The 125,284-nt window shown below is 48.1% G+C and overlaps 2 protein-coding genes across 9 annotated transcripts; one reads left to right on the top strand and one right to left on the bottom strand.

Annotated features, from left to right (window-relative positions):
• Positions 1–22,510: 22,510 nt before the first annotated feature.
• On the top strand, positions 22,511–96,775 carry ADAMTS14 (ADAM metallopeptidase with thrombospondin type 1 motif 14). 8 transcript variants are annotated; one of them, XM_016121067.2, is made up of 22 exons: positions 22,511–22,878; positions 24,548–24,990; positions 47,815–47,968; positions 54,003–54,193; positions 67,634–67,717; positions 68,443–68,590; positions 69,902–70,007; positions 71,771–71,914; positions 72,522–72,654; positions 73,756–73,869; positions 75,964–76,112; positions 78,074–78,249; positions 79,558–79,691; positions 80,073–80,196; positions 81,185–81,265; positions 85,074–85,237; positions 86,729–86,897; positions 87,389–87,521; positions 89,151–89,358; positions 92,079–92,208; positions 92,343–92,453; positions 94,788–96,775. In XM_016121067.2, exons 1-22 carry the CDS (start codon positions 22,560–22,562, stop codon positions 95,282–95,284), a joined length of 3,912 nt encoding a protein of 1,303 aa, XP_015976553.2. In that variant the 5' UTR covers positions 22,511–22,559; the 3' UTR covers positions 95,285–96,775. The 8 variants fall into 8 exon arrangements, with proteins under 8 accessions (XP_015976553.2, XP_015976551.2, XP_015976552.2 ...); XM_016121065.2 differs by having other exon boundaries at positions 68,443–68,599; XM_016121066.2 differs by having other exon boundaries at positions 24,545–24,990.
• Positions 96,776–104,544: 7,769 nt separating this feature from the next.
• TBATA (thymus, brain and testes associated) lies at positions 104,545–117,900 on the bottom strand. The gene is made up of 11 exons (XM_016121007.2): positions 117,819–117,900; positions 116,432–116,488; positions 114,851–115,086; positions 112,737–112,892; positions 111,787–111,870; positions 110,697–110,701; positions 110,365–110,541; positions 108,388–108,469; positions 107,482–107,626; positions 105,803–105,852; positions 104,545–104,738 (listed from the first exon to the last, which is right to left on the bottom strand). Exons 2-11 carry the CDS (start codon positions 116,476–116,478, stop codon positions 104,653–104,655), a joined length of 1,068 nt encoding a protein of 355 aa, XP_015976493.1. The 5' UTR covers positions 116,479–116,488; positions 117,819–117,900; the 3' UTR covers positions 104,545–104,652.
• Positions 117,901–125,284: the final 7,384 nt, after the last annotated feature.

Genomic DNA, 125,284 nt, shown 5'->3' with positions numbered 1-125,284 from the left:
ACTTTCTGCCTCTACGGATTTTCCTATATTGGACATTTCATAGAATCATATAAGATGTGACCTTTTGTGTCTGGCTTATGTCACATAACATAATATTTGCAAGGCTCACTCACATTGTAGCAAGTATCAGTACTTCATTCCTTTTCATGACTAAATAATATTCCATTATATGGATGCCCCACATTTTATTTATCTATTTATCAGTCGATGTACATTTCAGTTGTTTTCACTTTCTGGTTATTAAGAATAATGCTGCTATGAACATTCGTGTACAAGTTTTGTGTGGATATATGTTATCATTTCTCTTAGGTATATACACACACAAGAGTGGAATCGCTGGATCACATGGTAACATTTTTAAGAACCACTTTCTTATGTGGCTGCACCATTTTACGTTTCTACCAGCAGTGTATGAGGGCTCCAGTTTTCCCATATCCTTGATATTATCTGCCTTTTTGATTATAGCCATTCTTGTGTGTGTGAAGTAGTATCTCATTATGGTTTTGCTTTGGATTTCTCTAATGTCTAATGATATTGAGCATCTTTTCATTTATTTATTGGTGGTTATAGATCTTCTTTGAAAAAATGTTTATTCAATTTCTTTGCCCATTTTTTTTGAAATGTGTTGTCTTTTTATTGTTGATTTATAATATCTAATATATAAATTCTAGACTTCTATCAGATATATGATTGCAAATATTATCTCTTATTCTGTGAGTTGTCTTTCACTCTCTTGAGCACAATTTTTTTTTAATATTGGCAAAATCTGATTTATCCATTTTTTTCTTTTGTCGTTTTCACTTTTAATATCATATCTAAGAAGTCTTTACCTAACCTAAGGTCATGAAATTTTCCTCCTATAATTTCCTCTAAAAGTTTTATAGCTTTATTTCTTACATTTAGGTCAATTATCCATTTGAAGTTTATTTTTGCATGTGGAAAGATGTCCAAATTAATTGTATGTGAATGTGGTTACAAAATATTTACTCTTGACAGAAAAGTTCCATGAATACCCTACATAGAATGTATGAGGATACTGATTGCATCTACTTATACACTCTATGCCCACTACATAAACGACAGGAACTGTAGTCAAAGAGGTCCTTTAACAAAAAATGAATGATTATATTATAATTATTGTACATATTTTAGAGATGCAAAATGCAGTCGCAGGTGTTGTTGCATTCATACTGTGATCATTCTTTGTTCCCTATTCTTTGCAGATTTGTGACACTTTGGGGTACTTCTTCACTGCTCAAATGTTTTATCCAGAGTTATGCTTGAGTTTTCACCTTCAGTCTCATGAAATGAGTTGAGGGATTTTTCCTCTTATTTTATTTTGTGGCAGTTTGTGGAAGGTTGGCACTCATTTTTTGTAGTTGGGTAGATTTTTAACTGCTTAGTCCATGTCTTCAATAGTTATAGCTCTATTCAAGTTTTCTGGCTTTATGCTGGTATCAGGTTTTGGCAAGTTACATTTTTCTAGTAAATCTTTCAGTCTGTCTGAAATTTCACACGTGGGCATGATGTTATTTACAACAGTCTCTCTTAAAAAAATCTTTCTGAATCAGTAGTGATATCCCCTTTTTAATTACAGATTTTTGAATTATGGTTTTCTCTTTTTCTAGATCAGTCTTGTTAAAGAGTTTTGTATGTTTTATTAAATTCCTCAACGAACACACTTTTGGCTTTATTGAGCCTCTCTATTGTATCACTATTTTCCATTTTATTAATTTCATTTTTATCTTTTCATGTCCTTCTCTTTTCCTATATTCTTTGGGCTTCTTTTATGGTTCTTTTTCTAACTTCTTGAGTTGAATCCTTTGGTTATTAATTTTCAATCAGTCTTCCTTCTTTTTTAAAAAATTGTACCTTTTGACTCCCTTCACCCATTTCACCCATTTCACCCATCCCCTCGATACTACTTCTGGCAACCACCAATCTGTTCTCTTTATCTATGAGCTTGATTTTTTCTGTTTGTTTGTTTTAAGATTCCACATGTAACTGAAACCACATAATATTTGTCTTTCTCTGTCTGACTTATTTCACTTAGCATAATGCCCTCAAGATTCATACACTTTGTCATGGCAAGATTTCCTTTTTTATGGCTGAATAATATTCCTTCATGTGTATGTGTATGTGTATGTGTGTGTTGCATTTTCTTTATGTATTCATTCATTGGTGGACACTTAGGTTATGTCCATATCTTGAGTGTTATAAATAATGCTGCAGTAAACATGTCTGCATATATGTTTTTGAGTTGGTGTTTTTATTTTTTAAATAAATATCATGAAGTGGAATAGCTAGATCAGTCTTCCTTCCTTTTCAACGTACATATTTAAGGCTGTACATTTCTCTAAGAATATCTTAAACTGCATCTCTAAAGCTTTGGTACAAAGTATTTTCATTATTGCTTAGTTTCTTAATATTAAATAAATTTTCTTACCATTTTTCTTTGACCTGTGAGTTATTTTTTTTAAGTATGCTTTTTACATTTTCAGGACAATGGAATTTTAAATACTATCTGTTGGTTATTGATTTCTAACATAGTTGCACTGTAGTCAGAACATGTTGTCTATATGACAATCATGCTTTGATGTATGCTGAAATTTTCTCTATGGTCTACTAAATGTTTATTTTGCAAACGTTCCTGTGTACTTGAGAAGAATATCTAATTTGCTAAACTTTAGGCGTGGGGTTTTATGGTGAAATATATGGTCTCTTGATATACTAATTACTGAGAAAATCATGTTAAAATCTCCCACTGTGAGGAAAGATTGTTCAAAATCTATAGATTTCTTCCTATAGCTAGAATTCTGTCAACTTTTGCATATGTTTTGAGGCTGTTTTATTAAACAAGTTTAATCTTGCATTGCCTTCCTGGTGAATCGAACTCTTTATGTATCTGGTACCCCTTTTAATCTAAAATAATACAAGTTTGTTTCATATTAATAGAGCTATCCCAACTTTCCCTTTATTAATATTTTAATTGCGGTAAAACATACATAACAAAGTTTACTATCTTATATGTTTTATACAAAATGTACCAACTTTCTTTTGATTTTTACTCATCTTGGAGATCTTTATCTTACTTCCCAATTCCCCGTGTGCTTATGTTTTAGGTGGACCTCTGTTAAACATAATTAGTTAAATGTTATTTTGTCATCCAATATAACTATCTATATAGCTATATATATTTAGTCCATTCGCATTTATTGTGATTACTAATCTATTAGAGTTTGTTTCTATCATGTGTTATGTTTTTTCATTTTCCTGCTTTTTCTGTGCTTCCTCTCTCTCCATCCTTTCCTACTTTCCTTTAGATTGACTGAAATTTTTTTTTATTTTTTCTTTTCTACTATTTTTTTCTTTAATTAAGCTTATTGGGTGACATCGGTTAATACATTATATAAGCTTCAGGTGTACGATTCTATAATACATCATCTGCATAGTGCTTTGTGAGCTCGCCACCAAAAGTCTAGTCTCTTTCGTCACCACATATTTGACCCCTTTACCTTCTTCCCCTTCCCTCCCCCTCCCTTCCCCTCTGGTAACCACCATACTGTTTTCTGTGTAGACTGACTGAACTTTTAAAAAAATACATTTTTTTCTAACGATTTAGATTTAAAAAATCTTTCTGATTCTTTAGAGATTACCCATGAAAATGCTAACGTGTTCTTAGCAAGGTTTAAGGTTGTGTATTGTTGTTCTCCTTTCCAGGGATACTTAGAATGCTGTTAACTAACGTCTCTGGTAGCACACGCTTTCAGTTTCTGTTTGCCTGAAGCATCTTTACTTTGCCCTTGTTCTTGAATCATAATTTTAGCTGGTTGACGTGCTTTGATGTTATTCCTGGCTGACACCTCTTAAAATAACTTTGAAGTTAGTTCACCATTTCTAGCTTCCACTGTTGCTGTTGTCATTCTTTTATAGAGAATTGATCTTTTGGAGGGAGAGACTGTTTTTAAGATCTTTCCATTTTTGATTTTCTGAAATCGCACTATAAACTATGTATCTAGATATGAATTTCTTTAATTTATCCTCTTTGAGATTTGTTCTTTCTAGGTGTGAGGATTCACATCTTACATCATTCTAGAAAACATCTCAGTCATTATTCCTTTACATAGTCTGTCTCTCTTATTCTCTCTATTTTTGCCTTTTAGAATGCCAGGTAGAAATAGAAAAAGACTTTTCACTCTCTACTCCATGTCTCCTATACTTTTAATCTTATTTTCTATTATTATTATTTTTTTATCTCTTTGTTCTGTGTTCTCATTATTTTTTCCAGTTTCTTGTTCCAATTCATCAATCCTTGCTTTGGCTGTGTCTAATCTGCTGTTTAATATACCCACTGAGTTTTTAAATTAGGTAATATATTTACTAAGATACAAAACCCAAAAGAGTATAAAAAGATATATAGTGAATAATCTTGCTTCTGCCCCTTTCCCCATCTTCCCCATTCCATCTTATCTACACAGTTGCTATTTTTTTCCTTTTTCTTTTTTAGTTTCTTTAGTGTCCTCTCAAGAGGTTTTTTTCCTCACACAAATATAAGCAAATACTAGTATAAATGTTTTCTTATTTTCTACCTTTCTCACACAAAAAGAAGTATATAATATCTCATGCTTTGTACTTTGATTTTGTTATTAAATAGTATATTTTGGAGATCTTTTCAGTCAGCATGTAGAGCGTTTCCTCATTCTTTTATTTTTTAAATAGTCGCATAGTATTTCATTGTACAGATGAAACGTAATTATTTGACCTGCCTTTTATTGATAGACATTTGAGTTATTTATATTCTTTTGTTCTCACAAACAATGTTGCAATTGAATAAACTTGCACATAACTCATTAGCTGGATCAGAACATTGTGCACATTATAAATTATGTAAATAAAGGTATATACACATACATATACACATCCATTACATACATGTGTATATACATACATTATACTTATATAGCATGTATGTATATATACATACATATGTGTGTATGTGTATGTACGTATGTGTGTGTATATATATATGCCATCTAGGGTTGGCACCAGCTTTTGCTCTTACCAGCAATGCATGAGTGGGTGGGCCTGTTTTCCCCCGGTCTTACCTACAGAGTGTGTAGCTTTCCAAAATTTCGTTCATTTAATTTTTACATTTTTGTGTGCGTGTTTTAACTTAAAATTTTTTATTTTTAACGATTTATTTATTTATTTATTCTCTGTCATTCTGTTCCAAATTTCATAATTATGTTGTTTATTTCTTAAAAAATTTTAAAAACATCCAAACATACTCATTTAAAATTTTACATCTAGTCTTGTCACTATCTGAAGCCTTTGGTGTATCTCATTTTTTATCTTGTTATATCAGCTGGACCTCCCCTCTTGTTGGCTTGTATACTTGAATGTTTTGCTTTCAAGCTCATGCTTGGCTGCTCTTTATCTAGGGGAATCTAGCAAAGCCTGGGTTGAGAATATTCCTCCAAATCGGTTTGCATTTGTTTTTTGTGAGGCACCTCCCAATTTTACCCACCCATCTATTTATGTTTATTTTTTGGCTTCACACATTCTGACCCATACAAGTAGTGTAAATTCGAACCTCAAATGTAGGGAAGGTAGGTCTGTGGTTATGATGTTTTAGGAGACACCCTGTCCTTCCCATTGAATTTGAGACTGAGAAAAACAAATGTCTTTCTTGACTCCCTTTCACGGTAAATAGATCGTTTTTCTAGTCTTCCCTTTCATTGACATTATTAGCCCTTCGAGAATTTATTTAGGCTTTGGGTGGGATGATCTCAGTTTCAATTACCCTTCTCTCAACTCCAAGACATCACCACCTTTTACTCCTGTGGTCATAATAACTCGGGCTCTGGTTTCTCCAAGGCACATGCCCTCAGGGCACCCATGGCTAGCCAGCCTGCCTTTCTCTATAGTTCTTACTTCCTTGGTTTTTGGCTCCTTGGGATTTCTCTTACTTATTTCAAATTTATCCATGCTTCCTGATACATGTTGTTATATTTAATCCAGGATATTTAGGTGTTTTGCAGCAAGGGAGATTTTAAAGATAATTATTCTATAATATTTGATCTCAAAAAATATTATTCACTCAATATTTATTCAATAAATATTTCATTTAATAACTATTGAATGAAATAAATATTTATTGATTGCCTACTATGTGCCAGAGTAGTCTTTCTATTTTATTCCAAAAGTTTCAAAAGACTCTAATAAGTATAGCAACCAACAATCAATTCACACAGTTTTTGATGAAGGGGAAATTTTTTCCAGTTTTAACAAAGAGATCTCAGCCCACAGTGGATGATCGCTATGAATAGATTTATGGTGGTTACAAATGAATCTGGCATCATTTTTACATGAGATCAACTCCATTTAAGTAGCATTGAGAAGACGTTTGTAACACCTCTGATCCGATGTGCCCTCCCCCACATTAATCTCTATTGATTAATAAAACAGAAACCTAGACTGATAATGTGCATATCATGAAAATGAGTAGTAACAATGGAATCCCTGGCTTTGTTTTTATCCTTTAAAATAATGAGAGTTGCTATAAGGATAGCTTATTGTGGGAATCACCCAGAATGCTGATACTCATAGGAACTAGAAAGATATCAGGCTCCTCACTCTCTCTTGGTCTTTTGCATTTTTCTTTCAGACTTCATAGTCTCTCATCTCTTTTTTCTCTGCTCCATTCTTCACTTTTACTGGGCTACCTTCATGGCTCACTCATTAGCTTCAATGGTTCCATCATAGCTGTTGAAAATGACAGCTGAGCCTTCCCAATTGGTTCCCATGGCTCACTCTCTTGATTGTGTATAGCAAAGACCTTAATGTTTACAAAGACCTTCACATACATTATTTAATCTATGCCTAGCAATTTTGTGACAAAGCAATATGTTGTTATCTCTATTTTTTTTTAAATGAAAAAAACTGAGACCCGACGAGAAGTACTTCCCCAACATTACATAGCCAACAAATGGCAGAGCAGGAACCAAACCCAGGTTTTCTGGCTCAAGACCAGCGCTTTCTCAGGAGCCCAGTTCACACACAGATTCCCAGCAAATTCATACCCAAGTGAAATTCTGACTGTAAAAATTGGATTTCTAACTCATCAATGAGTTCCCAATTTTTTAATATTTCTATTAAGGAACAGTAAGTCTAAGATTTCTCTGTGGTGGGCTTAGATAATGAAGTTTAAAAAATTGATGTGAGTTTTGTGACTGTTCTGAGGGCCATGCTTGGTCACGTCTGGAAGTTTTGTGATGAGTTACTAGTGGCCAAGGGCTTGTGAAAACATAAACGTCTCACTGAAATCAAACCTGAATGGAAAAAAAAAAAAAGTTTTGAGTAAGAGTCTGACTAATGAGTCTTTGGAAGAAATTGAGCAGTGTCCGAGACTTTTCCATCTGCCTTTCAAATAGAAAAGTTTCTTCCTAAAATCCCACAGCCCCATGCATTGACCAGCACAATGTGCTGTGTACATTCATTTATTGTGAAGCTCATTGATGAAGTCTTTAATGAACACCTACCATGTGCCAGGTGCTGCTAGGTGCTAATGAATAAAGAGTTACAAAAGCGCACAGGACCCCTTAAAACAGGGATCCCCAATTCTCAGGCTTTGGACTGGTACCAATCTGTGGCCTGTTAGGAACCAGGCTGCACAGCTAGAGGTGAGTGGCAGGCAAGCTAGCAAAGCTTCATCTGTATTTGCAGCTGCACCACCACCTCAGCTCCACCTCAGATTAGGCATTAGATTCTTATAGGAGGACCGGGCCCTGGTGCCAAAAAAGTTGGGGACTGCTGCCTTAAAGAGACTACAATCCAGAGAAGTTTTAGCACCTGACTGATTTTATAGTCTTAGGAGCCATACCGCCTGGTCAAAATCCCACCTTTATCACAATCAGCCTTGGACGAGTACCTAATCTCTTTAAACCTCAGTGTTCTCATCTGGAAAATAAGGCCACTAATTGTATCTACTAGACTACTCAGAGTATTGCTGTGGAGGTTAAATGATATAATGTATGTAAAGGGTGTGGCACAGAATAAAAGATCTAAATAAAAGTTAGGTCATTGGCATAAAATCCTAAAGGAGATTTGGTGTGTATGGCTTAGAAATAAGGAGTATAGTGGTCCAGAGTGGTGGTTTTGGGTTTTGTTACCCCACTGAAGTCACCAGAATAGGACGCTCCTGAAGGACTGACAGATGGCAGTTCATGCAGAGGTTTTCAGGGAGATGAATAGCAGGAGCAAAGGCGTGGAGGCAAGACAGAGGGACCCGCACAAGGAAATAGCTTTATGGGGAAGACCAGTGTGCAGGGTGCAAATGAATAGTATTAATAATTATAATTACTATAAATATTCCATATTTAAAATTCACTTTCTGCCTGGCACCTTGGGAGGTGCTTTATAATTATGATGTAAATTAATCCTCTCAATAGCACATGAAATCTCACCATGAAATGTTGAAACTCTCTGGCCAAATGTCCCTTCTAGGACAAAGTCCCATACTGAGGAGAAATGGCTGGGAGTAGAATCAAAACTGAACAGGATTGAGGAGCCAAGAGAAGATGCAGCTAAATCTTGGGAAAGGTAAAGGAAGCAGTTCTCAAACTCCTCTGAAGCCATGCTTTAAAGATATTTTTTAGTACAACAGAAGAGGGAGCCCTAGAGTCATGAATCTTGGCCAAGAAATCTGAGACTCTTCTCCCCACTGAGTGCACGGAAATGTCCGTTAACAATAGGATGGATGAATAAACGGTAGCATATTCATGCAACGAAATTCTGCATAGCAACAACAAATGACGCAAGAAACATTATGGATGAATCTCACATGTAAAATGTCGAGCGAAGGAAACCAGACACAAGAGAATATAAACTGTGTAATTCCATGTATATGAAGTTCAAAACTGGCAAAACTAATCTATGGTAACAGAGATCAGCATAGTGGTCATTTTGTGAAGAGGGATTAGGGATGAGGTAATGTTGGCAGCCAGAGCCCTGGGTGAGCCAATGAGCAGCAGGGGCAGGCGCTAGAGGGTGCCCTGGTGCAGGGCTTTGTGGTAGAGGGTGTAGGTGTCATCAGGCAGCAAGAAGTGCCGTGTGTCTGTCTACTGGGAAGGGGCCCAAGTGCAGAAGGTCGGCCACATCCACACACTCACCTGCCAGCTACCAGATGGGCACGAACCTGCAGATGCTCTGGCACTTAGAGCATGGATATGTGGCTGGGGATCATGGTGGTCAGGGGCAGCAGCAGGAGGAGGAGGCCCAGGAGGAGATGCTGGTGGCCACGGAGTTGCAGAGATGGGGCACCACTCATGTGGAGCTGAGCTGGAGAAGGGAGTGTGAGAGATAGGTCTCTACAATCTCTCTCCTCCTTCCCTCCTTTCAGTCTCTCCAGGTACCACTATGGGCTCGGCCACATTCAGCCCCCTTTCTTGCACCTTCACCTTCTACAGAGGGCAGGTCTCCCTGGCAACAGTAGAGCTGGTATGTGATACAGAGCAGTTGCTGAGAGTGGCTCAGCTGAGGGTACACCGGGGCCCACTGAAAGGAAATAGGCCCCATTTGGAAGCCAGTGGGTCTTGGTCATGGTGCACGCCCAACCATCCCAGTTTGCCCAGAACAGGCACTTTTAATACTAAAACCAGAAAAGTCCTGGGCAAACCAGGACAAGTTAGTCACCTAGTCATGCACCTAGCCAACACTTAATCTGATCCATGAGAAGTAGGACAAAGGCCCTCTAGATGCTGGCTTTGGCCCCACCGTGGCCTCTATATTTCTGGGACCTTGGATGCTCTGCTGAATAAGTTCCAGTTCTGGCTCTGTGACCATGGGCCAAAGCCTCCACTTCCTTTTCCACATCCATAAGTGGGAGAATTAATATCTACCTGCTCAGCAAATCACACAGGGTCACTCACTGTGAAGGGACCTAGCAGGGACCTTTGACAAGTGGCTGCTAGCATTATGGTCATCTTCACTCTATTCTCACTCCCATGGGGGGAGCTTAGGAAGCTGAGCCCAGCCTGTGGTCACCGTGTCTTTATTCTGTTGCAGCTCTGTGTACATGCTGTGCTTCCATTTAAGCACATTTGTGGCCATGTAAGCGTAGTCAGCATCACCTCTTTTACCGGCATAGCTTTGTGTGCTTTGCAAAGGGCTTTCATAGTTACCCACAGTCTCATTTGTTTATTTCTCAATTTCTCATTTACAGAGCATGGAATCTACCAAAGCCCCCAAACCTGGATTTCTGAGTATTTTGTAATTCTCATTTTAGAGCAATAATACTCGATGCAGTCAGAATAACAGCTGACATTTGTTGAGTCCTTACTATGTGCCAGGCTCTCTGCTAAGTACTTTGCATACAGTCATCCTTGCCACAGTCTGATAAAGCAGCTCAGTGGTTTTCCTATTTTACAGTCGGGGAGACTGAGGCTTGGGGGGGGGCGGTTAAGAAATGTTCCCTAAGTCACAGAGCTGGTAAGCAGCAAGCCAGCATTACTTACTTTCCTTAAGCCCTTCCAGATCCTCCAGATCTGACAGGGACAAACCAGGGGCAATGTGTGACTCTCCCTGACAGCGAAGGTTGGGGGTGGGTACCACACTGCTGAGATTGGAGAGGTGATGGAAATAAGGAGGTGGAGTTGGTTGATAGGACACGCTCAGTTGATGTGGGTACCCTGGGCAGGATATTGTAGAACCTGGGTCGGAATGTCAGAGCTTCATTGTCTTGCAGTGTGAATGTGGCCAGTTCACTTCCACTTTCTGCCTTCTGTTTTCCCACCAGAAAATTGTTGGGATACTAGTGGTCACCATTCCTGGTACTGCTACCTGCGACAGCTTGCCATTTCCCATGGGTTAGCAGATTAATCTTACAAGATCCCTCACAGTGGGTGCCTTTATTCTTTTAATTTTACAGAGAAGGGAAATGAGGCACTTGAGAGGTCACCTACATGGTTAGTGGTAGCACTGAGCTTTAACCTGGGTCAGGCTGACTCCAGAGCTCAACCTTCCGATTCCAGCTTTACCCTCTGGGCTAAATCTGTGGGGCCTTCAGGTTCCTACCGCTGGATGAGATTCGGGTTATACTGGGGCCCTCTCTCTTGCTAGGGTCAAGGAAGTAATTTGGATCAAACAGGAAGGGAAGTCCCAATAGGTGGTAACAAGTGGCTTCACTTAAGTCAGAGGCTGGCCCCAGGGGACCTACCTTATCAGTTTGATGTGGCCCCAAAGTGCCTACCTCTTTCCTAGCCTCCTTCCTTCTCCTGGACCCCATGTACCTGGTTCCTCCTACCAACCCTCACTAATTGTCTTGGATTTTGCTTCCAGATTCTAAGGTAGGGCTCGTCCAAGAGAAAAAAAAAAAAAGATGTGGCTTCACTGCTCACCCTTGTACAGGTGGCCTCTCCCTGCTCAGCTCATAGGCTTGCATTTTTCCCACAGCGTCTGTTGGGAGACCACTCCGATGGATCTCTGTATGTATAGCTTTTTTTCTAGACTATTTTTCTCAAAAGGATTTTTCCTTGGAAGATAAAAATTTGTCTCTCTCCAAAGCAGAGGGAAGATTTATTTGCTGTCTGTCCAGGGCAATGATTGGGCAGGTTTGCTAACAGCCCCCTTATAAAACTGAAATTTCCTAAACTTAGGGTTCCTCAGGGAACTAAGCTGCCTGACTGTCACTTTGGCTGTTCATGAACTCCTGCAGCCAGGAGGGGGAACGGCCAAGGAGTCCCCAGACTCATAAACCCACATGGCCCTGGACACTAATCTGTGTCTTATGTTTGGCTTTCTGGCATTTGTACTTTGACAACGGTGCACCTTCCAAAAGCCACTCCCCAGGGACTGACGCAGGGCTCTGCCTCCCTGCCCCCCCCCTGGTGCTCACACCTCAGAAAGGCAGTTAGGTCACTGGGTGTGGCTACCTCCAGAGAGAGCTCATCTCCTCTCAGCTGCAGAGGTATTCGGATCTATTTTGAACATTCAGTCAAGGTCAGTCACTTCCGAGTGGGAGGACACTTCCTTGGCCAGCTGGAGTGGACTCAGAGAAGCATATAGCTCAGGAACCCTGGTTTTGCAGCTTGTAACATGCAATCTGGAGTCCTTTTTTTAGCTCATTCCAGATTTGGGTCTTTCTTTACACTGTACTTCAATTCTCCGTGCCTTTTGCTCTCTCTGTGACCTTGTCTTCCCACGGCTCTCAGTACCCCTCTACCTAAGGCTCAGCTCCACTGGTCCTAAGTAGCCATCTGGTGGCTGAGTCAGGGCCCTGGGAGAGATTTCTGACGCAGTTCCCACCCCACAAAACCTCCCAACTTCCCAGCGCTGCCTTAGCTAATTGATCTGAAGGCCTTGCCAACAAGTATATCTTGGAGGCCTATGGAACTTAAATGTGGGGCAGCTCTAGCATCCGGCAGCCTGGGCTGCTTGAAGTTATAAAAAAAAACAGAAGTGCCTGTGGCGGATGGGTGACTAATGGTGCCCACTGGGGTGTCGTCATCAGCTTTGGGTGAGATAATATGTATCCGGCCACACTCAGTTCCCAAGGCCTGAGTATCTCTTCAGGCTGAAATAATTTCTCACCTTCTAGTTGGGGCTGCGGGGGCCATCTCTACCGGGAACACAGGGCGCAGGATTTAACAGCTTCTCACAGTCTACTGAAAGCTGGCTATGGGTCCGGCCCAGTTCTGGGGATCCATGTGCTATGAGGAACCATTATGAAGCTAACATTGGTGAGAAATGACATGCTTGCAGACCCTAGAGGGGTGTGGAGAGCATGGATTTGAGGTTCTGAAAAGCTAACTCCAAGTCCCAACTCTGCCACTTACTAATTGTGACCTTGGCCTGATTACTTAACTTTCTGGATCTCAGTTTAAGTCTCTTCTGTAAATGGGGACAATACCTACCCCATAGGGGTTACATGAATAAATTAATTTTAAAAATCAATTTTAACCTGACGTTGGGTCCTAAGGAAAGAAGTTATCCCTCAGAATGTCCGGACTCCCCAGTTGAAGGCTGAGCTGACTGAGCCTAGCCCTTAGCAGCAGTCTGCCGCGCTCACACTTCTCTCCACAAACACATCATTGTTACTATTATGATGTTGATAGGAGAGGTTCTCTCCCTGGGGACCTTTTGACTTAAGCCTGGGTCCATAAACCATGGTAGCAAGGGTCTTCTTGGGGATGCTATTGGAGCCAGCAGGGTTTTCTTTGCAAGCCCCTGCCAACCAGAACCTGGCCTTCAGCTCTCGTACTGGTGCCAGCGTAGGTATTTTCTATCCTAATCAAATCACTAATCTATATTTTTTTATGAAGATAGGTTCAAAGTCTTAGAGGAATCGTTGAGTCCCTTAAAGAGAGCTGTTCACCCAGGGTGGAGGGCTGTGGGTAGGAGACCTCAATGCTGTTCAATGCAACACACTTTTATTGAGCACCTACTGGGTGCCAAGCCTTGGTGAAACAAAGCCTGAGCAAAGACTGGCCCCTGCCCTTAAGAAATTTATAAGAAATGCTTCAACAAGAAGTATGTGTCTTTCTCCCAACCATAATAGCAATCTCCTAACACAGGCTTAAGAAAACACAAATGACTAATTAATGCTTTCATTCACTGATTCATTGAACATTTATAAAGCATCTACTATGTTCCAGGCTGTATGCTAGACAGTAAATAAAGGCAAAATGAGACCTTTAGTTCAGTTATTAAGCCAATGAATAATTTTAGCATAGGGAGTCCACAGACTTTCTTCTAAGATACAGATGTGGAGCAGAAGAGGGAGGGATTGAATGATTTGCCGGTGGGAGACTTGGGGTGGTTTTGTGTCCGGGAGTGTCTAGGGAAGGAGGTAACCACTGAAAAAGGATTTAAAGGAAGAGTCATCGCCTTACCAGGTGGAGACATGGGGGAAAGACATCCCGGGCTGGGGAAACAGCCTGTACAAAGGCCTGGGGGCTGAGTCATGGATAGTTGGGGCTCGGAGGGACCACAGAGGTGATCTCACACACCCACTTATGGTTCAGAGGGCGGAAAGGATGCCTAGAGTTACCCAGTTAGCAGCAGAGTTTTGATGGGAACTCCAGACTCCAAACCTCCCATCTAAGATATTTCTTTTGCTGAGCAAATGCTAGACGTCATACAAAACATCATCTTCACCACTTGAATCATAAGCAGGTATACATTCAGATCGTCTGAATCTAGTTCGAAGTTTGTAAATGGAGAGCAGACTGGAGGGGCTGACACTCACTGGCGTCCATGCAGTGTTTTCCACAGGGCCATGTACATACTTGGTGTTCGGCAGATGTTTGCAGCCTTCTCCATGGCTGGGTGGTGGGAAAAGGCCTCCCCTTTTTGGAGGACTCACAGATGACAACTTCCAATGACTGTTTGAAGCTGGGACTTGTGAAAGCTCTGCAAAAATGGAAGGCAGGAATTTCACAGGCACAGCGTGGGTACCTGTCTTGTCCCCAGTTTGAAAGTGGGCAGGTCATCCTGGAAATAAGTAAACATAGACTCACCTCTAACAGCTCTGCACGTTGAGTGGCTGAGGAGAGTGAGGTCTTCTCAGTGCTTCTGATGAGGGCCTCTGCCCTTGTCAGGGACTGGCTAAGGAACAGGTTGAAGATAATTCTGGACACTGAGACTTGAGAGTGTTGCAGAAAAGATCCAGACCGGTGAGAAACCAAGCAGTACTGGGAGAGTTGGAGAACTCAGGTTTATTACCCCTTTGGTCCTAGAGGAGCTAGCGCTCTGAAGATCTGGGCCCTAAGCCGGGTTGCAGCATTCCTTCTCTAGACCCTTTTTGGCACCGGCTGATTGGTTAATTTGTCCTCAGATCGCTACAAAGAGGCAGGAGTTGCTATGGTTGCAGGTAGTTACATTGAGTTACAAAGGGCAGGATTTGCTGCGGGTTATCAGTAATTCTAAAGTGTTACAAAGCGTGGAAGTTGTTAGGGGGTACAAACAGTTACATTTGTAGCTTAGACAGATCAAACAAAAGGAAGATGATGAGTCTTCAGTCAATTCCAGTGCTGCCCGCCCACACAGCAAACATATTTACAGAAGCAGAACAGAGAGCTGACTAGCCTTTTGAATGAAAATTCCTCTTCAATGGCAAATTGCTGCCAGAGGGCTTCTGGAAGCCTCTACTTAGTTCTTCAAAAAGAGTACAAGGAACTGCAGAATTCTGTAGGACAAATGTCCTGGTTTCTCAATTAATAATAATAAGAAGAAGGAGGAGGAGGAGGAGGAGGAGGAGGAGGAGGAGGAGGAGGAGGAGAATAGAAAGAGGGGAAAGATGGGGAAGTTGTTTAGATTGGGAGTCGGCAAACCTTCTCTGTAAAGATCAAGTAATAAATATTATAGTCTTTGTGGGCCATACTAGTTTCTGTAGAAACTACCCCACTCTGCCTGTGTTGCATAAAATGAACCAAAGAATATGTAAACACCTAGAAGTAGCTGGGTGTGTGGACAAAAACAGGCCTGGGCTGGACTTGGCCCTAGGTGTAGTTTGCCCACCCGTGGTTTAGATGAAAACAGTCTTCTGAGATACATCAGTCAAATGCAATGTGTGAACTTAGTTTGGACCCCAATTTGAACAAACTAAGTCTTAAAAACAAAACTAATCAAAACAAAAATTTTTGTGACAGTTGAGGAAATTTGAACAATGCTTGAATATAAGATGATTTTAGGAATTATGGTTAATTTTGTTAGCTGTGACAAAGAATTGCTGTTTTTGTTGTTGCTGTTTTGTTTTTGTTTTAAAGAAGAGGACCTTTATCTATTAGCTACTGATACTAAATGAGAAATGATGTCTGAGATTTGCTTTAAGACAACCCAGGGTGTCTCCGGAGAGGAAGGGGTAAAAAGAGAACAAGACTAGTCGTGTGCTGAGAATGATTGAAGCTGGATTACGGGTCAATGGATGGGGTCTTCACATTAGTCTGCCTTCTTTTGTGTATGTTTGCAAATTTGCGTAATAAAAATTTTCAAAAAGAGGGAACAAGAAGGAATTCCCTCTTCCATTGCCTCTGATCACCATTGCATCTGGTGGACACATGTTGCCTGGCACTAATGCAGCCATTTTGTGACTAAGAAAGGACAAGCCTGAGGATGAGACTAACCACCAAACATGGCAGAGCGGAAAGAGGCAGGAACTGGAGGACTCTATTTGACTGCCAAATTAATTAAGCCAGAACAGGCCTACTTCGGTATTCCATATTATATGAGATAATAAATTAAGCTATATTCGAATTTTTTTTTTTTTTTTTTGGTTACATGTAACCCAACTGATCTAGAGAAAGGAACAGAATGGAAACTTGGCCCCTTTTTGCTGCAAGATGCTACCCATGGCATCTAAGAGGACACCAGGATTAGAAGAAAGTCTTGTGAAAAATGGGTCCTTCCCAAATTTCTGAGTCCTTCTATCACACCAAAGGGACTCCAGGAGATGGGAGAGGTCTCTGCTTTCTGTCTACCTCTATTGAACCCCAAATGGTCAATGTCAGGGGCTGCATTGGACTTTGGTTAGAAGTACGCTTATGTTGCAATTACAGACCTACAGTTTCGGAAGAGGAAATGACAGAAATAGCTCCTGAAGGACAGCTGGACTTTCTGGCATCCCTCCTTACGAGGACAAGGGGACCTCTTCTCCCTGAACCCTTCAACATGCAGTAACCACAACCGCACGGTGTCTATACACAGGGCACAAACAGCATTGTTTCTAACTGATCTCATGGTTCAGCTGGTCTCAGGAGTATCAGCTGTTCTGTGATACATAACAAAACACTGTAGTTAACTTAACCCATCCCTTTCTCCTAGTCATTAAACACTTGCCAAAAAATGTGCACAGAGAATGCTGGGGGCGGGGCAGGGAAGGAGGAGGGTGATGTGGAGAAGGGCCACAAGCCATGGTCTCTGGTTCCTCTGGACGCTCCTGGAGCTCTGCTCAGACTTAAAGTTAGATGCAGCTCGAGCCCAGGCTTAGGAGCTTGGGAGGGGAGGGGAGGGGAGGGCAGCAGCCTTTAATTGGGAGCAGGTCATAGGTCCTCAGTGAGTTTGTTCTCAGTCCTAATTTGGCCCTGATTTTCAAGTCTTTGCTCTGAACAACGATTCTTAAATTTAAGGATGCATCAGAATCCCCCAGATGGTTTAATACACAGAGTGCTGGGCCCTACCGCCTGAGTTTCTGGTTGAGTAGATCTGCGGCCTGAGAATTTGCAAATTTGACAAACACCCAAGAGATACTGATTCTGCTGGTCTGGTGGACCCTGATTTGAGAACTACTGGCCTAGAATTTTTTTAGCAGGATTGTGGTTTTTAGGTATCAGAAGGAAGAGATGCAAATTTCTTCTTCTCTTTGGGTTGAAGTGGGAAACCAATGACGAAAGGCCAAAGGGTCTGTGGTCCTGGGTGGCAGGGGCCAAGAGTGGTGATGCCCTAAGATCTGTCTAATGAGAAACCAGGCCTTGGGGTATTATCCTGCCCCTGAACCATCTCACTGTGTGGCCTCCGAGAACTCACCTCTGCTCCCTGGGCCTTGGTTTACCCCTTTGTAAAATGGGCACTTTTCTGTATGTGTTACAATGTTCACGACCAAAATATTTTTAAAAATAAAAAAGGAAGACAAAATTAACTTGGTGACCTCTAAGGGGCTGAGGGTAGGAAAATCTCGTGCAGGCACCATGGTGTCCTCAGAAGCTTGTGAGTTGAAATCTGACTTGGGTGTCAATATGACACCGATATTAATCAGCAGTGAGTATTGGGGCAAATCGCCTAATCTTGCAAAGCCTGAAAGCGGAGGTGAGACCAACTTGCAATGTTGTTTCGAGAACCGCAGTAAACATGTTAGGTGCCTGGCCAATAAGTGGCAGCTGTGAGGACTGATTTTGGTATTTTTAATACCTTGTCAAGGCTTGGGGAGACATGAAGGCAACTCTTCTCCCCATCCCTGCCTGGCTGTGGAGTCTGCTGACCTTCCCGTTGTTGGTGGAATCAGAACTTACAAGTGTGCGTCTCAAGTTTTCCCCTGGAATGATTCTGGGAAATGCTTAACTCTTCAAATTTTCCATGAACTGTTTCTTCTCCAACTCCCATTCCTTTGATTATTAATTTAACTAATATTGACAGAGGGGCCACTAGGTGCCAAACACAGCATAGGTATGGAGGATACAATGGGGGGAAAGTCTGGATAAGTTTCCTGCTCCCTGTGAAACTCATGGTCTGGGGGCCGGGGGAAGCAGATATTCATTTGTGAATCGCACAGAATCAGGTGAAACTCAACAGTGAGAAGTGCTGTGAAGGATATGGAGATGGTACCACAACAGGGAGACTTGACCTAGTTGGGGCAGAACAGGCTTCAGGAAGTGATGATCAAAGCGATATCCAAAAGGTCAGCAGGGGTTGACTGGGTGAAGAGGGACCATAGAGCCTTCAGGACAGAGGGAACAGCCTGTTCAAAGGCCCTGAGGCAAGGTGAACCTGGGGTATTACAAGGAGCTAGCTGGAGGAATGCAAAGGCAGGAGGCTCATAAACTGAGTTAGGGAGTCTGTATCCTAAGAGCAACAGAAACTTTGTAGGTTTTATGGTGGAGGTGGGTACAAAATCTGAGATATATTTCAGATACCTTCTCTGGATGCAGTTGGAGAGGTTTCAGCGACAGGGAGTGCATTCAGGATGGAAAGAAGTAGCTATATTTGGGGAGTCCTTTGGAGTAGATACCATAGGGCTTGGAGATGATTGACATGGCTGGTGAGAGAGTTGACGAGTGTGGCTCTGGCTGTCTGGCTTCCTAACTGGGTGGATGGTGGTGGCTTTTACTGAGCTAGGGGCAAAATTACCTTTCTTATCTCCTTCGTATGTCAGAACCCAGCTGGTCACTGGTGGCACCAAAGGTTATGAGAAAGGGATCTTCTGTGTGTGTTTCAGGGTCACATGTATAGTGTTTAGCATAGCAGCTGCTACTCAACAAATGACAGCCACCTGCTAGGCCCCCTGAGCAGTGACCACACTGCCTCCCACTGTGTCACCCACACGCCCCTCCCTTAGGGTTTCCTGGCCTCTTGCTGCAGAGACCTGTCTCAGGCTGACGCTCTTACCTCCTTATGAAATGGGGAGATTTTATTGTCTCAACCTCAAACCACCTCTTCATCTTGGAAGCCATGAGGAGCAAGGGAGAGGAAGAGCCGGTGTTTTGGGGAGAGGCTGCGTTCTGCAGGTGAGAGGGCAGGTGCCCGGATTTTGAAGCCAGGGGCCCTGTCCCTACTCTAAACTAGCTGTGCAACCACGGGCAAGTCCCTATCTCTCTCTAGGCCTCAGTTTACCTAACTTGTTAAATGAGTATCGGATTAGCGACAATCTCAGAATACCTCTAGTTCCCACTCTGGGTTTTTGTCTATGCTCAAAGGAGAACGGGCCAGAGGCCAGGACTGCCTCCCTCTTTAGGGGGCGCTCATTTCAAGGTGAACTGTTCCCACCTTCATGCCCATGCTCAAGCCAGTGCTTGCAGCAAGAGCACTTCTCCTCTCCACCTCTCCTGTGGAAGGCTCAGCTCGGATCCATGTCTTCTGCAGAACTTTCCCCTGAGCCCTCTCCTTCTGAATCTCCATAGCTCTACTGGTGACCCTGCTCCTTCATTCAGAGCACACCTGTCTTTCTCTGTCTTACCTGGTTTTCAGGCTTTTTCAGTGTACTTGTTATGTCTTCCAACTGGTTGCTGACTCTGTACATTGCAACTTGCATCTCTCCCTCTCTTGCCGGGGCTGTAGACTGAAAGAGTACTGGATAAGTGTTGGAGGACCGTCAACAAGAGAAATACCCAAGCCATTCTCTTTTGTGAAAAATCCCAAGGCGAGAGACTGGGACCCAGAATTTGCCTTCCTAGGAGGGTATTGATGCCCATAGATTTCTTTGCTTTGGTCCCGTTCCTCTCCAGAAACAGGCTGGCCACTCAGCCATTTCCCCTACCTTCTCAGACTCTGAGCTATGCCCCCATGTCCCCTCTTTCTAACAAAGGCTTCCTCAGTAGAAAAGAGCACGGACGTACAATACTTGCCAACAAAAGCAACCATTGTAGCCTCAGGGAAGGGGGCGAGGGTAGAGAACCAGGGTGATGTTTTGCTCTCTGCTTGCCAAGACTGGCTTCAGGGAAGGCCCCAGCCCACTGCTCCTGAGTCAGGCTGCTGGGGTCCCAGCTGCGATGTGTCCCTTTTGACTTACCAGGAGGAGCCGAGTGGACTCTGGAGAGGGGGCTCAGGCCCCTGAGTTTTTCGGCAAACTTCTCTGCAATGGCCTTGCAATTTTCTCTGGGAGAAAATTAGCAATCATATGCCATGACTTTCCCCTTCTGTCCCCACAAAGCCTCCATTCTGCAGCTGGAAAAACTGAGTCCCCAAGGAAGGAGGCCATTTTATCCTGGGCTCATTTAGTGGGTTCATGGAGGGCCAGAATGGAGACCTTTCCAGCCTGGTCATCTCACTGCCTCTTCTCCATGTTCCCTCAGACACGCACATACCCCTCACATTCTCGCTCTGTCAGCCTTCACATGCAAAACCACAGTCTGACTCCTGACTTCAGAGATCTTAAATGAACAGAAAGAAGAGAAAGATGATCTCTATCTTTCCTGGATTTTAGATAGATTAATTTGATGGCATCATTTCCAAACACAGTTGGCTCTCCATATCTACGGGTTTCATGTTCAAGGAGTCAACCAACCATGGATCAAAAATATTTGGAAAAAAAATCCCAGAAAGTTCCAAAAAACGAAACCCGAATTTGCCATGTGCCCAGCACTATGCTGAATCTATGCGAATGAGGTGATGTGTAGGTGTACCCTACTGTAGCCTGTATGGAAATATAGATTAGATGCAAATATTTCACCATTTTATATAAAGGACTTCAGCATCCACAATTTGGGTGTCTGTGAGTCCAGGAGCCGTCCCTTGAGGATACAGAGGGAAGATTTTAACAAGATGCTATGATTTTGCTTAGAATAGAATACACGCCATTTCCACGGGACTAGAGTTTATATCTGTGGCTCCTGTGATCCTCACGATTTCCCCTTTGACAGATGAGTTACTGCAGCCCAAAGAGGAAAATGATTTTCCCTTGGTCACATGGCCTGTACTTGGCAAAGTCCAACCTAGAGCAGTCATCTGACTCCTAGTCTCTCTCTCAGTTCTAGACTATGGGTTCTGATCCCAGCTCCGTTGCAGATGAGCTGTGTCACTGGGACACTTCCCTTCAGCTCTCTGAACCTGATTCATAAGTACACTGGACCTCCCAAACCTTGATGTCATCTCATTCATTCCACAAGCACTGCCTCTCAGAAGACCTTGTGCCAGGTGCTGGGGCCATGAAGATGAAGACTCCAGCTCTCTGCCCCCAGGCAGGAACGCATTCAGAGCCCAGCAAGGAGGTAGACTGGGACACCTCTACTGAAGGGAAGAGGGCAGGAGCCCAAGTCTTCTCTCAGGGGACCCAGGGATTCCCAAGAGAAGTCTGGTCAGAGAATTTCCATCCACATACTGGCCTCCATTGAAGAAAGCCCTACAATACAATGTCTGGACTCAAAAGCAGAAAGATTGTGGGTCTTTATACACTTTTCACAAAGACTCTTTATTCCACGGTTCTTTAAAAAAAAATCTTTCTCTAATTCCCACCTCTGGGTTGCTTGAAATACAGTTAATTTGCAAATCATTAGGAACACATTTATAGAGTAAAGCAGGGGAGCAGAGCAGGAGTTGGGCTGTTTGCCTGACTACTGAACTGGTCTTGGCAACATTGCAAAACCGGCAACCACTCTCATTTCTCAGACCTTTAGTTTTTCTCACTCTGGGCTATATAGTAGGTGTCCTTGGTGCCAGGGGTAGAAATAGAGGACAGTTATCATTTATTGAACAGCTACTGTGTGCTGTAATTAACACCCATTTCACAAATGAAGGAATGGAGGATCAGAGCTAGGGTTTAAATCAGGGCTGTCCAACTGGGACACATGCCATTCACTGCACTTGGGACCCAGGGAGCAGTAGTCTGCAAAATGGGTGGATCCAAAGGGCCTGAAGGTTAGTGGGAGCATCAGATTATTAGGAGAGAAAAAAGACATTCTCTGCGGACGAGGGCGGGAGGGGGTTGCGTTGCTCACCGTCTCCCCACCCAAAAGCAGTCAGACATCCCTCTGCCCAGTGGCTCTGGAGAGCCGTCCTGTGGTTAAATAGGGGAGCGAAGGAGCCAAGGAAAGCGGCTACCGGCTGTCACTCCGGGGGAGCCCTGGCGGCTGGGGCGACCCTCGCCCAGCGCGCCCGCAGCCCCAGCCCTGGCTCCGCGTGGCACTTCCGATCCCGCCCGGCTGCACGTCTCTGCACTCCCCAGCCCCGCGCCCCGCCCCCGAGCGCACTGAGCCCCCAGCTCGGACCCACGCCCGGCCCCGCCCCGCCCCGCCCCGCCCCGCCCCGCCAGTGTGCCCACCCTCGGCCCGCCCCGCCGCCCCCTCGCCCGGCTCCTGCGCGTCCTAGAGCGTCACGGCGCGAGCGCACGGACCCGTCGACAGTTGGCACCGGGGGCAATGGCACGTCGGCTGCTCGGCTTTCCCGCCCGCAGCCTCGGGCGCCCGGAGCCAACAATCCAGGCGGCGGCCCGGCTCGGGGGACCTGGAGCGCGAGGGAGGGAGGCGATGAATCGGGAGGTGGCGGCGGAGGCCAACAGGCCGGCGTTCGGGCAGCCGCGGGACCGCCCCAGCCTCTCCCGCATCCTGGAGCGCGGAGCTCGGGTTCCTGCCCGGCCCGCGTCCCTGCGCGGCCACATGGCTCCGCTCCGCGCGCTGCTGTCCTGCTTGCTCCCCCTGCACTGTGCGCTCTGCGACGCCGCGGGCAGCCCGACCCCAGGTGCGTGCGGGCCCGAGGCGCAGGAGCGCGTGGGGCGCGGCGTGCCAGCGGGTCGGAGTGGTCGGAAGGCGCCGGTGGACCCTGGCAGCGTTCGAGCGGGCGGGAGGCGGTGCGCGCACTGGGGCTGAGCTCTCTTTTCTTTCCCTTGTGCTACCGACGCTGTCGCGCGATTTTTCTCCCTTTCTGGCACAAGATGTAGAGAGAAACCCTAAGCGAGGATTTGGGAATACAGAGCCTCCTCTTAGGTGCTGTTCATCCGTCTGTATGTTTGTTTCTCTCTCTTCCACCCCGGTATGTTTTTCTCTTTCAGCGTCTTTTCTGTCTCCAACTTGTATGCATGTGTGCACGTGTGTGCGTAGGTATGTGCATGTGTCTGGCTGTCACGCACACAGAAGCAAGCTGACAGGTGGTTGCCCCAAACCCCAGCGAACATGGAACATTCACACTCCACAGAAACACGCTTACATCTCTCTTCCCAGCATTGTCACTCACGCTCTATGCATTCACTTTGCCACACACAGACCAGACATTCTCCACCCTCACTCTGCAGCATGGGGTGCTTGCCTGGGGGCTCTGAGCATGGGGAGGTGATCCGGTCATTTCCAGGCAGGGTGGCTGCTTGTCTGTGAGCTCCGTTCGTGTAGGGACACAGATCCCTCTAGCTAAAGTCTCGGGGGTTCCTCTGCTATAATGGGTAAACCAGAGGAGAGTTAGTGCTCTTAACTGCCTTGGGCATGGGGGATTTTCAGGACACATCATTTTTTCAGGTTTTATCAGTGCTGTGAAAGAGGCTGGGGAGACAAGAGATAGAGCCTTGTGGAAATGTGAATTCCTCTCAAACTCACATCTGTGAATCACCAGGCCTGGAAGCCAGGGAGCTGTCACTCCTGCCTGGCCTGGCTTGAGCTCAGCAGAGCTGTGTGAGGACGGGGCCGCTGGCATGCAGCCTGCAGCATGGGGCCGTGACCTCACACTTAATTCAGTCCAAGTGGGCAGGTCACCCCATGCATCTTTTTTTATTTTTGAAGATCTGTATTTACCCAGCTTGGGGCCGAGCCATTTAGAAATCTCGGCAGCCGCCGTGCTGCTTAAAAAAGTTTACTTTCTAAACTTGGAAAAATACAGAACCTGTATTCCCTCCCTTCCTTTTCCAGCTCCTCCTTTCTCCTTGACACGTGCCCAAGATCCCCTGAGTTTCTAGGTGTGTCTGTTGTTCCAGCTGTGTTCTGGGAACATGGTGAGGAGGGCCTTACCCCAGGCTGGGCTGGTGGTATCAGCACATTGGGGACGTTTGGGTAGATCCTGCATTCCTTCTCTTTGTCCTGGGAGCTTTCGGAGAATTTCAGTCCTTTCCTCAGCAGTGCCCAAAGTTGGAAGGCTTGTTGCTAGAGTGACAGAATTCTATTTGGCATCGTTTTCTTTTCTTCTGCTAAGTTTAAAAAGGACCTCCAGGGAACAATTATGTTTACCAAGTACTTGAACACCGTTCATCCGAGTGCAGAGATACAGGGGCTCAGGAAGCAATGGATAGGGAATGGGTGAACTTGGGCTAAGGGGTCCCTCCAAAGTGACACTCAGGGTTGTAGACCCCTCTCTGCCCCCGTGGGATTTCGGCGAACCCTCACCTCTACACAGCCTGTACTGACATAACTTTGTTTTCCTCCAGCAGAAATACGCTTCTCCAGAAAGCTCAGTGACTATGATGTGACAGTGCCCTGCAGCACAGACTTTCAGGGACACTTTCTGTCTCATGTGGTATCTGGCCCAGCAGCAGCCTCTGCAGGGGGTTTGGCAGTGGACAGGCCACCTGCATCACCATCACACTCTGGTCATCTCCGGGTGGCTCGCAGTCCCCTGCACCTGGAAGGAGTGACCCCGCAGCCAGGCAGGGTGGGGCGCTATACCCTCTACTTCAATGTTACTGTTTTTGGGGAGGAGCTGCACCTGCGCCTGCAGCCCAACCAGCGGCTGGTGGTACCTGGAGCATCAGTGGAGTGGCAGGAGGACTTTCGGGAACTCTTCCGACAGCCCTTGCAGCGGGAGTGTGTCTACACTGGGGGTGTCACAGGCATGCCAGGGGCAGCTGTCGCCATCAGCAACTGTGATGGACTGGTAAGAAAACAGCCTTCCCTCAAGCTTCATTTTGCCCCTCACCCCAGTCCCTGGCTACCTAAGTCAGGCTGACCTGGTTCCTCCTTGGGGACCTGTGTTTGGAACTCCTGTGGGCACATCGTGGGGTCTGGGTCAAGTCAGGGGCTGTGCTGCTTTCCAGAGAGAACCCTGCATGCTCTGCTGGCCATCAGGTTCATGCTCTGTCAGGTGTGAAGTGATCAAGTTAGTATGGTGCCTTATCTTGTTCATCCCCTCACCATCTGTGGACACACTGGGACCACATCTGACCTGGCAGGGATCTCTGAGCCCTGACACGTGCAGAGGTGAGAAAGGCGGGCTCTGCTGGGATTGAATCCTGGCCGTGCCACTCACTAGCCACGAGGCTTTGGACGAGTTGCTTACCCTCCCTGTGGTTCTTTGCCTTAGGTATGAAGCGAGGACTTATTTATCCTACACACATTTACTGTGCGTATTCTGTATGCCCAGTACTGTTCGGGCTCTGGGGGCTATGGCAAAGCCTGAGGCAGACACCATCCTGGCCCTCCTTCATGGAGCTGACGGGCTGTGATGATCGTATGACCTACTTCTCTGGGCAGCATGGTTGGTGGTTGGCACCTGCCTGGCACATAGTCAAGGCCCTGTTGGTGTCAGCCACTATTATTTTTTATACTGTTACCTTCCCCACTGCCTCTGGCCCTGAATCTGGCCTGCTCCTTCCGATGCTCTGCTCTGTGAGTTCCCTTTCTTAGGACCTGCTCCCTCCTTCATATGTGTGTGTGTGTGTGTGTGCGCGCGCGCACGCTTTATATGTAAAAAGACTAAATTTTTTGCCTTCCAAAGAACTAGATTTGCCCTATTGGAGGTGATAAGGCCCTCACTAAGAGGCATGGTTTAGGCAGTGATTGGTTCTCAGAGTTGAGCATGCACTGAAATCGCCTGGAATGCAAGGGTTTTGTGGAGCAGACTTTGAGAAACCCAGGTTGTAAGGACAGCTGGAGAAGGCTAAGACCTTGTCCTGATGCCAGAGTGAGCCTTGGCTGCCAGCCTGCCCTGGCTCAGCATTTCCGTGCTGCAGGAGCCCTCAGTTGGCCTGCTGGCTAGCACTATGCTGTGGCTACAAGTTTTGGTTGAAAATCCAAGGTGATGTCTGGAATCACCCAGGGATTCAGTGTCCGTGCAGCTGGAGAGACTGAAGGCGCCGGTGCCATCCGGCTTGGCTGCACGACATGGTGAACTCCTTCTAAAGTCATCAGCCACGTAGGCTGTCGGCTGTGCAGTGACAGGGCTGGGCCTCCTGCTGCTTTGACTGCCTCCGTAAATGTACACTGGGAACCTAAACAAAGACGTCAGAACAGTCACTACTGTTAATAATTAATTGTCCATACCCTTTGCACCCTGAAAACCTCCTTGTCATTGAACTAGCTCAGCAGCCTGTCGATAAGTGGTCACTGACCGTTAGATGAGGCAGGGGTTAGGGCAACGAAGGACCCTGACCCAGTACCCATGAAGCAAGGTCACATGGCCGCAGGGTGCGGTGTTCACAGTGACAAGCTGCATTTTGGTTGAGGGTGCCGGGAGGCTGCTCAGTGGGCCTGGGGCTTGGTATTACACAGCCGATGTTGCTGACTTTTGGTGGCCTCTGAGTAAATGTTCTCCTCAGCAGTGTGACCTGGGCAAATCACTCTCCATCTCTAGGCTTTACTCTTCTCATTTGTCCTAAGAGGGGCTGTATTTGATGCTACCTGATAGATGGAAATCAACTTTGTGTGACATTTGCTGAAGGAGATCACGTCTCAGAGGCTGTCTCATGCACGGGCTTCTGGAGGCCTGTCTGTAGTGGAATTGAGGTTCTCCTGGGTTCCCCTGCTGTTGGTGAGGGGTAGAAGTGGGCTGCACAGACTGAGGGTTGGGCTGGGTCCCTATTTATACCAGGCCACTGCTTGTGCCTTCGACTGTCTCCAGAGGCCAATTCTTAAGTCCAACTCTGAGGGGCCTCCCTGTCTAGGTTCCTGTCTAGGCCACAGCCCAGCACAGAGGCCTCCCTAGGGCAAAGATTTCCTCACTTCCGGCCCATTCTAGAAAACTGCCCTGTGTCTCATGAGGGTGAGTGGCTGTTTACAGTGACCCAGCCGAGCCACGTTTGGACTTGGCAGCTACAGTGCAGAATGTCCAGTGATAACATTTAACTCTGCATCTTCATGTCATCTCTGGATTTTAACCTTGTCTTCTTCAGTATCTCAAATGCCAAAGTCATTCATTCCAAAAAAATGTGTGTGTGTGTGTGTGTGTGTGTGTGTGTGTACAGAGCACTGGCCATGACCAAGGTCCACAGGGAAATGTAAGAAAATGAAAATGACACGAATAATAACAGTAACAGGAACAAGCACTTCCCATGGCACAGGCACAGCATGCGCACTGTCACAGGACACGTACTGTCACAGCACACATACCGTCACGTGCATTCATTAACTTCACCCATTGCGTAGATGAGGAAACTGAGCCATGGGGAGATCTGAAGATAATGCAAGCAGCGTCCAATAGCACAGGACTTTGTGGCTTGCAAAGCCCTTCAGTCTGTGTGCTGTGTAGGCAGATATCGTCAGTACCCTGCTTTGTAGTCAGGTTCCTGCCCTCAAGGAACTTGGGTGTCAAGCAGGGGGGACCTTGCAAATAGTTTTAACATACTTTGTTGGTTTTCCAGAACACGGTGGGCATGGTTACTCAGTAAATGGGAGTGATTACTATCTGTGGTGTCAGAAGATGATATTTGAACTAGGCCTTGAAGGATGAGTAGAAATTCGCTGGAGCCAAATGGTGGGGCACACATCCTGGGCAGAGGGAGAGTTTGAGCAATCAAACTAGGGAGCACCACGCTGGATGAGGCCAGGGAGGGAGCCTAAGAAGATGCGCTGGGCGGGTGGGCCTTGGTCTGACTTTGAAGAAAGGGCAGGATAGGAGAGGGACCCTGGAACAGGGATGTGGCAACCTACCACCTGGAAAGAATCTGGGCTGGGAATTAGAAGATATGCTGTGTGACCCTGGGTAAGCTGCCTTCATTCTAAGGGCCTCACTTGCCTCCTAGGTGTATCACAGAGGCTGAAATGGATGGTCTCAGCACCCCTTTCAGCTCTGGCTTTGATGCTTTATGACACAGGACAGGGCTTGCTGGAGAAGTGTGAAGCCGGGCCCCTGTAAACCCATCGTCGACTCCTCCCTCCCTGGTTGGTCCTGGGTCCTGCTCCATGCTAAGCCTGGGCCGGGCTGCAGGTGCAGAGAGGAAAGACACCAGTCCTGAGCTTGACCCTCGTGGCCGAGCAAACCTGCCATTTTTAAAATGGTCTGAACAAAACCTTGTCTGTATGGACCCAGCTCTGCAGCCATTTGGCATATCTTAGCTGCTGTGGTGAGAAGCGCCATCTCTAAACCTGTGGCTCAGTCCTCATTTTCAAAGTGCAGTGGGGGCCATCACCGCCTTCCAATTCTCCTGCCGTCCATATATTCACTCACTTTTGGGCACCTGAGACAGACACTGGCAGGGTTCTTTGTATTGTGGTTAATTCATTCCTAGAACTAAGCAATGGGCCCTTTACCTCACTTGCCACTTGTTCTTCTGGAGGGCCTGGTGTGTCACAGCTTGAGGAGGGGGTCAGGAGGGACCCAGGAATGAGGAAGCCAGGACCCCTGCCCTGGATGAATTTGTAGGCTAGTAGGCACCTACATGTAAAAGCTGACAAATTAAAACCCTGTATGAGGCAGCAGCAGAAGGACCCATTTATTTTAGTTAGGGCATCCAGACAGGCTCCCTGGAGGAGGCGGCATTGGCTCGACTATTCAAACGTTATAAACAGGGAAGGAAATGCTGGGTGCCTGGCCTACAGAGAGAACGACTGAATTAGGCAGGCTTGAGGATGTTTGGGAGATGGAAATAAGGGATGTAGGGAGGCCTAGTCCTACCTGCAGTGTTTCTTCTGGAGTGAAGGGTGGTTGTTAGGCCCTAGGGTTCCAGACTGAGAATGTGCCCAGGTAGCAGCAGCAACTCGATGCAGCTTTCTTCAGAGTCTTCCTCTGGAGCCCAGCTGGTCATTGCAGCAGTCCTTCCAAACTTTGAGGGCCTATCAGCAGGGTGGACCTGGGTAGGAACCCTGGCTGGGAGCCAGGTGCAGAACAAACCCTCTGTTAGCGATTGTGCCTCTGAATTGCTGAGAGGAACATGGAGACCTGGGGTGGGAGCCAGTTCATTGTGGGTCCTAGAAGGGTAAGAGGAGCAAGAATGAGGTGAGTAGAGTTGGTCTCCTTTTTCTTGGTGGGGATGTGTGCTCACTGTGCCCATCTAGAACCTGGATGGCCAGCCTCCTAAAAGGCTGCTTCCCTGCCTGCCTGAGTCCTAGGCCTTGCCCCTCTGTGCTGGGGTGATAGGCGCTTGGCTGCGCTGCCTCTGTGAGTCACAGGCCTGGCGCAGAAGCAGCTGCATGTGTCAGGTTTGTCACCATCTGGTTCCATTTTCCACCTTCTGCACATGGTGCATTTTTAATAGGATGCACTGGTCCCTCCCCACACCGCCTGCCAGGGGCCAGGGGAGGCTAGTCTCAGTCCTGTTTCTTACCTCTGCTTCATGTTGTACAAATCACAGAAGCTCTCTGAGCCTCATTCCTTTTGTCTTAAAAATGGGATTACAAAGGGAAGAGTTGGGGATTGATGGGTAAAAGGTCTGGGGTATCTTTATGGGGTTATGAAATGTGTTAAAATTGATTTTGGTGGTAGTTACACAACTCTATGCATATAATTAAAAGCCCTTGAATTCCACGCTCTAAATGAATGAATTGTATGGCATGTGAATTATATCTCAAAAACCTGTTACAAAAAGTGCCTGACCCATAGAAAGGCCCATGACAGGCATTGTTAGTAGTAATTATGAAGAGACAGTCCAGGATGGTAGAAGTTGTGGGGTCTCTTTGCTCTGGGACACATTAGCTGTGTGACTTTGAATAAGTTTCTAAATCTCTATGTGCTTTGATTCTTCGTCTGTGAGGAGGGGAGAAGAGCAACCATCTACAGGATTGTTCAGAGGATTAAATAAGATAATGTTAAAAAGTTAGAGGTCCGGTTTATGGTGGGGCCTTAAAAATGGGGATTATTTCAGTGATTATTAATGGTCTTATTTACATTTTTACAGTGATTACTACAGTAATTAGTTATTGTTAATAGTGAAAATGTTATGTATATTGTTAGAGTCCCTTGTATTGCAACAGTGCATAGATTATCAGCATTCTTGATATGAGTCTGAGGCCACCTCTGGTTCCCAAGTTGGCCAAGTCCTGTTTCTTCTCTACTGTGTCAGCTTCCTCTGCAGAATGGGCCAAATAGTGCTTGCTCAGTGCACAGGAGTGTGAATTTTATGATTGGTCTGTAATACCCCAGATGCCTTCCAGGATGAGGGGATACTGAGAGGTGCTAAGTGGAAATTTCCGTTAACAATCTGTGGGCCCCTGCCCAGGAGCAGGTCCTGGGGGTGCAGAGATGAAACTCAGCTCTCTCTCCCTGTACTCCAGAAGCCCACAGTCTAAAGAGAAGGCCAACATGCACAGCCGACAGTGCAAAATAAGACAGACCACACATTAAACTTCAGCAGGGAAGTTTAATGCACTCAGTGGGTGGCCTGGAGATGAGTACTGAGGAGAGGTGCTTCCTGAGAAGGAAGGCTTCTCAGGGGAGGGGACATGTGGGTTGGGTTTTAAGCATCAGTAGGAGTTTTAAAGCCAAGAGGTAGGAATTATAGGCATTCTGCAGGGAAGGAAATCCTACATCTTCGCAGGATTCAGGAAATGGCAAGTCATACCAGCTGTCCATGGGAGAGGGAGGATGGTGAAAATATAGTTTGGAAAATCTCTGCCTCACTATGGAGCTCAGACTTGCGCCTGAGGCCATAGAGCATCATGGGAAGTTTGTAAGCGGTAGTCACATTAGTATTGGGGAGGTATCTTTCTTGCTGCATACTGGTGCAGTGCTGATGTAGCAGATTTGCCTGTGGCTCATTGGCGTTCTTGTGTCAACACTTACTTCACTCTAGGGGTTGCTCTTTACTGGCTGGGGAGTGAGCAGGCTGTCCTGGCACTTTCTTGGGAAGCCCCAACTCTCCTCTGCCCCACTGTCCACCCCTGCTCTGGGGATGTGGAGTATGGGGCCTGGAGTTTAAGCGGTACCCTTACACAACCACCAGGCTGGCCCATCCCCATACATCCTGGACTGCGGGCTGCTGCAGTCTGTGCCAAGAACTCCGGGAGGGATGTGTAGGCCTCACCTCCTTGTTCTACCTGCCTCTCCAGCCTCGATGATGGCTTCTGCTCTGTAGACCCCTGCCCCCAGCACAACCAGGATGGCGTGTTCCTGCCTCACTCTGCAGCCCCTCTGCCTTTGCTCATACTGTTCACACCTCCCCCTCTCTCCTCTTGACGCATCCCCCATCTTGGCCATCCAATTCCTAGAAATCAGAGACTGTGCCTTAAAATTTTGCATTCCTCTGAATGCTGAGCACAGGGCTGGGCTCATGACACACAGGCAGTCATGATTTTAGATACTTCCAGGAGCAAGGAGTTAGAGAAGAGGGTCAGATACTAGCAGGGGGAGGTGAGAATGTACAAATTAGAGAGGATATGTTCTGTATAAAGGGAGTGCCAATTTGGGTTCGAAAGATCTTTAGAGTTTTTTAAATATTTGAAATGATTTTTAAGCAAAGCGTTTTATTTTCAAAGACAGTATGTGGCCCAACACAGGAGGGTTGTTAGCTGGAGGCGTGGCTTGCTGGCGAGGCAGTCTGTGCAGGGAATGAGAGCGTGACTCCTGGAACCAGACTGCCTGGGCTGAAATCCCAGCTTTGTCTTTTACATGCTATGTGGCTTTGGACAATTTCCAAACCTCTCTGTGCCTCAGTTTCCTCATTTGTAAAGTGGGGATTGAAATAGTAGTCGCTCCATAGAACTGTCATGTCTAGAGGGCTTAACTCAGTTCTCAGTCGATGTACAGCAGCTTCAGCTGTTGCCCTTAAATGGTGTGTGGATTTGTTGGTTGAATCTGCTGGATCTGAGGGGACGGGTGGAAGGAAAGGAGAAGAGTCAAGAGCATTTCACTTGTCTGTTTGACACCCCCAGAGGTGTCAGGCTAAAACTTAGCTGGCAGGCTAAGTTTTTCTCAGGGTGCAACCTGCTTCTCACCCTAATTCGCGTTCTCACCCAGAGCATTCCCACCAGGTTCCTAAAGGGCAGGGTCTGAGCTCAGTCACCTGTGTGTCCCTAAGACCCCAGCACAGGGCCTGCCATAGGGCAGGCTCTCAATGGATGCTGGGTGAGCTGACTGGGTGCAGGAATGAGCAGGCGGCCTAAAGTTTTCTGAGGTGGTATAAAACTCACGTTTGCATCTTCTCACCCTACTTAGACGCGAAGGGACGCAGGTCTCTCATTCTCTCTGTGGCTGACTGTTCATCTGCCCCTGGGTCAGCAATGAGGAATGTGGACCATGCCCTGCCATTTGTCCTCCTGCATCCCCTGCAAGCATAGCAGGTCAGCTGTGGCATACTGTCCCCCAGGTGTGCGTTCCCAGCCTGTGCTCCATGCAGCCACGCCCCGAGGGCCTGAGTGGGCATGCAAAGTGGAGCCTGTTCTCCCTGCCCTTGGCACTCCCTTTACCAGTGAGTTTCCATCTTCAGGGCTCATACCCTGTCCAAGGGTACAACCTAGTTTATCATGTTACTATTCAGATAACCTAGTTACCTGAGAAACTCTGGGTCTACTTTTTAGAATTTACGTTTATATAATAAAAATAAGAAATTGCCTCTTTGGACAGAAGGAGAACATCTCACGACCCAGCCCACCAGGGTGACCGTGGCCATTCAGATGGAAAACGGCCTGCAGCTTTTCTTTTTCTTCACAGAGTGCACCCTCTGCGGCCACTTCCGATTGTGGGGATGTGAGGGCCTGGCGGCTGCGGGCAGGGACAGTGGTTGCTCAGCATGGGGTCCCTTGAGCCCAGTCAAATCCTGGGAGGCAGGCAGCACAGGTTTTCCTGAGACATAGGTGGTGTGGGGAGACCGAGTGACTGTATTAGTTACCTACTGCTGTGTAACAAACCAGCCTTAACTGAGGAACTTAAAATAACAATGTCGTCTTTTTCACGTTTCTGTAGGTTGGCTGGTTGGTTCCTCTGCTGGTTGCTCCTGGGCCATCATGGGGCTGCATGTAGCCAGAGGGCGGGCTGGGCTGGCTGGGCTGACGGTGGTGTTGGCTGCTCTGCTGGCTGAGCAGCCGCAACTCTCTCTGTGGCCTCTCACCCTCCAGTAGGCAAAGCTGGCTTCTTTCATGCTGTCTCGGGGAAGCATTCCAAGACGGCAAAGATAAGAACTCCAAGACCTCTTAAAGCCTCCTCTAGGAAGTTAAGTAATGTTACTTCTGTACATTGTGTTAGTGAGAGGGATTCACAAGGCCAGACTGGTTTTTCTGAGAACAGGGTGGTGGACTGCACCTGTTGAAGGGAGCGGTGGCAAAGTCTAACTGGAAAGAGGCACCTGGACAGGGACAGGAGGTGTTGTTGCAGCCGTCTTTGCTGTCATTCTTTCATTCTGCCTCTGGGCAAGTGACTCGACCTCTCTGAGCCGCAGTTTCTGAATCCGTAAAGTGGGTATCCCTATCTTGTAGTTTTATTCATTAGAAACCAGGCACTTAAAGTGCTGCCATAGTGCCTAGAATAATAAGTGGTAGCTTTTATTATTATTGTTGATCTCTTGAGATAAGTACAGAAACTGAGGCAGGGCCCACAGTAGGTCCATTTCCAGAACGCCGGTGGCCTAGTCTAGTGTTGTTCTTGCTTCCCGGAAGGTCCCAGCCTGTCTGGGCCTCTGAGTGGACTTCCAGGGTCTGGGTCCTAGTGGGTTTCCAGTCCTCGAGGTGGTCTGACTCTGCAGTTTCACCTCCCTAGTCTCCCCACAGCTGTGTCTCACTGTCTGCTTTGAATTAGTAACTTATTTATGATACGGAATAAAGCTGGATATCACCTCACTGCCCATCCTCTTGAGCAGAGCCGGCCTCCCAGGTGCCTCTTTCCAGTGAGGGCTGGGGGCACATTTTATTTTTCTTCCTTGGCATCTTCAGGCTAGCTGGCGGCCTGGTGTGGTGGGGACTGCACTTGCCTTCCATCTGCCCCCCGGCCTCCGTGTGGTAGAGGCCGAGGGCGGGCCTTTGGTGAGGACCCAGGGAACTTTTGCCTTCCCAAGATCCTGCGATGGGAAGTTCCCAAACTGTTTGCCAGGCCCAGCGTTCTGTTTTTAGCACGTGGGTCTTGCCCTGCCTTAAAAGCCTTAGAAACAACAACAACAATAATAGTAACACCTGCAGGCGGCCTCATCTCTGGCAGCTCCAAGGAACTCCTTGTCAGCACAAATGATCCTCGCGTTCTGATAACCTCTGATCATCCCAGCTCAGTGTCATTTCCACACCTCCCCCTGCCTTTGGCTTCAGTGTGTATAGCTATGGCTGGAGAGGCTGTGGAGGCCCCTTGGTCCCCTCTTCAGTTTCCAGACCAGGAAGCTGAGGCTCAGGGAAGGGAAGAGGCTCACCCAGGGTCATGCAGTGGGTGATTGTTGGGTGGCGGTGGGGGTGGTCTGGGGGCCTGACTCCCAATCCAGTGCTCCCCTCACTATCTCACGCAGCCTCTCCTGAGTCAGTGGAAAAGGACCGAGTAAAAGTGAACGAATAGTAACTCAAGGTCATAAACTGTGTGGTGGCCAGTGATGCAGTGGTCTGGCCACAGCTTCAGAGAGTGAATACTAAAGTGATCGGTCCAGTGGTTGTCCTGTGGGGGGTGCCCTGGGAGTCCTTGGGCCTGGATCCCAGGTGGAGGTGTTTATGGGAGTAACTGTGAGGGTCATTGTTTTCCTGAAACTGGGAAACCAACTAAGAAAAAACAAATGTCAATAGCCTAGTTAGCGGGACTTCAAGCTCAAATGGAACCTCTAGTGTTTCTTAGTCCCAAGTCAGCATTGCCGCTGTTTAATCCATTTTCAAAATATTACAGGGCACTGGGCTGCTGTTATGTCCACATTACTTGTCATGGAACATTGAAAACCCTGCAGTCTCATTTTCTTCTGCTTTCTGTAACACAGCTGAACAGGCCCCTTTTAGAGAAACCTTTAAGGTGCGAACGTTTGTCAGGACATGGTTGTCTGAATGCAAACCCCTGTTTCCAATGGGCTGCTTGAAGCTTTTGTCAGCCTTTGCTTTTTAAGCCAACCAAAGATCTTTACCTTTGATCTGTACAGAAAACACCCGTACTCCCAAGCCACTCCTGGCCCACGGCAGAGGTTCATTTCCGCCCCTTGAGACTGGCAGGAGCCACACTCCAAATTAGCTCCTCCAGCCCAAAGGGGCCTTGTGTTCTGTAGCCCAGCAGGCTGCTGGCCTGGGTGCGTTGAGTACTTGATATTTTGGCACCTCATAATTCATAGCCTCTGGATGGGGAGGCTCTAGGTAAAACATGCTGCCCCCTAAGCCACGGCCGTATTTTGTGGGAAAACAGATCTCTCATTAAGGGCCATATGCCCAAGGGAGTTTGTTTTGGGAGCTTGGCCCCTAGAATACTTATTTAATGTGGTTTTGATCTGAAGTTGGTCACATGGTGTGGATCAATACTTGTCCTACTAGTAGAACAAGCTAGAAGAGGGACAGACAAACATACCTGGATGGGGATAGATCACCTGCCAGGAGCCACTAGGGGCGTGGAAGGGGGACTGATGATGGGGTGGCATTTGAGCAGGACAGGAAGGGCATTCCTGGCAGAACTCACAGCAGAGGCCAGGGTCTGGGGGCCACATGAACACCCATGGTTCCAGGTACAGAGCAGTCCCATGTGGCTATGGTGGGGGGATTTTTATTGCTAATAATTATAAAAGGAAAACAAACAGAGCTTGACACGAGTAAGTGCTGGGGTGGTCTGAAGCCACCCTCTCTTTCTCTGGGGTGATGGTCCTGGCCTCCTTAAGTGATCTCCCAGCTTCCTTCCTGGCCCTCTGCCATCTCTTCACCAGCGGCAGCCAAACAGTCTTGTTAAATCCAGGTCCCCCCACAATATTCCTCGGGGAGCAGGCCCTGGTCGTCACCTCTCCTCCTGGTCCTCCTGTGACCTCTTTGCCCCTTCCTCAGATGCTGCCAGCACCTGCCCCTCACCTCCCTCAGGCCTTTGCTCAGATGTCGCCTTCTTAATGACATCTTCCCTGCCTCCCTTATTTAAAATTTCAACTCTCAGTTCTTTCTTCTGCTTAATTTTTCTCCATGACTATTTCCATGTGGTATGCCATATTTTTGCTTATTGACTGCCTGTCTCATCCTTTGGCAGAATGTTAGCTTCAGGTGAGGCGGAATTTTTGGCTGTGTCCCCAGCACCTAGAACAGGGTCCGCTCAGTAAATATCTGATGGATGAATAAATGAGTAGTTGAATAGTATTGCAGACAGAGTTTTAGGAGGGGCAAGATTGCAGAGATGCATATAAACACGTAATGCGAGTTGGGGACCTGGCGAATGGCCCGAGTGGCTGGGATGTTGGCATCGTTAGTGACTGACGGGCCTTAGCACAGCACAGACGAGCTTTGGTGAAGGGTCTGAGTTCTAAGAAGTCTGGGAAACGTGCTGATGGTGCTGCGCCGAGCAGGATTAAGGCCATCCAGTCCGCGGCTCATTTGTTGGTAGCTATTGGTGTGCTCTTCCCCATTGTGCAGAGGAGGCGGAGATGCCTGAGGGCCTGTGTTGTCAGGAGTCACTCATTAGAGCTGGGCCTGACACAGGAATTCAGGTGGTCAGGTTCTCGGCTTTCCACCCTCCCATGCTCACCCACTTCTGTACGGAACCTTCACCCCGCCATCACACAGCTCTCATTTATCGCTTATTACAGACCTGCCACGTGTCAGACTCAGCTGGAGACATTTTACAAGCATGATCTCTTCTGGGGGAGGCATTGTTTAAAACCAAGTCAGCATTCCTCTGGGCCAGGCTGATGATGATGGATCGGAGGGGAGGCCTGGCTGGGACAAGTGGCCTGCTGGGGGCTGGCCCTCAGCTGTGGGCGGGACTGGCTGTGTTTTTTGTCTAGAGCTGCCCCATTGTTAGCTGGCTTGCTTCTGAGCTGTAGGGTTCAGACTTCAGGGCTTTGATGCAGGGGGCTGTTTCTCAGCTCAGGGCCTGGCAGCCACACCACCCTCTGGCATGAGAGGACTGCTTCCTGTCTCCTCGTCCTGAAGCAGCCACCACTGCCAAAGCTCCGGGCCAAGCAGGGAGCCAGGCAGAGCTCCCAGCCCAAGCTTGGTGGGCTGTGGTGGTGACAGAGGGGGAAGCCTCAGAGCCTCATGGCTTTTGGGCATGAGGAATGGAAACTGGGGGTGGCTGCCAGCCTGGCAAGGTCTGCCCCTGACTCTGGCTGGGCTCCAGGGCGGGGCTTGTGGCAGAAGGGGAGTTTCTGATGCCTGCTGTGTGATGCCCTGCCCCTGGGCCAGCACCTGTGCCGCTGGGGACGGGGGCTCATACAAAGTGAGCAGCTTCCCTTTAGAGCACTCGCCAAACCTGAAGACCTTAGCAACTGTGTTCTCCAGGGGCCAGAGGACAGACTCAGTCACTGCTTTCATCCTCATCATCATTAGCATCATCACAGAGGTACTGGCCTGGGGTCATCCCAGCTGGAGTGGCCATGGCAGCATTGACTTACCACTGGCCACCGATCAGGTCACTGCCAACTTCCCCTACCTTCTAGACCCCCACTTCATTCAAGGCAATTTTGTCAAATTATTCTTCACTCATAGCGGAGTTGCACCTTGAGGGGAGAAAGTGGTCAGGTCCTAAGAAAGCACATAAGCCACAGATCATGTGTGGTCCAGATGATCCTTGGTCATACGTGCGCAGGGGATGCTCGCGACGGGAGAGGTACGCGGTAAGTAGCAAGCCTCTCCAGACACTGCCCCCTGCCTCGGCCAGGGCACACACTTTGTCCTCCTATTCCCTCTCTGTCTTTCTCGCCCATTTCCTGCATTATGATGAACTCGTTCTGGTCCGACACTCCATGCTGCTTGTACTCTCTGTGAAACATGGATGGTCACTTCCTTTGAGTACCATTCCATTGTTTGGAAGTTTCCAGGGTCTAGATCATTGGTTCCCAGCCTTGGCTGTGCATTAGAATCACCGAAGCCACTTTTGAGAAAATCCTAATTCCTGGGCCCCACTCACCGAGATTTGATTCATTGGTCTGGGGTGCGGCCTAGGTGTCAGAAGTTCTGCAAATCTCCCAGGAGATCCTAATGGGGATCCAGGGGTGAGACCCACAGCCGTAGCCTCCTGGAAAAGTCTGTTATGGGTTCGATGGGAAACTTGGGGTCACTTCATGGGGGACCGGGAGAGGCAGGTTGAAGGAAGAAGGAAAGAAAAGGCCACCACCCTGCTGTGGGCCCGGCCTCAGGAGCGGCATTCCCCTTCATTGTTTCATTCCCTGCTCCCAGCAGCTCTTTGGCTTCAGATGTGGAAACTGAGGCGTGGAGAGGGTCTGCATCACCAGCTGGGGAGACCTGCGCTGGCGTGGAGCCTAAGCAGCCTCTACACCACTTTGCAGGGAGCTTGGATGACAGAAGAGAGTCACATGTTGTTTGTTTCTTTTTAAAACTTCGTTTAAAAATAATTGTTATCCAGTTATGACTTACTCATTGTAGCAGGCAGACATTCTGTGTGGGACTGGCTTTCCTTTTCAGACAGGGGAATTATAAAAAAGTTAGAAAAGACCTAAAAGTTTAAAGAGAGGGAATTGCCTACAATTTCACCTCTCAGAGACAACTCTCTGACAGGTGACCAACTTCTCTCATTTAGCAAAATAGTTTCAAGATTCATCCATGTTATAGCATATATCAGTATTTCATTCCTTTTTATGGCTAAATAATATTTCATTGTATGATATACCACATTTTGTTTATCCTTTTTACAGTTTATGGATGTTCGTTGGCACATTCTCTTTCTCACCTTTAAATTATCCCAAGCTAGCCAGTTCTCTTGGTAAAGACTTTTCCCCTTCAGGATGCTTAATCACTGTTTTTTTTTTTTTTTGTTTAGTTTTGTTTTTTTTTTTTCCTCAGGGGTTTCTTCCTGGTTACAGGCAGGGGATCTAAGCAGGTCAAAGCTCGGTCACACTGGAGCCAGGAGTTAGAGACAAGCCGTCTTGTGGTTCTAGCGTGCTGCTCCCAGCACTAAACCCACAGGCTCCCTTCATGCGCCAGCAGGGCGCAAAGCACTCTTTGAAGATCACATGGCAGCAGACACAAACACATGCATAATCCTTGCTTCCGGGTCGGACCAGTCTAAGTGTTTTATGTATATTTCTCAGAAGATAGATGTGTTGTAATCCTGAAGCAGAGGAATGTTAATAACTTGCCAAGATGACACGGTCTGAGAGTAGCAGAGCCCCGATTCTGGCTCTGTGGTCTCTGCATTGACCCACCGCACGTACCACATTGCTTCTCCTCTGAGAAGGATTCTTGCTGCAAACGGGCTGGGCCCAGCAAGACCTCAGTAGCCTTTCACCCAGTTCCTCCCAGGGTCTGGGACCTACTTCCTCATGTTTCTTGTGAGTCTTTAGCCTGTTCTAGGGGTTCTGATGCTGCCCATGTGGGTCATGGCAGGTGTGCCAGTTGAGGACAAGCCTGACAATTCTCAACTCCGTCCTCCAAGGGCTCGTGCTCTTGCCTGTCCCAAGGCTGCAGCTTGGGATGAATCAGCTTTCAGACTTTCCCTGGCTTGGGCCCAGGCCCTGGCAGCCCAGTCTCCAGCAGAGCTCCTGTGGCTTGTGGCTTCCCCATCAGGTTTGAATTATATGGAGTCTCAGCATCCGCAGGCTTTCATCCCAGCCATGCAGACTCATGCTTTCGTGGTAGTGGGCCGCCTGTGCTCCTTGTGTGTGTGTCTGTTGGCTGCCCGCGCAGGTGGTATCTCTGTGTGTGTTGTCTCCGTGCATGTGTGTGTGTCATCTTCATGCGTGTGTCACCTTGGTGCACGTACATCTCTCGTTTCCATGCATATGTGTCATCTTCATGCGTGTCTCTCATCTCCCGGTGCGTATGTCATCTTTTCTCACAGCTTTGTTCATATATAATTCACATGCTATGCAATTTGCATATTTAAAATGTATGACTTAACGAATTTTTATCATATGCACAGAGTTATGTAATTATTACTGCATTTAATTTTGGAACATTTCCACTATCTCAAAAAGAAGCCCTGTGCCCTTTAGCTATAAACCCCGTAATCTATTACCCCAGCCCAGCAACCACACGTCTACTCTTTGTCTCTATAGATTTCCCTATTTTGGACATTTCATATAAATGGACTCGCATAATATGTAGCTTTTGGTGACTGGCTTCTTTCAGTTAGCATGTTTCCAAGATTCATCCATATTATTAGCATATATCAGTTCTTCATTCCTTTTCACAACAGAATAATATTTCCTGGTGTAATATACCACATTTTGTTTATCCGTTCATCAGCTGATGGACATTTGGGTTGTTTCCACGTTTTGGCTCTAGCGAGCAGTGCTGTAGTAAACATTTGTGTAAAAGTTTTTTGTGTGCACATATGTTCATTTCTCTTGAGTATATACCAAGGAGTGGGATTGCTTGGTCATATGGTAAATCCATTTGATATTTTGAGGAGCCACAGGACTGTTTTCCAAACTGTCTATATCACTTTACATTCCCACCAGCAATATACAAGGGTTTCATTTTCTCTACATCCTTGTCAATACTTGTTATCGTCTGACTTTGTGATTCTAGCCGTCCTAATTGGTATGCAGGGATAGCTCATTGTGGTTTTGATTTGCATTTGGGTCAATGATTTCAAACATCTCGTCATGTGCTTGTTGGCCCATTTGTATGTCTTCCTTAGAGAAATGTTTACTCAGATCCTTTTCCCATTTTAATATTGGGTTGTTTGTCTTCTTCTTATTGGGTTGTAAGAGTTCTCTATATATTCTAGATACAAGTCCCTTATCAGGAGAATAGAGGCTGGTCTCATGTCTTTTTGCACACCCCAGTCCCATCAGGCCTAGCCAGCAGTAGATGCTTCTTGAAGACCTAAGGACATACTGAGGTAGGAAGGGATCTGGGCTACCTCGAAGTCCTGACAGGAGTGGTCCCAGGGTATGGGGGTATTAGTTGGGCCCCTCACACTTGTCATGAATCAGAGACAACAACCCAGTTGAACTGTCTTCAACAGAACCCTGGGCACACCTCTGTCCTCGATTTTTGGCTTGAGTAAAAAGAAACATTATGGTGCCATTTGCTGGGATGGGGATGGCAAGGGAGGCATAGGTCTGCTTTAAAGTTTGAGGTGCTCCATGGAGGTCCAGGGTCTACACTGAGGAGGCTGTTGGACAATCCGACATGAATTCTGGGAAGGGGGTAGATAAGGGCTGGGGATGGAATTTGGGAGTTGTCAGCAAATAGGTGTTTAAAGCATGGGATCAGGGGGAAATCCCCGCAGAGCATCTGTGACTGGGGGAGCTGAGCAAGATCCGGACAAAGAAATGATTGCTGTCTCTGGCCACATGTAGTCATGGGTGGCCCTGATGAGAGCAGTTTCTGGGAAGTGGTGGCTCTAGAAGCCCCTGTTGGGTGGGGAGAGGGGAGGTATGAGGCTTGGAGGTAGAGGCAGTGAGTGTGGACAACTCATTCTTCTGTAGAGCAGAGACCTAGCAATAGCTGGGCTGCGCTGGGCTGGGCTGGACTAGGGTAGGGGAGAGGGAGGGAATTTCACAGATGGGGAATCCCTGACTGTACCTATGTGTCAGTGAGAATGATCGAGGAGAGGGAGCATTGTGATGTTGGAAAGAAGGGTACTAATTGCTTGAGCTAAGTCCTTGAGGAGATGAGAGGGAGGTGATTTTGAGCACTGGGTGTCGCAGAAGGAGAAGAAGAGCATAGCAGTGGGAGTTTATAGGGTAGTGGGAGTTTATAGGGTGGTGGGAGTTTATAGGGTGGTGGGAGTTTAAGGGAGAGCCCGCCTGATGGTGTCTGTTTTCTCCTTGAAAGCAGGAGAGGGTGAGGGTGGGGCAGTGTTGGAACTCTAAGCCATCGGGAGAAGTGGAACACAGACACAACTGGGAGGTGCAGCAGAATCCCCAGCATCATGCTATGTGAGAATTATGGCCGCTGATTTCAAGTGAGGCCAGTGGGCAACGTGTGTTTTCCCATCAGTGTGTGGACATGGAGTGGTTGCCTGGTTGGGTTGAACCAGGGTAGAGGCTTCTCTGGAAGAGTAGGGTGGAGGGGACAGTGGGGAGAGAGTTATGAATGTTCGAATAAGAATTATTATACACCAAGAAGTCCAAGGTGGTGAGGAGGGAAGTGAGGACTCAGTGGGGTGAGGATTGACAGTTATAAAGTGGTAGGGTCACACATTAGAGGTCTCTACGAAGTTTAATAACAACTGGAGCCAGAGTGCTAGAGTTAGGTGAGCAGGATGGCGGTGGAAGGGAAGCAGATGGCTGCGGTCAGGGTTTCCAAGGTTAGAGCAGGTGATTTGGTCTAGGGAGGGGTCTAGGGAGGGAGCACGGTGGCAGTGGCTAAGGATAGAAGTGGGTTGCTGGGTTGGGGTAAAACTGGTGGAAGCCGTTTCTGATTTGTGCTCCCAGTGGTGTGCATTATCCCAGCCTCCACTTGCTGGGTTTTCTTTCATTTCCTACAGTGGAACGGTTTCAAACTGAATTTGTTGGAACCCTAGAACCTGAGACAGCGCAGCTGGCAGTAATACCTTGTAATGAAATTTCCAGAACAGGTTCATGCCCGAGAATGTGCTCTCCTTGGGTTGGAGGCGGCCTGGTCTGCTCCTTTCTCCTCTGGGAGGCCCCACATAGCCCAGCCTTAGAAGGGGAAGGAAGGGGAGACCTGGCCTATCCCTCAGCTGCTTCCACTGGAGTCACCATATTGAAATGCTCTTTCCTTCTAGGCATTTGAAAAAGGTTAGCAAATCTGAGGGTGCAGCAAGGGGGCTCAGGATCCCCCATTCCCAGACGACCTGCAGCTGTCCTCTCAGAGCCAAGCTACTTGCTCTTGCATGGACCCCAGGCTGGGTCCTTGCCCATTGCCTCTGCACTTGACTTAGCACAGATGGAACCCTGCCCTTGTCCAAGCCTGGACTTCCATATTATTCAAGGGCACATGTTCCCGTCCCTGGGATCTATTCCGGAGGCTCCCCTGGAGGTTACTTTGTTGGCTCATTGTACCCTTGCCTCCCAATTTACATGCAAGTACATGCAATTTTAGAATAAACATTTATACACACACACACACATACATACTAATCCCAAAGTAATATGGCTTCAGTTATCTTTTCAAATATTTGGGACCTTACCCTGATGATACCTACCAGTGACTAACTGAATTTGCTCAATTATGACCCACTGCAGGGCACAAGGTGATTTCTAAGCCAGCACCTACCTCCCTGTTGCCGCATCACTAAGTCACCATGGCACCATGTGACTCTGTTTCCTTCATTTGCCTTGGAGCTGCGCCCTAGATGTCGGGACTTCCCCTGCCAGAGGGGAAGCAGGACTAGAAACCCTCAATTAGCGTGGCCCGGAGGTCTGTGCCTTTGCAACCTTTAAAACAATGTTGCAGCCATATTGGAAAAGTCAAACAGGTTCCCCTGATCAGCCACTCACCTCCCAGAAAAGGCCCCTCAGAAACAGTTTTATTAAAGGGTCTACAGCTTGGCTCGGGGGGCCAGGCCTGCGCATTGGAGAGCGCCCATTCGGAGACATGCTTGAGGACTTGTATAATATGCAACTCGATCGGATGTGATCAGCTGTTTTTGTTTTTGTTTTTATTGCATGAAGAAGTTTTCTAGCATATATTTTCTACTTATTTATTGTTTCCAAAGGAATACGGGTGAAAGCAGATAGGGCTGACATTTCTTTTCCAGCCTCCCAGAACTTATTTTCTCCCCTTTCATGATTATACAGAAATCAGATTTAATTGTAGAGCTTTAAAATTAGCCACCACTTTTCAGAAACATAAACATCTCATAAGTTGAGAGACAGGAGGAATTTGGAGAGGAGGGAGAGCCAGAAATTTCCTGTTGCCAGTCTGTTTGCCCTATGTGTGGTCTGGTTTCCTGGTCAGGGCAGAGCTAGAGGGGATCGTGGACTAAACCTTTCATAGTGTAGGTGGGGAAACTGAGGGCCGCTTGGGTGGAAGTGGCCCAGCCTGCTGCCTGATCTGATCGATGGCTGAGCCTGCCTTCCCATCTCCTCTCCAGAAGGTGGGTTTCAGAGAGCAAGGGATCTCCTAGGCCTGGACAAGCATTGCCTGTCAAGGCCAGCCATGATGTACAAAAACGATCAAGGAAAATTACGGGGGGAAGTTCTGCCTTTGATCCCAGAGTGGGGGCTGGTGAGACCTGCAGTCACAAAGAGGCTCAAAACTTATTTTCTGGGGCTTGTGTCTTTGTACTAATCAGTCAACTGGGGTGGGGAAATAGGATTCTTGAACTCTTCTCTGAGGAGAGGCCTGTGGGAGTAGGGGCTGGACCAGACTCAGGAATCCTGGGACTTCTCCTTCTGGTGGAGGAGTGCTCAGGGTGTGAGGAGGATGGTGTGTAGGGTGAGAATCCTTTCAGGCTGGGGGATGGTCACCTGGGGAGTGGGAAGGCTCTCCTTATTCTCATGCTATGGTGAGAGGTAGACTGGCTTCCATGAGAACACTTTGCCCAGAGGTAGGAAGGGAACATCCTGCTTGCTCTGCAAGGTCAGACCAGACCAGAGGCCTCCAATGGCAGAAGCAGGGCCCAAGAATGGCCTGAGGTAATGTAGACTAGTGGTTAAGAGTCACTTGGGTTCTTGTTCTGTTGCTGTCACTTATTTGCTGCGCAAGTTACTTAACCATTCTGAGCCTCTGTTTCCTCATCCATGAAATGGGTCTAATATCTGTGGTTACTTCATAGGGTTGTTCTAAAGATGGAATAACATATAAATATCGATGGCAGATATTGTTATTAATATCAGTGACAGTAAGACTGTTTATAAAGGGTGGAATGTAGGGAAGTATGTTTCAGCTCAATAAAACATTATAAATGTCCCTACTCAAATAGGTTTTATCTTGAGAGAATGAACACTCTGTCACTAAAGGCATTTAAGCAAAAGTTAGAAGTCCCCTAACTGGGGCTGTTGTCGAGATATTGAGGCCTCAGGCTAGGACAGGCATGGCAATCTTGCAAAGTCTGTGTGATCCATGATCGTGGGTGGGGGCGTGGGGGGTCAATTGCAAGGCACTGCCTTCCAGCCCAGCCCTGTGCCATGCAGATTATTCTGGAGCCTGCATCCCTCATATGAGGCACTGAGATCTGGAGTCCACATCAGATCATTGGGCAATGAGTCAGGGAATGCCAGATTTTGAAGAATCTTCCTTGTGCAGGTGGTTAACTAATCTCATTATGGGAGAAGGCCATGTGAGGTGCCCACGTGTGCAGGCATGGCTGAGTGGGGCCCTCTGTCCCTGGCCTGGAGAATTCTTCTGCCAGGTCACTTCCAGAGGTGTGATGGGCGGAGACAGCAAAGGCTGCAGACTTTGGTGAAACAGGGTTTGTGTACCTTTGCCTAGATGAAACACAGGTCTTCTGATTTGTGTTGTGAGGGTCTCTTGCTTCACTCGGCTTTGAATGGGGTAGGAACAGTCCGCCTAGGTATCAGAGAGGGGTATGGAAAAACGGATGGGATAGGCATAGGGCTTGGCTGAAAATTGCTTCATAACCCCCTGTGGCAGCAGAGCTGCAGTAGCTTTGGGGGGGAATCCCCTAGGCCCTCCTGACCCACAGCCCTTGTGCTCCTTGGAAGAGAGCCTTCCTTTGGGGCCTCTGCTGGGCTGCCGTGGCAGAGGCTCTTCAATATGGCAATCACTTATCCAGGTCCAAGCTCAGCCTCTGCCCATGAGCACAAATGCCTCCCTAGTCCTCTACTTGGCATAACCCTTTTGGCTCAGGTAGGTTTTTTTCTGCCACCCTAATGGTTCCTCACTTCCAGTGCCTGCCCCTGCCATAGTTTGTCACGGGCCAGTATACGTCCCTTGGGACCAAGAGGGTTCAAGTTGAATGTCTGACCATTGCAACTGAGAGCCTGATGGATACCTGTCCTTCAGGTATGCCTGCCATAGATAGTACCGAGCACAACATGCGGCCACTGTCTGCTCCTCTGTGGGCCCCTCCCTCCAGACGATGAGCAACTCATAGCCAAAGGCTGGGCCTTCTTTATCTGTTTTTCTCTGCCCTGGGCACATTTCAAGTGCAAAAGTAGAAAAGTAAAAGTGCTTTGAATGAAAGGAGGTGTGCACAATGTAAGGTTCGAAGTTGACATTTTAATAAGCAGACCCGAACTTTCGCATATAATTGAGTGTCTCCTCATGAAACGGTAACCTTGGGAAGCCCCAAACTTATTCCAGTATAATGCTGCTATTTTTCTGCTAGAATGTTTTTGGCCTCCCGATTGGGTCTGTTTATGAGGCACAGAGGGCAGCCATCTTGGTTTTGATCCAAAATGGTGTTTGCAGTTTAATCAGCAGATCTAACTGGAAGGGACATGAAAAAGATTGGCTGCTGCTGAAAGACTTAGTGATGAGTGCTCACTTGTAGGTCTTGGAGGGCGTTCCCTATGAAGCGATCTCAAAACAAGCTGAGGCTGCAAAATTGGTGGGGTTTAGTTTCATAAAGTGGATGCTTTAAAGAGAAGTGGCTGCTATTTCAGATGGGGAAGTTTCCAACAGATATATAAAAATGATTCCTTCATGCGCTGCTTTGTGTTCACAGCTGTATTGCCAGTGTCTGGAGCGGTGCTGGTATGCAGTAGGCCCTCAATAGATATTTGTTGAAGGAGTGAAGGAATTCAACAAATTATATTTGTTAAGGATTGCCTACTATTTTCCAGGCACTGTGGTAGGTGGGTTGGTCTTACTACTTTATAGACCTGACATGTGCATCTGGGGGTTGGGGGAAGGGGGTACTATGCAGCTACATACACATTCACACACATCTAGCTATAGATTTCATTGCCTCTGGGATTACTGCCTTCATTGTGACCTAATAACATATCGGCTGGGCTTGGCCAAGATTATATGTTTTTATTTCCAAGGCCAACACTTGATTTCGTAAAAGGTAATATTTTGATGCAGGCAAAAAATTAGATTGAAAACAGAGCGTGCACTCCTGGGGCACTGTCCTGGCTTGTTTAGCGTCAGCAAACAGCTGCTCTCCCTGGCTTGCATACACGACATGCTTTAAATCTGAAATAAAAGCACTTTGTACTGGAGTGGGGGACCGGCTCCCACTTTTGGGATAATTAAGTTTTACTAATAGGATTTTCCCCTCTTGTCTACTGTAGGTAAAGGCATACCTGCATAATAGTGGTTGTGCTTTGGGGTGGAATGTGGTGCCCTGGTGAGTGTGCATAGCTCTCACGGCGAGGGCTTTTCCGTATCCCCCCACTTTAAGCGCCGGGACCCTTTGTTTACATGAAATGTTGCGTGGAACCCTATGAGTGCACAACACAGTAAAAGTGAATCTGCTTTGCTTGAGGTGGCCTTGGGCTGTCTTGCACAGCCTCTTTTCACCCCTTCCCAGTTGCCTCAGGATGCCGGAGCTCCCTAAGGCCCTGGAAGGAGGGCCCGCATACGTGTGGTCACACACGTGTGCATTCACAACTGCTCACCTGCACTGCGCCATGTGTTCATGCTTCTTTTCCCTCCCCTCTCCCTCCTGCTCACTGCATTCCTGGTTCAGGCGGGCCTCATTCGTACGGACAGCACTGACTACTTCATTGAGCCCTTGGAGTGGGGGCAGCAGGAGAAGGAGGCCAGCGGGAGGACACACGTGGTGTACCGCCGGGAAGTCCAGCAGGAGTGGACAGAGCCTGCCGGAGACCTTCACAATGAAGGTAGGCCGTGGGCAGGGCCCCGAGCTCTGCTTCCATTCGTATCTCTGGGATGTTTTTAGGTGACTTTGGCCTTAACCTTTCAATGTCTGGCCTTGCTCTTTTCCTTTGTAAAATAGGACTAGGTCATGTAGACCTACTGTACCTGCAGAGAAACCCAGTGGATTTTAGGGGTTACCGAAACCGGCCATAGTCGGGTGCCAGAGGAGCTACTTGAGCCCCCTAAACTATGGTCCTTGGGACTCCAGAGATCTCTGAGGGGTTCATCATAGTTTTGCAGGGGTATTTCTCTGCCAAGGTAGCAGGTGGAATGACTACTGTTAGCTCTTCCCCCTAAAAAATCAACTCAACCCCTGAGTGCCATAAGAAGGACATTCTTAGGGAGACTGCCTGGTATCAGGGTGTCGGGGTCAGCTCTGTGTCCACTAGACTACTTTTAAAACCTGTCTCCAGTGTTGTCAACTGTGTGACCTTAAGCAAGTTACTTAATGTTTCTGAGGCACATTTTATAATCCATAAAGTGGAGCTGATCGTTGTTCACCTCTAAGGTTGTGTGATTCAGTGACAGTATATATAAAAATCCCAGCTTAGAGCTTGGCATGTGGTAGGTGCTTGATGAAAGTGGCTCTTATTCTATTATTGTTATTAGGGTGACCACTGACATGTTAGGGTGAAAGCCCTTGAGAACAGGGCTCACATTCTGGTGACCAACACAGGAACCTGCATGCCGGCATCACTCAGGACCTGTGGTTGAGCAAATGAAGCAGTAGATGCGACATGTGCTGGTTCATAGTCCAAGTGAGCCGTGTCATGAAGGCTTTAGCCAAGAGGACATGAGAAGGCCCTGGGTGGAATCTGGCCATGAGTGACCACATCCTCCACCCAGGGCGCTGGCGGGGTTGAGCACAGCGTGAAGGAATGCCTGAAAGCCAGTTGTTCCCACATACAGTGCCTCCTTTGAAGCTCATAAGAGAAGCTGCAGCACCAGGACTAGCTGGGGGCGGGGGGGGGGGAGGCTCTGCAGGGTGCGGGGAGGGGGGTGAGTAGCTGGGCGAGTAGCAGGGCGGTGACTGGCATCATTCCTTCCAACGTAGCAGAGAAGAACGACAAGGCTCATAGGATTCTGTTTTATTTGAGCTGGTTCTGAATCAAAAGACCATAAATCCTTTTATGGGGAGAGACCCTGGGGAAGTCCTGCCCAAGGCTCTGAGCCTGGAACCAGCCAAAGTCGTGTGGAAAGCTGAGGCTGCTGAGCTGGTGGAGTTGGAGTTCAGGCCCAGTAATGGGGATGTGGCTCCCCTCATCGGGCTGCCGCTGGAACTCCTGTGAGCCTGTGGGCAATGCCATGCCCTGGGCCCATCTGGGTCCTCCCTTAGAAAGACGAGGGCAATGGAAGACTTTCTGGGCTCTTACTCTGTTATTTTAAGACTAGTAGTGAGTCTGAGCCCAGTGTGTGGAGAAGCGTTTCTGGTTGCGCCTGTCTCCGTTTTTAACATCCTTGAAGAAGATGAAACGTTTTGCTTCACACCTTTGGGTCTATTTTTTGGCAGACAGAGTGATGCCTGAGTGATACCTGGGCCAGCTTGTCAGTGCCTGCTTAGCCACAGTAAACAGACTTTCGAGGAATGTCCCCCAGCTTGAGTACCTTCCCCATCTCCGTCCATTTCCATCCTGCCTGGTAGTCGGCCCAGCTCAGACATCCCCTTCTCCTGGATCCCTCAGCCCCATGGATTTCTCCTGGGACTGTCCCTTCCTCCCAAACAGGCCAGGGTGTCCTGGAGGACAGATTCCAAGTCTTAATGATGTTTTTGTCACTCACATGAGCTCTGCTCTCCCATGGGGTGTGTCCGGCTTTCCTGGAGGAAGGAAAGGAAGCATCAGAAGATCCATCGGACTGATGTTATGGCTGAGCTGTGGGCTGTTGAGGGGCCTCCTGCCACCTGGGCTCCACTGTAGAGATGGCTGATGTGCACCAGTAAACTTGGGGGGCAGAGGGAGCTCTTCCCCGTGGCTCTCAAGGTATGGCTTTGGCTACTGCTTTCTGAAGAGAACATACATGCGCCCACATACAGCCACACTCATATATGTATTCACCCACCTGCAACCCGCGTCACACACTCACCTGCACACATTGGCTCACTCACATAAAACACACCCCCATACTCACCCACACACTACACAGTCACATGTCTTATATGCTCACACTTACACAGTCACACGGCTCACAAATGAACACACACTCACACTCATTGACACATACTAATACCCATTCATACACCCATATGAAGTCACATACTTCACACACTCCAGTAGTCATACAGCTGACACTCACACATACTCAAGTTCAACACACCTTAATATCCACTCACATACCCACAGACAGTCACATACCTCAGTCACTGGTACTTGCCTACTCACATATACCCCACATTTATACTCACCCTTGATGGGCCCCAAAGAAGAGTTAAGTGATTCTTTCCTCAAGGGCTCTGGTGAGAAATCTAAACAACTCTGAGTCTGGGGGTAGGAATTCCTTTGGCTGGACCTCAAGGTATGAGCTGGTCCTTACCCTGGCCCCTCTGGACTTCCCTGTGGGCCCTGCCTTGCCCTGCCTTGGCTTTGGAGGCTATTCCCGGATGTTCTCATACTTCTAATGCTTCCCTTTACTTCCTTAACCCACAGTCCTGTTCTCTGTCAACCCCTTTCCATCCTCCAAATCCCTCCTGAGGAAGGAACTGGAGTCCAATGGGCCGTGTGTGCCTGTGGCCAGAGTTCCTGGCTCTTTGGCGGGGGGCCAGGGCTGCCAGACACTGGGGTAGCTCACCCCTTTAGGGCAGCCAGCCAGGGTGGGGCTTAGGGCTGCTGCTTCTTCTTTTTTTTAAAGTTGAGATAAAACCTGCCATTTTAACCACTTTAAAGTATACAATTCAGTGGTTTCTCACTATATTCACGATGTTGTAGAACCGGCATCGCTATCTAATTCCAGAACATTTTTATCATTCCATAAAAAACTCTGTGCCCATTCATAAGCAGTCCTCCCATTTTCCCCCTTCCCAATTCCATGGCATCACTGATCTACCCTCTGTCTCTATAGATTTGCCCATTCTGGACATCACTTATAAATGCAATTATAATATGTGACCTCCTGTGACGGGCTTCTTTCACTTAGCATACATATAAGGTTCATCCATGTTGGAGCATGTATCAGTACTTGACTCCTTTTTATGGCAGGGTAATATTCCATCATATGGACATGCCACATTTTGTTCATCTAGTCATCTGTTGATGGACATTTGGGTTGTTCCCATTTTTTTTTTTTTTTTGCTATTATGATCATGCTGCTATGAATATTCGTGTATAAGTTTTAGTGGGAACATGTGTTTTCAGTTTTTTTGGGTATATACCTAAGAGTAGAATTCCTGGGTCCTGTGGTAATTCGATATCTAACTTTTTGGGGAAACTGCCAAACTGTTTTTTCAAAGCAGCTGCATCCTTTTATATTCTCTTGGTGCTTCTTGGGTGGGCTCGTTGAGAGCTTCCCAGGATCCTGCTGCCCCCGTCCCTCCCTGCTTTGAGGGTTACCTATTTCTGGCCTGAAGGATGTGAGACACATGGAAGAGGGTGTTGCTTGGAATATCTCCAGGGTCTTTGGCTGATGTCAGCAGGCCCTCTCTAATTCCCATCGCCATTTTTGCTGAGAGGGAAATCAGAGTGGGCCTTGATAGGGTGTGATCATGAGACCTGGAAGATTTGAGTTTGCATTTTGGGCTTTCTCATTAACTTGTTGTGTGACCTGGGATAGGTCAGGTAACCTTTCTGAACCTCCTTTGGCAAAGAGAGCTGTGAGAGATCAAGTGCCACATTTCACTTGCAGCCTGTAAACCTCTGGGTACTGCTCACAAGTTAGGAGTGACTGTTATTTGTTCTCCTCATTCCACGGAGAGAGTCCTGCTCCTCCTTCTCCCCTCCTGAGGGTCCTCTTTTCCAAAAACCTGTCTGAGGGCTGCTGTACTCACTGTTGGGCTCAGGAGCCAGGGCTGCCAGGAGCACCTATGCAGTGTGACTTGCAGAGAGAGACATAATGGCTGTGATGGACCAGAGGGCCAACCCCCATTTCTGGTTTTTGCTGTAGGCCAGTGGCCACACATCTTTTCAACCCTAGTGCTTTAAATCTAGTTCTTTCTTTCTTTGGCACTATAGCACCACTAACCAAAGAGAAAATAAAAAGACAGTAGCACTGAGTCCTGTGGTTACCTGTTGCTCTGTCCTCAGATTTTAGATCCTAAAGTACCATGTCAATAGGAACTTAGACACAGAACCTGGGTCTTTGCAAAGGTACCTATTGATTCATCCCTGAGGCTCACCCACACTGTGGATGGTGCCTCCACATACCTGCTTACAATGGGTTTTGCAGGTGCACTACCCTCTGCTCAGGACCCTCTCTCTGTTCCTCCTGTTCCAGCAGGTTGTCTCCTACTCCCTGTCTAGCCCAGTTTAGCTTATCCCCTTTCCAGGATCCTCTCCCAACTCCCTGCTCCTGGTTTGGGTCTCTGTGCAGAAGCCTTTCCTAGTTAGACCTACTCAGTCCTTGACATTACTATATTGTTACAGCCTGATATCTTATCTGTCACCTGTACTGGGTGGTAGGTTTGAGGGCAGGGCCCTTCCTTAATCGCCTACCTATCACCCAATCACCTCAAAAATGTGGGACCCCTCCTGCCACCACATCCTTGGGTACGTGCTTGGATTGTTGTGGTATCATCTCTTCAGTTTTAGCTCCTGGCTTATTCTCTAGGGAATTCTCAAATAACTGTGGATAAATTAATATTCATAGAAATCAATGGTACAAGTATCAGAACTTTAGGGTAGGATGGCAAGAAAGTCAATTAGTGTTAAGACTTTGAAACCTTCCTGAGAAATCCCAATCTCCTGTCCTGCTTTCTTAGCTCTTCCTTCAGTGTCTTCATGAACCACCCCCTCCACTGCCCCAACAAATGTTGCTCCAGTCTTTATTCAGGCTATAGTGTAAATGACTGATAATTGCTGAAAGTGCTACCTTTCTAAGTAGCAGTATAGATGGTGATGTTTCAATGCATGGTCTTTTGATTCAGACAGACCTAGACAAACTACTTTGAACCTCAGTTTATTTACCTGTATAATGGGGACAATAACCTGATAGAATTGTTATAAAGATTGGATCAGATTAGGTTAGATTAGGTTAAATAAGAAGTCGTTGCAAATGAAGGTACAGGGGCCAAATATGGCCCACCACTTGTTTTAGTCAATAAAATTTTGTTGGAACACAGATACACTTGTTTGTTTATGTATTGTCTATTGCTACTTTTATGCTTCCACATCCAAACTGAATAGCTGAGACGGAGACCATATAACCCACAAACTCTAAAATATTTACTGTCCAGTTGTTTACAGAAAAAGTTTGACAACTCCTATATTACATAAAACGTTAATAAATCCTAATAAGATAAATATTTTGCTTGTAGCCAAAAGGCCACCGTGATGGTGAAATTTTGGGTCGATGTCAGTGATTGGGAGGGATTTGAAAGTTATAGAGCATACTCCTGCCTAAATGTCCTGCACAGGCCACAATATGTCACAGTTTTTTCCTTTATCAAGATGTTTCTACCTACTGCCACCTTTGATTTTTATAGCAAGCTTATAGGGCAAGGGAGCAAGGATTATTCATCTCCATGTCACAGGAGAGGAGGTGGAAGCCTGGAGGAGTGAAAGGGGCTGAGGCCAGGATGCACAATGAGACAGGACTGAGTGGCCTGGGACCCAGACCAGTTCTCACTCCCCTGCTACTCATTGTCTCAAAGACTCAGCCATGTCCTTGTGCTAGGAAAACGCTTCACACTTGTGAATTACCTGCAAAGGAACAAATTCTTATGCGACCTCACCTTACAGAGGCAGAAAAAGGGGCACATGTGATGGGGGGCAGGGATGAGTCGACAGGCAGTGTCACAGTGACAGCCCCTTATGTGGATTTGACCTCGATCTCTTCCCATCCTGTTTCCAGCCTTTGGTTTGGGCGACCTTCCCAACGTACTGGGCCTGGTGGGGGACCAGCTGGGTGAAGTGGAGCGGAAGCGGCGACATGCCAAGCCAGGCAGCTACAGCATCGAGGTGCTGCTGGCGGTGGACGACTCGGTGGTACGCTTCCACGGCAAGGAGCACGTGCAGAACTACGTACTTACCCTTATGAACATTGTGAGTGTCCCCTAGTCTTGGGACTGGGGGGCTGGGTTGGGACCCACCAGGATTGGTCTGCGTGCAGGGTTTCTCTCAGGCTTGGTGTTTTCAGTGTGGACTCAAGGGAGTCTCTGCTCTATAGTCCAGCGGGACAGCAGGTTCTGTGGTGAAACAGGCCGAAGCTGGCCTGTTATCCGTCCTGGGCTGTAGCCTCGCTGCAGCTGTCCATGCCTGTGCAGAGGTACCCACAGGTGATCTACACTAGTCCCTGGCAAGTTGGAACCCTTGGACAGTGGGTTCTGGACTTGGATACCTTTAGAGCGTAGGTCCAGCATGACCAGGACTTGACTGAGACTCCTCATCTAGACAAAATTCACAATCCCGGGCTGGGAGCCGGGCCAGGTGCTGTCAATCAGCTGGGGAATCCCAGGCCTCCAGTGTGAGCCTTGGGTGTTCATAGAGGCCTGACAGGCAGGGAAAACAAGGGTCATTGGCAAATTCGGAACTGGTAAAGCAGAGAGCTGTGCCCGTCCAAAGTGGGAAGTGGCTACTCAGCTGCTGTTGGTGGCTCTTGTGCAGAGATATAGCGCTCTTTTGTCACAGAAAGGCCTGCATTTCAAGAAAAGTCAGAAATGCCGTTGTTTGTGTTTTTTAAAAAAACCTTTAATGGAAAATTTAAGTCTAGTTACCTAAGTGAAACTGATAATTTTTAAATGTTAAAATGAAAAAACAAAACAAAACACTGTGAATGCTAAACAGAACATGCCTACATGCCACATTTGGCCTGTGGGCTTCAGGTGGTCACCTCTGAGCTAAAGGGGCAGAGACAACTGAGACCAGAAGGGGTAGGAAGGTGAACATGTCAGAGGTGGACCCTGCACTGTTTTTCTTTTGACAAGAGGCCTTTGTCAGAGGGGCCTGCAGCTGTGGCTCTGGGAAGGTTGGGGACCAGTCTAGGTGTAGGTAGGGCCTACGGTGGAAATTATGCAGGCTACAGTCAGCTGCTGGAGTATGTGGGCAGGACCACAGGCCCTCCCATAGAAAGCTGGGTAGAGGGTGACATGTTGGGAGTCAGGCCTAGCTCAGCATGCTGGGGTGCTGTGGAGTCCAGGCAGGCAGGAGGAGATGAGGAGTGGAGTGGGTGGGCAAATGCCACATCGGCAGGAGATAACAGGGCAGGGCCTTCACCTGAGTCTGCAGGTGACTCAGCTTGATGGCTCATCATGAATGTTTATCCAGAACAAAGAGCTGAGAAGACAAATTTTACACACACACACACACACACACACACACACACACACACACACACAGTGTGTGTGTGTCCTGAAGAATTTAAATGGGGCCTCTTTTTAAGGCCAAAGTTTCAGTAAGAGCCCTGTATGGGCCTCTGCTGGCCTTAAGGTTAGGGTTCTCTGACCTGAGGCCTATTAAGAAGTTAGCTAGCTGAATTCTCATGCAGACCAAAAGATGACTGTAGGTGGGCCAGGGCTGACGTAGAACACCTTACATTCGTTCTAACATAGTCAGTTGATAGAGGCTGTGATGGATATGCAGCTGATCACAGTACTGCATGGAGAGGAATATTAATGAACTGGTCAACAGCCTGGGCTTTGGGATCACACTATCTGGCTCTGGCCCTTCCTGTCTTTTGACCTTGGAGGTAAATTACTAACCCTCTAGAGTATCTCTTTCCCCACTTCTAAAACATGTTAACAGTACTTACCATGCAAAGTTTGGGGGAGGATTAAACAGCAGATAGTGTGGTAATAGCATAAGCTCTTAAGATGTGGTTGGTGATAATCATACTTTCACAAGGGGTGTTGTAACAGGTGTGTCTGGGAACTCAGCAGTCAACGAACGGAAGCGTCAACCTCATGGTCATGCCAATGCCCCTGGAAACATTGGTAGGATAATAAAACTGTGAAACCGCCTATACTTTCTGAGATCCATAATCCTGCCACATAGTAGGTGAGGTGGCTGCCAGTAGAGCATGCTGCTGACCCATTTTTAGCTGTGTTACCTTGTGGGAGGGACCTGCATTGCTTAGGACTGTGTAGGTTGCAAATGATGGAAAACCAACTCAAACTAGATTATGAAAAACAAGGTAATTTATTGGCTTGTTGGCCTAAGAAATGCCCAAACCTGTAAAGAATTTTTATAAGATTTTATTTGAGCCAAACCGATGACAATTGCCAGGAAATACTCCAGAAAAATGACAGTTTTTAGGTTCCCTTCTCTTTGCGACATCCTAATTTTAACTTTTCTGCGAGACAGATTCTGGCCATTTGAACATGAGGCTGACTCCTATCCCCAAAGCTTTGTGGCCAGAGACAAAAGACGTTTTCCCTCCCTCCAGTTCCCAGATAAAAATCCCTGGGGCAGGACTCCGATTGGTCTCACTTTGGGCCACGTTGACTACTGTTCGGGCCAATCACTATGTGTCAGAGAAGGAGTTAAAGTTTCCCAAAGAGAGAGAGGGACTGAACATAGGCATGACCACTGGAGAAATTGTTCTGAGCTGGCCAGACACCCTAGTTTGTATCTGCTGCAATATTTAACACCTGAGAGCCTTTATTTTTTCATAATAGTATCTGCTATTGTCTTTGTTGTGAAGGTTAATATGTATAAAGTGTCCGGCACACTCCTGGCACACAGGGAGTAGTCAAGTACTGTATTCTGTTGTTTCTGGCCATATTATTTGTCTTAATGTGTGTAAATAAGCAGTTCTTTGTCTAAGTCTCAGATGGTAAGCTCCTTTAGGGTGAGGACTTTGTCTTCTACTTTACTGAACCTCAAAAGCACACAGTACAGTGCCCAACACCTGATAGGTGAATGGTAAATGTGGAAGTGAATGGTGTCTATGGGAGAAGCAGGGAGCCAGATCCACCTAATGGGAAAAGGGGAAGGTAGCAGATTTCTGTCTGCAATACCAGCATTAAGAAAAGGGCAGAGGTAGAAATCAGCTCCAATTACAGGAGCCGCAGGGAGGGGAAAGGCTGCCAGAATCTGCCTGCTTCCACCTCTTTGTTTGGATATTAATTGTTCTACCCCTTACGTAACATGTGGTTTGGGATCCAAAGAGCAAAGGTTACCATGTGGGGCTATTTAAGAAAGAGAGAGAAAATGACTATGCTATGAACACACTCATGTTGATGGTACACTTGACCACCCATCCAGGCTCTATAAATAGCTGGCCCAACCTAAGACCACACAGCTGACCACACAGCTGAGTACTAATCCCATTAGTGGGAGAGCCAGGTTGCCCCAGGAGCCAGCAGGTGGAGAAGGAGGAGGAATAAGAGAGAAGGGTACTGGGAGCTTCGGTCCTGGGTCCAAAGCTGGGGCTAAAGACCCTAAGAGTGTGAGTCAGGCCCAATTCACAGCCCTAGAGTCTCAGTTTGCTAAAAGATAATTTTTGGAAAAAGGTAAAATCATAACTCACATACAGAAATAAAAACGAGTGTATGTTAAAGATTTTGCTCTACTCGCTAATCAATGAAGGAAGCAGTTGGATATCATAACCTGTTTAAAAGAGAACCCAAAGAACAGAAACATTTATGGATCAGAAACATTGAAATGAATGTGCAAATAGAAACAATATTAGCTTTTTCCGCAGGATGGAAGGGAAGACAGAATTTGCATGTCTATAGAAGAGATTTTGCACTGTTATTAGTTATCTACAGTGCCCTCAGTTGTAAATTAGCTTCCTAGAATCAGATTCAGATGAGGCACAAAACTGTGCTGTAGACAATGCATAGCTCCCATGGGAGTATGAATTTTTATTCTCCGAGTGTGAGGCCTGGACTGGGTCCCAGGTAGAGAGTCCTTTCCATGGATGACAGGGTGCCTGGCTGCCCATCTGACTTATAAGCTCCATCTTGCTCCTGGAGCTAGAGGGGTTGCAGCATCACTCAGGAGATACCCTGGATTCTAGCTACGTGATACACCTAAGCAACTAAGTGATGGTACCTTCACCCACTTTACCTCCCCTCCCCTAAAGTTGGCCTCACCACCACCTCTCTCTTTCTGGATTCTCCCTGGCCAGTAGGATGTGGAGAGAAGACCAAGAGTCAGGGTGGTTGAAGGTGGGCAGTCTGAGGAAGACCAAAGTCCCTTGGGCCATGTGCTCCATTCTTTTTAGCATCTTTTAAAGCAGAGGTCCCCAACACCCAGACCGTGGACTGGTACTGGTCAATAGCCTGTTAGGAATTGAGCCACACAGCAGGAGGTGAGCGAGTGAAGCTTCATCTGTATTTGCAGCTGCTCCCCAGCACTAGCATCACTGCCTCAGCTCCACCTCAGATCATCGGGCATTAGATTCTCATAGGAGCACCTGTCCTTGGTGCCAAAAAGGGTAGGGACTGCTGTTAGAGAAACCCTCCTATCTGAGTGCCTCCATTGAACATTTTGTTGCTTAGTTTTTCCTTCAATGGCTCTTGGTTAGACTGAAGTGTGAGCAGGTCTGCATATTCTGGAAGAGTGGAATGGGCTTCCTGGAGCCCCACTTCTCAGTTGGCCCAACCCTCCAAGTCTTGCCTATCATTTATTCATATGTTCAGAGTCAGGTACTGTGCTGCCTTGGTGCCAAGCATTGGGCAGGAGGTGGTGGTTGTTAGGGCTCTGCGGTTGTAAGTGTCAGAGACCCAACTCACACTAGCTTAAGCCAAGAGGGGATCTCTTGGAAGGGAGCACTTGACAGTACCCACGGAGTTGGTACAAGAACCGTGGGACGGGGCAGCTCCAGGGACTGTGGGTGTAGGGCCTCAGGCCCATTAGTACACTTTCTCCCTTTCTGTCTGTGCTTGGTGATATAAACTGACAGGAGCCAGGCCCTCTCCCCATGTGGGAAGCAGGGCCACTGCAACCCCAGATTCTAACACTTCTGTTTGTAGGACCCAAAGGCAAAGGGATCCATCCTGCTCTCCTAGGGAGGATTGGCCTGGGTTGGGTCATGTGGCTGTCCTGGATTAATTGCAGTGTCTGGAGGGTTGGCTTGAGGCCCCCAGGGGGAGCCTACCTATGTGTGTGGGGGTGAGTTAGAGCAGGATCTGTTCCTGGAAAGCAGACAGTGATGCTTACAGGCAAAAGGATAGCTTCTACAAGGAAGGGCTCAGAAGGAGCAGAAAACATAGTCCCTACCCCAGAGCACTCACACTGCTGTGTGTCCACAGACAATTGCAAATGACATCACTGTAGAAATCATTAGAATCATTTTTGAGCAACCACTGGGAATCAGACTCTTTATAAATGTGACCGCATTTACTCAAATTTCCCAATAATCCTGTGAGCAGTCTGAGTATCCCAGTGTCCTTACACATAAACCGGGGCCCAGAGAGCTGGCTCTACTTGCTGGTCTCCTGCAGCCAGCCATGGTGCTGGGATCTGAGCACTGCTCCGTCGGCCTCAGAGCTCCCCCTCTTCCCACAGCCTCTGCACAGAGGTCTGTAATCTCATACCAGGTGGTGCTTTCAATGGCTGGTGACCCAGGTGAGAGAGAAGAACTACTTTTCTTCTATGCTCTTAGGTTCAGTGTCTAGGACCTGTGATTTAAACTGACAAAAGACAAATTAGCAAGGGAAAAGAGTTCATTTACTTGTGTAATGTGCATACCCATGGGAATGATCAATGATGAGTAACTCGAAGCAGTGGTTAGAATTTGGGGGTTATATATCTAACTTAATGAGAGGGGAGGAAAGGGGGAAAAGACTTCTATAGGAAGAATAAATAGGTTGCTTTAGGAAAGACAAATGTGGTTTTAGGAGAACAAATGGGAAATAAGAAAATTTGCGGTACTATTTGTTTATTCAGTTGCAAGAAGTCTTTCTGTCTTCTTTATGGCCATGAAATTCCCCTGGGGAGGGAATTTGTGGTAGCTCATTTCCCAGAAGCTACTGCTTTGTCAGATAAGGGAATTTCTCAGAAGGATTCTTTCTGCATCTGTTGAATCTCAAGTAACTTTGGCTTAAAATAATCTTTATACCAACTCTGTGGTTCTGAGTGCTTCCCAGACAGGCCAGGAGCAGGAACTCAGGAGTGACCTAGGAAATGAGCGATTGTATGTGTGTGTGCCCTAGAAGGGCCATGACATTGTGCCAGTCCCTGAAGCTCCTGCTTAGGGTGGAAACCTACTGTTGTGGTTTCTGGGCTACTGTGTACTCTTGGCAAAGCCCCCACCAGAGCCACTGACTTGTCTTGTCTGAGCCCCTCTAGAGAGAGGGTCCTGAGAGGGTCAGCTCAGGTGACCTGGAGATTGAAGGGGCTGCTCTTAGGGGCCATGACAAAAGGTGAACCCACTCCTGAGATGTATGGTTGAAGGCAGATGATGCTGAGGGTTGACAGGATCTTGTTTCCCAGCAGAATTTGGGGGCTCCCCTTGGAAACTGGAAGACATTTTTTGATGGATCATACAAGGAGATATTTCTTCTGTAGAGCAAAGTGGACTTTTGGAACTGGGTGTTTCACAGCCTTGCCCAGACTGAAATGTGGTTAGTTCAGAAGGGTCTTGTTAAATCCCTCAGATCTAGAGCTATAAGAGACCACATGGATGGTGGTGGAGAGCAGGCGGGAAGTTCTACTAAGTTATTGAGGTTTGTGATGCAGAGGTTAGTCATCCCTAGTCCCTGGTGTCCCTCCTCATGTCCCTGGACCTTTACAGTTAGAGGAGGGTAAGCCTATGACTTGTTCTAGCTCTGCTGGGCAAATTAACACGTTCTGACTTCTGAACTTTGACCTCTAACCTGTGACTCACAGCCTTCCACTTTGTCCTCAGCAAAGACTGTGCCAGGAGGGCCTTCCTTGGGGACCGCTGTTTCCATAGCCTTGGTTCTACCTTCCTTCACCCGCCAGAAGGTAGGTGAGGAGGAGAGTAAATGTCTTCTCAGGTTCTGGAAGGCTCTTTGAGGCTGGTCTTCTGCTTATTGCTAGCTTGCCCTTGTGACTGTGGGAACAGAAAGGGTCTTGGATGCGTGAGGGGTGCCATTGAGGCAGAGCTTCCCATGAGGGGGTCCCATTCTATTGAGGGAGAGAGGCTCACAGAGCTGAAATGGGCTGCACTTAGGGAGCTGTCGCCGTGGAAACCTGCTGCTGCCACAGGGGGAAAGCAGGCAGGTGGCAGTCTGACTTGTCGGCTGGTGTTCCGGCCCTTGGAGGTAAGCGGATGGGCAGCCGACAGCCTCTCTGTCCCAAGGAACCAGCAGCTCATCCTGAGCATTGTGTGGGAACTTTCATTTGGCTGGAATGTTTAAAGAACTAATTCCCTCAGGGATTTTATGAAGCCAGTAAAAAGGGTGTCACTTTGCTCTCCCTTCCATTGCCGGCCTCTCTGTGACCATTTCTGATCCTGATTTCCGGGGCCAGGGTGGCCTGGCAGGATCAGAAAGATATCTGGTTCCCAGGATGGATGGTCCCATTGTGTTAACTCAGGGAGAGAGGGGCAGAAGCCATTACTGAAAGACTCAAAATGGTCTAATCAGGCCCTCATCACCGCAGCTCTCAGGGGCATCCTGCCTCTCATTTTTCTTTTGCATCAGCCTGGGGATGTGCTATAAATATTCATGCAGCTCCAGATGTTGGGCAAGGACTCCCTTCTCACCTCTTCCTCACATGCTGGTGGGCCCTGCATGGACGTGTCTTTGTGCCTCAGTTTACCCATTTGTGCTACATCACTTTTCTTAAGGCTTCTTCAAATCTCAGGACTAGGGAACTATTCGAGAGTTTTGAAACATAATGGCAGTTGTAGTCAGCATTGGCAGACAGATTCCTGTTCCTGAAGCTGTGGTCTAGTCGCAAAAACATGCCTCAGTCCCATGGAATAATTTGGGAACCACTGAGAGCGGTCTTGAAGGAGCTTAGAAGAGGCAGCTGTCCCTGTGGACTGGGGCAGAGAGGAAGGCTTTCCAGTGGGGGTTGGAGCTGAGCCAGCCTTGCAGGGGAGGGGGTATTTGGCAAGGTGAAGAGCAGGTAGGGGAAGTGTGATGGTGGTGGGTGGCATGGCAGGGTTGCGGAAACAGGAATTGGAAGGCAGCCCTGGGTGAGTGGGGAGGTGATGGAGGCCTGCAGAGAAATATCAAGGACTTAGCGATGGCAGGATGGCCCATCGGGCAGTAGCATGGGTTCTTGTGTGGAGAAAAAGTATGAGGAACAGTGCTTGAGGGTGGCACCTGTGGTGGATTTGGCAAAGGAGAGGATGGACACTAGAGGCCAGCTGAAGCTGTGATGAGCCAGCAGAAAGACCCAGGAAGCGGGGACTCTTGAGCTATCTTGGATATCTCAAATATCACACTCTCATCCCAGGACCTACCGCATGTCAGGCACAGGGCTGAGAACTTCATAGATGTGCTCCTTGATTACTCGCTGTGGCCTTATTTCAGGAAACATTTTTTGAACCTCTGTTCTACATAGCTAATAAGTGGCGAGACAGGATTAGAACCCAGATCTATCCGATTCCAAAGTTTGGGTTTTCCCCACACTGCAGCTGCGGCAGAACTTGGGGCAGGCAGCTCTGGGGGAGTGGGAAGAGGAGGTCCCTGAGCCTGGGAGGTGGGAAGAGTGCTGCCCTTTAACAGAGGAGCCCCTTTCTGAGATGGGTCTCCCTAGCAGAGTTAGGATCCTGAAGCTTCACATCCTTCACCCTGTGGCCAGGCCGGCCAACTAGGGGCATGACAAGAATTAGGCACCATCAGGGACTCTCTCCTTACCCTGGGGTAATGCATAGAATCTCTGGGGCAAGGACTCCCTTAGACATGAGGATGTGGGGATTCCCCTAGGGCCTGGAGCAGGAGCAGAGGGAGGATGAGAAGAGACAAAGAGGCTCTTTCATTGGTCCTCATGGAGCCAGTCTGCAGCTGGACCCCTCTTGGCAGCCTGTCCTTCTGGGTGGAGGGCTCCCTGCCTACCCTGCTCCTCACCCCACCAGTCTGGCTGACACTACAAAGGTGTTAGGCTTGGTTGTTAGGGATATATTGGCTGGTGACTTTGCGAAAGTCCTGCAAGTCTGACCTGCCTCAGGGCCTCTTTCCAAGCACTGAGGTCTCTCAGATGCCCTGCCTGGAAAAACTTGGTGCCCTTTCTAGACCTAGAGATTTGGATGCAGATGGTGTCAGACTGGGATCTTGGTAATCTCAGCCTGGGAGGATGGCATGCTGTCGGCACATAACGTGTTAAATATTCCTCATAAAGGCTACTTGGAGTACCACAGAAACAGCTTTCTTGCTGACAGAGAGGGTTGCTTTGCCAGACCTTTATCTTTTGTGGCATGTGAGTCTCCAAAGCAGCTCATCTTCCCTGCTCACTGGATAGGTATATCCTGCTCTCTCTTTTTTGCCCTTTCCCTTTTGTTTTTCCCTAAAAAACTGTCCACTGCTTTTAGGGCACTCAGAGACCCCTAAAACTAAAAACAAACAAACAAAAAATCACTTTAAGGCAGTGAATCTTAACCAGGAACAATTCCCCACCACCACCCCAGGAGACATTTGGGAAGGTTTGGCGAGGTTTTTTGGTGATCATAGCTGGAGAGGGTTGGTGCTACTTGCGTCTTGGTTAGGTTGCTGCTACTCATTCTACAGTGCACAGGTCTGCCTGCAACAGGGAATCATCAACATCAAAGTGTCCCTCCTGGCCAGGTTGAAAACCCTGCCCCAGGGTATTAGCTCCAGTTGCCACAAGCAGGTATTTACATTTGCAGAGCAAGCCCCCTGGGTAGAGAACAATGTCTAAACACAGAAGGGTGCGCCCTGGGATTCCTGGCAGGAGAGACATAATAGTAATGCAGAAACAGCAAAGCCTGGCACATAGTAGGTGTTCAGTGAATAGCAGCTTGTCCTTTCAATCCTAGGCTCTCTAGCTGTCTGCTTCCTTTTCCTGTTTTGTCTCCCCTTGGCCAGAAAGAGTCTTGACGTTTGCTTGTTTTTCCAGTACATAGCCAGTGGCCATCCCAAGCCAGTATGTGATGCTTAACCAAAACCTGGGGGCCTTGGCAGACAAACTTGAACTGGGCTGAGGCGCAGCAGCAGAGAGATTAGACACATGGTTCTTTTCTGCTCTGTGAGTGTGTTGAGGTTGTTATGCTTGTGCCCACTGCCATGGGAAGCAGTTCCGTTCCCCCTGAGCTGTCTTACTGGCCTTACCTCTGGCATTTGGGAGGCAACCATAGAGGGCAAAGGCTGTCAGAGCCAGGCCTTGGGTGCACAGACAGGCTGGAGCCTGTCAGGGTGCTGCCTATATGTGTGTTCCAGAGGGCTGGGGTCCTGGGCCTCTCAGGTAGCCATACTTTTTGGCTGCGGCTCCAGCGTGGGCTTGGGGCTATGGGTGGAACTCATGTTCCAGGAGGTCTGCACAGTTCTGGCTGGACATGGCAACATTGACTAGCCTCCTTCTTGGCCTGTGCAAAGTCTCAGGGCGGCAGCTTCAGCTGAATCAAAGCCCTGAGGTCCCTACTCAATCAAGGACTAGGGCTGAGAGGGGTGTGCACAGATGAATGTACCAGGGCTCCAGAGAGGGCCTGGACCAGGGGACTCGGAATGACGGGGCCAACCCCACCTATTTAAAAATGGAGCAATAAGGGGGCAAAATCCAACTGCTTTATTTTTATTATCCGTATTTAGTATAAGAAAAGACCATTGCTGAACCCTGCTCTTATCACAGCCTCAAAACTGTTCATTGGTTCTTGGACCTTAGGCCTCTATTTGGGGATAATTTTCCATCTTTTCCTGCAAATCATTTAGTGAGGTCTGTGTAACTGTCTCAGTTTTTGTTTATTTGCTGATGCCTTGATTTCATCATGGTTCTTAGAAGATGGTTTGCTGGGTCTAGGATTCTAGGTTGACAGTTTCTTTATCTTGGTGCTTTGATGGTGTTACTTCATTGTCTCCCCTTATTTCTGTTGAAAATCTACTTCCAACCCAATGGTCCTTCCTGATCTGGCTTCTGTTTTGCTGCCTGTAAGATCTTCTCTTTGCCTGATGTGAGCTTGGAGAGAATTCCTGAGAAACTAGTCACCTTCTGTCTCCAGGAGTGGAGCAGATGTGCTCAATAAAAACTTCAAGAGGGAGACTGAGGCCAGTGGAGGAAGTAGATGAGAAGGCTGAATGGGGTTCACAGCACAGAGAGCACCCCGTTACTGGGAGTGTGTGAGCATGAGCTGGGAAGAAATTCCCTGTCACATGGGGGTTGGCCTCAGTTACTTTGATTGCCAGTGACCCTGGGGCAATTCGATGGCTCCACATGACTTCTGCCTTCTTCTCCCCTGCTCCAGGCCTCTCTGCCCATCTCCACCGAAGGGCCTATTACCTTCTTAATTCAGAATCATTTCAGCTTTTCCAACAAGACCACCCCAGTCTCTGCTGGCCACATTCCACCATCTTCTGTTGCCCCAGGTCCTAGGGTGTGGCACATGAGTCTGCCGCAGAGCTCAGGATACCAGTCACCGGAAGCCTTTGGTCTCAGGTTATCTCAGAGTGCTGAGTGGTTTCTGCAGATGGCATGTCCTTTTCTGTTTGCTCAGTGTTCACATTTAGGCCAGTTACCTTGGAGTGAGAGGTGGCATCAGAAGACCCCACTCAGTCCCCCACCAGTGTTGGAAACTCAGGTTCCAATTCTATCTCCTACTCAGAGAGAGGCAGCCCCCTCCCCATTCCCACCGTGAGGACCTCCCAGTGTGCCAGGGTAGAAATGGCAACCATTGGAGCAGGATCACTGGAGTCTTTGATGGGTGGATTTGGCTTACTGAGTGTTGGGACAGAGTGAGTAACATGGTAAGATTCAAGCAGCACTTTGCCTGGTCCATTTTAGAGAGAGACAAAGGCAGGAAGGCAATGGCCCTGACTACTTCCAAACACCAGAGGCCCCGTAGGTACTCCCCTCCCTGACCCAGGGTGTCCCAGGGACCACTCACTTTCTCCGTCCCTGGGGCACAGATGTGGATGTGTAGAGCCTGTATTGCTGGTGACCCCATCCTTGGTCTGCATGCCTATAGGGCATGTCAGGGATGTCTGTGACACTGACCCCACCCCCCAGGTGGAAGGAAGGCCACGTTCTGGTGTTAGAGGGCTGAAATGTCTGGGTTATTTAAGAGTCATTTTATGCAGATCGATGATCATTTCTGCGGATCAGCAAAGAATCTGTAGGTTGGAATTCTATTAGGGAGAAAGTGTGTGTGGCCAACTGAAGCCCCACACCTTCTACTCGGCAGTTCTAGAGTAAGTCCAAAGCATGTGGGTTGAAAAGGGCATCATCTCTGTATGCATTGAGCACTTTGCTTCCATGATGTCTTTGCTTCTGCTGGGGTGGAGAGGAGGGTGGAAGGAAGTGCCATCACTCAGTGGACTTCCTGTTATTTCCTGTGTTGGGGTTTTGTGGGGACCTGCTGTCCCATAGTGGGCACCGGTCTTCGGTCTAAGTTGGGTCCAGACATGGATGCGAGGCAGACCCTGGTGGAAGCCTGGTGCTGGCTGCTCTCTGGTTGGCACCCTCACGAGTTGGGGCAGCTGCCAGTTCTGGGCACTGGAAGAGTAGGCGGGAGCTCTGCCGTGCATGCAGCTTCTGCTGCCATAGCTCTGTGCCCAAAGGCTGGCTCTGTCCTTGGCTGGCCTAGGAGGGCGTGTGTCAGCACAGGAGAAGCCTCCAGTCCCCCTCCTGGCTTTCCCCTCCCCAAAGAACTCTTACATATAGGATTGGCCTCACTGTTCCTCTCCATTTGGTGGACAGCAGTCCCTTTTTGGATTGTAGGCTGGTTACTTTGCTCATGAGCTGAAGGCCATGGAGAGATGGAAGTAGTGAGAACAGGGGAATACATGCTTTGATGAACTGTGCAAGGACTGTCCCACAGGTACTTGGGCTATGGGAGAAGGGACCTATCTAATGCAGTGCTCCTCAAACATAACTGTGCCTAAGAAGCCCTGGGGATCGTGTTCAAATGCAGACTTTGACTTGGGAGATGGGCCTGAGGCTGTGCATTTCTAATGAGCTCCCAGGTGGTGGTGATGCTGCAGGTTCAAGATCCTAGAGCTCTTCCCGAGAATTTGCCCTGGAGGAGGTGTCCCCAGGCACTACAGGGCAGACAGATGACTGCAGTGGCAATTGGAGAGGTACTCAAGGGTGTGAGGATGAGTGGCCCAACCTAGGTGACGTTTCTGGAAGGACTCTTCAGAGTTGTGGAAAGATGACAGTCCTTATCAGAGTGGCTGAGTTTGAGACCAGGCCCCTCACAACTTGCCTTTGTGGAGAGAGCTTAGGGTTGGAATTAGGTAGCCAGGATTTGGATCCCAGCTGTGCAGCTCATTAGCTGTATGGCCTTGGGCAGGTGTTTTTGCCTCTCTCTACCTCAGTTTTGTCATTTGTTAAATAGGGATAAGAATGCCTGCCTGATAAGGCCATGGTGAGGATGAAATGGCCCATTACCTGTTACATAGTAGGCCCATAATGAATGTTTGTGGCCCTGAAACTGCTATTCTCTGTTTGCAGGTGAATGAGATCTACCATGACGAGTCCCTGGGGGCCCACATAAACATTGCCCTTGTCCGCTTGATTATGGTCGGCTACCGACAGGTAAACACCTCTCGTTAGCAGGCAGGATTTGGAGGGAGAAGGGCTATGGGGCCAGTGCATTGGACCTGGCTGTGGTGAGACAGCCTCTGGCGAACATTTGGTCTCCAGAATCAGAACTCTGAGACTATTAAAATTAAGGTTTCAGTGGCAGAGGCATTTGGGGATAGTAAACAGAGACTCCTGGGTTCCCTTCAATGTGCTACATGGGCAATCCTATACCCTTACAGCTGAGGTCCCTCTTCTCAGGAATCAACGGGAAAGGGGGGCTTACAGAGGGCCAGCGACCAAAACAAGTCCATCTGTGATTGGGCCCCGGGGCCCTGGGCTCTGCCATCTTAGACCAGGTGCTTATTCTCCCCAGAAGGGGGATGACAACAGAACTTTTCTCCAGAGGCTTTTGTGGAGATTAAATAAGACAACAAACATGTAGTATAGAGAAAATGCTCAGAACCACACCTGCCTGTGGGTTAGTCGAGGATTAGAGATAATGTGTGTTGAGTTCTCCGCAGACAAGCGTCCCCCGCACAAGGCTTGGTGCGTGAACATAGCATAAAGTGGGAGGGCTGCATGCCAGTAGCAGTTGGAGCCAATGGCCTTGGGATAGGCACTGCAGCCCATGGACCTCAGTGTTCTCCTCCGCCAGTGGGAGGGAAGCCCTGGGTGCCCGCTGCGATCTGGGGGCTCCGACCGACTGCTCCGCTGTTGATGCTCTTCGGCCCCCACAGTCCCTGAGCCTGATTGAACGTGGGAACCCCTCTCGCAGCCTGGAGCAGGTGTGTCGCTGGGCGCACACTCAGCAGCGCCAGGACCCCGGCCATGCAGAGCACCATGACCACGTTGTCTTCCTCACCCGGCAGGACTTTGGGCCCTCAGGTATGCAAGGTACTGTATTTGCCGTAGCCAGGTATGTGCAGCTGCAGGGCAGAGGCTAAGGCTCAGGGCTGGGTTTGCTCTGGGGCCACAACAGGGAGGCTGGGAAGTCAGGTTCCCTGTCAGCGAAGAAGTCCATGGGACTTTGGGGACAGAACCTGGATGGACAGGTGGACAAGTTTGCAGCGATTTCTTTGAGACCCAGAGAAGCAAAGGGGTCCCCACCGTGGTCCCTGCCACCTTGGTCGAGGCTGCAGGTAACTCTGTGGTTGCCATCCCACAGCCTGGCTGCCTGAAGATACTCAGTATTTTTCAAGTTCCTTCTTCCTGCACCACATTCATTTGTCCTCATTGCAAGCCAAGTGGCACCTAGCGGGCTCGTGTGGACTTTGGAAAGGAAGTCCATGTTCTACTTGGAGCTCCACGCCTCTCTAGCCCAGTGGTCCCAGCTTACTTCATCTCCCTGGGTTCTCCCAACTGTCGATTGAGAAAATGATAGTACTTGCCTTCCTCCATTCCAGGGCTGCTGAAATGGCTGAGGGGGTACATGAAATGTCTGTGACAGCGTATGACTGTAAACACTCTGCAGACACATGAAGCTTTGACTATCCTGAGGCCTTGCACAGCCATTCTGTACCTTTGCCCATGTTCTCCCCATAATGTGTCCTGTCCCCCACCTCTGGAGATTTGTCCTCCAGGCCCAGCTCTATGTCCCCCATAAGTCATTCTCTGGTCCCCCTCAATCCCTTCAATTGAAACCATTCTCTTCCAGATCATTCCAGCACTCCCCTCTGTGCTCCTTGAACTCTGGCCCTGCACGCCACACCTAAGCTAACCTCCTAACTCCGAGTCGCTCTGCTATGCCATCTGTTTCTTAATGTGCGGGTTTGTGGCAGGGAAATGGTGGGAGTTGGGAACTGATTTTTCTTTTTTTCCCATAGTATCTAATACAGTGCCACCCATACTCTCCTGTAAAATAAGTTTGTTTGGTGACTGACCAACTGGCCAGCTGGAGGGATGTGTCTGGAAGTGGGGTGTGTGCAGGCTCAGGGTCTGTCTGGAAACCCCACTGCCTGGTTTTGAGGAGGGACCAACAGGTGCAGGGAGGCTATAGGCCTAGAGGGAAGCTGTACAGCCTTAGGATGTGGGGCAGCTCGGCCCAGGTTGCTCGACTGTGGGTGGAACTTTGCAAGGATCCGTCTTCCTCCAGGGACCCTCTAGCTGTGACCAGGTCAGGATATGGCACAAACCATATCATGTCCTGTCTAACCTGTACATGACTTATCTCTCTGCCCTCTGTCTCTTTCCCTGTAGGGTACGCACCTGTCACCGGCATGTGCCATCCCCTGAGAAGCTGTGCCCTCAACCACGAAGATGGTTTCTCCTCAGCCTTTGTAGTGGCCCATGAGACGGGTCATGTGTAAGTGGCACCAAGAGGGCGGGCTGTGCCATGAGCTCCAAGGAGGTCTGTAGGTGTGGGAGGCTTGGCCCCAGATCGAGCTCCAGTCCCGGTGTCTTAGGAGATGCCAGAGGATCTGCCCACACGGTGAGGCCCTGCCATGATGGGGACAGATACCAGGGACCTGGAAGCAATTCTGGGCCTGACTTGGGCCCATCCCCCGTATCCCAGGGCCAAGGGAGACCAGATGTGGCCCTCCCTGCCTTTCAGTACGTCAACGGCAGTGTACAGTCATAGGCAGTGATCAGCTGTCTGGATGGTCTCTATCCCTCTGTCCTACCCACACCTCAAGGACCTTCTGAAACCTGTTCCAGCCCACCTGGCACTCAGCACACACTGGATGGCTGGCCTAAGCCCGTCATTAATAGACACACTTGGACTCAGGCCACTGGCCAGGCTGGCAGCTGGCTTACTTGACCTTTGGCCTGGATTTCATTTAGAGTGTACTCATTTATTCATTCAGTCAGTATGTCCTGAGTATCTACTGTGCACCAGGCCCAGTTCTAGGAATGGGCCTGCAGTGGAGAACAGAACAGAGAGCACACAAGAAGCCACATACTGAGAGAAAGCCAATAAGCCTCTGTCCAGTATGTCAGATGGTGATGTGCACACGCCACCGTCATGCCCCCCAGCCTTGCCTGACCATAGGGGCAGAGCGAAGGGACACGCTCTCCAGCCCACACACAGAAGGAGGGCTGTTACCTGTAGTCCGAGGGACCCGGGAAGGAGATGGGCGGGCCAGCCCCAGAGTGGGGTGAGCAGCCCCTCTGTGCCCCTCTCTGCATCAGCCCTGTCAGCTCAAGAATCCTGTGTGGGTTTCATCCCAGCTCTGCCCCTCACTGGTCAGGCGGCACCTCCTCTCTAGGCCTTGGCTTCCTCATTTGCAGCATAGAGGCTGATACCAGGGCCACCTCTGAGATCCCCTCCTGCTCTCGAAGCCGATGGTTCCACACATTCTTAAGCCAGGAGTCTGCCTTCCTGTTTGTGGGGGTGGGGAATGTCCACTCTTCACTGAGTGGTGCCCCTTCCATTCAGAGAGATGAGGTCAAGCTTAGAAGCCTATGTGTCCATCCAGTGGTCAAGGCCAGATGTGGCTACCGGAAGTATTTAAGAATTTGGAATCTTTCGGCTTTGACATCAAATATTAAGTATAAAGAGCAAACTTTAAAATTTAAACTATCACTGTGGTAGATGCATACTGCATGCCAAATATCAAGGGGTCTGGAAGAAGCTTAAGAGGTTGGCTCAGGAAATGAGGTTGAACTGAACTGAATGAGACCCTGCCTCACTGGGAAGACAGCTCATTGCATGCGAGTTGTTAATGGTGATAGAGGTGGCTCCTGCTGTGGTTGGTCAGCACAGGGGCCCGGTGGCCAGGGAGGGTGTCCTGGGGCGGGCAGGGAGTGGGGCCGGAGCTGTCCTTAGAAGCTATGAGGATGTAGGTGGGGCTTGAGGCAGGGGCAGGGTGTCTGGGAGTAGAGAAGAGCAGGGGTGAAGGCTTTCAGGTCAGGGCAAAATGAGTCCAACTCCACTGCGGCACAGAGTGGGGCCTTGGCTTTCACCCAGAGGGGTGGCCTTCTGCACAGCATGGTGGGGAAACTGCGTCCAGGAGGTGGCCTGAAGCACGGTCAGGGCAGGGTCTCCCATTGCTGGCCCACCTGCCTGTCTTCCCAGGAGTGGGCTCCCTGGCCATGACTCTGCGCTCCCCTCTGTCAACCCTCTAGGCTCGGCATGGAGCATGACGGTCAGGGGAACGGCTGCGCAGATGAGACCAGCCTGGGCAGCGTCATGGCGCCCCTGGTGCAGGCTGCCTTCCACCGCTTCCACTGGTCCCGCTGCAGCAAGTTGGAACTCAGCCGCTACCTCCCGTAGGTCACCTCTGCCTTTGGGGCCCAGGCCGGGGGAGCACGCAGTCTGCCACTTCATCTCCCCCAAGTCATCTGCCCTCCCAGCACCATCCCACCCCTGACACACACTCAATTCCATGCTTTGCTGGTCAGCACAAGTGTTAGACTTGAGAGCGCAATGCCGAGAATGGGTACAGAGTGCATTTGGGTGGGGCAGGGGCAGACAGAGACACTGACCTCACCCAGCCCCTAGCCAGGGCCCCGCGTCCTACGTGCTGCATGGCAGGCTGACTTTTCTTCTACCTTCAGTGCAGTGAGCCCTTAACTTGTCCGTGAACTAACACTTAATCTTGACTATAGCGTGTCCCTCTAACATGGGCAAAACTTGCCCTATAAGATAGCTACAAGCTGAACTCCTAACCCCCAGCCCTGGGTGCCCTTGCTTTGGAGCCCCTCAGACACAATTGTCAGTGGACATGAGGTCCTGTTCAAGAGGGGTTTCAGGGCAACCACCCTCCCAGAAAGACCAGCGCAGAGCAGCAGGGTGGATTCCTGCAGGCCTTCCTTGCTAGTTAAACGTTGGGAATTCAAGCTTCAGCCTGTCTCACCTCCCTGTCTCCACCGGCAGCTCCTACAACTGCCTCCTTGACGACCCCTTTGCGCCTTCCTGGCCCCAGCCCCCAGAGCTGCCTGGCATCGACTACTCAATGGACGAGCAGTGCCGCTTTGACTTTGGCACTGGGTACCACACCTGTTCCACGGTGAGTTCCCATCGGCCTTTGCCAGCTGGGTTCCAGTGCCATATCCTTCTGTAACCCAGGCTGGTCATTCACAGAGCACCTTTGGCCCAGCCAGGCTGGTGGTCTGGAGACGGCCCTGCAAACTGGATGCCATCAGGGGAATGCATGGTGACCAGGTCCAGGCCTTGCCACCTTCTTCTACATATTGCCCCACCCAGGTCCACCTGTTAGGGTGGGCACTTGGCAGTGGCTGGAGAATGTTTTAGCCCTGAGAAAGAGGGGAACAACTGCTAACCAGGGCCTAGGCAGAGGCTCAGAGAAGGGACATCCCAGGGCAGAGTGCTTTCTGAGGGGCCAGATCTTGGTGACTTGAGTGCTTCAAACTCCCATCCAGATTTGCAGCCCCTTCCTCAGCTTTGCAGGACCAGGAGGCCCTGTGCATGGTCACCTTCCGCACCACCCAGGCCACACTGGGACACGTGGTCTCTGCTTTAGGGGTGGAAAAAGAACCTGGGATATGGGATTTCAATGCCCAAATGCTCTATTTGTAAGGACAGTTGTCTAGCTACCAGGGGATGATAGGACAGAAAAGAAAACTGAGGGCTTCTTGTACAATCTGAAACATAATTGCTAACCTATGTCATGGCTGGGTGTGATTGGAGGGAGACAGGAGTCCGAACCTTGTCTGGGTACTGCGGGGTCTCGACTGGACCAGCAGCTCCCTTGATGCCCCCCACATGCAAAGTCTCAGGGGCACCAAGGGTCTCAGCCTCCCTAGAACTTCAAACCTTAGTCCTTTCTCAGTGACAAAGTGACTTCTACAAAGGCAAGGATGGAGGCCTGGGGAATGAGAAAAGAGGAGGATGGGCTATGACTGGCTCTTCTTGGTGTCCTGTTGGAGAGAGGAGGCATCTCTGGAGGCCACTGGCACTTGGGGTAGGGTTAAGCTTGGGGGTGTGAATGGCTCTGGCTGGACTGGCCCCTCTCATCTCCCTTGCAGCATTTGGGGCCCAGTTTCCACTACTTCCTCCTCTCTCTCTGTCACTGCCCTTTTCCCACTAGATATCATGTCAGAGTTGGAGAGCTAGTCAGCCCAGTGACCCTGTTCCCCTTGCCATGCAGTTCACGACCTTTGAACCCTGCAAGCAGCTGTGGTGCAGCCACCCTGATAACCCATACTTCTGCAAGACCAAGAAGGGGCCCCCACTGGATGGGACCGAGTGCGCACCAGGAAAGGTACCTGTGGAACTGGGGTCTGCAGCAGGAGTGCCCTTCCTGGGGAACCTCCGCCTGCCCTCCAAGTGTATGATGAATGTGTGTTTGGGGGGGGGGGGTGTGCTACAGGACAATGTGAGCCCATGTGCATGGAGGCCTCGCATGAACTCTCACACACTCACACCTTTTTTCTCTCCCACACCTTAGTCCTTGCTTCTACAGTTTGCAGTGTCTCATTACCTCCTAGCCCATCTGGCAGAAACACTTACTCCCATTTCACAGATGAGGGGAGTGTGGTCCAAGCAGGTGAAGGAACTTGTGGAGGTCACATGGGGAGTAATTAGCAGAGAAGGGATGAAGGGAGGGCTCCAGGTGTTCTACCTACTGCCTCCCCTCCACATGTTCTTACACACATGTTCTTCCCCTGTAAGCCTGACTTTTCAGATGTCTTCCTGGTGTGTGTTCGCTCCCTCATGCATGTGTGGGCCAGGGCTTCGTTTGTCAGCGAGACTTTGTGGTCAAGAGCTCTGAGCAGGGGCCTGACACCTACTTCTGCTCTATTCCTGGCCCTGCTCTGATAGCTGTGTGGTGACCTTAGACCCTTCATTAACTTCTCCTGCTGACCTCTGATCAGACGTCCTTCTCACCCCTCAGGTGGTTCTGAAGTTACTGAGTCATGTCAAAACAGATGAGAGAGCTTGGAGGAAGCAGGGTGTTAAGAGAGGCGTAATGATTACTCAGCTTCAGCCACAGGGGACCCGCCCCCACCAGCCTGTCCTCTGCCCTCACCAGGCTCCTCTCACCCACATCTGTGAATGGTCTGTTCCTTCACAGATGGATGGGGCGTCCGGTGGCTTTGTTCAGGCCCACTGGGCTCCAACCCTGGCAGGCTATTATTCTGGAGACTGAGTGTGCCTGCTCCATGTGTTATCAGAGTTCCAGGCCCACTCCTGTCACATTTTCACGTAACAGTTCATCAGTGGCTCTCAATTTTGGCCACATATTATTAGAACCATCTGGGGAGCTTCAAAAGTCCCCACCCCCAGAACAGGGAGTGACTGCACATGGGGGTGAGCTATCTCTTTGGAGAGATGGAAAATATTCTAAAATTGGATTGTGATGACAGTTGCACGACACTGTAACTTTATGAAAAAATCGTTGACTACTACGCTTGAAATGAGTGAATTTTATGGTATGTAGAGTATATCTCTCATTACAGCTTTTTAAAAAAATTCCCTCCCCTAGAGATTCTGACTCAGTTGGTCTGGGGTGACGCCAAGGAATCAAGAGTTTTAAAAGTTTCCCTAGTGATTACGAGGCTGAGAAACACTCCATTATCTCTTGAAAAAGATCTGGAGAGCTTCGCTGTATTTCTTTCCTGTTGCCCTTTAGGACAAAGGAAGGGAGTTAACTTTGATTGAGCCCCACTTTGTGCCTGGCCCTGTGCTAAGGCCTTTGCAGGCATATTGCCTTCAGTTCTTAGAACAGACCCATTTAACAGGTGAGTAAACTGAGGCTCAGCAAGGTGAAGTTATGCCAAAGCCACACACAGCTAGGAATGACCGAGCTGGGATTCAGACCCACCCTCTTGGACTCGATGCATGGACGGGCCTCCCAGTGGGGCTGGCTTGCCTCCCATGAACACATCTGCCTGTGGCCCCTAGATGGTAATTTCAAGGTACAGAGCCAAGATCAACTCTAGATAGGGTGGGAAGATTGTGTCTACTCTCCCCTATCAACCTTTTATTTCTACTGGAGTAGTGAACAAATAAACACAGAGTCATCACCACCATTGATAATACTATCTGCCATTTCCGGAGGCCTGTGTGTGCCAGGTGTTACCTCACTGAATGCTCATAGCAGCCCTGTGCTATCATCTACATTGTTCAGTTGAGGAATAGGCTCGGAGGAGGGAGCTCTTTGTTGAAGGTCACTCAACTCATGGCAAGGCTGGGATTCTGTGTAACCCGCGGCTTGGGCTCTTACTATCTATCCCTTTCTTTGGGCTCATCTGCGGTGCCCGCCAGCTATGACCTGTGCCCGGTTGTGCACCCTCCATGGCAGGTTAGGGGGTAGTGGCCCCAGGGTGACCTCATGCCTTCTGCTCCATCCCAGTGGTGCTTCAAAGGTCACTGCATCTGGAAGTCACCGGAGCAGACCTACGGTCAGGATGGAGGCTGGAGCTCCTGGACCAACTTCGGGTCATGTTCACGGTCATGTGGGGGCGGGGTGCGATCCCGTAGCCGAAACTGTGACAATCCCTTGTAAGTATGCTTGGCTGGGGTGGGCAGGGCAGGGAACCCCTGTCTTTAGGCCTGAGAGGCTTGGAAGGGAAGGCAATGGGGGACAAGGCACAAGAGAGAGGGACCCCTACAGGCGGTTGTATATTCTAATGGATGAGGACTCAGAATTGTGAAGGGAGGAGGAGGAGAGGACAGATCACTTCCACCTGGGTCTGACATCTGAGAATGGTTTTGAACCAGTGATTTTCAAACTTATGTGCCAAAGTTTTCCTGGAGAGTCCTGGGGACCCAAGACTGTCAGTTTAGTAAGCCCCTCGTGACCCTGATCCTCTGGCTCAACTTTGAGAAAACACTGATCTAAATTGCTTAGTAGCCGTGTCTTGGGAGAATAAATCCCCCGAGTTTGTTTTCTACCACATGAAGCAAAACTTCCTTTAATTTTTCTTAACTTACCTTTTTCTAATATCAAACCCTGACTCGTATCCCCCTTCCAACTTTCAGCATTCTGAGGGAGCATTCTATATCTCCCTTTTTGTCCCCTCTGTGGGGACCCCCTCCCATAGTTTCAGAACTCCCGAGCACCAGCTCTGCATAGACTCCATCTTCCAGGCTGAAGCAGCTTGCTTAGAACAGCCTCATGAGAGACGGGGGCTGGCCAGGGCTGCCAGGGGTTCTGGACCTCTGCGGGGCAGTGCCTGGCCTGCCCCTCATACACTGAGAGATGGGATGATGACAACAGAGTCCTAGCATCACAGTGACTCAGTAGTGGTCACCCTCCTTCTGGCATCCGCAGGAGTAGTCCTTCATACTCTATTGTTTACCTCCAGGGTTGAGAAGCCCACTACCTTCTTGAGAGTCCTATTCCTATGTCAGATGGCTATGCTGACCTTTCACATATGAGCCAAAATGAACTGCCTTGTAACTTCTGCCTGTTGGGGGTATGAAAGGTGGGGTTAGAGAAACCGAGTGGCACCCACTCTGAATAAACCACCTTCCAGTCATGATAGATAGTTATCCCCTTGATCAGAGCTATCATTTATCGAACTTCTCTGTAATAACTTTTTTATTTTATAAAGCTTAAATGAAATAATATGTGTACTTTCAGCACCATGCCCAGCCCAGATGAAGCACTAATAAATGACAGCTGCTGTTATAATTATTACAGTATATGAAGCTCTTTCTCTGTGCCAGGTGGGATGTTAAACACTTTCCTGCATAAACCCATGTAATTCTCCCGTCACCTCAGAGCAGATTTCCTCCTGTATTAGGATACCTAACATATCAATAATCTTACCCAATCCTCTGAATTTAATGGAGAAGAGTGTACAGATTGCTTTAAAATACCTTTTCTTGTTTAGTTTTCGCAGACACACCAAGAGGTAGATAAAATAGGAGGTATTATGGTCCCTCATTTAAAGGGAAAATAAAGGCACAGCAAGACTGGGTGATTTACCCAAGATCGCACAGTCAGGACTTGGGGTTAAATTTCACCAGATCTTCTGATTCCAAATCCAAGCCTCCATTACCATCCCTTAGTTTGTTAGGATATTAAATAGAAGCAATGCAAATAGGAATAGTCGAGTCATTTGAGTGCCTGCTGTATGTCAGGCCCTGTGTAACAGTTAAATAATATAACACAAAGATGAATAAGACTGATTGCTCTTCCAGGCCAGTCATTCCCATCTTCTCCATCTCTTGCTCACCCCTCTTTCCCCTTCTCTTTCCCCCTTTTCCTCCTCTTCCCCTACACACACACACACACACACACACACTGGAGTAGGTGACTTATGCCTGAAGGGTGGAGCCAGAGGGATCCAGCAGGCTCTGAGTTCAGCAGCCCCGAAGTTGGGGTCCCTCTCTAGTTATGTTAGTGGAGCTCTTTTTAATGCTACTCTAAAAGGCTAAACTACCCCTGGTAACGTGTGGGAAATCCAGTCCTTCCCAGCCAGCAAGGTCACTGGGTTTCCCTGTGCCTGCCCCAGCCCAGCCTATGGAGGCCGCCTGTGCTCAGGGCCCATGATCCAGTACCAGGTCTGCAACACTGAGGAGTGTCCGGGGCCCTATGAGGACTTCCGGACCCAGCAGTGTGCCAAGCGCAACTCCTACTACATCCATCAGAATACCAAGCACAGCTGGATCCCCTACGAGCCTGATGATGGTGAGCAGGCCCTGCTCCCCCTCCTACCCTCCACGTCCTTGGGTATCTGCTGGGTCCATATCTTGCCAGACAGGACCTCCCTTGCCTGGGCCCACCAGTGAAGGTGGAGGGACAGTGTGGGCTCCAAAAGCGACACTGCAGTCGGCAGGCTTGCCACATATGTCCGTGCAGGACTTTGCATTGTGTACCTTGTGGGCCACCATCCTCATCAAAGCCATCAAAGTGGAATTGGAGGTCGTAGCTTCGGACTTGAATCCTGAATGCTAAGTATACCCAAAAGCCCGGCGACCGGGACAAGAGCCAGACAGTTCCTTAGAAATTTGGCCAAGAGAGGAGCTTGCTTCGAAAGCCTTGCAGAGCCAGTCAGAACCCAAGCAAGCCGCCACAGCATGGGGCAGCGAGGGGCTGTGAGGGGTGGCGTGGTCTGATGGGGTGGCTGGACTTTGGATTTTCCCAGGACTTTTAGACAAATTCCAGGAAGTTAGCTAAGCCCTAACCTCCCTTTTTCTAAGAACCACAGTGAGTGTTTATATGTTCTCTGGAACCTCCTTTTGAGGACATCAATAGCCGAGACAGAGAAGAGACCACTTAATTGTTAGGACTTGAAAGGACCCCTTTCCCTCTTTCACTGCTGTTCCATTTTACAAAACCAAATGTAGACCACTGTTGTGCCTGTCTTTCACGCAGCTTTCTAATGTTAGAAGCATGTTTAGACACTCCATCATAGGCGTGACTGGTGAACTACGTGTAGAGGTCAGAGCAGGACTCCAGCCAGATTGCCTAGGTTAGAATCCTGGCTCTCACACTTACCGTGTGGCTGCGTGGCCTTGAGCTAATACCTTAAACTCTTCCATCCTCGGTTTCCTCCTTTGTAATCTCAGAAGAAACTTCCTTGGGGGTATTGAGAGTTTTAAATGAGTTGATTCACAAAAAGCACTTAAAGTTATACATGAAGAATGTGTAAATGTTTTGGGAACATCTAGCACACAGTAAGTATTCACTGACTGTTGGCTTATTATTGTTATTATTATTTTATCACTTGATTTTTTTTTCAACTAACTTATGTGACATTTTACTGATCAATGATAATAAATAAGGAACTAAGGCCCAGAGAAGTCAGATAATTTGCCCGAGATCACATGGCTGATCAATAAGTGGCTTAGCAAAGTTAAGCCCCAGCCCCAGTGCTCCCTCTGTCCAGAGCTGGCTCCCAGCACTTTCTGCTTGGTCCACATGCTGATGTTGTCCTGGGTCGGCCCACTTTCTCCTGACCCAGCTGGGTGCTCACTGTGGTTTCCTTCCCCGTAGACACCCAGAAGTGTGAGCTGATTTGCCAGTCAGAGGACACAGGGGATGTGGTCTTCATGAACCAGGTGGTCCATGATGGGACACGATGCAGCTACCGGGATCCCTACAGCATCTGTGCCCGTGGCGAGTGTGTGGTAGGTGCCCCACTCCAGGCCACCCGCCCTCTGCCAGCCCCAGAGAACTGGAGGGCTACACTGCCTGCCTCTTCTACTCCCTATGAAGATAAGCATTGCCTCATTGTCTTCACCCATGACACCCCTATGTCCTCAACATAGCCCTGGGGTGCTGGGAAGGGGTTATCATCCAGCCGCATTCGAAAGGAGGAGTGGCCAGTTTAAGACCTTGCCCATGTCACATGTGAGTTTGTGGCAGAGCCCTGTCCAGGAAGGCCTCTTAATCCAGGGTCCCCTGGTGTCTGGGGCCTGGGGACCAGGGAGGGAGCCACAGGCTGCTGACCCCAGGGTGGCGATAGAGGCTTGGTAACCTCCCACTGACACCACCACCTTTGGCCTCAGCCCGTCGGCTGTGACAAGGAGGTGGGGTCCATGAAGGCAGATGACAAATGCGGGGTCTGTGGCGGTGACAACTCCCACTGCAGAACTGTGAAGGGGACGCTGGGCAAGGCCTCCAAACAAGCAGGTGAGCAGGCTGGGGCCGAAGGGATGACCAGGATTGACTGGGATTCTGGCCCAGCCAGGGTTCCTAGATCCTTCAGGTAGGACCTTCTTCTTTGAGCTGGGCCACAGTTCACAGTGGGGAGAAGGAGCCTTAGAAGCTGTCTCCAGACTTTCCCAGGCTTCCCAGGGCTGATAAACCAGAAGCTATACCTGGTCACCTCATTTTCTAGGTGATCTGCTACCTGGGTTTAGGGCCAGAAGCATTTTTCTGCTAGGCAATGTGTTGTGATAGGAGCTCAGCTATCTCTTTGGCTCTGGAGCTGTTGGTGGGAGCAAGGATTCAGACAGGTCTGAAAGTGTGGTTTGGATGGAACTGGCGATGTTCTTTTCCTTTCTTGTCTCACTTAAAAACAGAAAAACCCTGTGATGCCTCTTGCTTTGAATTCCTGGTACCTTTGAGTTCCTTGACTTCCCTCCCCACCTCCAATTTGGCCAAACTTGCTATTAAAAAGGCTAAATATTAGTCCTTTACACTGTAGTATGAACTAGATCCATTTCCCTTTTGAGGATGTTGCAGCTTTGTCTTGCCTCTTCTTAAAGTGGGGAGATTGGTAGCTCTGAGAAAGGTTTGTTTCCAGGCCTCAGATCGAGAGGACTATGGGGGCCCAGGGCAGCCACGTGGATCTTCATGGCCTACTAAATCCCTATAATGGCTTAAGTTGAGAGAAGAAAGGAAGGAGGGAAAGTCAGGAAAGAAGAAGAGGGTCAAGAAAGTGGGAAATCATAGCTGCTAACACACAGCGAGCACCCCTTAGAGTTCATAGAGCATTTTTAGCTACAGCAGCTCATTTGATCCTCTCAGCACCTTGTGGGGAAGGGCCCATGCCTGTTCTACAGATCAGGAAACTGAGATTCCTGGGTACATGCAGGGATGAAGAGAAGTGGGGACTGCTGGGTACTGGGGCCACCAGCTCACGGTGCTTATAGCTTTTCTGGATTCTCTGTGGCAGGAGCTCTCAAACTGGTACAGATCCCAGCAGGTGCCAGACACATCCAGATTGAGGAGCTGGAGAAGACCTCCCACCACATTGGTGAGTTCCAGGGTCCTGGGAGAGGGGCAGCCAGGCCCTGGGACCTGCCCACAGGTTCGAGGGATCTGGGAGAGCAGAGGAGAGGATTCAAATGCAGGGAGGATTTCACAAATTTGAATAAAGAGAACCCTTTTTTATTTTTATTTTTTCTGTGGTTCAGCAGTTTGGGCAGGGCTTAGTTGGTTGCTACTTCTATCTGATTGCCTGGACTCACTCATGCAAATATAGTCATCTGGTGGGTCTGTAGCGACCTGGTTGGTGCTGGCTGTCTGCTGAGGTCACAGGGGGGCCCAGGGCAGCCTAGCCCACCCAGGGTTATACATGCGGTGTCTGTCACATGGGTCTCAGGAGAGGCAAGAGCAGGCAGTCCGAGTGTTCAAGAACTTTTCAAGTCTCTGCTTATGTCATGCTTTTTAATGTCCCATTGGCTCCAGCATGTCTTGTGGCCAAACCCAGACTCATGGGGTAGAAACAGATCATCTCTTGATGTGAAACAGTGCAAAGGGGCGTGCATACAGAAATAGGATGAATATGTAGCCATTTTTGCAGTCTACCACATGGACCCTTCAGTTATTCTCATCATAAAGACAAACATATGGTCACTATACTAGATGTCTACCCTTTATACTTATAACCATTATACAACTGTATAGCCAAGACAGATGAAAATATCGATTTATTTGGCTTCCAAATAAATCAATAAAATTCAAACAAGAACGTTAGTGTAATGAAAGAGATTTTTTTGTTGGTTGTTTGTTTTGTTTTTGCTGCAACTAAGTTGGCAGTCAAAAAATGAACGTGTCCAGAAGAGGCAAATCCATAGAGATAGAAGATAGATTAGTGGTTTTCGGGGGCTGGGGGGAGGGGGTAATGGGGAGTGACTGCTAATGAGTCTCAGATTTCTTTTGGGGATGATGAAAATGTTCTGGAATTAGATAGTGGTGATGATTGCACAACCACATGAATATACTAAAAGTCACTGAATCGCACAATCTAAAAGGGTGGATTGTATGGTATGTGAATTATATCTGAATTTAAAAAACAGAAACATCGTTTAGAGCAGGGGCCTGGCAGACAAGTGGGCAGCAGGCTGTTGCTTGCTCTTTGGGCAGCAGACGGGTTCTCCCATACTCGTCTGTGTCCATACCCCTTACGGAGAGCACATGGGCTACAGGGTCACCCAGCCTTGGCATGTCGCAGAGGTCCCTCCTGCCAGTTATGCTCACAAAGTCACAACTGATTAGCATTGACTTGTCATGAATATGAACACAAAATATATTATTTCTGGCCAGGTTTATATATCACAAAAATGCTGACATTTGTATTTTAAGATTATCGTCAAAATAATACAAACATTTTTTAAAAGTCTCCTGCAGAACTCGTCCCCCCTGGAAAATGCATCTACATTAGCACAGCTGTCATTGGCCTGGAAGGCACCTGAGAGAGTGTAGTCCGAGCAGCCAATGAGCACAGGGAAACAGAGGCCCAAAGTAGCTTATGTGCCCTGATTCACCTATGGGGTGAGCCAGGTTGGGCCAGGGTCTTCTGTCTTCTGCCCCCTGCTCTTGTCAGCCACACCTTACTGCACGGGGAGTGTAAGTGTGGAGGGCTTTGGCTCGGCCAGCTCCCTGCCTACTTGCCAATTTGGCTGTGGGGAATTGTGCCAGAACAAGGACCAGGGGAGAGGTGGCGGCAAGAAGAGAAAGGTCATTTACTCCAAGAAGAGGATGGAGCTCACGGGCTATTACTATACCCTAAGGATGATTCCATAATATCAGCAGTCCCTGGGCTTTCTTGCCAGCTTCCTCTATCTCCCTATTTCTGGAAGTCTAATGCCTTGATCTTCTGCAGGTAGGGAGTGATCCAGGTAACTTCCGTAGAGGTCAGTCAGAGACTCCTAGCACCTGGGGTAGATTCAGTGCAGGCACACTTGCCTGTGTGCTTATTGGGTGAGTTCCCTGAAGGGTTGAAACTGCAGGAGCCGGGACGGGGAGGGGAGTGGAACTGGACATTGGCGCAGGTCATACGATCGTACATGTGTGAGGTACACGGCGGGCCCTTGGTAAAAATGTGTGGACTATGTATGTGTGAGTGTGTATGTGTGTGCGTGTGCCTGATGTGTGTTCTTTGGGGAAGCCCAGACAGGTGTCAGTTTTCGCAATGAAGGCCAAGGCCTTGTCAAAATTTGTTAGACTCTTGGAATTTGGGGACATCAGCTCTTTAAAAGGAAGAGAAGTCACGCTGTTAATATCTACCATGTATGCTAGGCCTTGAGTTGATGCTTTTCATATATTATCTCATTTAAGCCTCATGAAGGCTGTTATATCCCATTTTGTAGTAGAGGAAAGAGACTCCAAGAGGTTAAGATAGTTGTCTAAGGTACAGAGTGGGTCAGTGGTAGGGCCAGGACTCAGAGCTAGGCCTGGATGGTAGAGTCCATGCTGAGTCCAGCCCACCACCCCTCTGAATGAGGGGCGTACAGCAGGGGGTGGGGACGGCGGCTGCTGTGAGATGTGGGAACAGACAAGGGCAGTTGGAAGATTGAGGCTGGGCCTGCCCGAGGAGCTGCCCAGCTCAGACCCCAGAGGGTCTAGTGATTGGAGGGCTAAGAGATATCAGAGATAAGGGGGCATCTCTCCTCCTCCCCCCCAGCCGGGATGCTGGTCCTCCAGAGATTGGGCCAACAGCCTACTGTGTGCACCCTGCCCTTCTTGGAGCCTCTGATTCCACATCTGAATTAATAATAGTGTCAACTTCAGGATGTGTGAGGATTCTGCTGAGCCAGTTAGCAGGGTGACCAGTGTGTGGTTAGTGCCTGGATTGTTAGCTCTTGTATTATAATTATACTCCATGGTTTTAATCTGAACCAGGAGGGGCCGCTCCAGGGCTCTGGAGCCTTTCCCTGCCCCCACCTGGCTGAGGGGCTTGGGGCCCAGGCTACAGCCCTAACTTGCTGCTTTCAGGGCAGCTGGGTCAGCAACTCAGGCCTTTGCCAGGGTGTCTGCACCTACACACCTCCCACCCAGTACCTTTTAGTTACTCACTGACTGGGATTTTAAGGGGTAGAAATTTACAGATATTGAAAAAGCTCCCACTCCGTGCCAGGCTCTGGGCTGGGCCAAGAACACCGAAAAGGAGATGAGCTGACAGGCTGTGGGAGAGACAGGACATTTATAATCTCAACAGTGCTAAAAGTCAGGCACTTTTCTGATGATAGTAATAGTGTTTACCATGTGTTAAGTACCTACTGCATACCGGGTACCTAGTACTTTTCATACATGAACTCCTTTAGTTGTCGCAAGAGCCCCTGGGGTTGTACTCAAAGGGCAGCAGCCCTAAGAGCTAGGCATAATTATTCCCATTTTACAACTGGTGAAACTGAGGCAGCACAGGAAGACTAAAGTGCTTCCCTGTGATCAATCTGACTTCAGAACCTGTATGCTTAACTTCTGTGCTCTGCTATAGAAGTTTTAGGGCGGGTAAATCCCTGAGGGCTGGGCAATCAAAAAGCTTCCTGGAGGAGGAGAGAATTGTGCTGAGCCTTAAATATAGGTGGCTATTAATCGGGCAGGAAGAAGGGAAGACAGTGAGGGTGGGAGGAATGGTATGCACCAGGGTCCAGAGGTAGGGACACTGTGTGGAGGCAGTGTGGTGGCCTGTCTGTCTGGGGGAAGGCTCAGGGGAAGGAGTGACAGGTAGACGGGGTCCTGCAGAACCCACTGGGAAGGCCTAGAAATCCCTGAGGAGATCTGGCCCTTGCTCCTGTGGAGGGGAACTGAAATCTGTGTGCCTCTTTTTCCCTGACCAGTGGTGAAGAACCAGGTCACAGGCAGCTTCATCCTCAACCCCAAAGGCAAGGAAGTTACAAGCCGAACCTTTGCCGCAGTAGGTCTGGAGTGGGAGTATGTGGTGGAGGATGCCAAGGAAAGCCTCAAGACCAGCGGGCCCCTGCCCGAAGCCATCGCCGTCCTGGTGAGCGCCAGCCCTGTACTCTGGTTCCTGTTCACCCTCGCCCCCAGCCCTGGCCCAGTCTCCCTAGCTCACTGACTCTGCTGTCACACACAAGCCTGGTGGAAATTCTTCTGTTCCATTGTCTTCAGGAGCCTGGGCAAGGCCAAGGTGGCCTCCATCCCAGGCCAGCTCCTCATTTGTGCTTAAAGGCTGGCAGGATGGCAAGTGAAGGAGGAAAAAGAAACAGTTGTCTCATTCTCAGACTAGAGACGCCATGCACAGGGAGTGTGTTCTCTTTAATGTAGGGTCACAAATGGGGCCTGGAAGGAACGGGAGGGACCAGGGTTCGTTTCCTGTGTTGTCCTGGCATGGTCCAGAATCAGCATGCATTATGGCACTGCCAAAAGTGAGTTGGAGACTGACCCAGTGTTGCCGTCTGGCACTGCTGGCTTTCTGAGAGGGGTACAGGGCCACTGTCAGGGCTGGGGCCCACCTCTACACAACCCCTCTTCCTAGACCATAGACCAGGCATTATGGAGCAGGGATTGTTAACCCAGGAGACTAGACCAGTAGGGGCTCAGTCTGCAGGGCCCTTGGTACCAGCTGGTGTAGGGGACCTTGGACAGGCTTTGTTCCTGGTGCTACCTTCTCTAGTTGGGGAGGTTCTGGAGGGCAGGGTCTGAGGCTTATTGGTGTCAGTATGTTCATTCAATCCAACGTGTATTTTCTATGCACCCTATACTTATTAACCGTGCATACCTCTATGGCCAGTTGATTTTCAATAAGGACACCAAGATTATTCAATGGGGAAAGAATAATCTTTTAAACAAATGGTGCTGGGACAATTGGATATCCACATGTGAAAGGGTGAAGTTGGACCCCTACCTGACATCATATACAAAAATTAGCTCAAAATAGATCAAAGACCTAAACATAAGAGCTCAAATCATAGGACTTTTAGAGAAAATAGGGGTAAATCTTTTGACATTGCATTCTTAGATACGATACCAAAAGCATGAGCAACCAAAGAAAAAATAGATAAATTGGTCTTTGTGGAAATTGAAAACCTTTATACATCAAAGGACATTGTCAAGAAAGTGAGAAGCAAGCTATAGAATGGGAGAAAATATTCATAATCATGTATCTGGTAAGAGTCTAGTATCCAGTCTATAATTTATTGACTTTCTCTAGAGTCAGGCAGTGTGGATGCTCTAGTGAGCAGGACAGACAAACAGACATCATTCTTGCCCTTCCTAGAGCCTGGGTCGGTGGGAGGGGAAAGCACATAGGCCGTGCTTGGGCCTGGCACACAGAAGATGCTTAGCCTGAGTTTGCCTCGTGGCCGCTGGTCTGAATGGCCTCCCCAGGCCATGCTTGGTGCTGTCCTCCTGGCTTTCGCCAGTTCTGCTTCTGACCCTGCATCCTTCCCTTTGACCCCTCTACCATGTCCCCCCATGCTGGCCTTGTTTCTTTGCTTTCTAGTCTTCTACCATTTCCTCCATCTTCCCTCAGGTGCTCCCCCCGGCTGAGGGAGGTCCCCGCAGCAGCCTGGCCTACAAATATGTCATCCATGAGGACATGCTCCCCCTTATTGGGAGCAACAATGTGCTCCTGGAGGAGACAGACACCTATGAGTGGGCACTCAAGAGCTGGGCCCCCTGCACCAAGGCCTGTGGAGGAGGTACTGGCCCACCCAGGCCCAGCTGCCCCAGACATCCAGCTGCCTGTAGGGGCAGTCCAGGGTCCCTCAGAAGGAGAGGAACAGGAGTGGCCAGAGGACTGACATTGTCACCATTTAACATGTCCCTAGCTCATGTCTCAGTTTCTCCTTGAAGATATCTGGAGTGTGGAAACCTGTCTGGGCAGGGCCTTTGGGATGGGCCTGGGGTGCTAGAGCACTATCTGGGACAGGGCCTTTTCACTGTAAAAGCTCAACAGCTGTGAGGAAAGGCAGCCAGCCAGAGTAATGTCCCCACCTGCGCTACACCTGGGACCTGTGAGACAGGCCGATCAAGGAAGTCTTCCTCAGAAAGTGATGTGGGCAGGAGGGTGCAAAGGCCCAGGGTGGATGGGATTGGTCCTCCGGGCTCTCTATAGCATACTGTTCCCAGGCTCCCGTCAGGCAGTGGGGGCCTGGCAGGACCAGGCTTATCGCAGCCTGCCCCCCCACAGGTATCCAGTTCACTAAATATGGCTGTCGGCGCCGACGAGACCACCACATGGTACAGCGGCACCTGTGTGACCACAAGAAGAGGCCCAAGCCCATCCGTCGACGCTGCAACCGGCACCAGTGCCCCCAGCCAGAGTGAGTGCCTGGGGGAGGAACGAGGCACCTGATCTCGTACCCGGGCTGTTGCAGACATGGTGCTGAGACCTTCTCTCAGCCCTGGCCCCATAGGAGGGCCTGTGGAACCTGCTTCCTTCAGCTCTGCAGCCTAGAGACATAGCCCCTGCAGGTAGGGCTCCTTGAGCAGCGAGCAGCCCACACCAGGCTCTGCCCACGGCCAGTGCTGCCCTCCTGTCCATGCATCTCCTCTGGGTTTCTGGACGAACTTCCACTCTCAGAGGGAAGATGCTGCCTTTATCACTCCTAGCATTCTTTTACTGATAGGGAAACCGAGGCCCAATTTGGAGACAGAGCTTTGCCTCAGTGATCTGCTGGATCCTGGAGGTGAAGCGGATATCAGTACTTCCAGCCTCCAGGCCCCAGGCCAAGACACTCTCCACCAGCTCTTCTCAACCTGATCCTCTGGGCTACAGACTCAGCCTGCCCTACTAGTTCCACGCTCATGTTCTTAGGGTTATTTGGAGGGGGCTTTAGGGAGTGGAAAGAGCTGTGACTGTGGAAGATTCAAGGTAAGGCCTCTGAGCCTGTCACTGAGCCAACCCAGCACTTCCTCAGCTCTCAGGCAGGGCGGAGGGTAGCTGGCCAGTAGGAAACTGCAGACAGCCAGATCATCCTCCTGCCTCCCCAGGAGTCTTCCCGGGGTGGGGTGGTGGGTGTCAACTGGACTCACTGACCCACAGCATCTCCTGCTTCCTCAGGCTGGGGAGCTCCAGGGCCAGGGCTAACGTTGGTGACCAGCGCTAGAGCCCATCACACCCTCCCTGTGCCCTGCCCGGGCCATGATGCCCAGCCCCTCGGCCCTCCATGCTTCCCTTTGATGTCTTACTGCACACTGTTATTCAGGCCACTTTCCCTGCAAATGTCTGTGATCTCAGAGCATGCAAGACTAACAGGTTACCCAGCCCAGCTTACCTGTAAAATTGCCCTGTGAAGTTTTGGGGCTTTTTGGTTTTGATTTTTAAAGGAAGGGGTTGGCCAAAGAGCCCTGGTTTACCACCAGCTTAGCTGATGAGTTCTGAAGCTGTGCAGGCATTGAGAGTGTTAGTAATAGTGCCTGCATTTATTACATGCCTACTTCATGCCATGTACTCTCCCAAGTGCTTTATGTATCTATCTCAAGTCCTTTAATTGTCCCAAGAGCCCCATGGGAGGGCGTTCTACTCTACAGCCATGGCTCTCATCTGTTTTGCGCATGACCTTTTCTCAGTACCTAAGACGGTGCCTGCACGCTGTAGACACTTAAATAAATATTTATGAGGTATCAAAAGATTCCTGATGTAAAGATGGGGTAACAGGCTTAGAGGGGTTAATGGCTTGCCCAAGGATATACAGGATGCCAGGATTTAAATATACATTATACCCATTTTTCAGATGAAGAGACAGAGGAGAAATTAAGTGACTACCCTGAGCCACACAGTCTGGCAGCTGCAGAGCTTGGTGGACAGTTGTCTTGGCCCCCAAGCATTCTGAAGCCCAAATCCACTCTTTGGCTCCTGCCTGCAGCAGTTCAGAGGGTGGGAACGACTCTGGGAGGAATTGTCTCCACAGTCCCACCTCCCTTCCACCTTCTGCTCTGTCTGTCTCCAGGTGGGTGATGGAGGAGTGGGGCACCTGCAGCCGGAGCTGTGGGAAGCTGGGGGTGCAGACTCGGGGGGTACAGTGCCTGCTGTCCCTCTCCAATGGGACCTACAAGGCCATGCCAGCCAAGGCCTGCCCCGGGGACCGACCCGAGGCCCGGCGGCCCTGCCTCCGAGTGCCCTGCCCAGCCCAGTGGCGGACAGGAGCCTGGTCTCAGGTGAGTTGTCTTCAGAGGGTGGGAGGGACTGGGCCAATGGGACACCTTCTCTGGAGAGTCAGATGGGTGGGTCTGGTTAGTGGAACTGCTGAGAGACCCTCTGGTGCTCCCTGCAGGCAGTTTCTGGCTAACTTTTTCTCCCCTTACCTGATCCGTTTTTTCTCAAGTTATGTGGAACAACTCCCACACTGGTCCATGGCCCTGGGCTAGGCCCTTACATTGATTTACCATCTGCCTTGACTTTCATGCAGTGCAAGGAGACATGGGCTAATATCCCCATGTTACAGATGAGCAAATTGAAGCACATTCTTGCACTCAAGAACTATTTACTGAGTGCCAGATACATGCCAGGCACACTGAACTAGGAATGCTAGGAATCCAGCATCAGCCAGACAGATCTGGTTCTTGTGCTTATAGAACTTACAGTCCAGTGAGAAAGACATAAAGGACAAGTAAACCAATATCAAAAGCATTTACAAGTTGCAATTGGAATTATGCAGGAAGTGAATGGATTAATGTATCAGAAAGGGCCTCTCTGAGGAGGTGACATTTGAGCTGAGACTTGAGGGGTGGGCCACAAGAAGCCCCTGGGGCAGGAACAACCTTGTCATGTTCCAGAAACCAAAAGGATCGTGGGCCTGAAGCTTAACAAAAGGGGCAAGGGCTGCAGGAAGACACTGGAGAGGATGGTTTTATGGGGAGTTAGAACATATTTTCAGAGCAATGGGAAACTGTTGAAGGGTTTTAGTGTGGGTATTACAAGCTATGATTTCAGGTATAAAGGCTCACTCTGGCATCTCGATAGAAAGTTCGTTGTTGGGAGGCCAGGGTAGAAAAAAGGAAACAGTAAGAAGGCTGTAGAGTAGTTCAGGTGCTCGTGGCTAGGCCCTAGGGGTGGCCACACTGACATTTTTCGATGTCCTGGGTTTTCTGTTAAAATTAATTTCATATGAACCTTGAAGACATTATGCTAAATGAAATAAGCCAGACATAAAATGACAAATACTGTATGATTCCACTTTCATGAGGCACCTAGAGTAGTCGAATTCAGTAAATAAAACAGAAGGTAGAAGGGTGGTTTCCAGGGGTTGAAGGGAGGGAGGAATAGGGTATTCATGTTTAATGAGGACAGAATGTCAGTTTGGGAAGATGAAAAGAGTTCTAGAGATGGATAGTGGTGACAGTTGTACAATAGTGCGAATATACTTAATGCCATTGAACTATACACCTAAAATGGTTAAAATGGTAAATTTCATGTATGTTAAAAATTAAACACACCACAATTAAAAACATCTCATTTGATCAGGGAAATAAGCCCAATGATTCTCATCACAATAGCAAAATATTCACTTATAAGAGATTGGACAAAAAAATCATGCAATAAAATATTATATATCAAGAAAAATGAATAAACTTGAACTGTACTTTTTAACATATATGAAGCCTCATAAAAATAAATTTAGGTGAGAAAAAGCACTGAAGTAAGTAAAAAGCACTTCCAACGGGATATAATTTTTCAAAGTTTAAAAAGGTATTTACAAAATATTTGAAAATATGCCAGGACGCTGAATTTATTAAAGCTGGTGGTAATGTTTGAACAGGTTTTCATGGTCAACTTCCTCATGAGTCTATATGTTTGAAATACTGTATAAAAGAGTATTTTTAAATAACCAAAAATCCCCACAAAACTCATACAGATTTTATATTCTCCATAATGTATAGATTTACTTTTTAAAATATAAAACAGAAAGATTGCTGGTCCCACAAAGGATCCCATAGATAAATCTAACAGAAAAGTGACAGATATTAGGAGATAGTTGCCCCTTATAAGACTGGCAAGCCCTTGAGAGCTATTGTTTGTAATTATTCGTCCGGGGAGAAGTAGCCATCTTTGACCCATGGTTCTGTGTGCTCTAGACCCTTGTGTCTCCCTCGGGTTGTCGCGTGGCCAGGATGAGAAGTGGACCTCTGCTAGCTTTTCCCTATTCTACTAGGAGAGGCTGTAGTCAGTGCTTAAAACCTAGTGACCTAGTCACACAGGACAGCCTTGCTTTTACAGCAGCCCTCACCCAGCACCACCTGTTTACCAGAGGAGGAAGTGTGTGAGGTTCAGGGGATGCTGTGTGTGGCAGGCCTTGCAAGCAGTTGGCTTCTGCTCCTTGTACCACACCTTTCTTCATGAAGAGACTTTTCAACATGCCTCTGCAAGCTGAGTTTTGGTAAATTGAGGCGCAAAGTCAATGAATGTCAGAGCTAGAAGAGTCCATGGTGACCCTGTCACCCAGCTCTCCGTTTAGCAAATGCCATGATCCAAGTCCCTGCATCACGTTACCAAGATATCATCAAGTAAACGGACCTGCCCTAGGTCCCAAGAGCTGGTGGATCGTAACAGGGGAGTTTGCCATGGAGATACACAAAATATTTAAAGAGACCAGAGTGGATGCAAGCAATAGTGCTGGAATGGGGTTAACCACTTAGTATATGGTAGAAGGGTTCGTGAGGTTCTTAGCTTAGGGTGGCGGCTATTTTCCACCTGGGACAGGAGTATTTGATAACTGGTGTGCTGCCCTGGTGAGACTGGTCAAGTGGCGACTTGGCACCCCGCTTTGTACTCTTTCTGTACTGGGCATTGCCTGGATTGGAGCTCACCACCCACTTCCTCTGTCTCTCTACCTTCCCCTCTCTGGCCACTGCGGCCTGACCTGGCCCCCACATGGCAGTGCTCCGCCACCTGCGGAGAGGGCATCCAGCAGCGGCAGGTGGTGTGCCGGACCAATGCCAACAGTCTGGGGCAGTGTGAGGGGGACAAGCCAGACACCGTCCAGGTCTGCAGCCTGCCTGCCTGTGGAGGTGAGCCAGATAGAATCGGGGGGAGGGAGAACAGGCAGGCCAAGATCTTCTGGCCTAGACGTGAGACCCAGCCTGGCTTGCATTCTGGCTCCCTAGAAATCCCAAATACTAGAGCTGCTTTTCCGTGTTCATAGGAAATCTCCAGAACTCTACAGGAAGTGCTGACATCCAGGAACCTGCGACCACAGAGAGGCAGTGGATACCACATTCTGGGCCCCTACATCCCGTTAACAAGATATCATCAAGTAAGTGTATCTCTGGGCCCTACCGCCTCCCCAGACCTTTCAGTGGTCATGGTGCCACAAGTGTAGGCCATGCAGTGGAGCAGACCTAGCTTTCATTCTGTCGCTGTGATCTCAGCCTCCCAGAGCCTCAGATTCCTCATCTGTGAGGTGGGGATAATGCTTGTACTGGTCCCTGGTGCCTTATCTGCGATTCCAAAATGCTGAAAGCTGCAAGTGTTTCCCCTAATTTGGTACAGACTTATTTGGCAGCAAAATCTGACCAGAACTAATAAGAGATCAGTTATTCTGGTACAGAAACATTGCTATATTTGATTATAAGATGACATCCCAGTCTCTACTGGGGATGTTATTAATATGAATGTACCAGATATTATTTTTCTAACATCAAAAGTTCTGAATTCTGAATCATATCTGGTTCCAAGATTTTTGGATAAACACCTATAGATCTGAGCTGCCTTCATAGGGCTGTGGTGAGAATCAAATGAGATAATGCATGCAATTCTGTCCAGCCGTGAGCTAACAAAAAATAGTTATTTCTGTCTGCCTCATGATCAGGAGCCCATCAGTTCATTCTTCCATGCACCCATCTATCTGTCCATCTATCCATCCATTCATCCATCCGTCTATCCATCCATCCATCCATCCATCCATCCATCCACCCACCTACCACCCACCCATCTACCTATCCACCCACCCATCCACCTATCCATCCATCTATCCATCCACCCACCTACACACCCATCCACCCTGGACCCACACCACCCATCTATACACCCATTTATTCAGCCACCCATCTACCCACCCTTCCACCCACCCATCCACCTATCCATCCATTCATCCATCCACCTATCCACCCACCTACCCACCCACCCATCCACCTATCCACCCACCCATCCACCTATCCATCCATTCATCCATCCACCCACCCACCCACCCTTCTATTCATCTATCCATTCATCAATTGATCCACCCATCTACCTATAAATATTGACTGAGCACCTATTATGTACCAAGCTAAATGTGTATGTGCCCTTCCTAGATTCCTTTTCTCTTTCCCTTCCTCTCCTTCCCAAGGACCAGGGTCTTACAAGATGAATAGCAGAAAGATCAGAACCTAACTTGTAGTTAGAAGACCAATTAATTGGCTGTGTGATCTTGTGCAAATCCCTGAACCTCTTGAGCTCAGTGATGTCAGCTGTAAAATAAAGGAGTCTGACGGGATGTCCTCAGAGGATTTTCTAGTTCTAACTCTGCTGCTTCTTTGCTCCTGTGCTGAGGCTCAGGCTGTGCAAGTGCCTGGGTTTCCTTTCCTTTTCCTCCCAAGAGCAAAGGGTGGTGTTCTGATTCTGGTCCTAGAATTCTGGTGCCATCTAGAGGCCACGAATCTCCCACCTCCATGTTCTGTCTCCATGTGGAGTTAGCACAGAAACACAAACCATTTTTAGATGCTATATTAACCAAAGCAAACAAAACTGGTATAGTGAGCACCCCTCTAATGCCAGGAACTTTGTAAATGCTATTTATAATGTTATTAGTCATTGGTAAATGTCAGCATTATCCCCATTTTACAGGCAAAGAATCTAAGGGTTGGAGAGATTGACTTGCCCAAGGCCTCACAGCCTCTAAATGGTAGAGCGTTGACTGTAACCTACATCTGATTGATTCTAAATTTATTGGTGGAGAGCTTAGTGTTTCAAATGTGTGCTGCCTGTGGCAGGAATTTTTATCTGCTTGTCACAAGTGTGAATTACCTTGGTCTTGGCTGGGTGGATCAGACTTCTTTAGATTGATCTGGAGGAAGCGAGAGTTCCCACTTCCATCTAGAGCAGGCCTCCCAAGCCCTGCTGCAGATTAAAGTCACCCAGTGCCCAGACCACACCCAGACCATCCAGTCTCCCTGGATATGGGAGGTGAGCAGCGGCTATTTGTAAAGTTCCCCAGGTGATGCCAGTTAGCAACCAAGTCTGCTAACTCTAACTGGGGCACACTCCCAGAGTTTCTGATTCAGGAACTCTGGATGAGTCCTGAGAATTGGCATTTTCGACAAGCTTCGAAGTAATGCTGACGCTGCAGGTTGGGGACCCCACTTTAAGAACCATTGCTCTAGGGGATTTTTGTTCTTCTTCCACATAATAAGAACTGTTCCTTAGTCTTGTCTCTCCTGTCAGGCAGCCCTCTGTCTCCCCCTGGGATAAAGCTTTATAGTGAGTCCAGCCAGGGCAGGAGATGAAGGGCCTGCAGCTGGTGGGCTGAGTGGGATGTGGGGGGCTGTGTCTTGGTGTCACCTGGCTGATAGGCCTCCTTCCAGCATCAGTCCTTGTGTTGTGTGTGCAGTGGAGCCCTGCGTGGGAGACAGGTCCATCTTCTGCCAGATGGAAGTGCTTGACCGCTACTGCTCCATTTCCGGCTACCACCGGCTATGCTGTGAATCCTGTACCAAGAAGACCTCAGGCCCTGATGCCAGCGCAGACCCCCACCTGGCCTCACCACCACCCTTCTCCACTCCTGGAAGCCGCTTACCAGGACCCAAGGCCCCGCGAGATGCTGTGGAACCTACCCTGGAGCCAACAGGCTCAGCCAATCATCCACATGACCAAGCCACACAGCTCCCGAGACCTCTGGGCACAAGGCCTCCAGTGACCCAGCGCCACTTCGTTCCCCAGAAACCGAGTCCTGAAGCATTCCGTGGCACTTCCGCTAGCACCGCCCAGTGGCTGCCTTGGGGCCGGACCACCAGCACACCTGCGCCGGCTTCAGAGGATAAAGGGCAACTCAGGGAAGACCTGAAGCACCCTGGCACAAGCCTTCCTGCCACCTCCCCGGTGACATGAGCCCCATCTTGCCCATCCCTCCAGTCAAGTTTACACTCTGTGTGCCCTAAGGCCCCTGGTCAGAGGACACACTGCAGGGCAGGGGCAAACACAGACTTCCTTTTAAATTATTCACCTTGTTATTCTAGTTTGGGGCTGTTACATTTCACCCATGAACTGGGTGTGTGAGGATGAAAAGATCAGGGAAAGCCTTAACCCGAGATACCTCGGCAAGCAGCCTAGACAGCCAAGCTGACCTCTCAGGGGCTCCTGTCTGTCTCCCCTGCCAGGACTGAGGGCCAGCTAACACCCCCTCCTCACAGCCACCGGGTCTTACACTTGATCCATTTGGCTGCCTGCCTTTTCCAGAACTTGTGGGACCCCTGTAGAGGCCCTGTCTACAAGAGGAAGAAAACTGGGAGTGAGTGCGGTGGTGAGGCTTCAGCTGCAGGGCTGGGGTGGGTGGGAGGCAAGTTTATCTCAGGCCCAGCTTTTCATAGGAAGAACTCAATGCAGCTCTTCCAGCCAAGGCCAAAGAGCAGATCCGGCTGTTCTCCATGAGCTGAAGGGCAGTGTAGATGGCCACCTTTGCTCCCAAAGACAGCACTTCCTGTTACTTCGGGGGCCTCCAGATTGCAGGTGGGTGTCCCGGCCTTACCCTAGCCCATCCGAGAAGGGGACTCTGGATACTCTAGAATGATTGTCCTCCTCATCCAGGGATATCCCAACTGGTGCTAGAGCTTTGACCCCAGAAATGGCAACTTCGTCATCACTCCAGGGCATGACGGGAGAGAGTCTGGAAAGGGACTTTGTGGAACACAGAGGAGATGCGAATCTTCAGGTCATGCCCTGTCAATCATTGTCCTCTGCCAACGACCACTGGTACTGGAGTCAGGGGTCTTCTTTCCCCACGTGGCTCAAGCTGGGCCAGAGATTTGTGGTGCTGATTCGGGATGGGTGGGGAGGTCAGGCCTCAGGGCTGAGGACCAGAGTCCACTCCTAGCCGGGCCCTGGAGATGACAAGAATGTGAGCTTCTGCCCCATGCTGGGGTGGGTAGGAGCCACTTACCCACAGCACTGTGGTGCCTCGTTAACCCCCTCGTTACTTCCAAGGGCCAGTAACTTCCTTAGAACCTCTGTCTCCCTGAAAGCCACCCGAGTCCCCAAGATCTTGCCCAGGGATCTTCACTTCGAGTCAGGTGTCTCCCAGACACCTCAGCAAGGGATAGAGGTGCTTGCCAGTTCTTCCTTCCCAGGGGCGAGGGGCTGTTCTGAGCCAGGCAAAGTGGGTGGGCCTGCAAGCACCTGGAGAAGAGAACCCTGGAGGGGGCTCCCAGGTGCCCTCTCCCCCGCTGTCTGCCCCTTCCTGGATGTTGGAGCACACACTGAATCCTTCCTGAGACCCAGCCTGCCTATGTTAAGGGTGTAAACTCTGTGTCTTTGAGATTCAGATCTTTAAATTTTTATGTATTTATTAACATTGTCCTTGGTGTTCTGATTTGGACCCCAAAATGTTGTGTTGTGTTTTTCTTTTCTCTTTATTTTAGAGGACAGGGACAATGAAGGCACAGCTGTAATGTGCCGGGCTGAGGTGTAGCAAGATGATTGGGGGTGGGGACCGGACAGGGATAGGCTTAAGCCACAAGAAGACTGGACCCTCAGCCACCCTGCCTTGGCTTCAGTAGCTCTCGGGCTCCTCTGAGGATTGACTTAGGGTGGAGAGGTAAGGATAGGGCTGGGGGCCTCACTCAGGCTTCCCCATGGAGTAGCTGTGTGGCCTTGGGTAAGTCACCATCCATAATTTGGTTCAAAGGGTAGAAGTTCCTGGGTGATAGTTTTGGGATCTGCATAGCAAAGAATGTTCTAATTAGCAAAACGGTTCTCACATGTAAGGGGTGACTTCCTTGGAAGGTGTTATGCACTCTTTCTCTGGAAAAGTCCAAATGGAATGTTGATGCTGGACAGGCAATGGAAGAAATGTGATACATCTTATTTAATGGGGAGGGCTCACATGAAACTGAAATGTACTATGCAATTTAAAAATACCCATCCACACTTCATTGCTGCCCAGCTGTCAGACATCACTAATCCATCACTGAGTGTATGGATTAGTGGGTCACAGGTTTCTCCCTTACATTTGTGAGGCCCAGGAGAAGGGCACGGAGAACCCCTCCAAGAACCTCACATGGCTGTGGGGCAATCTGGCCCTCAAGTCCAAGCTTCATTTATATCCCTCTGTAAACAGCCCCTCCTTAGGAATGACTCCTTTTAAGTAGCTACCACTTGGGCCTAGAGGTGCACATATGGTCACCCAGTTATGCCTTAGGAGGACTGACTGACCTAGGGAGATGCTCGCATAGGCACTAGAATTGCACTCAGGACCGTTCGGGCATGGAATTCTGTGGGCCCAGGTACCCAGAGAGTGACCCGCAAAGAGGGAGATCATAAGCCCAGTGCATTTCTTATGATGGTAGGTAGCACGGGCAGAGTGGGACCTCTGAGAGCCCAGTACCTCAGCTCTAACAGCCATCCTAACAGATTGCATGGGTCAGGGATAACATATACTGTGTGCCAGGCACTGTGCTATGACCTTCACCTAATATCTCACTAAATTGTTACCACAACCCCACGGAGTTGGTGCTATTATCTCTATTTCATAGATAAACAGCATCAGAGAGGTTGAGTCACTTTCTTAAAGTCACACAGCTAGCAAAAGGTAGAGACAATTTCTATGTAGGCAGCTGAGGGGAGATCACGTAGTTAACATAACATACTTGAAATTCTATATGCAGGACAGCCTCTGTTATTCATTAAGTGACACTATTTGCAAAAAGAAAAGGGCTTGAGATTTCTAGTATTGAAGTAAGAGTCTAGATATTCCACTGATTGATTAACCTAATGCTTTGGCTGGGAACAGTTCTCATATAAAAGCAGAAGCCAAGGCTCAGAGTAATGAAGTAACTACAGAAGGTCACACAGTGAATGGCCAAGTCTAAAATCACAATAAAATAGCACTTCATACCCAATAGGATGGCTATAATTTTTAAAAGACAGATAATAAGTGTTATATTGCCGGTGGTAATGTAAAATGGTGCAGTTGCTTTGGTAAACAGTACAGCCATCCTGCAAAAGTTAAGCATAGTGTTATATGACTCACCAATTCCACTCCTAGGTAGATATCCCAAAGAACTGAAAACATAGGTCCACACAAAAATTGACACATAAATGTTCACAGTAGCACTATTCACAATAGGAAAAGGTAGAAACAACCCAAATGTCCATCAGCTGATGAATGGATACACAAAATGTGGTATGTCCATCAATGAAATATTATTTGGTCATAAAAAAAGATGAAATACTGATACATACTACAACATGGATGAACCTTAAAAACACTATGCTAAATGAAAGAAGCCAGTCACACACACACACACACACACACACACACACACACACGCAAACACTGTATGATTCCTTTTATGAAATGGCCAGAATAGGCAAATCCATAGAGACAGAAAATAGTTCAGTGGTTGCATAGGGCAGGGGAAGCTTTGAGATAAATGGAAAATGATTAATAAGTATTGAAACCTACTGCAGACCTATTACAAAAAGATTCCTCGTGGGCATAGGAGTTTCTTTTTGAATGATGAAAATGTTCTAGAATTAATTGTTGTACAGCTCTATGAATACTAAAAATCATTGAATATTTTAAACAGGTAGATTTTTACAGTTTGTGAATTAGATCTCGATGAAGCTGTTATATTAAAAATTAATCAGGGAAACTGGATATGAGATGTGAGAACTCTGTACTATTTTTATATTTTTTCTGTAAACCTAAAACAGTTCTAAAATTAAAGTTTATTTTTCAAAACTTATAAAGAGAACAGACCCAGTTGACTTACTGGCTTTCCAGGAGACAGTCTTCTCCCACCCGTCTGTCCCAAGGAAACAAGGAGAATATAAACCAGCAACACTCTTAGTTCTCAAGCCAAAGTTCAGAAGGGAGGGTGCACACATGGGTCCATGTAAGCAAACAAGAGAATCAAGAACCCACAGTTCGTGCAAATAGGAGGCTTGGCTAGAAGTGTTCCAGATCCAACGTAAGTGAAAGCAAAAGAAACTGATGTACCTATGCAAAAATTCTACAGGAAAAAAAAAAAAAAGAGGAAGGAATCAAGGAAGGAGAGGGAGACAGGAAGAATAGGATGCAAAGGAAAGACAAAGTATACATTTTGGAAGAAGATACCCCCAGGAACAGAAGAAAATATTAGGTAAATATTTTCGCATTCTCGAATTAAAGACAACTCAAATTCTTTGAAACGAGAGTTTGAAGTTGAGACAAGGCAATAGAATGAGATGAGAGAAGGTCGTGAACTAAGAAAAGAAACCAAGAATAAAAATAATGCCACTGCAGAGTTCATAAATATAGTGGAGTAATATTAAGGGTATAGTTGACATGATAGGAAACCAAAGCAGGAAAATGGGAGACATATTTGAGAAATATCACACAGCATGCAGAAGTAATTAACCCAACGCGCAGTAGAGGTGATCTCTAAGACCATCCTATGAACCCAGGAATAGGATGTATTTGCAAGCAGTTTGACCTTGGATAAATAACCTCTCTTCTGAACTCTTTGTCTGTAAAATTGTGCTGATAACAATATCTAACACATGGAGTTATTATGGGGTGTGCAGGGTCAAGAGGGCGGGCTCTGCCCACTCAAGCTGCCAGGATTGAACCCTGAGTCTGCTTATTATTTATAAGACCTTGAGCAAATTACTTCTTTTTTCAGCTTCTTATCTGCAAAATTGTCATAACAATAGTATCTGCCTCAGGTTCTAGTGTGGATTAAACACTTAAGAATTGGTGGATACTTCTTAACATAACTTAATGAATATATGAATAGTTGTTCAGTTTATACACATTTGATATATAAATAGTCAATTCATGCTTAATGTTGAAAACAGCTATTTCCATTAAATAATTTAAAAATGCCCACTATCATCATTATTACTTAACATTGTTTTCTGACGGTATTAGCTAATGCAATCAGACAAGAAAAATTTAAAAGTTATAAATATTTGAAAGGAGATGCGGTCTGATTGAGACTTATAAAAGAGTTTTGACACCAGCAAAATTAGATAGCCAGGAGAAGAAGGAAAGACTTGATCTCTGTGGCTCTCAGACCAGAGTTAAGGTTTGAGCAGCCAGGAAAGGAAACAAGTTCACCGTTACTGTAGTTGTCTAAGCTGAGGTTGGACACTGTGTTGCAGGTGCTGCAATGGGGGTCTCCCATGGGCTGGGCAGTGTGCGAGGGAGTTTCTGAGGGATTGCACAACAGTGGGATTCTAAGGTTCTTGCAGTGAGGTTAGAATTTCCCCTGTCTTCGTTGGGATGAGTCTGCAGCCTTTTCTCATTTATTTAAGTAGAGTGCGTGTGTGTGGCGGAGAGAGGGATGATTGTTGAGCCAGCAAACTGTGCAGGAAGACGCTAACCCCCACATGCGTTCTTAAGCCCAGAGTCTCGGGGTGGCTCGCTCATCTGCAATTTATGCTGGTCACCATTTCTCACAGTGTGGTAAATATACATACTCTGGTGGTACAATACATGAACTTAGGTGGCGCATGGAGAAACAATTTAATTTTAATACATTTATATTTATTTTCATGTGTATCAGACTTTTATAAATCAAAACTATGATGCCATGGATATTATCGAAAGGGAAAATCTGTCTTCATGCTTCAGGCAGAGAAGCAGAGGGTAAGGAGAGGAGAAATTCCAGGGCCTAGAGCCAGAGAAAACTTATGAGTGACCCAAACATGCCTATGGCATCCTAACACCCAGCAGAAGTCAAATGGGGACCAAGCCGCTGCAGACAGTCAGTGCTGCTAAGCAGAGCATACTCTGCAAGGCCAGACAGATTTCAGCCCATAGCCCAGTAACTAGCCCAGCCTCCGGCCTGCACAGAATCAAAGGGGCACAGATAGCCCAGTACAGGTGACGAGGAAGGCAGGCCTGACACTACCCACATTTCCAGGAAGGCCAGCAACAACTCTGACAAGTGTTTTGTAATACGTCTGGATCCCTCAAATAACCTCTGGTGACTGTCCCCTTGGGGGTTAGTAATAACTCCCTTCAGACATGGGAAGAGGATGCAGCCCCGTTGAGGAACTTTAAAAAGGGCCAAGGTGTCGGAGCAAACTCTGTCTTGCTACACATCTAAGTAGTAGAGGAAGAGGAACCAGGAGGAAGAGTGGGTGACAGGCTGGAAATGAGGGATTTACTTCTCTGTCTGGAGACAAGTGGTCCTTGGAATATGGCCTGCAAGATGGCAGTGTAGCAGAAAGAGAACACTGACTGAGGAGCCTGCAGCCCTGGGTTTGAATTTACTATTTATTGTCTATGTGAACTTTGACATGTTACTGTAAAAGTGGATAATTATTCCTACCTTATAGATTTCCTTGAGCATTAATGAGGTCAGATCACCCTATACAACCAGAGCTTGGCCATCCATGCTTTTGCAGTATAGCAGCTTCCCATTTGCATATCATAGTATTTATTTCCACAGTGATTTTACGCAAACATGGTTCCACTCAGTTGCTTTATCTTTCTTTCCCTTGATAGATTGCAGGGCTGCTGAGGAAAATCTGTTCAAAATCTGTCCTCAAAGTATATGGGTAAGAAGCCAGACCCAGAACATGTCACCTTTAAGTGCAATGGCAAAGGGTACAAAGGCCGGGGAGTGACACATGCATTTTGTGGGGAGTTGCAAAAGCAAACACAAGATAAAGAAAGCAAAATAAATACATTTGAATGAGTGGTCTAATGAATTTTGACGAGAGGTACTCTCTGTGGAATAAGAACAATGTGAGAATCTGCAGTTGGAAATAATAATCCCGTGGCACTGTTTCCTGAAAAATGAAAGGTGAGGTAGAAGGATTACCTAAAGAGTCAGAGTTTTTATGCCAGTTGTTTGATTTATTTTGGAAGTAGATATCTTCTAGATATTTTACTGTGTGGATTTTAAAAAATTATTTGTAGTGGAGGAGGGATAAACTCTCATAACCATAAATGCCAAGGGACAAGGACCCAGTGCCATAAAAAGACCTTCCATTCAGTTCAGCCCCTTGATGAGGTTGGACAAGCCAATGTGGGGCCGGAGAGTTTGAGAAGAGTCAGGAGGAGGCCTAACTGCCGCATCGATAAAAAAAAGTGTGGGAGAAATTCTGATACATGCTACAACATGGATGAGCCTTGAGAGTATTATGCTAAGTGAAATAAGCCATACACAAAACAGCAAATATATATATGCATATATGATTCCTTTTATATGATGTATCTAGAGTAGTCAGAGTCAGAGAGACAGAAATAGAATGGCGGTTGCCAGGAACTCAGAAGAGAGGGGAACGGGGAGTTATTGGTTAATGGGCACAGAGTTTCAGTTTTGCAAGAGTAAGAGAGTTTCTGGCGATGAATGGAAGTGATAGTTGCACAATAGTGTGAATGTACTTATTGCCACTAAACTGTACTCTTAAAAATGGTCAAAATGGTGAATTTTGTGTGATGTCTATTTTATCACGATAAAAAAATTGGAAAAAAGTAAATGTAGGCTTTCTGGGGGCACACTGTTGGCAGGGGCGAGGACAGGGAAGGAGAAAGCAAGCGAGATGGCAAGGGGCAGAGCTGTTATACGAGAGGCTGCCACCAGGGAAACATGCCCAGTGGGAGGGTGGCCAAGGACTTCAAAAAACAAGGCGATTTAATACTGACTGTGCAGCTGTTTGCTGGGTTCACAGCAAATCCCCATCCAGCCCCTGATCTTGACTGAAGCCTACTGCATGCATAGGTTTGTGTGAGTGGGATATCTGGGAAAACCTGGAGGGACTAAGTCCTTCTGAATTGATGTGAAGTGGAGCAGCGCTGAAAGTATGGACTGGAGCTACAATCCATGGACTGAACTCGGTAGAAGTACGAACTCAGAGCCACAGGTGACGATGACATTACAAATCATCAGTGCCTCCCTACCTCTTTCAGGAAATTTGTAGAACTCTCAAGAAAAATATTGGACTTCCCAGAGGGTCAAGGCCATCTTCTTTAGATCTTAAAGCATAGAGACACCCTCAATGCATCTGGGTCACATTTATGTAATGTCCCTTTTCTCCTTGATCTTGCCAATCATCATTTTGCTAGCCCTTATGTTTTTCAGAAATGTAACATCAACTTTTGGTGAGGGTTGCTGTTTGTAACAGTACAGTGGGATTCTAGAATCAGACGTATGGGGTTTGGATCTGGGCTCTGCCACTTACTACATAGCCCCTTTCTGAGCCTCGGTTTGTTTCTCTATAAAATGGGAGTGATAACATTAATACTCTTTCATAGAGCTTTTGGGAGAATCAAATATAGCACCACAAAGTATGTAGAACAATTCACATAGTGTTTGAAGACAGAGTGAAAAAATAAAATGGAGTTATTATAGTCAGGCTGCTAAATTATTAAAATTAAGTAGGCTGAGGCATGAGGAAACAATTACTCTTGTTTTAACTGACTATGGGAACTTAAACTTTTGACCTTTCCAGTCCTGCGTCAATATCTGGATGTGAATCAATGCGTTGTGTGTTAATGCCTGGACATACATCAAGTCTTTAGTTAACCATCTCAATGACCTCAAGAAGAAAAAGTTCCATTGACCACATCTGATGAATACTATCTTGGACCAATCCAAAGCCTAAGGACGCAGAACAGAATATGCTTTTTACTATGAGAACCCTCAGCTTTTCTTTCTTCTTAGGAACACTCTGGATATGGCCTAGTTGTGGTTCCAGTTTGCAAACTCTAAGACCCTTGAGTAAATCTTTGTCATTTATTTCTAGCCAAAGCCTCCTGACTCTCTCGAGTCAGTTAAGGTGTTTGTCATTAGCTATTACTGAAGTCCCTGCCTCAGTGCTTAGTAGGAACTCAATGATTGGTATTGATTATTATTTTAAGGAGGCCTATGTGTTCCTGACCTCTGCTCTAACCTACCCAGAATGCTATGTGTCTTGGCACAAGTAAGGGCAGAACCCCTTTCTCAGGCCACCCCAACCACAATCTTCCCTTCGGTTCCCTGGAACATAAAAGAACCAGATGAGCCCCACGTGGGGGGTGGCACTTGGGCATTCTCCAAGGGAGTGGGAGTGGTTCTGCGCAGCGCATCCCCTCTCCAGGAACTAACAATCCACGCACAGACCTACTGCATAGGAGGTGGAACTGTCCTCTTAGAGGGAAGATGGCATTTTAATAGACTGTATGTGATGGGATAGTACATATTGCTGTTGAGGAGAGAGGGGTGGAAGCAACCCTGAACTCCAGGGCGGCCCTCGAGCAAGGTGGGCAAGGTGGCACTGTGTCCTCAGCACTCTGCCATTGGCTTTGACACCTTCTCTTCTGTGTCCTGGCTTGAATGCATCCGGAGAACTTGTGCTTTCCCGATATGCTCTGGAAGAAGGGGAGACACAACTGGAGGAGAGGTTGAGGAGGGGGTGGGTCCCTACCTGGGAGGGGCCCAGAAGACCTGGGTGGACCCGTCTCCCCAGAAGACTCCAGGTGAATGTGCAAGAGCAGAGCGAGAGGTGTGAACACCTCAGTCAACCCACCTTCTGCTCTTGGCTCTGGTGAGTGGGAGGAGCCAACTCCCTCCTCTGAGCCTCACCACCACCCTCTTCTTTCTACATTCAGGTAACAAATATCTGTGAAGTGCCTACCCTATGCAGGCACTCCACTGGCTACTCAGGACACTTTACAGTCTAGTGTGGCAGAATAATGTACATGGTGAATACCTGTCTTCTCTCCCCTCCACCTCTACTCCCTTCCCCCTGCCCTGGTCTAAGGCACCGAGGTGACTGCAGCAGCCTCCTCCCCATCTCCTTCATCCCCTCCTGCCCCCTAAGCGTCCATTCTCCACACAGAAGCCAAAGGGGTATTGCCACACACTGCTTATAACCTTCCAGTGTGACCCCATGCACTCTGCATGAGGCCACTCGCTTAGCCTTTCAAACAGGCCAGCTTTGCCCACTCTTCTCAACTCACTCCTTATCACTGTAACCAATCCACAAAGTTCCGGTCCCCCTGGCCTGCTCTTTCACCAGCACACCAGGCAGGTGCGAGCCTTGCATAGGGCTGAATCCTTCCTGTCATTCAGCCCAAGGAGTGCTCTCCCTATCTTGCCAATCTTATTGCATCACCCTGCGTTATTTTTCTTACAGCACCCATCCCCCTCCGATGTTTTATTGGTCGTCTGCACTCCTCCTCCCTAGGATGTAAGCTCCATGACAGCAGGAAATGGTCTGAATTCTTCTGCAGTGATTCCCAGAGCCTAGCACACAGGTGCTAAATAAGTTTCTGTTGAATAAATGAATGAGTGAATGGATGAACGGATGAATGGATGAAGTGAGCAGCTTCCTTGGGCAGAGACCTGTCTCCAAAGAGCCTTGAATCTGCTAAGGAATCCAGCCAGAATGGGTCTCGGTGAGCCCCCAGCGACCTGTTGCATGGACTCTTACCTGGTTTTTCGCTTTTTAGTAGAGATGGTGTCTTCGTCTTCTTGGATTGGCTGTAACCATCAAAAAAAAGAGAGGTCCCAGAAAGGTCAGGCTGGAGCATACCACAGCAAAGTGGCAGGATGGGCGGGGAGGTGAGGAAGGTGCTCCAGGGAGAGGCAGAAGCCGACCTTCCTAGAGAACCAGCAAGTGTTTGTCTGTGGCTGGCCCCACCCCAAGCAGGACCCTGACAACTGTGACCCTTTTGCCTGCTTTGGCCACAGGGAACCAAGGCCCTCCTGTCCCAGAAGCTGTAAGGGAGGCCACTGTACTGGCTCTCTGCCAGGCCCTCTTTTTGCTTCCTGCTTCCTAGCAGACAAGAAGATTTCCCCTGTGAGGGGAGAAGACAAGAACCCTGCTTCCCTAATGAATTACTTGCAAGCACGAATACTTTTCATAAATTACTTGATGTCAGCTTTACACTTCAGCAAGGCTTTTTATCCACCTGATGCAATTTTTCTCCCTACAACTTTGAGAGAGGGGCTTTTGAGAGGTGAAACTGAGGTTCACATTTGGGAGGGGGTGTAATCAAGGTCACGGTGAAGCCTCCCTTCCTCCTGTACCTCCTCTGGCCTTCCAAAGTGAAAAACAACAGCAAGAACCAAGTACAAGGCCAGAGGGAGCACCTAGCCCTTCAACAAATCTAAGATAAATACAAGCACCCTGCCCCCTTATCGCCAAGCCCATCATGCTCCGACCACCCCAAAACTTAACATCCCCTAAAGTGTACACATTCCTAACTTCCATTCCTGACACTCCCCACCCTCTCCTTCGCTCGTTCATATTCTATCCCCCACAGTCATGTTCCCCACGCTATCAGAAATACCTGGGAGATCGTTAAAAATATATATCCCATGCCTGCCCCAACCCTACCCCACTTGTTGTCTTGGACTTTAAGAATTTGCTCTTTTAACAAGTTCCTTATAAATCTGAGTAATGCTGGGCTTGTTAGTCAGGCCCAAGCCTGATCCCCGCTCCCCTGCTGTCCAGCCAGGTGACTTTGGGTCATTCAGCTGTTTCTGAGTCTCGATTTTCTCATCTGTGAGATGGAGGTGATACTGTCTCTGTGGATGGTTGTATGGATAGAAATATGTAAAGCACCCAGCAGTGTCAGGCAGACATAGTGGGCACACAATACTGCAAGTTCTAGCGCTGACTGTCAGGCCTCACTCACCTGCTTTCTGAAGCCTTCCCTTACCTTTCCTCTCCACAGCTGGGAATGCATCTCTTTCTCTCTAGTCATCCAGGATCCTAAATGCTGACATAAAGGTACTGCTGCCTGCCTTGTGTTAGCATTCCTTCTCTACTTGAGTCTTCCCAAAGACCAAGAGCTTCTGCAGGGCTAGCTATGGCTTCTTCAGCCCTGTCTTGCTATAGCTGACACAGGTCACCCCCTCAGGCATCCCCACATCTGGCAGCCAGAGTCTAGTCTGGCAGAGTAGGCCTTTGAGTAGCGCTAGTAGCACTGCTGGGTCCCAGGAGAGGGCTGACCTCTTCCTCCAGATCAGGCTCAGTCAGCCAAGGCTCTGACCAGCACCAGCCTCCTTTCTCTGGACCACACTAGCCTCACCTGGAAGGACAGGTACTAAACATGAAGGAGCCGTTCTGGGAAAAGAGGGGCAGGTGGAGAGTGTGAAGCCCACCTGTAGGGTGGCTGTTCCCTCTCTTGAGGTGGTTCCTGGACTTTCTGGAGCTGGTTCAGGAGTTGTTCTGTCGGGATGGAGTCTAGAGCCTGGGGAAGAAGCTGAGCCACTGCTGTCTGCAGGAGCCCTAGTGCCAAGTCCTTCTCTGTAAGCACAGCCAGGGGACAGAGTCCTCAGGAGCATGACTCCAGCCCCCATCCTATCCCTAAATGGGACAGTCAGGAAGCAAGACCTTCAGCTTTTCTGCTCAACTGTGGCCCGGGGCAGTTTTCTCGAATTATGTCACATTCTGCCCACAGGGCCCCACGGGGAGACCCCACTTCCCTCCTTGTGCCTTGTTCTTGGCTTACCTGCCTTCCACACCCCGGGCCCTCTCTGGGAAGCCTGTAGGAGGCCCACCCCCTCTTCCTCCCCCTTCATTCTCCCCATCAGGAAGCCTTCTCCAATCAGCTCTCTGGCTCTCATCGCTCCTCACCCTCCCACGTAGACATACCCTCTACCTACTGTCTCAGTGTATGTATGGATGTCCATTCGTGTGTTCATGTGCATATACCTGTGTGTCCTTATGTGTGTGTATTTGCATCTATGCGTGCGTGCATATCCCACAGTAGCGGGTGAGAGGCTGTGTCTGCTAAGTCCCTCCCAGGTGCTGAGACTTGTGGTCAGTATGGAGAAAGGGTCCCTCTGAGGAGTAGGGTCATGGAAATCTGCTGAGAATGGGAAGAGGGAGCGGTGATATTGTCTGGCTGGAGAAGGTTTGTTTGGGCTCCAAAAAGGAGAAGAGGCCCAGGCAGAAAGCCCAGGCCCTGGGATGGAAGCAGAGTGACATGAGTGTACTGTAGAACCAGAAGACAGGGCCCTCAGCAGCCTCCACCCAGAGGACCTGGGCACAAGGCTGTGTCTCACCCTTTGGAGGAGCGTAGAGTAGCCAGAACTGGATGGCATTCAAAGAGTCTGTCTGCAAGATTTGACATAGAAGTTCCAAGATCTGTGGGCAGGAAGACAAGCCTGGGTCAGTGTGCTGGACAGCATGTTCCAGCTGGCAGCACAAGCGCCTGCCCCTGCAAAGTGGGATCCCAGAGCCACATGCTTGGCTGAACTGGTACCCACGATGGTTCCTGGCTCTTTTCTGTGTGAGGCTCGGCATTGTACAGAGGGCTTTCTCTCCCAACAGCCCTGGAGGAAGATTTTTAACCCCCTTACTGGACAGGTGAGGAATCCAAGGCCTTGAGAGAGGAGGACACGTAGCGGGAGATTGTGGCAGAACCAACCCTCAAAGTCAGAGGCTGGTTGTATCCCCAAAGTCCCTCACTGGGAAGGCAGTCAGAGCTGACCAGTCAGCTCCTCAAAGATGCAGTGAGTCCTGAATGCCCTAGTCCTTGGTGTGGGGATTTCAGGGACCCCAGGGGCCTCCCCACCCTGAAGTTCCCACGTTCAGAGTCTGGAGGTATTAGCAAAGAGGTGGGCTGATCTCGGGCAGCCTGAGGGTTGGGGCTCGCTGATTCTGCAAACTGCTCAGCTCGGGGCTCCTTACAGCTGGACAGCATGCCTGCTTTGCTCCCAGCCGCATCCTCAGCCTCTGCCATCTTTGCTGCTTCGGGGCCCTTTCCCCACTGCATTCTCCAGTCAAGGATCATTGGAAAAAGATCCAGCTCTGTCTTGGATGGGCTATGGGGATTCCCTAGGCCGGGATGCTGATGACGGCTGTGTCTATGGTTGGCTGGAGTTGGAGCCCTTGATGGGGAGTAGAGCTCCAGGTATCCTATGGAAGTGGGGTTCTTTCTTTCAGGAGACCCCACTTGAACCAGTGGAAGTCAGAGCAGGGCCTGGGCCCAGCCTCTCCCAGGCCTATGCCTGCTAGAGTGCCCAGCCTCACCCCCAGGTGCCCACCCGCTACGGCGACCCCACCCCCACTCTCCCCAGGGTCCTTCTCCATTCCTGGCATCCAACTTACCTGCCCTGTGCCCCCTCCCCACGGAACCCGAGAACCTACTTCCAGGCAAGGTGAGGCCGCCCTATGGTGGAGAAAGTACTGTGTTCTAGTCCTGGCTATGCTGCTCCCTCTCTCGAGACCTGGGACACAGAACGTCGCCTGGAAGGGCCTCAGACTACCCCATCTGTGGAATGGGGTCTTAGGCCCTATCTGCTCTATTCACTTCCCTAAACTGTTGTTGTAAGGCTCCAAAGGGACAGCATGCTTAAAAGCACTGGTCACAGGGGAAGGTGTCAAAATGCTGGCTCATTGTTTTTTCTAGAGAACACATGCACATTTTCACGGGGCCTTTCAATGCCTTAACCCACTGGAACGAGTCATGGACTCATCTCAGGCCTTTGATGAGGAAACTTGAACATGGAGGTGGTGGGCTTTGTGCTTTGTTGTAGCACAGACCAAAACCCTCTCGGACTGTGGGGTCACCAGGCTGGGACCAGCCTTGTAGGCTTTAGAGTACAGCATACTGGGGCATGGTCTGAAGACATACTAGACGAGAGCTTCCTCTCCATACCTCTCACTGCTGTAGCTCCCTTTAACTCGCCAAGTGCCACAGCTGGAACAGACCTTTGTGATAATGCGATCATGCTCCCAATTTGGCTACATCATGGAACTAAGACCCCAAGAGGTGAAAGGACTTAACAAAGTGGGAAAGGCTTACACAGAAACCTGGAGGCAGCAGGGGCTTAGAATTCAGGCTCCTGACTTCCATATCTGGGGTTTTTGAGTCTTACAGTCTTAGCTGCAAGCATCCCTGGGAGAGGCCACACTTCACAGCCATTTATGAGTCCTTGTTGGGACTGCTGTGAGCCTGGGAGCAGTACTACCCTGGTCTCTGCCCTCAGACCAGGGCCTCTATAGGGCCGCAGCCCCTGGCCTTCCCAAGGTCTCACCAGCAGCTCCTGGTCCTGCAAGACAGAGGTCAGGACTCCTCCATCTCTGTTAGAAGGGGAGTTCCGTTGGCCCTGGCGGGAGCTGCGGCGACCCAGGGCTCCTGTGGAAGCTGGGATGAGCCTCCCTGTCTCCGCTGAATACTTTGCCCCCTGCTCCCGCTGAGGCTCCTCCTTCTGCTGGGAGAAAAGTAGGCAGACTCTCCAGGCAAGGAGACAGATGGGGGAGATGGTGGCGGGAGGTGGGGGCGGTGGGGGGGAGAGGTGGGCGGGGAGAAGAGGAAGAAGGCACCAGAAGAGAAGAGGCTGGGTCACATCTCCAGGGCACCCATCACCTCCTCTCCTGGAATCACAGCATTGCAGGGACCCGGGATGTCCACCAGGCCAACCCCACCCTGTCCTTAGACCCCACTCCCTAGCGGTTGCTTCTTCCAACAAAGCCAACGCTCTTACTTCTGGAACTTAGTTGAATGCTAGCCACATACTTCCTCCTTGGGCAGACCCTCCCTGCTGCCTCTCCCCCAAGCCCATCAGAGACTTGAAAACAGTATCCTGTGGCAAGGCCCCCACAACGCACCTTAATTTTTAGCTCAGCTGCTAAATTCCCACAGCTTGGCAGCCTTTCTTAGCCCTGTGAAACCCTCCTAAGCCAAGTCCATGGGCCCAAGGTCTGTGGTCTCCAGCCCCTACAACTCCAGTTCAGACTGGTAGTATCCTTCCCATTCTAAAAATAAGAAAACTGAGACCCAGAGGGTTTAGCTGAGTTGCCCTGAGCACCACAGTGAGTTAGCTGCAGAGCAGGGACAAGAACTCTGCTGCCCAATACAGGGGCAGGATGGGACTCAGCCACAAAGGGCCAGGCCTGTCTTAGGCCTGTCTTCAAGCTGCCTCCCACTTGTCTTTAGTGGTTTGTCAGCAAATAGCACCCATGAGGCCGCCCCATCCTGTTTAAAAACCATCAGTGATTCTCTAACTCTTTGTGAGATGAGACACTACATTGGATTCAGAAATGACAATGAGCTGACCTTGCCTGCATTCTAAATTGGCCCCTTTCCACCTTCTACCCCATTGCTGCCCACTGTATCCTGTCCTGCAGTCCTCTGCTTTCTAAAGATGTCCTGCGTTTTCTAGCTTCTGAGTTTTTGTGCTGCAGGCACCAGGGTGCCTCCCCTCTTCACTTCTTTACTAGAAACTTTCTTGGATTTCTCCACCTGGGTGTGTTCTCTGCCCCTCTGAGGCCTCACTGTGGCCCTCTCCCTTCAGCTGGTATCCGACAGCCCCTCCTCCCCAATGCCGACAGCATCCAGCATCACCTCAACAAAGGCTAGCTCTTTTGCTGGTCAGGTTGAACCAACCTGAAAGGGATTTCCTTACAAAGGGATGGATCCATTTCATCTCTTCCCAGACAGCTCTGTTGCTCTGCACTCACCTCCTTGTTCTTCAGCTCATTCTCCTTGGTGAGGACGACCACCCGGGAAGCCAGATCTTTCAACTCCTTCTTCCAGGCCTCTGGGAGGAGGAGACAAGAGACGCCAACTGATGTCTGAAGCCTCCTCCTTGCCCTCCCTGTGGCGCCAGGTGTCCAGAGGGCTGTAAATGGAAGAGCCTCCTCTCCCCCCAGCCTTCCACCCATATCTTAAAGAGAAAGGAGGAGGTGGTGCCCTTGGGAGAAGGATTAGGTGTCACACCATTGGTGAGTGGGAAAGTAGGTGTGGAGGAGGCTGATGATGTCCTGGCCTATGGCCTTACTGGGAGACACTGGAGATCACATGGCTGTGTGTGCCAAGATGCGAGTGGCTTAATTTGCTTTGCCTCTTTTAGGAAATTGAAGCGAGCGCTGAGATTCAGTGGATATGCGGTGCCAGTTATTAAAATATTGAACTACTCCCAAAGAGGTCGTAACAGAGCACTAAGCAAGTCTTCTGAACCTCTCTGCCCTGCAGTCTGTCCCAGCCCCTCCCTCAAGGTCCCCCCCAAAGGAAAGGGCAGAAGGAGGCCTCCGGAACGCTGATGCAGTGCCATCTATGGCTGATTGTTCTGATGGCTGGTGCCAGAACATAAGTACTAAATATTTCCGATATTATTCCTGTTTATAGCTGTAAGTCACATGACAATTGCCCAAATCTGTGTATCCTCTGCTTGTTATTATTTCTCAAACACCTCAAATCCAAGTAGGGCATGTTTCTGAGGATCTGTGGGGTGGGGAAAAGTGCAGTTGCAGATGCTCAAGGAAATGAAGAGAAATCAAAGTACTTCACCAGATCCCACCAACCTAAGAGCAAAGGCCCATTCCTTCTCAGGCACCCGCCCCAGTGGGGCAGCCCTTGGAGAGAGGGATAACCCCAAGGCAGAGGGTCTATGGCTCAAGTACTCACCAGAAGACAGCTGGGGGTCTCGATTGGACTGTGGGTCTCCAATGGGGACAGAGATGGTGGGCATCCCCGTCAGATAGTGGGATGAAAGTGCAGTTTGAAGTAAGGGGGCCAGAGAGAACTCGTCCCTGACAACACAGACAGGCTTCCCGGTAAGATCTGTGAAGGGGTAGAGGCTGTGGGAAGGGGTCATGGCTGGACCCCAAGAGCTCTAGGAGGCCAGGAAGAGGCTGGTGGACAGGGAGAGCACTGGCTCCACTCCTTCCAGTAACCACAGTTCATAGACTCATTAGAGCCCAGAGGGCTTCTGTGACCACCCAGACCTTACCCCTGGGGGCACTTAGAATGCACTGCAAAGGAAGAGCTCAGGGTCATGCAGTGAGTCAGGCTTCCAGAGACTCTAGTCCTAGGTCTTTTTGGCTTTCTACAACAAAGCAGTGATTGCAGGTGTGAGCATACAGAAGTAAGCAGTCAGAGGGGCACCTGGGGATAATAAGCCATAGTCTGTGACAAGAGGGACCTGCGCTCAAAGCACAGGGAATGATATCTAGCTAGACCTTCCAGATAAAACATCTTGCCACCTGTCAGCCTGTCCAGGGTTGAACGCAGGGCAGCCTGGAGGTGGTGGCAGGCAGTTTACACTTGAGGACCCTTCTGGCCTAAGGTCTGTGCGACATTATATTATTAGATAGTCAAGCTTTAAAGACCGGCCTGGTTAGTACTTAACATTGCCGCTCATTCTTTCCTTCCTAAAATACTTTCCTTCCGGTGCCAGGACCTGTCACTCTCCTGGCTCCTCCTAGCCTCACCAGCCATGCTTTGTTTCCTCGCTGCTTACTCCTCATCTCGACCTCTTAGCCTTGGAGTTCTGGAGCTCAGTCTCCAGGTTCTCCTCTCCTGTATCCACACGGTCTCCTGGATAATCCCATGCAGGCATGCCACTTCCAACACCATCCCTCCTTGAATCGCTCTCACATTTGCATTTCTTCCCTGAACTCCACACCCGATTGCCTACCTCTACCTGGATGCCACATTTTTGCACCTCTCAGGTCCCAGACCAATCTCCTTCCCCACCCTCCACTTGCCCCTTCTGAAGTTTTCTTTGTCACAGCCAGTGAAACTCTAGTTTTCCCGTTTGCTCAGGCCAAAAACCTGGGAGTCAACCTTGATTCTTCTCTTCCTCTCACACCCCGTTTTTGATCATTCAACAAATCCCATTGCCTTTACCTTCTGTATATCTCTAGAGCAGGGCCACTCACTCTTCCACTGCCACCTCCCTGATATAAGCTATCACCTAGACAGAGGCGCATAGATCACTTCTGCCCCCCTGTTGTTAACTTTCCAAGAGTTCCCACCTGACTCAGTGAGATGGTTTAGGATGACTACAGTGTCCTCTAAGGCCCACGTGATTGGGGTCCCCATTGCCCCTCTGCTGCATCTCCTTTCTCCTCCTCCTTCCTCTGCTCCGGCCACATTGGCCTCCATGCTGTTCCTCCAACAAGGCCAAGATGCTTGCCTCAGGGCCTTTATACTTGCTGGTTCCTCTGCCTGGGACATCGTTCCCTTGATATCCACATGGTTGTTTCATGCCCTCTCTTCCTTTAGTTCTTTGCTCAAAAGCAATGCTACTGACCAGCTCTCCCCTCTATAGCCTTAGCACTTACCACATTCTTGACACCTTAGCTATATCCTATCCTTCCCCACCAGAGAATCAGCTCCATGATGGCAGAAATTGTCTTGTTCATTGTTGTATTCTCAAGGTCTAAAAAAGTGTCTGACCCATACATAGTTCATACTCAATAGATACTTGATGGATGAAATGACCTGAGTTAGAGCTCTGAGGCAGAACATTCATCCTTTTTTCCTGATTTATGAGATGGGAGATTTGGTGGCAAGGGACATCTTGAAAGGGATATGCGGTCTGCCCTTATAGCCTGCCCCCCAAGTCAAATTTTGGCTTGGCCAAGTGCTTGCAAGTCGCCAAGCAGCTCTGTGACCCTGACCAAGTCTCCATTCTCTCTGAGCCTCTGCCTGGAATCAAGGGATGGGTCTTCCCTTTCCAATTTTCAACACCGCCCCCTTGTCACTGGCCAGGCCCTGGCCTACCCCAGCCCTACCTTGGATGTGGGTCACACGCTGGGGGTGGGGGTGGTGCCGGGAGAAGAAGGAGTGATGACTGAGGCGGCCGAAGCGGTAGGTACCAGAGGTTTGGGGCTTGGGGGTCTTCAATTCCTTTCGGATCACCTTGAAATCCACGATCCCTGGGACCTTCAGTTCTTTCTGTGGTCCATCATCCTCGTGGTTTCTTGGCCTGTGCCCTGACTCCTTCTCAGGCTTCAGCTCAGCCTTTGGACTGAAGAAGAGGGTCAAGGAGAAGCTAATGGAGCCTCCTGGAAGTAGCACCCACCCAAGCTCAGAGCCCAGTGCTTATTACAGAGTCCATTCCTGAGATACTCTGAAACGTGGTTTCCAGAATTTCTCTACCACCCCTGAGCCCCACAGCTGGGCCTCCCCCAGGGTTCTTCCCCACTTGAGACAATTCAGTCCCAGGAAGCCTTCTGTCTTTCTATAGCTCCTTAGCAGGGAGCTAGGATCCATTTGAGAGAACTCAGATGGAATCTCCCAGAACTCCAATTTTCTCCCAGAAAGCATCTCTAAAAACAAGAAAGAGAAGCCACTGACCTACCTACTTATCCAAATACCTGGTTGGAACAAAGGCACATTATATACACCCCCAGGGCAAGAGGGCTGACCCCAGCAAGGGCCTCTCCCCAAGCCAAACTGTTGGCAGCCCAGGAGAAGCCAGCTATAGGCTATCATTCCCCCCTCCCCAGCCCCCACCAACTGGGGCAGTTTTGGCCCACACTAAGCGTTGGGGCCAAAGCTGGCTGCCAAGGCCAGACTACATCAGCAAGTCCTTTCCTTGTGGGGGCCCTTCCCAGGAGATGCCGAGCTGATGAGGCAGCTCTGAGGGCTGCAATGCCGCTGGAAAGCTTCAAGCTCTTGCTTCGCTTCGCTGGAGACAAGCTGTCTCAGGTTCTCTGTCCTCCACCCTGCACCCCTTCCCTCTCCTGAGGATGCTGTGCCTCTGCCCCTGGAGGAAGAGGTCAAAGTCGGTCCAGCAAGGATCCAGAAGTGGGTTGCTCTTTGCCTGGTGCCAGGTGGGACCACCTGCCTGCTTGTTGTCTGCTTTCCCTTCTCCCGGTGGCCCTGGCTGGGAGTCCCTCTGGAGGAGTATAGATGGACTCTGGATATGCTAAGCAAGGCCTTCTGCCCCAGGACCCTCTGAGGATTTTGCTGATCAGGCCCCTGAGTTTCTTGTTCCGTCCTGGATTCGCCTCTAAGAGATCTGGGACTTAAAGAAATAAAGCAAACCTTCTCTGAAAGTCATAGTTAGCTGGCCTCCCCTAACCCCAACTAACAGAGGAAGTCACTCCCTGAAAACCCCTGGAATTTCCGTGCTCAGTGCTGGCCCTTGCCACCACATCCTCTCCCCACCCAAGGAGAAGCTTAGCCTGTGACCTATGCTACCTCAGGCCCGAGAACCCATGAGGGGCCTGGCTGATGGCAGTGGAAGGTAAGGAAGGACTACCTCTCTTGGACCTCCAGTCTGTTGAGTTCCGCTGAGGCCACCTTTGTCTTCTACCCTGTTCCACTCCCACCACCTCCTCTGTCAGCAGGGTAGGATGATGCCTTACCTCATCAGTGGAGGTCCAGCCAATTGTATTTTCACCTCCGCAGCCATTGTAGTGTTTCTAATAGAATAAAGACCTGTACACTTAATACTAGTGTTGAAGATGAATATCAGGACCTCTTATAGACTGACAGTGGGAGTATGAACTGGAACAGACACATGGGTGGGGGGGGAAGATTGGCAATATCTTATAAAATTGAACATTTGTATACTGTATCACCCAGCAATTCCTCTCTCAAGTATATACCCCAGAGCAACTCCTATAGATGTGCGACTGGGGTTATTTGTAAGAATATTTAAACTCATATGATTTAAATTAGCAAAAACCTGGGGACAACCCAAGTGTCCAATGTCAGAAGAGTGGATGAATAAGCTGTGGCATATTCAGACAATTGAACATTATATTGCAATGAAAATGAGTGAACCACAGTTATACACAACAACATAAATTAATTAATCTTATAAATATAATGCTAAGTCAAAGAAAGCAAGTTGCAGAAGACCATGTAGCCTGAGGTCCTTTTTAAAAATAAAGTTCAAAAACAAGTAAAATTATCATAAACATGTGATGAAACAAGAGAAAAAAGCCGGGAAGTGCTAAGCATGAAATTCACCTAGTGGCTATTTCTGAGGGCAGGTGGCTGGGGGTCAAGTGGAAGAGGAGCACGTAAAATGTGTTAGTGATGGAGTTCCAGTTACTGGGTGGGGGTGGTGCATTTGCTGGTGTCCATTATATTATTCAATAAGCTAATTAAATGACACAGGTGAAAGATGATAGGAGTCAAAGCCAAGAATAGTGATTAATCTAAATCTATGGACCAGAATATATATACATATACCTATACGTGTACATATAGCCGAAATGTTGGGGGTTGCAGGTGGCAGAACTAAGGTTGAGACAGGAAATCAGTGCATTCTGAGAATTAGCCCTCAGACTTACAGAATCTTCAAGGGACTCCAAAGACCCCCAGGGCCAGCCTTTCATCAGGTTAGGGTGGAGGAATGGAGCAGTATTGTCTGAGGTCAGGGAAGGGGAGAGGCTTTGAAGTGACACAGAAAGGAAGCAGGAACCTTGACTCAAAGACTCCTGATCTTTTCTCTAAAGAGAAAACGTTGGCAGAGCTTCCTTTGAAGGAAACTTTGGACATCCCTGATGACGGAGGCTGGGCTCTAGAGCACTTAGAGGCTGGAGGCTTGACAACAGGGCATTTGGAAGCCCCAAACCACCTGTCTACAGGAAAAGGTACTGTTTAGAACAGAGACTTTCAATGCTTTTGACTGTGACTACAGTAAGAAACTCATTTTTGCATCATGGCCCAATTCACACATGTATTACACATGCTCATGAGTGGAAGTGAAATTGAAGCAAGTATATCCAAAGCAATACTTACCCTTGCTACATATGATGCATGCTGATATTTTCATCCTCCTTGTTTTCTTTTATGAATGTTAGACGTGATCCATTAAATCGATTTTATAAACCACTAATGGGTCACACCCCACAGCTGCTGTAGAGAGGTCAGCAGGGACTCTAGTGGGTCAGGCTTACCTTTCCCCCCACTTACTTCTCCCCCTTGGCTCCCAGCCAGCCAGGCACAAGGGGTCCTAACGCTTACACCAATCCTGGGACAGCACTTCCCTTTCCCTCTATCAGCCCCTCTGAGCTCTCCCCTGGCCTGAGACTGGCTCTCGTATCCATTTACCCCCCTCGAAAGATCCTTGGACTCACTGAGGCAAGTGCCCACTACAGCATGTGGATGAGAAGGCCCTGGTGACAGAGTAGGAAGGAGTAAGAGGACAGTAAGGGAAGGCTTGTCAGTTTTGTGGGCAAGTCTGTCTGCTTTGTGACTGCATGAGCCAGTGGTTGCTAGGTTACCCCTTCCCCACAACTCTAGAACCGCTCCCCTGCACCCCTCTCCTCACCCCCCACCCAGCTCCTTTAACCTCTTCTGGAGGGGCAGGCAGGGCTCTGCTCTCCCTCCAAGCTCCGTCTCCACTGCCCAGTCAGCACTTTCTATGGGGACCAAGGGAGAGAATGAGAGTCAGGGGCTGCTTTCAGCCAGTGAGCAGCAGGGAGAGAGGGAAAAACTGGCATAGGTTTGTCATGCTGGGTCCCAGCTTTCTCAGCCCAACTGGGCAGGATGCCACCATGAAGGACTCTGCCTCCACGCATCCTGTGTGTGGGGATTGATTCACACACAGATATCTTTTAGATGGAGAGAAGGCCTCCAACATGACCCAGAGACTTCCTCTAGCCCTACTGTAAGTGATCGCTGGGTAGGAATAGCCTGGGTTTTCAGTGGAGCAGGGGTTTCAAACAGATTCTGAAAGTCTCTAGATTTCACCTTGGGTGAGCAGCCTGTAGTGCCAGAGATGCAGAACAGTGCTAAGAATGCTCTGTTCAAATCCCAGTTCTGCCACTTCCTAGATGTGTGCCCTCAGACACTGTACTGATGTCTCTGAGCCTCCTTCCTGTGTCTCTGAAATAGAGCTGATACTTGCACTTATTCTCACAGGATTTTTGGGAAGACTGAGTGACTCAATGTACATGACAGTGTTTAGAACAGCGCTTATCACCAAGTATGATCTCTTATTATTACCTTCTCTGAACCTATAAAATGGGGTACCCCTACTTACCTCTGAGATCCTTCTGAAAGACAAATGAGCTAATGAAAGTGAAGCACCTAGTCATATGCCTGGCACACAAGAGATGCTCAAAAATGATATCATGATATGATTATCGTTATCTTGATGACGGTAGGATTATAAAGCAGGATAGGTCTGTAGCCTGAGAACTGCTTTGGGTAATTAACTTTATTTGTCTGAGGTTCAGCTCAGACACCTGTAAAATGGGATAAGGATAATGCTTGGTTCATGGGGCTGTGGTGAGGTCAAGGCTGCAAGCAGTGCAAACAAACTGTAAACTACAGAAAGGTTTGCACATAGTACTTGATGTGTTAAGGGTGGAAAATTTTCAAATGGCCAACTTCTGCTTCCATTGTTTAATGTTAAACAGGGTGTAGTTCTAGGAGATATTCTGTGCAAAGATATGCTAATGTTAAGGGTGTTGTTATCCTGTGTTAAGATATGTTAATGGCCAGCCTCTGCTTCTGTGGGCCTGCTTGCTTGCTGGAGGGGGTTTTGGGGCTTTTTAAGCTGTTCCTTCTGGAGGCTCAGGGCTGATTCTCTAGTGGGGAGAGTCAGTCGCTGGCCGGGCTAATAAAGGCTCATAATTAATCTCAATTGGCTTCGTGGGTCTCAAATTTAACCGCACCACAACAGATGCTGTCCTAGGAATGAGGCCTCTGGCCCTCCAAACTGATGAGGGTGGGCCTATTCAAGGGTCTTCATCTTCAGTACCCCTGGCTTCATATTAGTGGCCTGATGTTTCTAGACTCTGTGACCCCCCCCGCAGAGGAAGGAAAGGAAGGAGGACAGCTAGAGGCAAACTCAAGCCTTTTACTAAGGGGTGAGGATTCAAACCACTGTGGAGTCTTGCTGGGGAGTGGTTACTGATCCTGGCCTTGCCCTAAGTGTTTCTCCATTGCACAGGTCAGAATGTGCCCCCATTTAAGCTTTGGCTTCTCCTGGGCCTGTCTCAGCAGGAAGGTGGTGACCCCTTTGAAACCATTCTGAAAGACCCCTTTTTCATGTGTCTGGGAATCTTGGTGACTATTTTGATAGTTTGAAAAAAGAGAGGCCTTTCTTCCCTCCCTACCAGCATCTCCTGCTGATTTGAGATCCCACTGTGTGAGCTGACACAGCTGAGAGTAAAATCCACTTTTCACCTTCCCCATTGCACCTCTTAACCCTTCCAACTGTATTATTTATCCACCAGGTCTATATGCAGTGGGACAAAGGATACCTGAGGGAATGCCCTCAACACTGGTTGGTAGGGTTTAAGATTTATAAAAGAATGGATGAGGAAACCCTTCTGAAATCTTTCTTTGTGGAGTGTCAAAAACAGGAGAGATTCTGTCTGCCTGGAAATAGTTTGATTCTTCCTACCTGGATGACTCTGTTATGAGAGAAGCAATATAAACACTTCCTACATACCAGGTACTGTGCGATGTTATCTCACTTAACCCTACAGATGAGGGAACCGATAATCAGAGAAATCCTTAGTTATATGTGTTGCAAATATATTCTCCCCTTTGCGACTTGATCTTCTGTCTCCAAATGCAGTCTTTTGATGCAGAGAAAGTCCAAATTTTAACATTGTCTAATTTATTAATTTTGTCTTTAAAGATTGGTGTTGTTTGTGTCTTATTTACGAGCTTCCTACTTACCCAAGGTGATCTCTTATATTATTTTCCAGAAGATTTACTGTTTTACCTTTCATATGTAGATACGATTATTCTGGAATTGATTTTTGTGTATGCTGTAAGATAGAGGTCAAGAGCCATATATATATTTCAATAAAAATATCTATTTGGCCCACCACCATTATTTATAACACTATCTGCATCCTGCTTCTCTGAAGTATTATCTTAATCAAAATTCAGGTATCCATATGTGTGGGCTTGTCTCTGGACACTCTGCTTTTCCAGTGATCTTTTATTTACCATTCCACCAAACACTGCACTCTCTTAATAACTGTCATTTTCAATATATCTTGATATCTAGTGATACAAGGCTTTTTCAGGGAAAACTCATTTTCTCCTCTTCTAGTAATACTTCTGACACCAAATACATGGCAATTTTTTCCCACACCCAGCAATTCTCCATTTCAGTGAAGACCAACTGGGTGTCCTACGAGTTTAACTCAATTCTGACATTATCTACCTGGAGATAGCATAAAACCCCATAGGTTAGGGCCCAGGCCCACAAGACTGCCCCTACTTCAAACACCAGTTGCAAGTCCAGGTTGTCACCTGCACTTACGTAGTGACCAGTTATAAATTGAGTTCCCATGATCCCCTACTTGGGTTAGACAATTTGCTGTAGTGGCTCAGAAAGTTCAAGGAAAATGTGCTTATGTTTGCCAGTTTATTATAAAGGCTATTCTAAAGGATACAGATGAATAGCCAGATGAAGAGTATATAGGGCAAGGTCCAGAAAGGTCCCGAGTGCAGGAGCTTCTGTACCTGTGGAACTGGGGTGCACCACTCTCTCAGCACATAGATGCATTCACCACTCTGAAGGTTCTCCAAAACCCATTCTTTTGGGTTTCTATAGAGGCTTCGTTATGTAGATGATGTATTAAATCATTGGCCATTGGTGACTGATTCCACCTCTAGCCCCTCTCCCCTACCCTGATATGGAGGGTGGGGCTCAAAGGTAACCTAATTAAAAGTAGCCTAATTAATGTGAACCCAGATGTAGTTGAAAGGGGCATATTATGAATAACAAAAGAGACCTTTATCTCTCTAATCACTTAGGAAATTCCAAAGATTTAGGAGCTCTGCACTAGGGAGGGGGATGAAAACCAGATATATATTTCTTATTACAAAGCACAATATCATAGACTTCCAGCTTTGTTTTTTAAGATTGTCTTTGCTATTCTAGTTCCTTTACCTTTTCATATAAATTTTAGAATAATCTATATGTCTACAGAAATTTTTGCTGCGATTTCAGTAGAAATCAAGTTAAACCTGGCTATATAAGAAGAATTGACATGTTTACTATGTTGAGTCTTCTAGTCCATGAGCATGCTATATCTCTCCACATTATATTTAGATCTTTTATATTTGATTTCTTTCATCGGCATTGCATAGTTTTTAACATACAAACGCTATACATGTTTTATTAGATTTACACCTAAGTAACTTTTTTTTAAGCAATTGTAAATGATATTGTATTTGTAATTTCAGTGTTGATATGTGTATTGCTAGTATATAAGTTTTTGTATATTAGTTTTGTATGCTGCTACCTTGCTGAAATCACTAATTAGTTCTAGGAAATATATTGTAGATTTCTTGGGACTTTCTGTGTGGAAAAATAATATCATCTGAAAATAGAAATAGTTTTATTTCTTTCTTTTCAGTCTGTATGTCTTTTTCCCCCTTTTCTTGTCTTATTGCAACTGGCTAGAAATTCTAATACTATGGTGAAAAAAGAATGATGAGAGTGGACATCCTAGCCTTGTTCTTGATCTTAAGGGACAAGCTTTCAGTCTTTAACCATTAAATATAATGTTAGTTGTAAGATTTTGTAGATGTTCTTTATCAAGTTGAGGAACTTTCCCTTTGTTCTTATTTTTCCGAGAGTCTTTATCATAAATGGGTGTTGATTTTTGTCAAGTACTTGTTTATGAAGTAAGTGCTTGATATAATTGTAGTTTTTCTTCTTTAGATTGTTAACATGGTGGATTACCTTGACTGATTTTCAAATATTGAAACAACTTTACATTTCTGGAATAAACCTCACTCAATCATAGTGTGTGATTCTTTTTATGTATTTCTGAGTTTTAAAATTTTGTTGATTATTGCCTCTATGTTCATGAGGGATATTGGTCTGTAGTTTCCATTTTTTTGCTGTTATTTTTTGGTTTTGGTATTAGATTAATGCTAGCTTCATAAAATGAATTAGGAAGTGTTCTCTACTTTTTGGAAGAGATGGTATAAAGCATATCTATTTTTTCTTTAAATGTTTGCTCAATTTTTCCAGCAAAATGATCTGGACCTGGAGATTTGTTTTTTGGGGGCTTCTAAATTATGAAGACAATTTCCTTGATACTTATAGGACTATTCAAATGATCTATTTCATATTCAGCGAGTTGTATTTTTTTTAAAGAAATTGTTTCCTGCTTTTTTCTAAATTGTCAAATGTATATATGTAGTTTTTTTCCATTTATTTCACGCGCGTTCTTAATTGCTCACTGAAGCATTTTTTATCATGGCTGCAATACATATCTTTGTTGGATAATTCTAATTATTTTGGTGTTGGCATCTATTATGTTTTTCTGGGAATTTTTTATATCATCTATATTTACAAGCTTATAGCATAGGCCATATATTTGTGTTGTCTTTAAAGACTATAGTGATATCTTCTTTTTTATTCCTGATATTGGACTAAATTTGTTCTTTATCTCTCTTTTCCTTTCCCTTCCGTTCCCTTCCTTTCCCCTCCTCTCTCCCTTTTCCTCTCCTTCTCCCTCTCCTTTTCCCTCTTCTTTCTCCTTGTTCAATCCTGGCATGGGTTATTAATTTTATTAATTTTTTTTCCCCAGAGAAACAATTTTTAGTTTTTGGGTCCTCTTATTTCCTCTCTTCCATTTTCTTTGGGTTTAGCTTGCTATTCTTTTTATAATTTCTTGAAATGGATACTGAAGTCATTGATTTTCAGTTTCCTTCTTTTCCAATATAGCATACATTTGAGGCCATAATAGTTTCATCCCACAAGTTTTTCAAGTTTATAGGAGATAAATGCTACCTTTGTTTAGCTATAATTTGCATTTATTTAAAGAATGAAGTTGAACATCTTTTCATATGTTTAAGTGCTATTTGTATATATTTCTTGTGATCTCTGTTCATATTTTTTGCCCATTTTCTTGTTGGTTGTTAGTCCTCTTTATATAGGCAGATGAATTATATATTAGATTATTATTTTGTAATATGAGCGATAAAAAGTTCTTTCTACCTCATTGTTTTTCTTTTTACTTTGCCTGTGCTGTGAACTCAGGTTTTCAATTCCTCTCCTACTAAAACGCTACTTTGCTAAGGGCTTTATCACCTACCTTTGGAGTTCAGAGAGGGTAGCTAGCTCATTTTGACCCACTTTGCTTTACTGGCATTTCATTTAACTCCATGAAAGTTTTTAAAGAACAGAAGGCCAAAGCCCTGGCTCTGAAGATACTCAGGCCTACCATTCTTTAGATATATAACCCTAGATAAGTTTTGATAACTTCTAAGCCTCTGTTTCCTCATCTGTAAAATAGGGATAATAATTCCAATCTTATGAGGCTGTTTGATGATTAAATAAGATGATGCATATGTATTCATCCAACACAGTGCCTGGTCCATAGTGAAGGCTTAATGTATGGTATTTTTAAAAAATTGTTTAGTAAAATCAAGCAAACATTTCTTGAATGGCTGCTGTATTATCCTGGTGCTATTCCTCATCATCATAGAGGAAAAAATCCTGTGATCACATGCCTCTTGTCTTACCTGCTGTCTTTTGTGCTTTGTACATGGAGTTCTGGATTGTGGCTCGTACTGTTGGGTGTTTTGTTAAAAGTTGGCAGGTCTGAGAGTTTGAGTTTCTACCAGGCTCCTGGTTACACCTACCATGGCATTGCCCATGTCTCTATTGTCCCAAAGTCTGTGTGTGTAACTAGTCTTCTGATGGTCTTTCAGAGTAGAAGGAAAGAAAGAAAGAAAGGGGTATGATTAAAGACTCCATGTGACTGACCCACCTGTTTCCCTGGGATGATCAAAGTTCCCAGGTTACCAGTCATCTGAGAAGGACGCACAGCTCTGGAATTGACAGGTATAGACTGGTCTAAGCTAGCACTCAGGAAGGTTGTCCAACTGGAAGAGCAGGTATCAAGTAAGAAAGAAAAAGTCTGAGCTCTCCAGAAAGGTTTAAGGTATGGAACTCAACAAGCTTCCTACGTGCATGCCTTTTCAACTTAAGTCCCTCTTCTCTAACCCCCACCCCAATCTCTCTCCTCACACTCATTTATTTATTTATTTGTTTGTTTGTTTTGCAATTTTTTTAAAAAAAATTAAGTTTATTGGGGTAACATTGGTTAATACAATTAGATAATTTTCAAGTGTACATTATAATTTGACATCTGTATATTCTATTGTGTGTTTACTGTCCAAAGTCCAATTTCCTTCAGCTACCATATATTTGACCCCCTTTACTCCGTCTACCTCCACTCTCCTCCTCTACCCCTTACCCTCAAGTAACC

Source organism: Rousettus aegyptiacus, unplaced genomic scaffold, assembly GCF_014176215.1.
Source record: "Rousettus aegyptiacus isolate mRouAeg1 unplaced genomic scaffold, mRouAeg1.p scaffold_m13_p_6, whole genome shotgun sequence".
Lineage (NCBI taxonomy): Eukaryota > Metazoa > Chordata > Mammalia > Chiroptera > Pteropodidae > Rousettus > Rousettus aegyptiacus.
The sequence above is the reverse complement of the archived record's forward strand: the minus strand, read 5'-3'. Positions and strand labels throughout refer to the sequence as shown.

What these genes read in the sequence shown, in the direction of transcription:
- ADAMTS14 (XM_016121064.2), top strand. Translation starts at nt 22,560, where the DNA reads ATGGCACGTCGGCTGCTCGGCTTTCCCGCCCGCAGCCTCGGGCGCCCG. An exon ending in TTATGGTCGGCTACCGACAG is followed by an intron (nt 67,718 to 68,442) that starts GTAAACACCTCT and finishes CGGCCCCCACAG; the next exon opens with TCCCTGAGCCTGATTGAACG. An exon ending in GGACAGGAGCCTGGTCTCAG is followed by an intron (nt 89,359 to 92,078) that starts GTGAGTTGTCTT and finishes CCCACATGGCAG; the next exon opens with TGCTCCGCCACCTGCGGAGA.
- TBATA (XM_016121007.2), bottom strand. Translation starts at nt 116,478, where the DNA reads ATGGCTGCGGAGGTGAAAATACAATTGGCTGGACCTCCACTGATGAG. An exon ending in AGACCCCCAGCTGTCTTCTG is followed by an intron (nt 111,871 to 112,736) that starts GTGAGTACTTGA and finishes TCCTCCTCCCAG; the next exon opens with AGGCCTGGAAGAAGGAGTTG. An exon ending in ACTAAAAAGCGAAAAACCAG is followed by an intron (nt 104,739 to 105,802) that starts GTAAGAGTCCAT and finishes CCCTTCTTCCAG; the next exon opens with AGCATATCGGGAAAGCACAA.